The sequence below is a fragment of the Armigeres subalbatus genome, chromosome 2 (genome assembly GCF_024139115.2).
Source record: "Armigeres subalbatus isolate Guangzhou_Male chromosome 2, GZ_Asu_2, whole genome shotgun sequence".
Lineage (NCBI taxonomy): Eukaryota > Metazoa > Arthropoda > Insecta > Diptera > Culicidae > Armigeres > Armigeres subalbatus.
Window position 1 is genome coordinate 235,802,420 of NC_085140.1, and position 113,244 is coordinate 235,915,663.

The window sequence follows — 113,244 nt, forward strand, 5'->3', positions numbered from 1 at the left end:
GATGGGAGATACTCTTTTTTCTCACCTTTTTGCCCAAATTCCCCTATGAAATGATATAGCTCAATGATTCTGAGCAAGGAAATGATGTAGTAATGTTAATTTAATTGATATTTTCCAATGATATAATGAAAATAACAAATAATCATATAATTCATTGAAAATATTGAATTATAGGGGATTTAGGGTTCATACAGCTTATTTAATGTAATTTTTTATTCAAAATAGTATAACATTTTTCACGGACGACGCACATAGAAGATTAAGGGCTTATTCGAAAGGGAGTTTTCCAAGAAATTCAGTGAGGGATGTTTTATAGACGTGAGACACTTCTGTATGTAGTTATTAAGCTAGTTTTGCCCCAATGTCCCATACATCACAGTTTATCATATTTTTCGTGCTTTTATCTTCCAAGTATTGTACTAAAGATGTGTTTTCCTCTTCATTATAGATCCATAGAAAAGCACTATACATGCTTTGTTGGTAAAAGTTGAAAATTTAAAGGATTTTGGGGTCAAATAAGTATTAAATTGCACTTTACGTGAATTTTTCATGTATTCTGTAAAAATTAATAAAAATATTATTATTATTCTCCCAAAATGTTCTACAGACATTGATAAATGTTTGCGAAACAATTACTAATGAAATAAATCATTTCGCAAGTGTTTTTTTATTTATTTTTTGGGTAAAACCCGATTTTTTAAATGCTTCTGAAAAGTGCCGATGCCAATCATTCCCAAACCATACCAACTAGATAAGAGTAAACAACTAGATAAGTTTGCACAACTAGATAAGAGTAAATATAATAGATAGGAATAAATAGGAAATATTCTTTTCTCATGACGTCTCACCCAAATTCCCCTTATGAAATAATATAGCTCAATGATTCTGGGTTAAGAAATTATGGAGTAACATTGATTCAATTATAATTTGTCAATGATACTATAAAAATAACAAATATTCGTAGATTGCATTGGAAAAAAATCCAAGGGATCAGGGCTCAGAAACTTTTTTTTTAATACATAATTAATGAATTTTTTCACTTTTCTCAAAATGTCTTAAAAATCCATTTGAAATGTAATATATGGATATTTGTTTTTTTTATGGTATCAATTTCTGCTAAAAAAATTATGACAATAATATAAACTATTATCTGTAAATATCTGAATAATCAATAGGCTGTAGATTTCGCCAAAATTGACCATATGTAGAGCTACATCAATGCTTACAAGTTTTAAATCACCGTATATTAACCCTAAATGATCATTCGGCGTAATATAGTCAAATGATTTCTTGGGTATTATTATTTTTTACAGAATACATGAAAAAATCACATAGATGCAGTTTGATGATTATTTGACCCCAAAATCCCTTAAATTTCCAACTTCTACCAACAAAATATGTATAGTGCTATCTATGGATCTACAATGAAGAGGAAAACAGAATTTCAGTGTAATTTTTGAAAGATAAAAGTACCAAAATATGAAAAATTTTGATGTATGGGACATTAGGGCAAAACCAGCTCAATAACTACATACAGAAGTGTCTCATGTCTATAAAACATCACTCACTGAATTTCTTGGAAAATTCGCTTTCGAATAAGCCCTTAACCTTACCTGTGAGTCGCTCGTGAGAAAAGTTATCCTATTTTGTATAAAAAGTTACATTAAACGAGCTGTATGACCCCTAAATCCCCTATAATTCAATATTTTTAATGGATTATATGATTATTTGTTATTTTCATTATATCATTGGGAAATATCAATTAAATTAACATTACTACATCATTTCCTTGCTCAGAATCATTGAGCTATATCACTTCATAGGAGAAAAAAGAGTATATCCCATCACCTCCTATCTATGATCACATCAAGACTCATAACATATGACTATTCTTGTCTAGTTGTGCGATCGGGTATGGTTTGGAAATGTTTGGCATCGGTGCTATTCAAAAGTTTTTAAAAATCGTTTTTTACTCAATAAATAACCAAATAAAACACTTTTGAAACGATTTATTTCATTAATTTTTGTTCGGCAAACATTTGTCAATATCTGTTCAACACTTTGAGACAATAATTTCAACACTTATCTGTAAATATTACTATTTTTCACGGAATACATGAAAATTGCACATAAAATGCACTTTGATGCTTATTTGACCCCAAAATCCCTTAAATTTCCAATTTTTTACCAACAAAATATATTTAGTACCCTTCTGTGGATCCACAGTGAAGAGATAACCACAATTTTAGAACAATGTCTTAAAGATAAAATGACAAATAGTTTGGAAACTCGCGATATATGGGGCATTAGGGCAAAACGAGCTCGATAACTACATACAGAAGCGTTCCACGTTCATGAAACAGCACTCACTGAATTCTTTGAAAAATTCTCTTTCGAATAAGCTCTTGATCTCTTCTGTAAGTTGTTCGTGAAGAAAGTTATCAATTTTTTCCACCTTTGGAATCGGATTTCCCCATTGTGCACTGTATTGTTACTCTGTCAAGCCATGTAAGCCTCTAATAATTGAATTATATTCACCCAGCGTGCGAGAAGATTCGTTTATAAACTATTTGTAAATGCCTTATAAGACACACAGAAATAAGTTCCGTGGTAAAAAACACTATTTCGTAGACTACGCTCTGTTTTCAAAATTACTATGAACTACATAATGTGCACGCACTTTGGAGAGCAAATATGGAGTACTAGTTACAGTTTTCGCACTAGAAGTGACCCATGGTGTTGAGTTTTGCCAAAAACTATTGATCTGTATTGAAGAAATCAAAAAAATCGATGTCAATTTGTTCAAAAATAGTTTTTTTGTTGTTTTCTCGAAATTGTGTAAAACGGATATATACAGTTTTTCAAACATATGATTCAATTTCAATCGCAACCTGTTTTTACTTGTAGGCAATTAATTTCAGGATGTACCACACTAAGGCGAAGTACAAAGTTTGTATCGAGAGAAGCATCTTGACCGTTTTGGTTTTTTTGGTAAATTTAATTTCTCAATATCCCAAAGAACCCAATGCGACAAACGACAGTGTGGTTTAGCCTTTTTATTGAACAATGGAACATTTCATTCACCTCACATTCTTAAGTTCAATTGCTTTGCAATTGCAATTGTATCGTTTCTCATTATTCAAAGCCTTTCTACATATAAAAAGAATGATTGAGGCTGCAAGGGTTGACGTCAAATAGCGTATATTTTATCTGGTTAAAAGTAGCCCCAGTATGTACAATTTAAAATCAAATATACTCTAATACATACATCAATATCAAGTTTTAGAATTGTGCGTAAACGTAACAACCCTGCAACAACGTCGTACCACACTGCAACAGTCAAGGTCCACGCAATATTTGTGTGTATTTTATTTTGGTTCTGCTGACCACCGACTGAACAACCGCACGAGATTACCACGTGCTACGGAAAATAATGTTTTGTCTTCTGTACTGTATATAGATTCCAAAATGCGGCATAAGCGCAATCAGGGAGGGATGAAAGATGACCACTAATCTATTAAATGTTGTAAACAGCCTTGAAATAGAACCGGAATTGAACAAAGCATTCGATGAACCCCTACTGCTGTATGATGGTTATACACAGTGATTAGTTGAATACGCGCGGCGCGTGTAAACAACTGGATGTCTAATTCATTCAACATTTCCAATCAAACAGCCGGGATATTACAACAAGCGTGTGAGAACCGAATCCAATTCTGTGGAATGAATCGTTCAGCTTTTTTCAGTTGGCGCAGACTCGCAGTCAACGGACTGCGGACTTCTGTGAATGTACCTAATTTGGATTACTATTAGAGTAAATTTACGAACCAATTACTATCAATCAATTACGATAGCACTCAAACAATATGTAAGCAATATAAAATTAAATCTAGCCGTTGGATGCAACCAGCAGGATAATATTTCCATGAATTCCTTCGCAAGTTCAACCAGAAACTGCGTCAGACATTTCATCAAAAATTTGTTTGAGAATTTCATCGGAAATTCTGCCAAATATTCCACTAAAAATTTCTTCAGGTATTCCTTCGGATAATCCTACAGAAAAGAATTCAGACATTCCTTCAAAAAAGGGAACTTCCTCCAGAATTTCATTAGAAAATTTCTTAATAAAAACTTTAGAAAACACATCAAGGAATTACTACGAAAGTTAATTCAAAAATTCTTTCGCAATTCTTTCAAGAATTTTTATGAAAATCCCTTCACAAATTCCTTTAGGGACTTCTTTGAAAATTTCTCAAGAAAATCCCTCGGAAATACCTTTGTAAAATACTTGGGAGATTTATTCAGAAATTTTAATAAAATGTCTGCAAGAATTCTTTTGGGGATTGCTTCGGAAATTTATCTTAGAATTCTTTCGGGAATTTCTGTAAGGATTTCCTTAAGACTTTAATTCGGTAGTTACTTTAGAAAGCTTCTTGAGGAATTGTTCCAGAAATTTGTAAGGGAATTTCTTCGGGATTTCCTACAGAACTTTTTACAAAAATTCCTTCGGAAAATCATTTGAGGATAACTTTGTGAATTTCTTCACAAGTTCCTTTAGAAAATCTTTTAGCAATTTCCTTGAAATTCCTTTGGATACTTCTTCGGAAATTCCTTTAGAAATTCGTTCAGATATAAAAAGATTGCTAATGTCGGGGAACGGTTCGGCACTTCATCCCATAGCTCCAATTTCCATCCCATCAAAAGCAGAGCAATGAAAAGGAATTTGGTGTGTTCCTTATTTTTGTGATTTTTTTCAGTAGTGAGCACGCGTGTTATCAAAAAGAAGCGACGAAATTGTTGCTGTATTTTTTTTTTGTTTTGCGATGAGATGAATATATGTTCAGTGAGATGGAAAGCGGAACAGGTCCCCTACATCATGTGGAAGATATTGATTTGAAAAACGTATTGGAGGTAACCACTTTCCCTTCGTTGGGACTCGAAGAGTTTTCAGAACATTGTAAATTAATGTCCAAGTCGGGTGGAATAATCCCCGGAATAGAGGCAATTAACTTAGATTGAACCAAAATTTAATATTATTTAAATATTATAAATCTTTGCATATCGCAAATGAGAAAAATGGTAGAAATGTTTTGAATTTTTGGCCGATGTGGTGAAGCGCATCGAAAGTGGGACGTGCACCTTGACGGAGACTACCATAGCGTAGTGCCCATTCCTAGACCAGGAGCTACATGAGTAGGTCCGTGTTCCCGGTGGCATTGGTAGGTAGTGGGTAAGCGGGTGGCACCGCCCCTGCTGGTCGAAATGAAATGTAGCAATTCCCGATGACGATCAAGTCAGAGAGCGGGTAGAACTGCTCTCTACTTAGATTGTCGTTCGAAGGTAGCAGCATTAGCTCCGATGAGGAGCTTTGGCTGGTCTGGTCGCGACACACATCGTTACATTGCTGCATGATTGAGTGTTTGGTTTTGTACAAATATCGAAATGAAAACTTAGCTTGGCTTAACTTAGACTGACTGTACATGTCACTGGTTGCTACTCCGTGATAGATCAGCACTGGTGTAAATTGTACTACGATCCAAGTGAAGGGGCCGTACACTAATTACGTAAGCAATTTTTATGGGTTTTTCAACCCTCCCTCCCCCCATGTAAGATTTTTCCCATACAAATCATTTTTTATTTATATAGGAAAACGGTTCGGCACTTCATCTCATAGCTTCCATTTGCATCCCATTAAAAACAAAGCAATGAAAGGGAATTTTATTTGTTTTTTTTTTTATTTTTGTGATTTTTTCAGCAGTTAGCAAAAAGAAGCGACAAGATTGGTGCTGTATTTCTCTGTTTTGCAATGAGATGGAAAATTGAACAGTTCTCCTATATATTTCTGCATCTCACCATAGGATCATGGAAAAGAAGTTTTAGTAATTGGGTAGGGTAGATAAACTGGGGCCCTCCTTAGTTGTGCGGTAAAACGCGCGGCTACAAAGCAAGACCATGCTGAGGGTGGCTGGGTTCGATTCCGGTCTAGGCAATTTTCGGATTGGAAATTGTCTCGACTTCCCTGGGCATGAAAGTATCATGATACTGATATATGAATGCAAAAATGGTAACCTGGCTTAGAAACCTCGCTGTTAATATCTGTGAAAGTGCTTAGTGAAAACTAAGCTGCGAGGCGGCTCTGTCCCAGTGTGGGGATGTAATGCCAATAAGAAGAAGAAGATAAACTGAAACATAGATCGAGAATTCGCCAAGAAAAATTATATAGTCCAGCCACATTTTTTGACGAAGACTACGTCTAAGGGGGAGGCTCGAATACAGGATGTAAAACGAAAATTTCCAAATATGAAACCGTCACGAAATTAGGCGAGATTTCAAACGCTAATAGCTCCATTGCCTTTTGGTGGATTTCCGAAATTTTACCAATCGACTCGGAAACCACCCCATGGAAACTATTGATTATCAAACCATTTAACCAATTAAACCATTGAGAATTCCAATTCTTTAGGGTCTGTTTGCAAATTACGTGACGCAAAAATCCGAGTTTTTAACCGCCTCAATACAACCCCCCCCCCTTGCAACAAAAAGTTTTTTGGTATTTTTTTAATACTGTTAGAATAGGAAAGGCGCATGATAATAAACCGAGAATATCGTTCAGCGGGATTATTTTGTCGAGAAATACAATATTCGCTTGGTGTTTTTACGCATATCAGTCCTGCTATGTGCTTGATTTCGGTAATGACTAATACGATAACGATAGACATGTAATTTTTTAATTGAGCTGTTTACGTGGTTGTAATGCAATTGGTTAGAATGGAAACTCTCTGGGTTGCCTCTATAAATTTTGGCTTGGTTTGGAAGATCTAATCCTGAGATGCACTTTACGATCCAATCATATACAGAAATAGGTGGTTGAAATTCAAAAGATTCCCAAAACTTATTAGGGCATTTAGGATCGATAATATATGAAAGTTCAAAACAACTCGAAACATTTCGGGCTTAAAAATTCTCCTTGATATCCTTCTAGAAGTTCCCCTGGGAACTTCTGAATTCCTCCGGAAAGTTATCCAGAAAGTCCTCTGAAAATCGTTCGAAAATCCTTCTCATGTAATTGTAATTCCTCCTTATCTAGAAACCACCCACTAATTTTTCTTAGGAAATTCACGAGGAAATTCCTTGAAGATTTATTTTCTTCTCTCCAAGATTTACTTCTAGATATTTCTTCGGCTATTCTCTCTTCAGGAAGAATCCGGCATTTCCTTCAGGCATGCATTCAAGAGTTCCGTCAAGAATACATACGGAATTTCTTCCCAAAATTCTACCAGAAGTTTCGTCAAAAATTTATGCGGGAATCCTCGGATTTAGCTTCATAATTTTACTTGTAAATCTATAAGAAATTCCTTCGTAAATTCTTCTAGGAACTTCTCCGGGCATTCCTCTCGGAACTCTTCATTTAATTCCTCCGGGATTACTTCCAGTAAATTTTCCGGGAATACCTCCAAACATTCAATAGCGAAATCATCTAGCATTCCAATCTGGAATTCTTTTCGCAATTACTTCAGAATATCCTTCAAGAAATCCTCTAGAAATATCTTCATGAATTTCTCCTGGAATTCGTCCAAGTATTTCCCCAGATATTCTTACAGGTATTTTTTCGGGAGTTTCTTCAGGTATTTCTCCAGGAATTCCTTCAGGAATTTCTCCGGGAGATTTTCCGCGGAAGTGTACTAGAATTCCTTACGGACTTCACTCGGAATTTACTCGGATATCTGCCAAGAGTTCTTCGGAACAATCCGCTGGGATTTTCTTCAGCAATTCATCTGGGAATACTTTCAGGATTTCATCTGGGAATTTCTGCATTAATTTCTCCTGGTATTTTTCTGGGAATTCCTTCAGATATTTTTTGGGAAATTCCTTTAGGAACTTCTCTATGAATTATTTCAGGACTTCCATGTGGGAATTCCTCCGGAAGTGCTTGTGGGAATTGCTCCAGGAACTTTATAGGGAATTCCTGGACGATATTTGGCAGAAATTTCACGGGAAATGGGATTTCGGAAATTCCTTCAGAAATATTTTTTCTCTTCCTCTAGGGTATTCCACCGGATGTTCCTCTGAAGTTCCACCAGTAGTTCCTTCGGGAATTCAATCAGGATTTCTTCGAGGAATTCATTTAGCATTGCTTTAGGCATTTATTTACAAATTCTTCCAGAAGTTCATCGGAGAATTTCACTGGGAGTTCTTACGGAAATTCCTCCGGGAGGTTCTTTTAAGAATTCTTCCAGGAGTTCCTCCTGAAATTCTTACGGAAGTTCCTTTGGCAGTTCATCCTAGAATTCTTACGAGAGTTCCTCCAGGATTTCCTCAGGAAATTCTTTCTGCAGTTCTTCAATAAATTCCTCCAGAAGTTCCACCGGCAGTTCCTCCGAGAATTCCTCTGATAATTTCTCCGGAAATTCCTATAGAAAATCCCCCGGGAGTTCCTCCGGAAAATACTCTGGGAGTTCCTCCGGGAGTTCCTTTTCAGAGAAACACCCGGAGAAACTGGCGATGAAGCTCCCGGAGGGATTCTCGTAGAAACTGCTAGTGGATCTCCCGGAGGAATTCCCGAAGGAACTGCCGAAGGAGCTCTCGTAAGATCTCCCGTAAGAACTCCCGTAGGAATCTCAGGAGGAACTCCTAAAAGAATTCCTAGAGGACCTCCCGGATGAGCTCCCACAGAAACTATCGGAAAAACTTCGGGAGGAATTTCCAGCTTAATTTCTGAAGAAAGCCTAAATCAAGACAAAATTTTCAAAACGACTTATCTGCTTTTGTAAACAAAGATTTAAACGACGATTTGACGAATCTGATAGCTCTCCCACGTAAACCAACACCACCAATAGGTAGGTGAAGGTTTCCGCTACCTGTTGATGGTGTTGGTTTGCGTGGGAGAGCTATCAGTTTCGTCAAATCGTCGTTTGAATCTTTGTTTACAAAAGCAGATAAGTCATTTTGAAAATTTTGTCTTGAAATGATTTCCTGAAAAAAGCATAAATAATTTCCTGGAATAGCTTCTGGTGGAACTCCCGGAGGAATTTCCGGAGAAACTCCCGGATGAATTGCTGGTGGAATTCCCGGAGGAACTCTCGAAGGAATTTTCTGGAAGAATTTCTGAAGAAACTCCCGGGAGAATTTTCAATGGAACCCCGGGGAAACTTCCAGAAGCATTCTCGGAAACAAGAGAATTCATCTTATAGACAAATCTTGTCTAGCTGAAATCTTTGTTGGGGTTTGTAGCTGCACCATCATCATCATCATCATCATCATCAGAGGACCTCCCGGAGAATTCCCTGAGGAGCTCGCAGAGAAATTCTTGCAGAAGCTTCTGGTGGAAAATCTATATAAATTCCTGAAGAAGCCTAAATAAATTCCAATTTTGCCGAAATTCCCGGAAGAATTTTCAGAGGAACTGCCGATAGAACTACCGGAATTATTCTCGAAGGAAATCCTAGCGAAATTCTTGGTGGAGGAGGAATTTTCGGAGAAACTCCTGGAGGATCTACCAGTGGAAATCTTGAAGTTTCCACCGGAGTTCTTTCAGGATTTCATTGCGAATTAATCTAGGAATTCCTCCGAAAAGCGCGGCGTACCCAACAGCAGATGGTACTGCCTAAATGTAATTTATCTAAATGTAATTTTAGTGTAAATAGTAGTTAGGTCATCTAATTGTAAAACACACCAGCGCCTGCTAAATCCCGTCATGATAAAGTAAATTTATATTTTAAAAAATATTAAATAGCATTAAAAAAATAGAAATCGAAGTAGGAAGTATTTGTAGAGCAAAAAATGATTACATAAAGAAGAATTTTATAATTTATACCACTATCGAAATGTTATTCAAACCTGCTTAAATCCAAGTAACAATTTTCATGCTTGTTAGATTTATTTGATTCTTATAGCAGATTTATGACAGCAGTCACCATGGCTAGTTGCTCACAAGATGGTAAAAAGAAGGTGTGAAGGAAGTCCATACTTGGTGGTATTAGTAAGCTGAAAAAATAAACATAGTTTGAGGGGAAAGTATGTGACGTCACACCGTTCCATCCTTCCATGAACCTTTATGGGCCATGTTCAAGAAAACATGTTTTGCCGGATTGTTTGCGGCCCGCAAAATGATGAAAATATTTGTGTAGGAGCAAAATGAGAACCGCATCAGCAAATTAATAATAATCTTCTCAAAATATAGCAATTCACTGCTCAAATTACAAAGCATTCTATACACGCACTTCTGCCATTTTCCACGAGGCACACGGTTTTCAACACTTTTCAGTATTTAATAACAAATTCCACATTATCATACATGTTTTGCTTTCTGGGCAACAAGGAAAATAACAAGATGTTTAATATTATCGATATCCTCAGTCACTCGCTCAGTTATCTGTAATAAGATCAAACATTATTTGGAATATAATGAACTTGCCTCACGCTAAATATTTTCCATGTTATTGTTTGGATAACAAAATGCTGGTTCCCCTTGATACGATGGTGCGCTGTTAGACGCTAGGAGGGGAAATCGAAGAAAATTTTATAACAAACTCTGTGACGTCAGCCGTCGTCATGTAGTTGAGAAGGTTGCTAAGACGCGAAAGAAACGACGCACTACTACTTTCAAATGGCTGTGTAATACACCAAATGAATCACCTCACCTTTCTTACACCATATTGGTAACGAAGAGTGTAATAAGTCCAATTTTCAAAGCTTGATCAAAGTTATAATTTTTGGTCGTAATGTGTCAAATGAATAACCCCTATAATAATATTTACATTGCAAAGGGTTTATAACGGTGTTTAATAAGAGCAACATTTTTCTGATCGAAATCTATGATGGCCATATTGGAAAGGGAGAACCATCTTCAAGTCAGTAAAATTTATCACTGGAATTTATGGTTAGACGGTGTTTTCGCCGCGAAAGATACGTTTTCGGTAAAAAAAAAATAAGGTACTCCGGGGCAAGTGGGACCTGAAAAAAACGGTAGTTTAGCAAAATCGCTAGCGCATACTTAGAAAACAGGGTATTTCAGGACATGAACCACGGATACATCATTATATGCTTCCGTTGTTGAAGTGTAGACGTGTTGTAAGCCATTTTTTCAATTACAAAAATGTTTGATATTACGGAGAAAAAGAAAAATTTGGAGAGCTACGCGGAAATAAAGTGGGTAATTGTAAGATTGTGTTGGTGAGCCGCACGGCTCCCATTCTGAATGACACCGTAAGAGGCCTTAATAGAAAAGTGCTACAGATGCTGGACATCTTCGTGTAAGCAAGGTGATTGATTATTTAATAATTCGTTAAAGCCTATCTACCTGGATACCTGGTTGGCTACAGCGTCGATACACCTATATTGTAGAGCTCCATTATCGTCGGTCTTGGACGATGTTCCTCCAATTTCCCCGAACGTGAAGGGTTCCCAGGTCCGATTCCACCGCGTGCAGCCAGCGTGTTCATAGCCTTTCACGAAGTCGCCGGCCTCTATCTCCTTCTCTGTTGAATATTGTTTTCACTATTATTTCTTCCGACATTCGAACTAAGTGACCAGTCCACTGTTGTCTGCCGTATTTTATACGATTCACAATATTTTCTTCTTTGTATACTTGACACAGCTCATGATTCATGCGTCTGCGCCACACACCATTTTCTAGTTTCCCTCCGAGTATTGTACGCAGCACTTTTGCTCGAAAACCCCGAAAGCTCCGCCTCTTTTAATGTCCATGCCTCATGTCCATAAAGGGCCACTGGTAGAATAAGAGTTTTGTATAGAGCAAATTCCGTTTCCGTCTGCATGTTGCGGGACATAAGCTGGTTGGGTAATCCGTAAAAGGCCCTTTTCGCAACAGCAATACATACGTCTTTTCACTTCACGGTAAACGTCATTGTCACATGTCACAAGCGTTCCAAGGTAAACAAACTCTGCAACAACTTCAAACACATCTCCATCAAGCACTACCTCAGCACCAACACCACTACACGGATAAACTCGGAAACTCATTAATGAGTAAAAAAGTACTCATTTTAAGTTGTAGTATGTAGATGTCAAAAAATGGGGAAATTTTGACAACTTGGAATGAGTGAAAATTTACCCATTTCAACAATAATGTTTACGGTTGAAAAGGGGTACCAATTACTCATAAATGGATGAAAAAAGACTTCATTTTATTTTGATTAATCCGACAGTATCCAAAATGTCTCAGTCAAAATTAATTAATATAATTAATAAATACTAGGCGAAAAATCGAGTGAGAGCTTCAAGCGAGGCTTCAATGGAAAAGGCTGGTAAGTAAAAAATTGATTTGTTTATTAATCCGGTCTTTGAATAAACAAAATAAAACGCATTTCATTCTAGGATCGTTTCTGTGTAATTCGAATCGAAGTTGAACCACTCAATTAATAGAAGGAATACAAGGATACTTGGACTTATTGCTGCTAACCAAATGCAGATCAAATACTTGCTTCATTCTTGCTACTGCTGCGAGTAGCCTTCAAGTGAACGGCCGCTACATCCGTATAATTTTATATTTGTACTAAACCTACATCTTGTTCGAAAAAATGATTGTACATAAAATGAAATTGTAATTAAAATATTAATAAATGTACTATTTGATTTTGAATTACTTTGTATTCTCATTAAAAATAATTATTTTGTTCTGCATAACATTTCTATTCTCAAAAATGGGGTTTTATTACCCATTTTAACAATACATTTCGTTCTCAAAGTGGGTAAATTTCCCACATTTTTTGACATATATAGTGTTTACTCTTAAATGAGTAAAACCATGTTTACTCATTTAATGAGTAGATCCACTTATTCTATGAAATGAGTGAAATTTTACTCATTAATGAGTTTCTGAGTATCTCCGTGTAGGTCTTCCTCTATCTCCACCTGTCACCATGTACTTTGTCTTGATATAGTTAATGCTTAAGCCTATCCTTACCTTCTCTCTCTTCAGTGGGACAAAAGCCTCCACTACTGCCCTGCGATCGATTCCAATGAGGTCGATGTCGTCCGCAAAACCCAGGAGCATATGCGACCCCGTTCCTCTGCACGTCAGATCTCCCAATAGCGCCTTTGAGTGCAATCTTGAACAATAAATTCGAAAGTGCATCAGCCTGCTTCAATCCGTCTAATGTCACAAACGAGGTTGACACTTCGTCTGCAATCCGAATACTTTATTTCGAGCCATCCAGCGTTGTACATATCGATGCTGGGTTATTAGGCCGAATGAGAACTGAGGAGTGAGAAGTGAGTTGTACGAAGTTAGTTAGAAGTAGAACGGAAGAAGAAAAAAGGAAAAAGGAGGAAAAACGAAGAATGAAAAAGGAAGAAGGAAGAAGGAAGAAGAAGAAAGAAGAAAGAAAAAAGAAAGAAGAAGAAAAACGGTAGAAGGAAAAAGAAAGAGGGTAGTAGAAGAAAGAAGGAAGAAAGAAAAAGGAAGAAAGAAAAAGGAAGAAGGAAGAAGGAAAAAGGAAGAAGGAAAAATGAAGAAGGAAGAAAGGAGAATGAAGAAGGAAGAAGGAAAAAAGAAGAAGGAAGAAGGGATAAGGTGAAGAGAGAACTTCTCATTTTTCACTTTTTGCTTTTTTTAAGCTAATTCGGCCTAATGACCGTTCGTCCGCCGGCTAAACATCTGATCTGTCTCTGAAACTTGATTATGCATATGTACAACATGTGATAGATTTAGTTCGGAAAAGGTATTGGAGGGTAACCGCCCCTTCGGTGGGGTTTGATCCCACGACCCCAGTTCGCATGACAGGTGCTTTCCCTACTAAGCTACGAAGGACCTCCGTCGTCCACCGCAGCTTAGCAGGTACTGATGAAACCAAATTCCCAGCACCAGGTACCAGCCGATCTCTCGCAATACATTTTCAGAACTAACTCTCTCAAATGTATTTTTGTACACATCATGTCAACCAAGTAGGATGAGTATTTAGTATTGTCCGGCTCCTACACACTTGCTTCATCAGCAACGGCGCTCAATGAAGTAGGGTTGTGTGAGGTTGTGCCAGTTTGGTCGTCAGATCCCAACACGACCACACAAGCGAAGAGAGATCGCCACTCGAGATCAGTACATTCAAAGTTAATTGCCTATATGCCGGGTATTAAGCCACCCGGAGTGGAAATTAATTACTATGTCTGAAACTTGATTATGCATATGTACAACATGTGATAGATTTAGTTCGGAAAAGGTATTGGAGGGTAACCGCCCCTTCGGTGGGGTTTGATCCCACGACCCCAGTTCGCATGACAGGTGCTTTCCCTACTAAGCTACGAAGGACCTCCGTCGTCCACCGCAGCTTAGCGGGTACTGATGAAACCAAATTCCCAGCACCAGGTACCAGCCGATCTCTCGCAATACATTTTCAGAACTAACTCTCTCAAATGTATTTTGTACACATCATGTCAACCAAGTAGGATGAGTATTTAGTATTGTCCGGCTCCTACACACTTGCTTCATCAGCAACGGCGCTCAATGAAGTAGGGTTGTGTGAGGTTGTGCCAGTTTGGTCGTCAGATCCCAACACGACCACACAAGCGAAGAGAGATCGCCACTCGAGATCAGTACATTCAAAGTTAATTGCCTATATGCCGGGTATTAAGCCACCCGGGTGGAAATTAATTACTATGTCTGAAACTTGATTATGCATATGTACAACATGTGATAGATTTAGTTCGGAAAAGGTATTGGAGGGTAACCGCCCTTCGGTGGGGTTTGATCCCACGACCCCAGTTCGCATGACAGGTGCTTTCCCTACTAAGCTACGAAGGACCTCCGTCGTCCACCGCAGCTTAGCGGGTACTGATGAAACCAAATTCCCAGCACCAGGTACCAGCCGATCTCTCGCAATACATTTTCAGAACTAACTCTCTCAAATGTATTTTTGTACACATCATGTCAACCAAGTAGGATGAGTATTTAGTATTGTCCGGCTCCTACACACTTGCTTCATCAGCAACGGCGCTCAATGAAGTAGGGTTGTGTGAAGTTGTGCCAGTTTGGTCGTCAGATCCCAACACGACCACACAAGCGAAGAGAGATCGCCACTCGAGATCAGTACATTCAAAGTTAATTGCCAATATGCCGGGTATTAAGCCACCCGGAGTGGAAATTAATTACTATGTCTGAAACTTGATTATGCATATGTACAACATGTGATAGATTTAGTTCGGAAAAGGTATTGGAGGGTAACCGCCCTTCGGTGGGGGTTGATCCCACGACCCCAGTTCGCATGACAGGTGCTTTCCCTACTAAGCTACGAAGGACCTCCGTCGTCCACCGCAGCTTAGCGGGTACTGATGAAACCAAATTCCCAGCACCAGGTACCGGCCGATCTCTCGCAATACATTTTCAGAACTAACTCTCTCAAATGTATTTTTGTACACAATGTCAACCAAGTAGGATGAGTATTTAATATTGTCCGGCTCCTACACACTTGCTTCATCAGCAACGGCGCTCAATGAAGTAGGGGGCGAAGGGGCGGTTAATACCCTATATACCGGGTGGCTTAATACCCGGCATATAGGCAATTAACTTTGAATGTACTGATCTCGAGTGGCGATCTCTCTTCGCTTGTGTGGTCGTGTTGGGATCTGACGACCAAACTGGCACAACCTCACACAACCCTACTTCATTGAGCGCCGTTGCTGATGAAGCAAGTGTGTAGGAGCCGGACAATACTAAATACTCATCCTACTTGGTTGACATTGTGTACAAAATACATTTGAGAGAGTTAGTTCTGAAATGTATTGCGAGAGATCGGCTGGTACCTGGTGCTGGGAATTTGGTTTCATCAGTACCCGCTAAGCTGCTGCGGTGGACGACGGAGGTCCTTCGTAGCTTAGTAGGGAAAGCACCTGTCATGCGAACTGGGGTCGTGGGATCAAACCCCACCGAAGGGGCGGCTACCCTCCAATACCTTTTCCGAACTAAATCTATCACATGTTGTACATATGCATAATCAAGTTTCAGACATAGTAATTAATTTCCACTTAATACCTGGCATATAGGCAATTAACTTTGAATGTACTGATCTCGAGTGGCGATCTCTTCGCTTGTGTGGTCGTGTTCGGACCTGATGACCAAACTGGCACAACCTCACACAACCCTACTTCATTGAGCGCCGTTGCTGCTGAAGCAACTGTGTAGCAGCCGGACAATACTAAATACTCATCCTCCTTCGTTGACATCATGTGTACAAAATACATTTGAGAGAGTTAGTTCTGAAATGTATTGCGAGAGATCGGCTGGTACCTGGTGCTGGGAATTTGGTTTCATCAGTACCCGCTGTTGCGGTGGGCGACAGAGGTCCTACGTAGCTTAATAGGTAAATCACCTGTCATGCGAACTGGGGTCGTGGGATCAAACCTCACCGAAGGGGCGGTTACCTCCTAATACCTTTTCCGAACTAAATCTATCACATGTTGTACATATGCATAATCAAGTTTCAGACATAGTAATTAATTTCCACTCCGGGTGGCTTAATACCCGGCATATAGGCAATTAACTTTGAATGTACTGATCTCGAGTGGCGATCTCTCTTCGCTTGTGTGGTCGTGTTGGGATCTGACGACCAAACTGGCACAACCTCACACAACCCTACTTCATTGAGCGCCGTTGCTGATGAAGCAAGTGTGTAGGAGCCGGACAATACTAAATACTCATCCTACTTGGTTGACATGATGTGTACAAAAATACATTTGAGAGAGTTAGTTCTGAAAATGTACTGCGAGAGATCGGCTGGTACCTGGTGCTGGGAATTTGGTTTCATCAGTACCCGCTAAGCTGCGGTGGACGACGGAGGTCCTTCGTAGCTTAGTAGGGAAAAGCACCTGTCATGCGAACTGGGGTCGTGGGATCAAACCCCACCGAAGGGGCGGTTACCCTCAATACCTTTTCCGAACTAAATCTATCACATGTTATACATATGCATAATCAAGTTTCAGACATAGTAATTAATTTCCACTCCGGTTGGCTTAATACCCGGCATATAGGCAATTAACTTTGAATGTACTGATCTGATCTGTCGTTGATCGGTCCTCATGAAAACCTGCCCGTTATTCGCCGACGAAGGACTTCTCAAGCGGTATCAGTCTGTTAAACAGGATACGCGACAGGATTTTGTACTCCGAGTTCAGAAGGGTGATCCCTCTGTAATTGGCACACTCTAGTACACGTAAAAAAATTTAATGTTGTTTATTATTAATATTTCTAATACTTTTTTGCCAAAGCAGGCGCTTAATGACATGTATAAGAAAAAACTTATACATCGCATTAGTCACATACATTCGGAAACTTATACATTTCATTAACTTATGAATGTTATTAGCTTTTTGATATGGGATCATTCATTAGGTGGCATAATGAAGAGTATAAGTATTTTCGAATGGTTTTTTGCCATAACATATAAGGTTATTTTTTTACGTGTATGTGGCCTTCCATATAGATTTGGCATATGAGGCCATCCAACCACCCGGCAGGTAGTTCTTCATCCTCCCATATTTTCTGGATAATGTGGTGGATTGATTGACGCAGCTGCTCACTACCGTGTTTGAGAAGCTCGACCGGAATCTCGTCCTTACCAGCAGCTTTACTGTTTTCAGCTCGTTAAGAGCCTTCTTTACCTCGTCCAGCTTTGGTGGTTCCACAACTTGACCGTCACCGACTATGTCCATCCTGTTCCTTAATACACCTTCATTTTCACCGTTCAACAAATCTTCGGAGTGCTCCTTCCACCTGGCTGCCACTATAGTCTTGTCTGTCAGCAAATTCCCCTCTCCGTCATTGCACATGGCGGGCACTGGCGCAGTCTTATGCAGCGCGCCATTGACAGTTGTGTAAAACCTCTGCATATCGTTACTATCCATGTTCTCCTCCGCATCAACTATCACACTCTCTTCGTGTTCCCTTTTTGTGCGGTGGATTCGTTTCTCTTCTGCCCTTAATACACTGTACCGATCTCTGTTGAAATGGGTACGAGCCACTTGCATTCGACATCTAGCAACATTTTTCTCCTCCGTCACTCGCTGGCACTCCTCATCAAACCAACCATTTCGTTGGCGTCGTCGTGCAGCGCCTAAAACTTCGTGCGCTGTTGTAGTCACAGCTCCGTGGATATTTTCCCACAATCTGTTGACGTCGCCAGATCCGGTGGCATCTCCTATCCGCTCTTCCAGCTTCTGGTGATACTGTTCAGCAACTCCTTCAACTGACAAGCGTTGGATATTGAAACGCATCGTTCTGTTGTTTCGTGAATTCGTAACGCTGGAAAGTCGCACCCGATTTTTTGCAACTACAAGGTAGTGATCCGAGTCAATGTTCGGACCTCTTAAGGAACTTACATCTATAACATCCGAGAAATGTCGTCCGTCAATCAGCACGTGGTCTATCTGTGAGCAAGTATCTCCACTCGGATGTTGCCAGGTGTGCTTGCGGATATTCTTACGTGTGAAGTAGGTACTGTTGATTGCATCCCTTTAGCAGCAGCAAAGGTTACAAGTCGCAGACCATTATCGTTGGTAGCGGAAAGAAGGCTTGCCGTACCAATGACAGGGCGAAAGAAACTTTCTCTTCCGATCTGCGCATTTGCATCCCCGATAACAATCTTTACATCGTGTGTTGGGCACTCTCCGTAGGCCTGATTAAGGCTCTCATAGAACTCATCCTTCACGGCATCAGGCTTATCGTTCGTTGAGGCATAGATCCTGATCAGGCTATAGTTGAAGAATTTGCCCTTCATTTTCAACACGCAAATGCGGTCGCTTATCGGCTTCCACCGGATAACACGCTTCATCTGCTTTCCGATTACCAACTCCTCGTTCTGCTCTGTTCTGCCGCTATAGTAGATGTGGTATTTGAATGAAGTGTTCGCTATGGGAATTCACGTTCTCCAGTTCTGGGCCACCGTATTTCCTGGATTGCTGCCGCACTCACGCCGATCTTCTGCAGCTCACGAGCTCAACACGTGTGGTTTCATTCAAAGTTCTCAGGTTCCAAAATCCGACTTTCCAATCGTTGTCCATTATTCGTTATAACTGTAGAATCTTCGGTAGGCAACCTTACCAGGATTGCACAGTTTAGTTTAAAGTCCCTCGCTGGCACTCGGACGATGATTAGCCGGCCCTAACATGGAGAACAAACGCTCAGTAAGATTTGCACTTCCGGAGAAGACCAACCCCTCCCCTTTTTCCTGACAGCATATGACCCACGTTGGTTACCCGATCTTCCCTAAGGTTGCTCCTATCCCGGCCAGCGCCACGAGGAGATAGGGATAGGAGTTGCTGGGAAAGTTAATTAATTGGTGCACGATCAAACATGATTTGAATGTGAAGAACAGTCTCGAGACTCGCGTTGTTTTTTTCTGCTTGATGCGGTCGAAAAGTAAATTAATTGGTGCGCGATAAAACATGATTTGTATGTTCAGAACGGTTCCGAGACTCGCTTTATTTTGTTCTGCTGTGTGCGGTCGAGAAGTAAATTAATTGGTGCGCGATCGGTGCTGAACAGTCTCGAGACTCGCTTGGCGGAGGAGGTCCTAGGCGAGACGGTCAAGGTGAGGGCACTCACGACGGAGGTGAATCTAAGGGTTAAAGACCTGGACGAGATCACTGAAGTCGAAGAGCTCGTCACGGCACTGCGGCGACAGTGTGAAGTGGAGACGCCCACCGCAGCCGTTCGGCTACGGAAAGGTCCGGCAGGGACGCAGGTAGCATTGGTTCGGCTATCTGCAGCGGACGCCTCCAAGGTAGTCAAGTTAGGGAGCGTCAAGGTGGGATGGTCGGTATGCCCTGTGCGCATATACGAGCAACCCGAAGTTTGCTTCAAGTGCCTGGAACCGGGGCACAAGCAATGGGACTGCAAAGGCCCTGACAGAAGCAATCTCTGCCGACGCTGCGGATTGGAGGGACATAAGGCACAATGCTGCACGAACCCTCCCAATTGTTTGATTTGTTCCAGCAAAGCTGTGAACAGCAAGCACCCCATGGGGGGTTCGATGTGCCCGGCGTTTAAGCGTGCTGCAAAATCAAAATGCAGGTAACGCAGCTGGTTTGCTCGGCCTCGCCCGAGTGTTTGGTGTGCGCAGGTTTAGAGGAAACGGCGGAACACGTGTTGTTCGTGTGCTCACGTTTTGCGCAATGCGTGACCACATGCTTGCCACATGTGGTCTGGACACTACCCCGGACAACCTAGTTCGGAGGATGTGTAAAGATGAAGTTGGCTGGAACGCCGTTTTATCGGCTATCGCCCAAATCGTCTCGGAGCTACACAGAAGGTGGCGCATGGACTCAAGGATGGCTAGTTCAGGCGCAAATAAGAGGTGGTCCAAGGGATCGGAGTCGGCTTCATGGGTCATACCGGTGGTCATGCTCTGTGGTCGAACTCGATCCTTTTATCGAACAAGTGGCCGCGCGAAGAACAACATGGTATCGTCGCTTTCGCGGCGTCGGTCAACCGGGCGGGTTCCGAGCCCGAGGACGGAAAGGGATCCTCGTCAAGGCTGGGGCAGGCGTAGGCCTCACGTCGGCAAGTCCCTCTATGTGCTGGCGAATAGGCCCTATCGCAGAAAGGTCAATTTGGGGTGCATGCGGCATCATCATTCTTGATACCAGTCGTGCAGAGGGAAGCAGGCGCGAAGTCGACCCTTCCCACCTTCCGAGGACATAGGGCGTGATAAGGCCACCTGGAAAGCCAGCAACGTGCTGGCACGATACCATGGTGTTCTTCTAAAAAAGCGAGTTACGATGTTCGGTGCTGCAAGGACACGCAGCTAACCTCGAGGGTGCGTTGTGCGCTGGCCCCTTTGAAGCATTACTTTCTGGTTGTACCGAAGGGACTATGGGCTTGGCGGCAATGGAAACGGTTTAGCGGGTTGGGGATGTAGTCCTGCCTCCCTCGGTGATCCCTAACCCCGCACTTCCTGGTCAACCCAGGATGTCTGTTGAGCAGATTCCCCCTCCATTGTTTAGGAAGAAAAAAAAAAGTCTCGAGAATCGATTTTTTGTTCAACTTTTTATGCGAACGAAAAAGGTAATTAATTGGTACACGATTGAACATGATTTGGATGTGCAGAACAGTCTCGAGACTCGCGTTATTTTGTTCTGCTTATTAAATAAAACCTAATTATTTGGTGCGCGATCGAACATGATAAGTAGTATATATAATAAAAAGGTGGTAAAGAATTAGCACTGCTTTTAAGAACCAAATCCAGATGTTGCATATGTTGGTCTATACGCCTACCTCAAAGATATTTTAGTTACAAGATAAAGATTGTCGCTTTCATTGAAGGAAAAATCCATACGATTTAAGAGTTCTACACCCAACATGTTTCGGACAGCAGAACAAAGGGAACCGAAGCAACAATCTTTATCTTATAACTAAAATATCTTTTGCCTACCTCTCCTGTTTTTTTTTCTACACAATTTAAACCACTGCATCAACCGCACTCATCAGGCAGTCATCAAGGTATGATTGAAACAAATTATCTCCATAGAAAATGTCCGCTGTTGACAGTTACCTGCAGATTTGTATAAATTTTGATTTCAGTCCTATGAGAAGCCCGTATCCTGGCAGTGTTGACCACTTGATGCAGTTGATTTCCTTATAGTTGAAGGATTCTTTTGGCAGGCATAACTTCAAACCGACACGATCTAAAAAGTTCAATTGGTAATAATTTTCTAATAAAAAAATACACAATCATACTGTTTGGCGACGATGTATCGGCCTCCCGATTTCTGGAATCGTTGAGCTCATAACGGAAGTCAACGCCAATTTTCCACCTGGTATCCTTATCCAGAACGTATGCATACTTAAGGCGCTTTTTACATCGTAGCCCTATTACAATATATTTGCCCGACGGTGAGAACGATAAGGATACGAAATTTGCCGTGAACCTAAATACGAAAATGCATTCTCCGAAGTTCGCTGGACAGAGACTGCGCACCTCTGGGAAGAATAACATTATTAAAGTTATAACATCGGAACGTTCAACTCAACATGTAATGCCTTCAACATACCCATTTCCTGAACCGCTTTACAGTGAACTGAAGCCACGAATTGCTCACATTGCGATATCGACACATTCGAGTCATTGTTGATTGAGCAAATAGAGATAATGTTTTTCCAGTCTGGATGCAAAACAATGGTTGGAAAACGATATAATGCCATTTTCTTCAGACTGATAATGAATGGCTTACCTTCTTTGAAATCCGGTGCAGCCGAAGTTTCGCGAAAGTCTTTCAGTTCCCAGGCTTGTAAGATGAAGTGATTTTTGTTCGGCGTATTTCGAGAAACTATGCAACTATCAATGTGATACTCATATTTCAACCATTCCTCGAAAGGAAGCTTGTGTTCATAGTCAAAGTATAGTTTGAAAATCTTATACAAAATATTTTTTACCAACGACAAATCGAAGATGTACCTGGAAAAGATGAATAATGTAGTCCCCTAAATGTATTTTTAATACATTTTTGAACAGATACTTTAACGACATTAAAGCCCGCAAGCTACATGCGAAACCTCATACTTACCTAATATAGCCACTATACATTTGCTCCACATAACTGGAGCACACTTGTTCAAAATACAGCATTGGCAGCCGGCAAAACTGTTCAATATATTCATGATCAATAATTCCACTGCTTTCCGGAAGTAATCTGAAAACGGAGCGTTCAACGGTTTCTAGCATACTGTCTATTCGACGATTCAAAATAATAAGCGTATTATTGAGATAGGAATTCTGGAAACAACAAATATAATTAATGGGTGTCATTTACAGAGTAGAACTAATTTCTTTACTGTGCACTCGGCTTGTTCTTTGATACTGGAATAGCATCTCAGCTCTTTTCTCTTATCTATGATAACCTTAAGCAAATGGTTCCAAAGGTAAAACTGCTTCTTGAACTCAGCATTGAAACTGTTTCCTATAGTGCAGCCATGCTCCAACGAATCGAGCATATAGTTGACCGTCCTTAGGAAAGAAGCCATCAGATACTGAGGCTCCACGCTCGCCAAGTTCTTTCCTATCGATGCAGACGCGAAAAGAATCGTTTGCGAGATGCCCGTCACAAGCATCGAATTATTTGTAATTCGCAAAAAACGGCACTTGGAATCATTATACGTCGTTCCGGTGCTCATTATGGAATTGTGTTTCCAATCCCAGAACGTTACTTCGTTTCCACTGGCCAGCACCAGATAGTTGTCAATGGGATGGAAACATAACGAAGCAATGAGTTCCGGTTCCTCCAACCAAGCGGACTCTTTCTGGAAATGAAAGTATCAGTCCAGAGAACAATCGTTGAAGATGCAAGTCAATCTTACGCCATCAACATAAACGAAAACTTTTCCGCCCAGCGTTCCAAAAGCAATTATGGCTGAATTGGATGGATGAAACGCCAATGTCCATACTGATCGCTCATTCGTATGATACTCGGCTAAAAACAACCAAACTTTGTTAATATCAGTCGGTACTACAATAACAATTGAGTATTTTAAAATACCTCTTTTTTTCATTGAACAAACTTGAAAGATATTTACACTCTTGTTTGTCTGTACTGTTGCGGCATAGCACCTGTTGCCGGAATTGATTTCGTTAAGACCACAATTAGACATATTCAACGTAATAACATCGGAATTGAACTTACCCATCATGACTTTGTTCTACGTTGAACACCGACTCGGTTTCGTTCGATAGATCGTCCAGAGGCTACAAAGCATGGTTATTATTAAATAAATTTATTACAGGTGAGGTCGGATAGATGAGGTCAGAGACAACGTTTACGGCAGAAGAACCTACCTGGCAAAGATCTTCACTCCTCAGCCGTTCCAAAAGTGAATATTCAGCCAGCTCCAGAGCAATCTTTTTGAACGCTTTTGGATTGATCCGTCGGGTTCCATGCTCACGGTCGCGAATTATGGTAGCTATGTTGATTTCCTTTTTTTGCATGTTACTCACTTATAGTAAATGTACTGTTCTTCTACACTTAACATTCTGTCTTAGTATGTTAACTTATGTGCACTTAATCTATAAGATCTCCAGCACTTTCTTGCTAATTTACTATTTATGTTTTGCACTAAATTTTTATTCTGACCATTCTGACGTCTGTGTTTTTTATTTTCCCGCTTGAAGAATGGGATCAGAAAGTTTGTCGAAAAGGTCTTCAATGTTGTTTTCGATTTTTGCGGTGTAGCTATATTGCAAATTTTGCGCCGTATTCGACTCTTAGAGCATCATTATCGGTCGCGAGCATTTTAAACACCCGCGCAGCGCGCTTTCATTTTTTAGTTTCATCGTCACTCGTTTCCGTATCGGTCACTATTTTCGGCTCATAATTTGGTTGCTGTATTCCGTACCGGTGACGTTTGACAGTTGACAGTTCATCAAATAGCAGCGGTCTTATCGCGCTATCAAATTTAGTCACCAGTCAGTCGCGCTACTATTATAGCAGCGCGTTTAGTAGTGACCGGTCAAGTGTCAAGTAATGATACTGCGCTGCCAAACGGCTCAAACTTACCACCGGTAATCTTGCTCTTAGGGTCTGTCTTAATTGGATAATTAAACTGAAATTAAACTTAAAAGTGACATTTCAATAATTATCAAATAACCCTGCTCGCAGAGCAAGATTACTTTTGACAGATATCGAATCATTTTCCATCGATGTCCATCGATGTCGATAATCTTGCTCTGCGAGCAGGGTTATTCGATAATTATTGAAATGTCACTTTTAAGTTTAAATTCAGTTTAATTATCCAATTGAGACAGACCCTTAGTAGCTTAGTTTTAGGTCTCATATTATTAATATTAAATTTACCCCACGATTTTATCAGTTTGCAATGGAGCACAAGAGGTTGCTAAGATTTCTCCAGCTCAAATTTGGCTTGCGTCTAACGGACGCGTATCAGCTTTGTGGAACTACTTGGCAACATCAGACTAATTATAACCTTCAGCTTTTAAACATTTAATGCAACATAAATTTAACTCTCTTTGCACATGCTTGAAACACTTTGATTCAGGCTACTGACATCCTATTGTTTAGCTCATCGCCAGATCGTAGCTAGGATGTCCTGGGCCATTTTTTTTCATACTGCGTATCAATAATGACAGCGGTCTATGTCTATTGATTATGATGACATCGCGCTTGTTACCGGGTTGCTTTGATTATTCTGAATAGAGTCTTAACACCGCGAATGATTTTTTAGTAATGGCATTGGGTTTATTGGTTTTGACGAGCTAAACATAGTCAACATTTTGCTTCACTCAGAGTTTCATTGTTGGTTTTCCAAATTTTGCTCGTTCCGACCGCAAATATCAATGGAAGCCTGTAAATTCTCTTTCTCAAACCTAACAGAAAAATATCGTGACAAATTCCTACACCCAAAAATACACCCAAAAATCTGCACGTTGTTTCCACCTGAAAAAGTACGTAGATTTTTTCCACCTGAAATTCACGTAACTTGTACCTGATTTTTCGATAGAATTTTCATTCTACGTGAAAATGAGGTAAGTTCTACCTGAGTTTTGGATAGAATTCACCGGACACGTAATTTTCACCTGAATTTTCTGAAGCATTTGCAGCTACGTGTGCACGTAAAATGTACCTGAAAATTCAGGTGGAAACAACGTTTAGATTATTTGGAGTATACTGGAAACATTTGTGGTGCCTGGTGCACTTACCTGCAGCACATCGCCCAGAAAGGTATTTCAAACATTATATGAATATATTTCGCGAACTATATTTCCGCGGAATAAATATAATTATTATATTTTTTCTTTAACTCAGAATTATAATGAAACAAAAAAATCTTGCAAAACAACTGACTGATAGAAAACACAGTTTATCATCAGAAAAATATATTAGGCTTTTAGTGGAATGTATTCTTAGCTTAGCTTTTAGTGGAATATATGTCTTAGACGGTTGACAGTTTATCATAACTATACGGCACGGTTAAATTTACTATGGTTTTCTGAGCTGACAGCATGGTATGTACCTTTCACTATGGTGCTGTCTATTAAACTATATTGTGAGTAATTTTACAACTTCTTGGCATAGTAACCATAAATGTATCCTGGTAGTTGAGGTTACTACGAGATTTTTATCAGTGTAGACATCATAGAACAAATAGCAAAATTCAAAGTGAATTCTTTGTGTATCAACAATCGACGAACGGCCGCCCCGTGTATCCAAAAAGCGATAGAGAGAAACAGAAAAACATGCGCTGCTGCTCTGTCATATGCTCGTTGTTGAGTAAAGCTTGACTTCCACCGCTAGGTTCGCTAGCGTTTCAAAATCAGGGAAGGACCACATTCCACGGCAAAGCTGCTTATATGTTATGTGGTAACAGTTTAACTACAATGAGGAACGATGCGTGCCGGCGCTCGAATTTAACTATAGGATCCCTGAAAGATTTCTCCGGGAGTTCCCCAGCAATCCTTGAGGAGTTCCTTTAAGAATCTTTAGCAGTTCTTCCAGAATAATTTTAGGATTTCTTCCAGAATCTGCGGGGATTTTAATTCATTGGCATGGGAAGTGTCCAAGGATCTTCCTATATGCTGTGCTACAGGATCTGTCAAAGTTAACACCGTCGTGTCTTCTTCTTGTTTTTACTTATTTATTTATTTGCGGTATATAAGAGTCTTCTCCATTCGGCTCGGTCCATGGCTACACGTCGCCAACCACGCAGTCTACGGAGGGTCCGCAAGTCATCTTCTACCTGATCGATCCACCTTGCCCGTTGCGCACCTCGCCTTCTTGTGCCCGTCGGATCGTTGTCGAGAACCATTTTTACCGGGTTACTGTCCAACATTCTGGCTACGTGCCCGGCCCACCGCAGTCGTCCGATTTTCGCGGTGTGAACGATGGATGGTTCTCCCAGCAGCTGATGTAACTCGTGGTTCATTCGCCTCCTCCACGTACCGTCCGCCATCTGCACCCCACCATAGATGGTACGCAGCACTTTCCTTTCGAAAACTCCCAGTGCGCGTTGGTCCTCCACGAGCATCGTCCAGGTCTCGTGTCCGTAGAGGACTACCGGTCTAATGAGCGTTTTGTAGCTTGTCAGTTTTGTACGGCGGCGAACTCTATTCGATCGGAGTCCAAAGTACGTACGATTTCCAGCCACTATGCGTCTCCGAATTTCTCTGCTGGTATCATTTTCGGCAGTCACCAGTGAGCCCAAGTACACTAATTCTTCTACCACCTCGATTTCGTCACCACCGATGCAAACTCGCGGTGGGTGGCTCACATTGTCTTCTCTTGAACCTCTTCCTATCATGTACTTTGTCTTCGACGTGTTAATGACTAGTCCGATCCGCTTGGCTTCCCTCTTCAGTCTGATGTAGGCTTCCTCCATCTTCTCAAAGTTACGTGCCATAATATCTGTGTCGTCGGCGAAGCCAAATAGCTGGACGGACTTATTGAAAATTGTACCACTCGTGTTAATCCCTGCTCTTCGTATTACCCCTTCCAAAGCGATGTTGAATAGCAGACACGAAAGACCATCACCTTGCCGTAACCCTCTGCGCGTTTCGAAGGGACTCGAGAATGCCCCTGAAACTCGAACTACGCACATCACCCGATCCATCGTCGCTTTGATCAACCGTGTCAGTTTATCCGGAAATCCGTGTTCATGCATTAGCAGCCATAGCTGGTCTCGATCGATTGTATCATATGCAGCTTTGAAGTCGATGAATAGATGATGTGTGGGCACGTTGTATTCGCGGCATTTCTGCAGTACTTGGCGAATGGCGAACACCTGGTCTGTGGTAGAGCGTTCGCCCATAAAACCCCACGAACTCCCTTGCAATTGGTGCTAGTCGACGGCATAAAATTTGGGAGAGTACCTTGTAGGCGGCATTCAGCAATGTGATTGCGCGGTAGTTGCTACAATCCAGCTTATCGCCCTTTTTGTAGATGGGACACACGACACCTTCCATCCACTCCTGCGGCAAAACTTCCTCCTCCCAAATCTTGGTAATGACCCAGTGCAGCGCTCTAGCCAGTGCCTCACCACCGTGTTTAAATAGCTCTCCTGGTAGTTGGTCAACCCTAGGGGCTTTGTTGTTTTTTAGCCAGCCGATCTCCTCCTGGATTTCCTGGAGATCCGGAGCCGGTAGAATTATGTCCTGCACGCCTTCTCCTAGGTCCATCACCATACCGCCATCTTTGTCTGCCACATCGCCATTCAGGTGTTCTTCGTAGTGCTGCCGCCACCTTTGGATCACCTCACGCTCGTTCGTAAGAAGGTTCCCGTTTATGTCCTTACACATCTCAGGCTGTGGCATGTGGCCCTTACGTGAACGGTTTAACTTCTCATAGAACTTTCGTGTGTTATTAGCGCGGTACAGTTGCTCCGTCTCTTCACGGTTTCGATCTTCCTGCTGGCGCTTCTTCCTCCGGAAAATCGAGTTTTGTCTGTTCCGCACCTGTTTATATCGTGCCTCGTTCGCCCTCGTGCGGTGTTGCAGCAATCTCGCCCATGCTGCATTCTTCTCTTCTACTAACTGCTCACATTCGCCGTCATACCAGTCGTTTCTCTGATCCGGGGGCACCGTGCCAAGTGCAGCGGTTGCGGTGCTTCCGATGACAGATCGAATATCTCTCCAGCCATCTTCTAGAGACACTGCGCCTAGCTGCTCTTCCGTTGGGAGTGCCACTTCCAGCTGCTGCGCGTATTCTTGGGCTAGTCTACCGTCTTGTAGCCGCCCAATGTTAAGCCGCGGCGTCCGACTTCGACGCTTGTTGTACACCGTCGAGAGTTTTGAGCGCAGGCATACTGCAACGAGGTAGTGGTCGGATTCAATATTCGCACTGCGGTAAGTGCGTACGTTCGTGATGTCGGAGAAGAATTATAGCCGCACAAAGCTGTTCGTGACCGGTCAATAATTTCCCGGAATAGTCGTTACTGTGGACTAGCAAAATTGTCCTTATATAAACAGGAAGCTTAAGCGCCACCTCGTTAGAGGACTTCCCGCTCATGTACTAATATTGCCCGCCCGCATAATTACAAACTGTACATGGATATTTTCCCGTGCGGTCGACAACAGTATCCTTTACTGTTGACAACTGTAAATGAACAATCTCATATAAAGTTTTAACAGTTTGTGGTACGGTTATTTGACAAATAACAATATGTTGAATGGGTTGTTAAGTTATGTCACCATAAAAAATCGTCTGTTTTCGCGTGCAAAATTTTCGCTCAACAATATGATAAAATGTTGACATATAATGCAGGAAATAAAGAACATTTTAGAGACAGCATGTTATATGTTGACATTTAGTGATGTTGTCGAGCAGTTATGGTTGAATCGATCGAAAAGTATACGATAACCGCAACGTAAACTGTGAAGCTATATCTTACATCGTAATAATGATTCTGACCATATAACATGTTGTTTTTTATTATGCGGGCGGTCTGAGACCCACCGAAGTAAGTCCATTGAGAAAACCTTTAAAGAAAGGTTCAAGGACAATTCCGCCTGCACCACTTTCCTAGCGTCCGACTTACTAGAAAATCACGAAACCAGAACCGAACATTACTCACTCGACCCTAACGCAACACATTGAAGTAGAACTTTCCCACATAAAGTTCAACTTATCATCACTGGAAAATTCCGCCACTGTTTCCTAGATGGCGACACCGAGTCAAAAGCATCTGAGGTCATTCATAAATCGCTCAACTAGATACGAACGCGTGCAAAAGGAAATAATTCGAATGAATGACTAGCGGCATGAAGAACATTACAGGGGAGGGAAGGTTTGTGTAGTGATGACGACATCTCGCTTCATTTCAAAAACAATACTCATTTATTACTAATCTACACATTGGTCATTCCAGTCCTTCGGCCTATCGTCTATCTATGCGTGCGTGCTCTCTACTCTCTAAGCTGTCTACCCCCAACACTGACGTCACATGTGCACATGGATTAATTTTAACTTTCTGACTTACTCTCGTTACCGCATTCTAGCGCCGGCACGGCAGCATGGTCAGCTCGGCTTGATGCTGTCCCTTTGTGTTACGGCGTGGCTTGGCTCCTATTGTTCACCTCCGGTATTGTCTGTGGCTTGGCTTGTGGTTTACGGTAGCGTGGGAATCGGTAGCGTGGAAAGAAAGCAGCACCACGCGACGATGCATCCACCTACCAGAGCAAGCCAACCTTTATTGATGATCGGCTTCGATCACAAGCATGATGAAATGGTACTTGGACACGGCGAATTTGGCGAAACGGTGTTGAATTCTACCTTGATTCCGAATGCTACGTGGTGACGGTACGCCAGCCGGAAGCTCAACAAACGATTGGGCACACACGTGGTCTTCGGCGTTGAACGGGATTGGGCGCGATGTTGACGGCGCAGCCCTTCCGGCTCCGAATGGATGCTGGTCGGTTTGTTTGCCGGTCGAAAATGATTAGCGGTGGTGGTCCTAGTTTCCTGTCTGAGAGATAGAGCCGTCGGCTGTTCGACAAAAAAAAAGTTACGAGAGCACGCCGACTACTTATGCACGACTTTATTACCTTTCTGGCTTCACTTATCACTAGGATTAGCACAACTTTCTTCACGGGGGAAACTGACTGGGACTTCTGTAATAATCAAGACTAATCAGCACTGAAATACTTCCTTTTACTATATGGTCTCACTCAAAAAGGTTTCACGGATCGCGGGAGAACTTCCGAATCGTTTCGACTATCTAGGCAAAGTGGTAAAGAATCTTTTGAGCCCTCAGATAAAATAAATAGTCCGGGAAATCGTCAACTTCTAGCAAAGAGTCTCGAGTCGGTTTTCATTTTCTTGTTCTGGTTTCTGGCATCTCGCTCCCACCAGTAGTCGCAGAGCTGACTTCTTTGTCCTAATCCCCAATCCCCCAAGGTCTTCCTACAAACTTGACCTTCGGCTCATCCCCGATCACGGGCAATCAATTAACTCTCGCGAGAGGGTTAACAGCTATTATGTACAAGTTCAGGTGTTGTGTCCAGTGATAGCCTATGCGTAGGCGAATCGTGAAACTTATTTCACATGCGTAGTTCTTGAGATGGTTTATGTTACTCTTAGGTCATTCCATGTGGATCGATGCAAACAAATATATGTACACAAAGATATTTATTTAACTGATTAATATTTACAAATTCGCTATTGTAACGGGCTACCGTTACAGAATACACCGTCGATTAGAACGTGGTCGATTTAGTTTTCCGTTTCTTGGTTAGCTGATCTCCATGTGGCCTTGTGGATATTTTTGCGAGGAAGGAAGGTGCTTCGGACTGCCATTCCGCGGGAGGCTGCGAAGTTTATGCATCGTTGGCCGTTGTCATTCGATACGGTGTGCAGACTATCTGGTCCGATGACCGGTCTATACATTTCCTCCCTTCCTACCTGTTCGTTCATGTCACCAATGACGATTTTGACGTCCCGCAGTGGGCATCCATCGTATGTCTGCTCCAGCTGTGCGTAGAACGCTTCTTTCTCGTCGTCGGGTCTCCCTTCGTGTGGGCAGTGCACGTTGATGATGCTATAGTTGAAGAAACGGCCTTTAATCCTCAGCTTGCACATCCTTGCGTTGATTGGCTGCCACCCAATCACACGATGGCGCATCTTACCCAGCACTATGAAGCCGGTTCCCAGCTCGTTGGTGGTGCCACAGCTTTGGTAGAAGGTAGCCGCTCGATGCCCGCTTTTCCACACTTTCTGTCCTGTCCAGCAAATCTCCTGCAGCGCCACGACGTCAAAGTTGCGAGGATGTAATTCATCGTAGATCATCCTGTCTCAACCTGCGAAACCTAGCGACTTGCAGTTCCATGTTCCAAGCTACCAATCCTGATCCTTTATTCGTCGCCTAGGTCTTTGCCGATTATATCGAGTCGCATTATCTCTTATATTGTTCGTAATGATTTCCAGGCGGCTTATTGGGCCTGCGCAAACCTCCTGTCTCGTCGGAGGGCCGTCGTGTCAGGGCTGTTTAGCGTCCCACCTAACACCAGGACTTGGGCTTGTGCGCTTTGAGCGGCACACGGTCGCTTTGGTGGGGCCTACTTGCGGATACATGCAGCTTTTTATAGAGGTTTAACAGGGCCCACTGTCAAACCCCACCACATCCTAGGCAAGCCCTACAACTCGCAGATGGCCTGGGGAGGGATCGTCAAGCCCTTGGACATAGTCGCTGCTGCCCTCTCTTGTTTTTACTTGGGTTCGTCTATTAGAAACGCGGTGTAATTTTTCGAAATCGAATATCTAATCCATTTTGCATATACGACCATACGTATTTCGAAGTTAAAACTAATACCTCTCCCGGTCGATAAACGTCAAAATAACGTCATGTCAAACACAAACCAGCATGTGTTTTTCGTTGATTTTCTATCATCCGATATTCAATAGTTTCACGGAAATTAATTCGTAATAATTTAGTGCTAATTGTTTGTATAAGGCGAGAAAATGGTTCGACATAATAACCAATTACCGGACAATCTGCCACAGTTGCAGAACCTGATTAAAAGAGATGCCGAGTCGTACCGGGAGGAATTCCTTCAGCAATATCAGCACTTTCTGAGTGTTTTGGAAATCTTCAGATTGGAACCGGACAAGGAAAATAAAAGTCTTTGTGAATCCATCATGTTTTTAGCCCAGGTGAGAGTATACACAACTAGTTTTATGAAATAAACCTAATGATTTTAGTTTCCTCGTGCATTTGTAGGTGGCCCAATGTTATGTAGAGGAACTGAAAACATTTCCACAGACGATCGTAGATTTGCTGAAGACCCATTCTACTACCCTGGATCCGGAAATGAGAAACACATTCTGCCGAGCACTTATTTTGCTGCGTAATAAGAATTTGATATCGCCTCTGGACTTGTTGGAATTGTTTTTCCAACTGTTGCGTTGTCCTGATAAGGCGCTTCGAAAATTCCTGGAAAACCACATCATAACTGATATCAAGAACATGAACGCCAAGCAGAAAGATATGAAGTTAAATTCCACTTTGCAAAATTTCATGTACACAATGTTGAAAGACGCAAATCCGAAGGCAGCCAAAATGTCCATCGACATAATGATTGAGCTGTATAAGAAACGGATTTGGAACGATGCAAAGACTGTGAACGTCATTGCGACGGTGGGGTGTTTCTCGAAGGTTACCAAAGTGATGGTAGCATCCTTGAAATTCTTCCTGGGTACCGATGAGCAAGAGGAAAACTCTGACGATGATAGCGATAAGGAGGTGGACTTAAAAGGAGCCATCATGGTCAATCGAGTCAACAAAAAGACGAAAAAGCGCAAAAAGCAACTGGAAGCGGCCAAGAAACTATACAGCCAAGCGCAGAAAAAGAAAACCAAGGCCGTATCATTTAATTTCTCCGCGGTACACTTGATTCACAATCCGCAAGGAATGGCCGAAAACCTGTTCAAGCAGTTGCAGAACGGCAACGAACGGTTCGAAGTTAAATTGATGCATCTGGATGTGATTTCTCGGCTGATTGGAATTCACGAGCTGTTTCTGTTTAGCTTCTATCCTTACATAACACGGTAATGTGCAGAATAATGATTTCAACAACATTATTATTTTTCAAACTTTTACCAAAAAGAAGCTTGTACTCATTTTTTTTCTTTATTTTCCTCTGCAGGTTCATTCAGCCTCATCAGCGTCAAGTCACGAGAATTCTGCAGTTTGCTGCTCAAGCTGCCCACGAGCTGGTACCGCCGGAACTGATCGAACCCGTCATCAAAACATTAGTGAACAATTTCGTCAGTGAACGTAATTCCAGCGATGTAATGGCCATCGGTTTGAACGCCTGTCGAGAAATTTGCGTTCGCTGTCCTCTAGCAATGAACGAAGACTTATTGAGGGACTTGACCACATATAAGAATTACAAAGAAAAATCGGTCATGATGGCAGCCAAATCGCTGATACTGCTGTATCGCGAACAAATGCCGACCCTCTTGGCGAAGAAGGACCGAGGTCGTCCAACGGAAGCAAGTGTAGAAATAAAGCCCAAGAAATACGGCGAGGTTCAGGCAATGGATCACATCCCGGGAACGGAGGCATTGTTAAATGCTGCCCCAGCGCTCGAGGTGAACGAGGAGGCAGATGACGACGACGAGTCGGATTCTGATGGCGACTGGGTGGACGTTGATAGCGACGACGAGATTTTAGAGGAAAAAAAGAAAGGAATTACGATGATCAAGAAATCGAAACCAGAAGAAGATGCTTCGGATGAAGAATCAGAAAATGAAGAAGATGATGGAGAATGGGAAACAGATTCTGAAGCAGATAGCGATGAAGAAGTGGAAGACGAAGAAGAGGAAAAAGCGAATCAATCGCATAAAAATACTAAAAAGAAGGCATCCAATAACCAAAACAACTCAGGATCAAAATCTTCTGAACAAGGATCTTCAGCTACAACGACCCTAACATCAAAAGAAGCCATCCAGGAGCTAGCTCTGACAAAGATCTTTACCGATGCCGATTTCCAGCGTATCGAACAGGAGCAAGTTAAGAAAAAGATGACCCACAACTCTCGTAAGCGTCAACTGGATAAGGAGAAAAGCGAATTCGTCAAGCTGGACGACATCGAGATGATTTACAAGAAGCGCAAAACGGACAAGGAAGCGCGAATTGAAAGCATGAAAAAGGGCCGCGAGGGACGGGAAAAGTTTGGTTACAAGGACAACCGGCACGATCCGTTCTGTTCGAAGACGAACACCGAAAAGCGGAAGAACAAGAACTTCAACATGATTCGGCACAAAGCGCGCGGAAAAGTGAAGAAATCGTTCCGCGAGAAGCAGTTGGCTTTGAGGAAGCATCTGACCCATATGAAGAAGATGAAATAAGTCTAACTTTGTTGAAATAAAATTTTACCGATACAGTGTAAATATATTTCTTGTTATTTTTAATCCAACATCCTTTGTTATACTTAGCCATGTCCAGAGCATAATATATTCAGATTCACGAAGCAACTTCAGCCCGAATTTTGACAAAAGTCGAATGATTATTCTACACATGGAAGGATTAACTCGAGATAATCTTCAGTTGAATTGCGATCGGGCTGGGAGAACTAAGTGGATCGAAGGTACTAAACTTAACACACATTCTAACGGTTTCCATTTTGTTAGAATGACTTCACCGCTTCGGAATTTCCATCCAAGTTTAGGAAAGTCAACGAAAAAACGAACACATCGGACTGCAGTTTCCACCTATAACTATAATTTCAATAAGTGAGTCCAGCGCAGTTCTGTAGTAATTCTAAGATAATTTCATTAGCTTTAATTTGCCTTGTTCGTGAATATGTAGTTAACAATCATTCTGTGGTCTTCAAGTCGGCGAACAGAAAATAATTTGCATTGCAACTCAGGTACGTATAAGACGTTTTTCAATGTACAGCGGGATGCTTCTTGCCATCGCATCATATCAACTCGGATGGTGCCAGCAGATTTTGTCACAATCGCATGCCCAGACATGGCTATCGTCAGGCTTAGTACAACACTGAAGCTGACAATATGGCGTCCCTAACCCCGAATCCCAAGGTGTCAGGCGACCCGTGCCGAGGGGATGAATGACCTGGGGGTGAAACAATTAGCCAGGTCGTTAACGGAGCCTGTGGAGGTTCCACAGAGTGAGGGCTGCTTCGGCGGCAAGCGGGTGGCAGTGGGTGGTATCCACACACCCCCACAGAGTGAGGGACCGAGTGTATGGGTGAGCACACAAGTAAGACTCGCATGGCACGCATGGACGGTAGTGTTAGAATTACTGAAGTCTGGTGAGGCCTGGCAGGAGTGTCGGGGGGCAGATACCTCTACGGCACCTCAGAAGTAGGGGACACGAAAGTCTCGCTACGACTGGCAGGAGTGTCTGGGGGTTTATGCTTCTACGGCACCTCAGAAATTGAAGACATGTAAGGTAAGTGGTGCCACTCCGTTGCAGGATGGACTGAGGACTATCTGGGCTTCGAAATATCAATAGGTGGGTGCTACCTGCAAAGCACCTGTCCGAGACCTATTCTGCCGCTAACCGCAAGTCGAGCACATCTGTATATAGAAGCCCATATACAGATGTGCTCGACTTGCGGTTAGCGGCAGTATTGGCAGCATCAAAGCCCGGGTAGGTGAGTGTTAGGCACGCGTGGCGTGTTCCACGCCCAAACGATGCACAGGAGGTGCACAGAGTGGATATAAATGGGAGATGGGGGTATTACAACCCCCACTGAGTGCACTTGCAATCATTCAAGCGGCATATGCAGGTGAGTGTTGGGGCACATGTGGTGCCAGTGTGTCTTGTGCAAATGTGTTGCATGGGGAGTGTCGGAGAGTTGAGGCGCATACGTGCACTTGTGTACGTCACGGAGGGGGCGCAATGCCCAATAGTCATCCCCGAAGTATTGCCTATTTGCGGGCCGGGCGAATGACTGGAGAGGAAGGAGTTGGTTTTAGTGGGTCGGGAGTATAGACACTATAGGTTCCATAGACGAGCGCAGGAACGGTTGGGTCATTTCGATTAAGTGTGTTTTTCCACTTTTTCACAGTGTATCACGTGAATTTGACGTCACACGCTCCGTTGCTTGGATTGCAATCGTGACGCCATGCTCGTTTGGTTACACTAACTGACAGTTCGTTTGGCTACACTCGCCTTCGCCTCAGCTCGTCTATGGAACCTATAGTGTCTATAGTCGGGAGTGGTGCTGGTGATCCCATCCCCACACTACCTGGGTTCGCCTCCCCTGGTGTCTGGTTGCAGATTTCCATTATGTACCTTCGTTAAAAAAAAGACATGGCTACCGCGGCTACCGAAATAAACCCTTTTCGTCCCAGAAGATGTAACTCTTCAAACAAATATTTACCTCATATCATGAGTTCTGTAGCAAATTAATCCAAGAACCATTCAATTTTACAGTTGGATACCGCAGAAGATGCTGAAAATGCATCGTGCCGGTAGCAACAAACGAAATTTCCGTTTCACATGTTACGTGCGCGTTTCCCTTTGGTTTCCTTATTAATTTTTCATTTGGCTTGCCATTTATCTCTCGATCTCTTCCGCTTGTAGGTCGATACTCTGGACAATCCACACGTTCATGTCCGGGAGTATATAGCAGTACACTAGGGTAGTTGATATTCTTGCGGCGAAACTAACTGGCCTTAAACCAGTAGTTGTAGCAGGTGACTTCAATGCGTGGGCAGTGGACTGGGGTTCCCGGTTTACTAACGCTAGAGGTTATATCCTGCTAGCGGTATTGAACGTAGTTCTGCTGAACGAAGGTCAAGTGCCAACGTTTAGAGGACCGAGCGGTGATTCATGTACCGACGTCACCTTCTGCAGCGCAGGATGGACTGAAGAACCAGGATGGATGGTCTACGAGGGTCATACTTCTAGCGACCATCAGGAAGTACGTTTTATGGTCGAGTATACCCGGAAAACTACGACGAGAAGGGGTGGTGCAACTGATCCCGGCTGGCGCACCTCACAGTTTAATCAAGAACTGTTGGAGGTGGCGCTGCGCTGGGAAAGTAGGACTACAGGACTGAGCGGTAACGAACTGTCAGAATTGAACTGATAGAGGTGCCTGTGACGTAGCGATGCAAAGGAAGACCCAGCCCCCAGGAAATCGACAACCATTGTACTGGTGGTCTGACACGATTGCAGATCTTCGTAGAACCTGTCTTAGAGCTAAAAGAAGGTTGCGACGTGCTAGAACGGACGCTGAGCGATTCTATAGATGTGGGGTATTCCAGACAGCGAGCAGAGCTCTGAACTACGAGATTAAATGTAGCAAGCGAGCCTGCTTCGAACAGCTGTGCAGGATGGCGAATGACACCCCATGGGGAGATGCATACAGGATAGTGATGGATAGGACCAATAGCACACCTCCCGAAAGATCCCCAGAGATGTTAGCTGGAATAGTAGAAGGATTGTTTCCAAGACATGAACCATCGGACTGGCCCGCTACCCCGTACGAGTCAGTTGACGTGGTACCGCTAGTGACTAACGAAGAGCTTATCGTAGCCGCAAGAAAACTTAAGCTCAATAAGGCGCCAGGCCCGGATGGTATTCCAAACCTGGCCCTTAAACACGCCATTCTTGCCAATCCAGATATGTTCAGGAGCTGCCTCCAGAGATGCATGGACGAAGGAAACTTCCCAGATCGATGGAAACGGCAGAAATTGGTGCTATTACCGAAGCCTGGCAAACAGCCGGGGGACCCTTCGGCATACAGACCAATTTGCCTACTCGACACAGCTGGGAAGCTGCTAGAGAGGGTCATCCTGAATAGATTGTCGGCTTATACAGAGTGTGCTGGTGGCTTATCCAGCAACCAGTATGGCTTCCGTAAGGGCCGTTCGAGCGGTAACGGCTACGGCCAAGATAGCGAGAGGTTTAAACAGAAGAGGTATTAGGTACTGCGCGTTGATTACACTTGATGTAAAAAACGCGTTTAACAATGCTAGCTGGGCAGCAATTGCTGACTCCCTGCACCGATTGAGGGTTCCGCATTACCTGTGCAGGATACTGAAAAGTTATTTTCAGAACAGGGTTCTAATATACGACACGGATGCTGGTCAAAAGTCGATCGTAGTGTCTGCGGGTGTTCCACAGGGATCGATCCTCGGACCGGTTCTGTGAAATATTATGTACGACGGAGTATTACGCTTAAGTCTCCCAGCCGGTGTGAAGATTGAAGGCTACGCGGATGACGTAATGCTAGAAGTAGCAGGTGACACTCTCAGGGCTGGTAGCGACCGCCGCTCAAAATAGTGACTTTAGTGACCAAGGCTGACGAAAAAAGGGACCAAATAGTGACTTTCAGATGCAGAAAAAGTGACCAAATAGTGACTTTCAGTTTCAGTTGCAAGTTCAATGAGACGAAATCAAGCGTTTTTGGGTCGAATGAGAATCACCTTTCACTTACCACTCTTTTGCCTTAAAACGAACCCAGAAGAGAAACGGAAATCGTACACGCTAACTTTTTTCTACTCAGGGACTAAGTAAAATTGTATTGCCCTCTCTTATAATCCCACGGAAATTTTACCAAATATCAATCAAAAGCAGGACTACTCAAAACTATGAGTAGTCTTGCAAGCAAATCAAATTTTTACGCCACTAGAAGTAAGCGAAACATGGTTATCAAAGACCTGTTTTTCTTTTCCGAAAAATGATTTCTAGGCAAAAATCTTCGTGAATGAGCATTCTCTTCTCGTGAGAATTAGTGACAATTACGTTCACTGGATTAGCTGAACACCTACTTAAGAAAGATGCAGAGAACTCTACGATTTGTCATAGGTGCCACGAAAGTTATTGGAATTTTCAGTGCAAAAGGAACAACAGTACGGATCGTTTAGGTAGAAAATGGAACAAAAATTATAAAGATTCAGGTACAACGAGCATTCAGGTACAACGAGGACGAGCGTATTCATGAACGATTTTTGCTATAGACTTCGATAACGCATGCAATCTTCAAAATTGGGGAGACATGATTCTCTCTCTATGATATCTACTCAATACATATTTTTTTAGAGCAAACCCTTCACTACATCTGTCAAATCTACAAAAAATAGCCGCTTGAGAACAATTTATATATTCTTGATTTTTTTTTGCCAAACTTCTCAAGTCTCAAGGATCAAGTCTCCTCATGTTGTGGCAACAACTCAAAATCCAATTATCCTAAAATTGTGGTGGAATGTTGGCATTTTTATCAGTGAAGATCATTTAGCATATTTACGGCTTTGTGCTATGAAAAAATTATAGCATTTTGTCAATATTAGGAGAAGTTGTTAAAAATATTGCGTGGCCACTAAAAATATCTTTAGGAGGGACATTACACAGTAAATAATAGAGTAAATAAGGTTGTCAATAAAAAAAAAAATACTGGCCACATAACGATAATTTGTCTAGAGGAGAGAGAGTTCGGAGTTCGGAGAATTAGTTCTTCCAATAAAACAAGTCTTCCCCCCTTCCCCTACTGTATAAAGCTTGAGTCTCCTGCTTGCAAGACTGTATACCAATTTATAAATTGTGACGTTAAACACCTTCAATTAGCTAAACTGGTGAAATGCCAATAAAAGCAGCGTGCTATATGGCTGGCGAAGTTACAGAGCGATCATTTTTCCAAGATTCGTAATTTCATTTCCGCCATGATCAAAGTATCATCCGACATTATGTATAGTTTTATTAAAAAAAATCTTAGTCAATAGTTTCAAAATAGTTAAAAATAGTGACTTTTTGCGAGAAAAAGTGACTTTAGTGACTTGAGGTCGAAAAAAGGGACTATTTAGTGACTTTCCCGAAAAAAGTGACCAAGTCACTAAAAAGTGACCCGCTACCAGGCCTGCACTCTCGACGAAGTCAGACTGAAGGCTTCATACGCGATTGGCAGAGTGGAGGAATGGCTCAACTCGAGACGGTTGTCCCTTGCACACCACAAGACGGAAGCCGTGGTACTGCATAACCGCCATGGGTTGCAGCAAGCGAGGATAAGAGTAGGGACTTGCACAGTTAACTCCGTGGTCATGAGGTCTCTCAAGCATCTGGACGTGATGATCGACGATAAGCTCAATTTTACGAGCCACGTCGATTATGCATATCAGCGGGCTTCTTTAGCGATAAAATCTCTATCACGAATGATGTCCAACAGATCGGCGGTGCATAGTCAAGTGCGTAGGTTGATAGCTGGCGTAGCATTGTCTATCATCCGTTATGGCGTGCCGGCATGGGCCGTACCACTAAAAGCCGAGTACAATGTAAAGAAATTGATCAGAGTACACCGGCTGATGTGCTTACGTGTGTCGCGAGCGCATATCGCACCATATCATATAAGGCGTTGTGCGTTATAGCTGGAATGATGCCGATTGACATACACACTTAATTTTTTTTACCGGGATCTCAGCAAAATGTTGAACTTTTACCGAGAATCGCACAGCCGTGCCCCAGCAAACATGTTTTTTGCCGAGATTTCTGTCAAAATTACTGATAATCAGCAAATAATTTGCCGAAACCCAGCTAACAAACGCTATTTTTGACGGAATATCAGTTATTTATTTTGCTGGCGCACGGCTGTGCGGATTTTTGCCGAGCTGCAGAAATAAAAACTGAGTGTGTACTCCTAGAGGAAGATGTGGAGTGCTACAACGAAAGGGACTCGGTGCAAGTGCGACGTGTCAAGATAGCAGCTTCGTTGCTTAAATGGCAAAGAGCATCCCAACTAACAATTTTGGTGCTAAAAGCTTCAACTTCTAGCCTTTGGCTGTATAATATTTAAATAAAAGCAGCCAATGCTGAATAATAGAGAAGCCTCCGCAAATAATCCCTTGAACTTCAACTCAACTATTACCCAAATATCTATCAGCTAGTCAGTTTGTGTCGAATATATTTAATCTTTTATCGTTTATGCAACTTTCATATAGTCATGAATCAGCTCTGTCTGAATTAGCAATCCAGCTTATCGGTTAAGAGCTCATGTATCCAATTGTGTTGCTTGTTAGCAACTTCCCATATTACGGTGAGTAGCATTCACAATGAGAACGTTTTCGCTGTTGTTATAGCACTAACAATATAGCGTAATGGCGATATAAATGAACCAACGAAGCTTTTAGGCAACTTCTGTATCTTTGAAGATTACACAACGTTTAAGTAAACCTTATACTGCTTCTTTTAATAGCTTATCAGTATGGAACGTCAAAACCGCAATGTTTACATTTGATTTTTGTTGCCCGAGCTGTGTATGAGCTATTGATTTCTGTAATTCAGCTACAAAGGTATTCACCTGCTCTTATAGCAACTGACAAAGCGCTGTCATTAATGCTAGCAGATAGTGTAAGTAAACAAGCCATTTAGAAGCGATATTTCTGTTGACGGCTACTGTTAAACGATTAGCACCAGAGTAGCATCTATACAGATCGAGAAAATGTTGCCTAAAAACAATTTCAGCGATTGATGATGGATAAAAGTTAGCCAACAGAACATGCTGATAGATGTTTGAATAATGGTTGAAATAATGATGAAAGCATATTGTTGAAGCTTATGTGCTAAAAGCAGCATGTAGGCCTCTTTCTAACGTTTATACAGCATGAATCCGAAAATAGCGTTAGCAAAATAACCTATAGGGTATGCGAAGAAGCACATCCAAAATTTTCTTTGTTATTTACATATGTCAAAGTGACGGTGATGACAGAGCAGCGGCCATTGAATCAGGAGATCAGGAGTTCGAATCTAGGTAGCAACAAAATTGATATTTGAGTTTTCATTAAAAAAAACATTAAATAAACTCCGAAATTTACTCTCCTCTCAAATAATATTTAATCAAATTGAATTCAGTGGCTGTATAAAACTTATTTAACAGATTCAAAAAATCTGAATAAGCGCCATTGAAGCGAATTATATTACTAAATGGTTTAGTAAAGATTGAGAAAAAATTGTGTAACATGCTGTAAAGTAGTTGTGCAGGCACGTCAAAAACAGCTGAATAGATTCGCCAGATTTGCTGGTAAAAGCATTGAATAGAAGTTCTTGATCATATGTATAGCACACATATTCAGCTTGAAGCCGTATAGACGAGTTGAAATAACATTTACATTTACATTAAATGTTAGTTGGGATGGGATACCGCAGTCAAAGGTCGTTGGACCCACAGACTAATTCCGGATGTGTCTAACTGGGTTGATAGGAAGCATGGTCAAGTCAACTTCCACCTAACACAGGTGTTGTCTGAACATGGTTGCTTTAAAAAATTCCTACACAGGTTTGGCTTCGCAGATTCTGCGGAGTGTCCTGAATGTGTAGGTGAGGTAGAATCGGCCGAGCATGTGATGTTCGCATGCCCGCGTTTCGAGGTAGAACGCAATGCCATGCTGCTTATTAGTGGTATGGATACAACCCCGGACAACCTCGTCGAGAGGATGTGCCGGGAGGAAGTTATATGGAATGCGGTGAATACAGCATCTCAACAGATTATGTCGAAACTGCAGCGGTGGTGGCGTCTTGGAGAAAACCAACGAGTGCAGTAAGGGCACCTGTGATGCAGTGAACACTTTGCTCACCCCGACAACCAACATGTCGCGGGTGGGCTGCGGGGACCTCAGTATGTAGATATAGAAGTCATTGCGGTTCATGCGCGGTGGTTGTTGTCGGGGTGCTCGTCTCCAACGTGAGTTTATGATACGGACCGCTAGGTTACTATCATAGCTTGCGATCGACGGGTGGTGAGGTAGCCACCCTTGAAGTCGATGTTGTGTGTATTAACGTCAAGTGCGTTAGCATAGGCGTGAGCGTTCTCAATAGTCCCCCTGATGTATTGCTTAATTGCGGGCCGGGGGTACGGACTGGCGAAAGGGTTTTGGTTTTAGTGGGTCGGGTAAGAATTACATGACCAGACATACCCATCCCCACACTACCTGAGTTACCTCCTCAGGTGTCTGGTTGCAGATTTCCGCTTACCCTTGCTCAAGAAAAAAAAACACGTTCATGTCCGTACCGGCCGCATCGAAAGCACTTGCAACTGGCCTCCCCGCGAAAGCCGACTCACCGCAGTGATCTTCCTCATGGCTTAATCAATTCACCCGCTTCGTCTTTTCTTCACGTACTCCAGAGTTAGCTGACTGGCCTGGATCGATTCTAAAGCTATGATAAACGTGTCTAAGGCTGTGACTTCGCCTTCTTTCAAACGTAGTTCTTGAAACTGCTTCACAGCGATTCCAACACACTCAAGCATTTTTCAAAGCATCCCATGCTTCTTTTGCTGTTCGCTTGTCCTTCACGTAGTCCAGTTGATCTTTCGCGATTCGGTGAATGAGTAAATTCTTGCATTTCTGGTCTTTTGTCATTCGAGTTTCATCTTATTTTCCGCTTTAACCACCTTGTTTTCGATGGCATTTTTTAGACAGTCCAGCAAATTTTTATCTTCCATCAAGACCTCAACTCGGAACCTCCAGGAGCCGAAATAGGTTCCATCGAACAACCACATCTTTTATTCGCCTATTTCAACGAGCACAAGTTTTCGAAAAAAATAGCGTCTCGAAGTTTCTTTCTTTTTCAACGTTCTGGGCTCATAACCAGAAGATATTTTAGTTACTAGATAAAGATTGTCGCTGTCTGTAGGTTTCTCTCTATGCAATTATGATGTAACTCTCAGGATGAAACTAGGAATAATCGATTAACATTTCCTGAACGATTGCTACGGGAATGAAAGGCAAAATCGACATAGTTTTCGTAATTACAAGGATGACAATTTTGTTATGAATCACGGACAAGTAATGGCGTTTCTTGGCAGGTCAGATCTTACACTGTCGTCGCTGTCCGGAACATCTTTTGCTGGCGAGGATAGGGGATCTAAATGTCAATGAAGGGAAAATACCAAGGAAAATACATACGATTTGACAGTTTGATACCAAACATGTTTCGGACAGCAGAACAAAGGGAACCGAAGCGACAATCTTTATCTAGTAACTAAAATATCTTTTTCATAACCTAATGAAACAGGCAGAGCTACAAAGAAGTTCGTCATTATTAGGAGATGACTCGAACACGAATGAGGAAAATTCATGACAGCAATGCAGTCTACTTAGATTATAACTTGGATTGTAATATTTACATATTTTTGTGTATTTAGTTTATACATCCTAGGTTTATACATATTTTTTTTTTCTTTATTTATTTTGGTTTGGCACTCTGTGTTATTTAACCGCTACTGTGCCGAGATCTACTGTGGTACTCTGCAGCCAGAATCCACACAGAATCTATTTTGAGATATTTCCATTGTTGTTGTCGTTGCTGGTCCATCTCGTCGTGAGTCCATTGTGTTTGCTTTGTCCATGTCGTGTATCCAATGATTGTTGCATTGTCCGGTTGCCATTTATCCGGGTAACGTTGGAGGAATGCCTCCGAGAAGAACAAGTTGTCAGTTGTCATCAGGCAGCCGTGACGGTGAGGCGTGCACCCCAATACGCCACCGCATAGGCTACGCATCCGGCGACTGACGAAGGTTTTGGTGGAGGGGCTGGGAATCGAACCCATGACCATTCGCTTGAAAGGCGAACGTGTAGCCAACTACGCTACGGGACCCCCCAGGTTTATACATAGTTACTAATGATAATATGTTGAACGGTTGCATACCTAAGGTAGCAGGAAAAGAGTACTAACAGTGAATAAGGAAATAAATTCTCTAGGATGTAAAGGGACTTCGGACGAAAGGAGCTCTCACTTCTGATCACAAGAGTAACCCAAATTATATTCAAGTTGATATACATTTTTCGTTGCCAAAGATTGAACAAAAATGGTTACATATGGCGCATCAACATGCATCTTTTGAACCAAAATTTACCAAGCAAACGATTTCAAGTGCATATCGACGTTATTTCCGACCATGCATCATTACCCACCAAGATGATACTTACCAGAGCCTCATTCCGCATCCATCTGCGCCATTGTTAGGTTCCGGTTGCGCTCTGCGACGTGCCGTGCCTGGTGTCTGTTTCGCTGCGGCAACCGGGTAAAGGTGCGATCACAAAACCGACAAGTGAAAGGATACTCTTCGCCGCGCTGATGTAACTCTTCGTGCTTTTCCAGCAGCTTTTTCCTTCCGCCGGGAAATCCTTTCCCGCAAACGGAACACCGCAATGGAAATTCCTGGCTATGGGTTAGCTCATGGCGATTCTTGTCCGCCAGTTGCGTGAAGCTTCGCGAACAGTGCCGACAGGAATAGGGTTGTTCCTTGGTGTGCACCCGCAAGTGATTCTGCAATATGTGCTTCCACTTGAACCGACGCGAACATAAACTGCATTGGAAGGGTTTATCCGTTAGGTGGGCTGATTTCAAATGGGTGCGGAGTTTATGGTCGTTTTGCAGAAACTTTCCACATTCGTCGCATTGTACTGGCGTAGAAAGTTGAGGTAAGGTAGTCTTTTTTGCCGATTCACCATCTTGTAAGGAATGAATTGCCATGTGTTTTGTGAGTACAGACTGAGAGCGGAACGACTTTTCGCATTCGCTGCACTTATGTTCTAAGGTGTAGGGAACCAGTCGATGTTGTTCCAGTTTGATTTGAGTTTGAAAGCGTTTGAAGCACACATCACATTCGAAAGGGTGATCGCTATCGGTCTGACGCCGGTATAGCTCGTGATGCATTCGCGAGTGCTGTTTTAAAGAATCGATCGATGTGAATTCGGTCGAGCATCCACAACATTTTCGGTTGTCCATAGATCCTTCTATTTCCATTCGTTTTCTAATCGCTCGACAGCCACGTCTTTTGGTAGTCATTTGTTTCTTATAACTGTATCCAAACTTTTGATGGAAGTTTAATGTTTGCTTCTTGTTGTATCTTTTATAGCAAATTTCGCACTCAAACGGTTTCGCTGGATCATGTTCCGTTCGATCTTTGAGGTGCGTCTGCGAATGCTGAAGAATCTCTTCACTGCTTGAGCACAACACTTCACAAGAACAGCACTGCATCACATCGGGGAAGCCTACTGAGCTTAGACGATTTTTGAAGGCGCTTAATCGATGCATCGAGTCTAAGTAGAGAATACCCGAGAACATCTTGTAACATATGTTGCATTCAATAAGGTTGTCCGGTAGCGGTCCGCACGTTCCTCGATCCGATTTGTGACACAACTGCGAATGCCTTAGAAGCGCCTCGTGAGAATCAAAACATTCAACGCAGCCGCAACATTGGGTATAATTGGCTTCTTGACTTTCGGCGAGCTGTGCCAGGGGATCTACGATGATCAAATCGTCTACACTATCAATCTCTTGTGATAAATCATCAACCTGATCAATAATATCATCGTTTGTGATTTCGGCATTAGTCGGCGCTTCTTCGATGATTTCAATCATTTCGACCAACTCTGAGGATTCGATTGAGTCTTTGGCATCTCGCAACATAGCGTTCGCTCGGAAGCGTTGATCAGATTGTCTACATTTCTGCACCATTTGTTCCAGTTTTTCTAGATCCTCTGAACAATTGTAGCAAATGGATTGTGGTAAACCATCATTCTCTCCAACCTGGTGGGATTAAACAGATTTGTTTCAGTGATATTTTTATTCAAAAAGGTCTCCGCCAACCACGCAGTCTACGGAAGGTCCGCAAACCGTATTCTACCCGATCGATCCACCTTGCTCGCTTGGCACTTCGCCTTTTGTGCTCGTCGGATCGTTATGGATGGAAGACGATTTGCGGACTCTCCGTAGACTACGGGGCTGGCGAAAAGATATTTTAGTTACAAGATAAAGATTGTCGCTGTCGTCGCTGTCCGGAACATCTTTTGATGGCGAGGATAGGATGCTAAATGTCAATGAAGGAAAAATACATACGATTTGACAGTTTGGTACCACACATGTTTCGGACAACAGAACAAAGGGAACCGAAGCGACAATCTTTATCTTGTAAATAAAATATCTTTGGCTGGCGACGTACAGCCATGGATTGTCTATCCGGAACAAAATTAAAACGCTTTTTATACCGAAGTTGGATTTTTCTCCAGATACAGGCTAATTTCCCAACTTCGGAAGTAGTGCGCTGGATTCGCCTAAAAATGCGCTAAACAACGCATCAATTAGTTTGACAGATAAAACTTCGGAAGAAAGTTCGGTTCGGAAGTCCCGAATTCTAAGTTGGTGCTACGTCGACAATATTTACTGAACTTATTAATCCACCACTAACGCTGCATGTCTCATATGTCTATAGATATGGGATGATTGACCAAAAGTTCCATATGGTTCCATCATTGGGAAAAAGTCGATTCTTCTTCACCTTCATCGACGATGCAAGCAGGAGAGTATTTGTGTACTGTGTGGAGTCTAAACGACACGACAAAGGGTAAAGGGTAAAGCGTACTGTCGTGTCCTTAGGAGACGGCTGCATCCGAATCAGCCGTCTCCAGCTGCTGCTCGATCCGCAGCAGCTCCGAAGCACTACTGCTTCCCGCAAAATACATCACAAAACTGAAGCTAACTCCGCTCATCTGACACTCACACATCTGGCACTCGTGTCATGTATATGCCCTTTTATTCTGTTTATATTTATTTTATCATACCCGTCTCAATCCCTACACGTACCATTGGTACTTCACGTACCTGAAGGAATAAAATAGACCCCATTTTGCGGTCCTTATCATCTTACCTAGCAACTCCTATCCCTACCTCGTGGCGCTGGCCGGGATACGAGCAACCTTAGGGAAGATCGGGTAACCAACCCCGGTCGGTGGCCCTCCTTAGCCGTGCGGTAAGATGTGCGGCTACAAAGCAAGACCATGCTGAGGGTGGCTGGGTTCGATTCCCGGTGCCGGTCTAGGCAATTTTCGGATTGGAAATTGCCTCGACTTCCCTGGGCATAAAAGTATCATCGTGCTAGCCTCATGATATACGAATGCAAAAATGGTAACCTGGCTTAGAAACCTCGCAGTTAATAACTGTGGATGTGCTTAATGAACACTAAGCTGTGAGGCGGCTCTGCCCCAGGGTGGGGATGTAATGCCAATAAGAAGAAGAAGAAGAAGAACCCCGGTGGGAACTATGGTCATATGCTGACAGGAAAGGGGGATCGAGCGTCTGTTTTCCATGTTAGGAGCGTCTCACAACAGCGTCTGTTCCCCATATTAGGGGCGGCTGATCATCGTCCGAGTGCCAGCGATCAAGAACCATGTTGCATCGTGCCAGCATCAAGAAGGCAGCCCCTTCAACGCGATGTAGCGAACACTTCATTCAAGTACCACATCTACAATAGCGGCGGTGACAGAGCAGAACGAGAAGTTGGCTTCATGGTGATCGGGAAGCAGATGAAGCGTGTTATCCGGTGGAAGCCGATAAGCGACGAATGAAGGGCAAATTCTTCAACTGTAGCGTGATCAGCATCTATGCCCCAACGAACGATAATGCTGATGACGTGAAGGATGAGTTCTATGAGAGCCTTGATAAGGCCTACGGAGAGTGCTCAACACATGATGTAAAGATTGTCATCAGGGATGCAAATGCGCAGATCGGAAGAGAAAGTTTCTTAAGCCGTGTCATTGGTACGGAAAGCCTTCATCACGCTACCAACTATAATGGTCTGCGACTTGTATTCTTTGCTGCTGCTATTTAGAGGGATGGCAATCAACAGTACCTACTTTGCACGTAAGAATATCCGCAAACACACCTGGCAACATCCGAGTGGAGACACTTGCTGATCGACGGACGACATTTCTCGGATGTTATAGATGTAAGGTCCTTCAGAGGTCCGAACATTGACTCGGATCACTACCTTGTAGTTGCAAAAATTCGGACGCGACTTTCCAGCCCCAGCGTCACGAATTCACGAAACAACAGAACGATGCGTTTCAATATCCAACGCTTGTCAGTTGAAGGAGTTGCTGAAGAGTACCACCAGAAGCTGGACGAGCGGATAGGATATGCCACCAAATCTGGCGACGTCAACAGATTGTGGGAACATATCCATTAAGCTGTGACTGCAATAGCGCCGGAAGTGTTAGGAACTACACAGCGACGCGAACGAAATGGTTGGTTTTATGAGGAGTGCCAGCGAATGACGGACGAAAATGTTGCTAGGAGTCGAATGCTACCCAAGTAACCAAAAGTTCCTTTAAGAGTACGTTTTTCGCTTAATCAACTTTACTGAGCTGCTTAAGCGAGAAACGTACTCTTAAAGGAATTTGTGGTTACTTGGTTAGTGGCTCGTATCCGTTCCAACAGAGAGCGGTTCAGTGTAGCAAGGGCAGAAGAGAAACGAATCCACCGCAGGAAAAAAAGACAACACGAAGAGAGTGCGATAGTTGAAGCGCAGTAGAACATGGATAGAAACGATATGCAGAGATTTTACGCAACTGTCAATGGCGCTCGGCATAAGACTGCGCCAGTGCCCGCCATGTGCAATGACCGAGAGGGGGCCATGTGCAATGACCGAGAGGGGAAGGACGAGATCCCGGTCGTGCTTCTCAAACACGGAAGCTGCATCAATCAATCCACCACATTATCCAGAAATATGGGAGGATGAAGAACTGCCTGTCGGCTGGTTGGATATAGAAAATATTGTGAATTGTATAAAATACAACAGATTTCAGTGGGCTGATCACTTGGTGCGAATGTCGGAAGAAAGAATAGCGAAAACAATATTCAACAGAGAATCTGATAGGGGCCGGCGACTTCGTGGAAATCCACGAACACGCTGGCTGCACGCGGTGGAATCGGACCTGGAGACCCTGAACGTTCGGGGAAACTGAAGGAACACCGCCCAAAACCGACGATTATGGAGCTTTACAATACGCCAGGCATAGGTGTATCAGGCCCTCCTTAGCCGTGCGGCTACAAAGCAAGACCATGCTGAGGGTGGCTGGGTTCGATTCCCGGTGCCGGTCTAGGCAATTTTCGGATTGGAAATTGTCTCGACTTCCCTGGGCATAAAAGTATCATCGTGCTAGCCTCATGACATACGAATGCAAAAATGGTAACCTGGCTTAGAAACCTCGCAGTTAATAACTGTGGAAGTGCTCAATGAATACTAAGCTGCGAGGCGGCGCTGTCCCAGTGTGGGGATGTAATGCCAATAAGAAGAAGAAGAAGAAGGTGTATCGACGCTGTAGCCAACCAGGTTACCTGGATGGAGTCTAAACGATAACGCTATAGCGTCTAACAGGACATTTCTGTTAATATATAGTCTAAGGCGTGGGAGGCAAAATGTCGTTCAAATGACATTATATCAAATGACAAGTGACATTTTGAAAGAAACAAACACTCTCAAGCCTCAGATGTTATATTTAGAGCAATGTACCTTCGATTAAAAAGTGTGGGTAATTATGAAGTTACTTAGGCTTCTAAAAAAGTTTTTAACCGAAAAAATATCTAACCAAGCAATGATGGTAATTGAGCTATGACAGTTCAAAGGACTACATTAGCAAATATGTAGTTGGAATAAGCCGCCTGGAGTACTGGGAATCACTATGGAGCAGAACTGAATGAATGCAGTAGAAGGTCAGAAAGATGAAGAGCCTCTCTATCGCTCAACCGAGTGGACAGAGTTGGTTATAATAACCAGCGTGATATCGTGTGATAACCAGCATGCTTTAGCTCAGTTCCGGCGTTTCCAGGTGCGAAGATCCTGAATGGCCATGTGATATTGTAAGGTCAACAGATGGACAGTTTATTTGGAATATTGATTGGAGGTAACCACTTTCCCTTCGATGGGACTCGAACCCATGACCCTACAGTACGCTAGACTGGTGCTTTAACCAACTAGGCGTAAATAAATAAAAATAAATAAATAAACTAAACTACGAAGGACCTCCGTCGGCCTTCGCAACCTAGCGGCTACTGAACGAGCTCGAGATTCCCAAATTGGATGCATAGTCAAATCACTCGCAATCCATTCCTCACGCCAACACTTCCACATGTGTATGTAGTACACGTGCACATTAGAGGAGCGTGAGTATTTTAGAACATTCTTCGTCAGCAACTGCACTGATCAAGTAAGGTTGTGTAAGCTATTTGCCAGTCGGTCGTCAAGCGTAAATCAAAAGTGCGTAAATCCGCCATTACAATTATTATTCAGTCTTATTAATTAAGTATTTACAACTGGATATTTTATTTATTTCAAAATTCGTCTTGTACATAATAATAAGTATGGCGTTCAGTAAATCAAAGCCAATTCAATCCTACCCTTCACAACCAGCACAGTGTATGAAGGGCTGCGGGACGAAAGATCAACAGGATAAAATGTCGAATGAACACGTTTTAAAAATCTTCTACTGTCGAAACAAAATAATGAATGATATGTTAAGAATATGCTTCTGAACTAAAATCTAGAGTCTAAAGGTTCTGAAGCCACCATTTGAGAGGCATGAAGGCTTTTTTTCGATAAAATCAGTTGCTTTATTGCACGATGATTGTTAGGGGGCCTTTCACAAATTACGTAACGTTGAAGGGGGGGGGGAGGGAGTCAAGCCGAGCGTTACGATCCATACAAAAAAAATTAAACCTTCCATACAAAAAGTGTTACGAAGGGGACGGTGGGGGTCCAAAATCACCAAATTTTGCGTTACGTTATTTTAGCCTCCATTCAAGAGGCCTGGAAGCCTCCTTCTTTCAAGAGGCTTGGAAGCCTCCTTTCAAGAGGCCTGGAAGCCTCTGTCCGCGCCTCGGAATCCTCTCCGACGGCTCTGTACCTACAACGGCGGAACGGACTAATCCGGATATAGGTCACTGGTTCGCGAATTACAGTCACTAACCGGTACACTGCACTGGGGGATTTCGGTCGGGGAGATAAAAAATCACTTCACTCTACTTGATACTATCGCGATCGCGTGTATTGCTGTACGGTGTGAAGAGACGGTTACAACTGACTTTGTGTATAAAGTGGGTTGGATACAGTGATGGATATTCTTAGTCTATTGGATGTGCTATTGATTGGGGGCTATTGTGTGTCATATGGTAGTATAATGTGGAGCGTGGGAATGGGGTGTATGGTGTGAAGTGCAATATGGTTAACAATTTGGTGTTATAGTGCTTAGTTTAATATACAATTTATTGCGGTTGACGCAACATACCGGCCACCAATGAAAGATGTTCATTATAATTCGAAAAGTGTGCTTAATTCTAACAAAATTCATATACTTAAGATCTATGGTTGATGATAGCAGGATCAGTGTTGCTGGCCTGGGGGCCAGATATTTCGCCAGTAATGGAGGCGGAACGAGAGTCGTCATCGATTGGGAGGAGGCACACCTTCAGAATTGGTCGGTCTAGTACAGCACCGGATGCAAGCCTGACATCAATTACACGGACTATTCCGTCCGCGCCGGGATGTACAGCTGCAATGCGGCCCACGCTCCACCTGAGCGGGGGAAGATTGTCGTCCTTCAGGAGTACCAGCTTACCGACTAGAACGTTCGGCTGTCGGAAGAAGTACTTCGATCGTTGCTGAAGCTGGTGGAGATAGTCCGTAGACCACGATTTCCAGAACGCCTGGGTTCTCCGTTGGATTTCCTGCCAGAGCGATAGCCGATTCTTTGGGATTTGAGACAGGCCGGGCTCGGGGATCGATTGTAGAGCCGACCCAACAAGAAAGTGTCCCGGAGTGAGAAAGTCCATGTCGCTTGGATCCTCCGAGACTGCAGTGAGCGGCCGCAAATTGAGGCAGCTTTCGATTTGGCAGAGAACAGTGTGCATGGCTTCGCTTGGCAGTGCTTCTAGACCCACGACTCTCCGGAAGTGGTGCTTCATGGATTTGACTGCGGCCTCCCAAAGGCCGCCGAACGTTGGTGCGTTTGCAGGAATGAAATTGAACTGGATGGCGGATTCAGCACAGAACGATGCCACTTGCTGGTGGTTGAGCTGCGAACAGAGCTCTCGTAGTTGCTTGTCTGCACCTTTGAAGTTGGTGGCGTTGTCGCAAAACAATGCGATTGGTTTACCACGGCGAGCAACAAACCGTTTCAATGCAGCAATGAAAGCATCGGTGCTGAGATCGCTGACAAGTTCAAGATGCACGGCTTTAGTGACCATGCATACGAAGACGGAGACGTAGGTTCGAATCGGCGCAGCTCTTCTTACTGGAGACTTGACCTGTCATAAGACGAGTTTAAACAATCCCATTGAATTCCACCACTTAATTGTATCCTGACAGATACGTATTTCGACCTCAACAGTAAGGCCGTCTTCAGTGTCTTGTACTTGACTCGACTTTGAGCCAAACAGGGCCGCAATAATCGACACCGGTGTTGAGGAAGGCTCTTGCTGGTGTTACTCGAACTTTCGGGAGTTGGCCCATCAGCTGACATTCCGACTGCGGTCGGACGCGATAACAACGCAAGCAAGTGTTGACATGCCTCCGTACCAAGTTACGAAGGTGTAGAGGCCAGAATTGCTCACGAATGTGTGCGATCATCGCGCGAGGACCAGCGTGTAGGAGTTGCTTGTGTACCGAATCGATGAGCAGTGACGTTAGTGGGTGCACTTCAGGCAGGAGTATCGGATGCTTACGTGTAAATGAGTACGAGGAGTGGTTTAGCCGGCCACCGACAAGGAGTAATTCATCATGGATGAACGGATGGAGAGTTTTGAGTGGTGATTTTCTTAGATCTGCTTCAGTTCCAGCCCGAACAATAGCGATTTCGTGGCTGAAGCACTCATCTTGAACGACCTTCACGAGGCCGATGAGCGCCTGATGCAGTTCCTCGGCGGTAAGGAACGGTGTAACTTGCAGATCTATTCTAGTTAACTTGGCACGACAATGCCGCACAAAACGGCGACAATAAGCAGCGATGCAGATAAGCCTCGTCAGTGACGAGTATCGATTGAACAGAGTGTGATCGGGTGCCTCGACTGACCGTGAGATAGCTGCAATTGTAGCTGCTTTCATCTCTAGAACTTCTGATTGGAATTCATTAGATTCTGGAATTGTGAACAGGCTTGGCCATTCCGAAGGGTCAGACGATAGCCAAGGTGGGCCTTTCCACCATAGGGCGACGTTGATGAGCTCGCACGGATCAATGCCTCGCGAGATGATATCTGCCGGATTCTCCAAACCGGCGACATGGTTCCAGATTCCTCCTTCAGTCATTCGTTGAACTTCCGCGACACGATTAGCCACGAACGTATTGTAGTTTGTAGGAGGATTGTTCAACCAGTGTAGAGTGATGGAAGAATCTGACCAAAAGTAGGCCTCAGGTGTAATGTTGAGGCTACACACCACGTTTTGGTACAGCTGGGACAGAAGTACAGCAGAGCATAGTTCCAAGCGGGAAATTGACAGAGTTTGGATTGGAGCTACGCGGGATTTGGCTGTTAGGAGACGGCACGCGATGATACCATTCATGCCGGTACTTCGTATGTAGATGCACGCTCCGTAGGCATTCTGAGAAGCATCGCAAAATCCATGCAGTTGTATATTTTCTCCTGCACCTGCTGCTTTTACCAAGCGAGGGATGGAGAGGTGTTCGAGAGCTTCTAGACCAAGTCTATAGTTTTCCCACTCGACGTTCAGTGCGTTGGGAAGCGGTTCGTCCCAGTCCAAGTTTGCTTTCCAGAGTTGTTGGACGAACACTTTCGCCCGGATTACCACTGGACCGAGAATGCCCAATGGGTCGAATAACTTGGACATTTCGAGACGACGATCCGCTTGCTGAGTGGAAGGTTCATGGAGAACTCGGGAACTTTGAACCGGAATGTATCCGACTCAGGATGCCACAATAGTCCGAGTGTGCTAACCGAACCTCGAACGTCGTCGACTTCTACTATCGACCGGTTGTCTTGCAAATCTTCCGGAATTTGGGACAGCACTGCACTAGAGTTGGAGGACCACTTTCTCAGTTCGAAACCTGTGGACCCAAGAATGTTCTGCACACCGGAATATAACTGTACTGCACCTTCCACTGTATCGGAACCGCTGAGGAAATCGTCCACATAGAAATCCTTTCCAATCTTCGACGGGATGTCTCCATCATCACTCGAGTGGTCATAGGAGAGTTGTTGTAGACATCGTGTTGCTAAATACGGCGCACTGGATGTGCCGTACGTCACAGTAGTGAGCTCGTAGGAGCGAGCGACGGAATCTGATTCGCTTTGCCAGAATATCCGTTGAAGATGTCGATCGTCTGGATGCACCCAGATCTGCCGGTATATTTTGGTGATATCGGCAACGAGAGCTATCTCATTCGTTCGGAATCTGACGACGATGGAATACAGTGTGTCCTGAACAGTTGGTCCCACCATGAGACAATCATTGAGCGAGATTCCCGTAGAAGACTTGCTGGACCCATCGAAAACCACTCTGCACTTTGTGGTGGTGCTACTTGGCTTGAAAACAGCGTGGTGAGGAAGATAGAATGAGTGGGGATGAGTGGTGTCTTGTAACGGATCTACGGGAACCATATGGCCAAGATCGATATACTCCGCCATGAAGCTGACATACTGTCCTTTCAGATCGGGATTTTGACTAACCGACGTTGCATCCAATGGTATCGACGAAGAGCGCTAGCTTTGGAGTCACCAAGTTGACTCAAGATGCCTTCCTTTCTAGGTAGGCGCACAATGAAACGACCTGATTCATCATGGGTAGTGGTTTCTGTGAAATATCGCTCACAGGTTGACTCCTCCTTGGACAGTCCACGATTGCCAGGGCAGCTCTCGATTTCCCAGAATCGAGTTAACTGTTTGTCGAGATCTTCCGTAGTGCACAATAGCGCAACTGATTTGGCACATCGGGCTTCAACAGTGGTAGATACAGAACCACTTACTACCCAGCCGAGCACGGTACACTGTAGAACTGGATGACTTGATGAAGAACCAATTCCAACTGGCAGCTGACCTTCTCGGAGTAGACTGAAGAAAAGCTGTGCACCGATGACCATATCGATCCTGTGCGGTGTGGCAAAATCAGGATCGGCAAGAGCTATTGTGGATGGGATGTTCCATTTCGAAACATCGAGTGTCCTTCCCGGAAGATCGTTCGTAATCTTCGGAAGAATGCTGAATTCCAAACTGTTGGAGTAGGTGGAATCAACGGAACTGAACGTTGCAAATGTGCACTGGTGACTATTCACTGTGGATCCACCCATTCCGGCGATAACTGCTGCTCGCTTCTGCCGGTGCAGACCAAGAAGCTGGACGATTCTTTCGGTGATGAAATTCGACTCCGAACAGGAATCCAACAGGGTTCGAACGAATGTGGATTTTCCCGTTGGACCGTGGACCTTCACCACGGCAGTCGACAGCAGGACAGTGGAGTATGTGGCCTTCGACGAGCTGGCAGCAGCTAAAGCATTCGAAGTGTGGGGCTGATGGGTGGTGGACGAGATGGATGAGGTGGACGGAGTGATCATGGGAAGCCGAGATGACTCACCGTCAGTGTTAGAGGTGGATGGTTGATTCCTAATTGGTAGTTTTGCTTGGGGTTGGGTGGTACGATCATTGGGGGAGGACGGATGTAACAGAGTGTGGTGCTTCTCGTTGCATCTCCGGCAGGGTTTCGATGAACATTCACGACTGAGATGGTTGGACGACAAACAATTCCAGCATAGTTTCTTCTTGCGAACAGTGTCTTGCTTCTGCTCCAGCTGCATCTGTTTGAACACCTCGCAGTCATAAATACGGTGGGGTTGATGACACACAAGGCAACTGAATTTAGGTGGAAACGGCTTTGAAACGGATGCGGTGTGAGCAACAGAGAGGCGAGGCTTGTCCCGGGGAGGGGAGGGTATCACGCTTCCACTATTCAGTGAAAGCAGAATCCGTGCTTGATCCTTCAAGAAAGTGATCAACTCGCTATACTTCGGAATTTCTTGCCTATCGTTGCTTGTCGACCTCTCCCACTCCCTCAACATGCTCTGACCTAAACGACTACACACCATGTGTACTAGTAGCGAGCTCCATTGCGTGGTCGGCTCCCCCAATGTCGTTAAAATCTTTACGTGGCGTTCGAAATGGTCGACAAGTGATAGAATTGCAGAAGAAGATTCCTTCCTCACGGGCTCAACATTGAAAAGCGAGTTGATGTGGTTTTTGATCAACAGGCGCTTGTTATCGTACCGACTAACCAGAAGATCCCACGCAATCTTATAATTGTACCCGGTAATGCTCGTGGTATCCAGCAGACGCTTGACTGGGTCCTTGAGCGCCGCCAGCAAGTAGTGAAACTTGTCCACAGCTGCCAAATCCTTATTATTGTGGATCAAACTACGATAGGCGTCGTAGAATGGGATCCAATTATCCATCTCACCATCGAATGTGGGCAGATCAATCTTCGGTAGTCGGACGACAGAGGAAGAAACGTAAGACGCTTGGGCAGAAGGCGTGCTATTCTGCTTATTCAATGTGAGAAAATCCCGGAGCTTGTAATACAAGTCCTCCATATCACTGCGCTTCTTGACAAACGTCGCCTTCGTTTCGGCTTTCTCCTCCATGAGTAATTCCACCTCAATGGACACGTTTACAAAACGATCGTATAACTGATCCAACCTCAGTAATCTTGAGTCGATCTTACTCTGATCGACCTCGGCATCATACTCATTAACGAACGTTTCTATAGTTTTGATGGCGTCCACAGTGACACTCATCAATTTCGAGCGTTCTCGAAGTGCCATTTTGCTTCCTCAGAACGCCACGAACAACAAAACCACCACAACCCAAACAATTACAAAAACTACGATGCCGGTCCACTCCACCAATCCAAATTCCAAAAAAGTTACTCTACTATGGAGTACTCACCGTAGTCTCGCCGACCCAATACTACCACACCCTACTCACGATGGCACAGGTTCTGACGCCCAAACCTGGAAACGGGATGGCACAGGTTCTGACGCCCAAACCTAGAAACGAGATGACAAGGTTCTGACGTCCAAACCATGAAACGTGTTGGCACAGGTTCTAACGAACAAACCTGGAAACGGTTGTTCTAGTTTTAACGACAAACCAGAAAACGAATGCACTATTGGGTTTTATCGCTCTACCCGTAAACGGTTTCACTGCACTAGCGCTTTTCTACCACCAAAATGTCCTCTTTGGACCACTGTGTACTGTGCTTTCTTTCTGGTTCAATTATTCAATTGTCCAGTCCAGAGTCCATACAGTTCACTCTTCGTCACACACACGGCGATCTGATGAGAATCACACGCGACCCGGAATGCGACGGGAAATCCCAATCTCCACCGACCAAATCACACCGAAGTCCCAGCACCGATCACAAATCGGAGAATTAATTAATTGCCCCACAATAAGCAATCAATCACCTTTCCCCACTTCACTGTATTTGGTCGCACATGCGACAACAATTGCACTACCAATGTGCGCTTGTTTCCCACTCGAATGGAACGATAATCCGCTTCGAACGGACCAAAAAGATGTCCGCGCCTCGGAATCCTCTCCGACGGCTCTGTGCCTACAACGGCGGAACTGACTAATCCGGATATAGGTCACTGGTTCGCGAATCACAGTCACTAACCGGTACACTGCACTGGGGGATTTCGGTCGGGGAGATAAAAAATCACTTCACTCTACTTGATACTATCGCGATCGCGTGTATTGCTGTACGGTGTGAAGAGACGGTTACAACTGACTTTGTGTATAAAGTGGGTTGGATACAGTGATGGATATTCTTAGTCTATTGGATGTGCTATTGATTGGGGGCTATTGTGTGTCATATGGTAGTATAATGTGGAGCGTGGGAATGGGGTGTATGGTGTGAAGTGCAATATGGTTAACAATTTGGTGTTGTAGTGCTTAGTTTAATATACAATTTATTGCGGTTGACGCAACAGCCTCCTTCTTTCAAGAGGCCTGGGAGCCTCCTTCTTTCAAGAGGCCTGGAAGCCTCCTTCTTTCAAGAGGCCTGGAAGCCTCCTTCTTTCAAGAGGCCTGGAAGCCTCCTTCTTTCAAGAGGCTTGGAAGCCTCCTTCTTTCAAGAGGCCTGGAAGCCTCCTTTCAAGAGGCCTGGAAGCCTCCTTTCAAGAGGCCTGGAAGCCTCCTTTCAAGAGGCCTGGAAGCCTCCTTTCAAGAGGCCTGGAAGCCTCCTTTCAAGAGGCCTGGAAGCCTCCTTTCAAGAGGCCCGGGAGCATCCCTTCAAGAGGCCCGGAAACATCATTTCAAGAGGCCCGGAAGCCTACTTTCAAGAGACTCGGAAGCCTACATTCAAAAGGCCCGGAAACCTTATTTTAAGAGGCCCAGAAGCCTCCTTTCAAAAGGCCCGGAAGCTTTTTTCAAGAGGCCTGGAAGCCTCCTTTCAAGAGGCCCGGAAGCTTCCTTTCAAGAGCTATCAATAGCCATAAAAATCCTGTAGGAAGCTGTTAGCCACCCTTTTCGGAAGCCTCTTTTCAAGCAGCCTCTTTTCAAGTGGTTCGGAACCTTCCTTTAGAAAGCTTGATGTATAAAACTAAATTGGTATTGGGAAGTTTCACGGAATAATGAAAATTTGAGCCAACTTCATGGAGAACCATATATCCCGTTAGTTTTAGGATCTATTTTTCATGTCTCCTATAAGTTACGTTTATTTTCATTTTTCATTGTTTTTTTTTTTACACTTAAGTCAGCTTCGACTGATTCGAGACTCTTTTACCCAAAAAGCTTTCCCCTGGCGTAAACGCTACACTACACACATATTAAATTTTAAGGATCACGTAGCCAACCGGATATTTACCTGTATTTCCGCTATCCGAAATATGTGGTCAACAAATTTATGCTGTCGATTGAATAGTGAGATCAAGCTCCGGCCAGGTTCTGCACACAAACGACATAATTCACTATAATTTGCCATCAATTAATGAAATAATAGATATTTTTATCTAAAAAAATCTTGTTTAGTGAAGCACAAAAACCGCCTTTGCCGTATTCGGTCTCATCGGTCTGATCAGCTGTTAATCATTTCACACCACTTGCATTCTCAACCAATGAGCATAGATAGATAGTATAGACAGATAGATAGTATTTATTTACATTGATTCTCAACTATATATACAGAGTGGCAATACAAAAAGCCAACACATGTATGTGTGCATGCGATGCGATTTCCGAAGAACGATCTCGGATGAAGTGTTCGAAAATGTTTATTATCGAAAATGTGACAAAACGTCACTAGTGCCGTGCGGTGTAGCAATTTTTCTTGGACAACAAAGCTGCCAGCATATTTTTTCAAACCTAATTAATTATGCTAATGTTTAAACGTGCGTTATTCATCAGCATTAAAGCTTATCTACGCAATAAAAGAAATATGTGCGAAAATCTATTTGAATAATGAGAGTAAATGATAACAATAGACTTTGAATTTAAAAAGTGAATGTTTCAATTTTGCGTAATCCCAAATGTTGCCTGTAAGCTTGGCAACATTGGTAACGATAACGTCATTCGTTCGTCGCCATTTGCATCGCGACGGTCTGCGTGCAAAAGTTTGTCGGAAAAAGTTCGAAATTTGCAAGTTTATCGCGAGTGCCGTTCCAGATACGTGTTTCCCAGGGGTGTCTTCCAACGCACCAGGTTCCACTGGCTGATAGTGTTGTGTAGCAGCAGCGCATCCGGAACGCAAACGGCGCTTGCTATCGCCGTGAAAATCGTCCTTCACCAGTAGCACCTCCACTTCGATCGCAGTAAGAAAATCACCTTTTGGAAGATTTTCTTTTTTTCTCATAGAAGTGGTACAATCATGGCCAACTAAAAAGATGTCTACAAGCAGCAAAGTATCGCTCGTCAGCAGCAGCTACATCGCTCCTTATCGGCGTGGAGGAAAACAGCTCGGTCGCTCCGAGCCGGAACTGGCAGATCAGATCGATAGCCAGTCGGGCTCCGCCCCCTACTCCCATTGCTCGATTGTTTTTTCTTTTGACCTAGTTTTAAGCACCGTAAGCAGCTCCGCCAATGGAGAAAAATCATCGCTTTGCGAGTCAGTCTCTGTCCAAGGGACAGAATTCTGATTCCAAGAAAAATCAAGGTGAGTAGTTTACTTTTTTGTGCACATTGAGGAAATTTTCAATTGCGTAGTTGCTTCATCAAACAAAATAAGGTTATATTCTTTTCAGCAAATAAATTTTAAAACTAATTTGATACATTGCAATTATATTTTAACTTGAACATAAACGCGCATAAAAGCTAATAATTGTTTGTTTGAAATTTTAATTTGTTCTGTTTTATTCGTATTTTACGTGAAATATGAATATCGTCAGTCTTCGTATTTTTTTGTCCTTTTTCTTCTAATTATGCTTGTATAAAATAACTTGATTTGATATTCGTGTCGCCCAAGATGGAAAAAAATATTGTGATTTCCTCGCTCAGCCAACATTAACATAGCGCAAGTGTCACAACAAGTTTTTCTCACAATACTTGCAGATATCTCAACCAAGTGGCCACGCAATTCCAAGAGACGTGAACAAACGAGCTCGAGTGGCTACAAATCGGAAAATCTTCGAAGCTCCAGCGGCAAAGCAACACCAGCCGGAAAGACTCGTGCCCAAACCAACTTTAACTATGACAAGCGCTCGAAGCAGCGCCCGGAAGCAGCTGGTCCGCTGTATCCGGAGACTGCAATTTCGGCACTTGACCCAACTAATCAGTACGACGACGACTACGAAGGAGCCGGGCTAGCATTGTATGCCGGCGGTGAATATGGCACTGCAAGGCATGAACTACACTCGGTGTTCTCACCTGGTTCGAAGAAACAAAGTTTGAACCACTTGTTGAACTTCCATTATACGCCTCGTGAGCGTGACCAGCCGATCCATTTTAGCAAGACGGGAAACAATCGTAGCTATGTCAAGAAGGTTACCTACAACAAGGAGCAGTACTTGCAGGCAAACTGTCAGTTTGTCGTACGTGCTGGTGAGGACTATACGGTTGTTCTAGCATCTCCTGATAACCTGGTGGAGTGGACAAAAATCGAGCAGATTCATATCTTTAGCTCCGAAGAGTCGCAATGTCCCATTTGCTTGTACCCGCCAGTTGCCGCCAAAATGACAAAATGTGGTCACATTTACTGCTGGCCATGCATTTTGCACTATCTTGCTCTGTCTGACAAGACTTGGCGCAAATGTCCCATCTGCTATGATGCGATCCATCTTCCTGATCTGAGAAGTAGCGTATTGAAACCGTTCCACTCGTACACCGTCGGGGAAACAGTGACTTTCCAGTTGATGCGCCGTGCGAAGACCTCCTCAATTGCTGAGATTGCGTCTGACGCTGTGAATAAAAATCTAGAAGTTCCTATGTTTGATCCTGACATTGATAAAACTATCCTCACCAAGCTGCTACTGAGTGGCCCGACAGAAATTCTGAAAATCATTGAACGCGAGCAACAGGAACTGGTTAACCAAATTGTGGTTGATGGTGTTGATTGCCCGGAGAACATTTTCGTACAACAAGCGCTCGAACAATTGAAGGAACGCAGGGAAAAAACATTAATGTGCAGTGGTGTTGAATTGGCTGTGAAGCAAAAACATACCAATCAATCCCTTCATGATGAAGCTTCGGGATTTGTTGTTGGAGGTAAGATATGCGTCAAATACATTCTTTTTAAATATCTCTAGAAAACTGAACTTCCCACTCCCGGATAACTTTTTGACGTATCAAAAAAAAAAAAATTTAAAACAAAAGTTCTTCATACTGATTTACATCCTGTTCAGATTACAAACTTTATGACGTGATAAAGAGTATCTTGCTGTCAAAGTGCACTCATAAGATGATTTTCATTTATTATAATATTTTTATTTAATATAAAATCCTGACTATGCACCTGGTGCCTTGTTCATTTTAAGTTTTCTTGCAGCGACGATAAGCTCGACATTAGTCACTAGTGGTACTACGTCAACTGACTCGTACGGTGTAACGGGCCAGCCCGATGGCTAACTTCTCCGGGGACTTTTTAGAAGGTGTGCTATTGGTCCTAGCCATCACTATCCTGTGTGGTTCGCCCCATGGAGTGTCACTAGGCATTCTACACAGCTCCTCAAAGCAAGCTCTTTTACTACGTTTGATCTGGTAGTTTAGAATTCTGCTCGCTGTCTTGAACACGTGGAGGCATTTTCGCCCCTGGTGTTGCCGTGTTCCGTAGGATTGGGTTTCTAGGATGTTGGGTGGTTTGTGCTTAGATTTGGATTTTGACTGCCTTGCTGAAGGATGTTATTTCTTTCAGGTCCGTTTCGTTGTTATCCTTAAGGATGATCGTAAGTGGTTTGCAGTATTCTAGGATGGTGAACTCAGCTCTTATATATATATTATTTAGTTAACATCTAAACAGATAACACTGAATCAACAATTTGACGCCACAATGCACGGTTCGAGGCCGCATCTCTCCATCCTCGGATACGCCCCACGCTCGCCAAGTCGTTCTGCACCTGGTCTGCCCATCTCGCTCGCTGCGCTCCACGCCGTCTCGTACCTGCCGGATCGGAAGCGAACACCATCTTTGCAGGGTTGCTGTCCGGCATTCTTGCAACATGTCCTGCCCATCGTACCCTTCCGGCTTTAGCCACCTTCTGGATACTGGGTTCGCCGTAGAGTTGGGCGAGCTCATGGTTCATTCTTCGCCGCCACACACCGTCTTCTTGCACACCGCCAAAGATGGTCCTAAGCACCTGTCTCTCGAATACTCCGAGTGCTTGCAAGTCCTCCTCGAGCATTGTCCATGTTTCATGTCCGTAGAGGACTACCGGTCTTATTAACGTCTTGTACATGACACATTTGGTGCGGTGGCGAATCTTTTTCGACCGCAGTTTCTTCTGGAGCCCGTAGTAGGCCCGACTTCCACAGATGATGCGCCTTCGTATTTCACGACTAACGTTGTTGTCAGCCGTTAGCAAGGATCCGAGGTAGACGAATTCCTCGACCACCTCGAAGGTATCCCCGTCTATCGTAACACTGCTTCCCAGGCGGGCCCTGTCGCGCTCGGTTCCGCCCACAAGCATGTACTTTGTCTTTGACGCATTCACCACCAGTCCAACTTTTGTTGCTTCACGTTTCAGGCGGGTGTACAGTTCTGCCACCTTTGCAAATGTTCGGCCGACAATGTCCATGTCATCCGCGAAGCAAATAAATTGACTGGATCTGTTGAAAATCGTACCCCGGCTGTTACACCCGGCTCTCCGCATGACACCTTCTAGCGCAATGTTGAACAACAGGCAGGAAAGTCCATCACCTTGTCTTAGTCCCCGGCGCGATTCGAACGAACTGGAGTGTTCGCCCGAAATCTTCACACAGTTTTGCACACCATCCACCGTTGCTTTGATCAGTCTGGTAAGCTTCCCAGGGAAGCTGTTCTCGTCCATAATTTTCCATAGCTCTACGCGGTCTATACTGTCGTATGCCGCCTTGAAATCAACGAACAGATGGTGCGTTGGGACCTGGTATTCACGGCATTTTTGAAGGATTTGCCGTACAGTAAAGATCTGGTCCGTTGTCGAGCGGCCGTCAACGAAGCCGGCTTGATAACTTCCCACGAACTCGTTCACTAATGGTGACAGACGACGGAAGATGATCTGGGATATCACTTTGTAGGCGGCATTAAGGATGGTGATCGCTCGAAAGTTCTCACACTCCAGTTTGTCGCCTTTCTTGTAGATGGGGCATATAACCCCTTCCTTCCACTCCTCCGGTAGCTGTTCGGTTTCCCAGATTCTGACTATCAGTTTGTGCAGGCAAGTGGCCAGCTTTTCCGGGCCCATCTTGATGAGCTCAGCTTCTATACCATCCTTACCAGCTGATTTATTGGTCTTTAGCTGTTGAATGGCATCCTTAACTTCCCTCAAGGTGGGGGCTGGTTGGCTTCCATCGTCCGCTGAACTGACGTAGTCATCTCCTCCGCTGCCTTGACTTTCACTGCCTGTACTCTCAGCGCCATTCAGATGTTCCTCGTAGTGCTGCTTCCACCTTTCGATCACCACACGTTCGTCCGTCAAGATGCTCCCATCCTTATCCCGGCACATTTCGGCTCGCGGCACGAAGCCTTTGCGGGATGCGTTGAGCTTCTGATAGAACTTGCGTGTATCTTGAGAACGGCACAGCTGTTCCATCTCCTCGCACTCCGCTTCTTCCAGGCGGCGTTTCTTCTCCTGAAAAAGGCGGGTCTGTTGTCTCCGCTTCCGTCTATAACGTTCCACGTTCTGCCGGGTACCTTGCTGCAGCGCAACCGCCCGCGCTGCGTCCTTCTCCTCCAGAATCTGTCTGCACTCTTCGTCGAACCAATCGTTCCGTCGACTTCGACCCATATACCCGACGTTGTTCTCCGCTGCGTCGTTAATGGCTGCTTTAACTGTACTCCAGCAGTCCTCAAGAGGGGCCCCTTATAGCGTAGAATTTGGAGCAGTAGTAGAGTATATGTTCGAGGTCTTCTTTGACGTTGCATTGGTCACATCTGTCGTTGGTTTCCCAACCCCACCTGTGTCTTCTTTCCTTTGTGTTAGTATGTCCTGTTCGGATCCGACCGATTATTATTTTTTCTTCCGTGTTGAGATTCAGATCGTGAAACCAGATCTTTCCGCTTGGGATTTCCATTATTTCTAGGTGCCATGTTCCCTTCTCTTCAGACGTCTTTCTATATTCTGCTATCCAGTCTGTCTAGATTTCCGATTTTGCCAGTTGGACTGCATTCCCCAGCATTAGGGAGTTGAACATTGTTTGGGGTCCTTGGGTAGCTCGTACCGCTTCCTCATCTGCCTTTTCGTTGCCCGGAATTCCTTGATGACTGGGAACCCATTGTAGTTTGATCGTGTGTGTCTTGTCTTCTTTCAAGCATTTGGCGTCTTCCCACGCTAGGTAGTTCTCATTTTTTTTGTTGCTCCCTTGGAGTCAGTGAAGATCACTGCTTTGTGGTAGTTTTTTTTTCTTGATAACTCGAATAGCCGTTAGAATGGCTAGCAGTTCAGCGTTGGTGATGAAGAAGTTGGGCTATTTCGTGCAATCTGCTGGTAACCATCGAATTGATTAGCTTCAGATTCACATTCATGAGAGCAATGGGGCGACTATATCCGAGGTTGAGTGGGTCGGCCTTGTTTTTTGGGATTGACTTTTGTAATCTTACAAATAATGGCGACTCAGATGTTACATTTTACAAGTATCGAATCATTTATTGATTTGCATCCCTTTCTCCTACACCCATAAGTCTTATCTACCTTCTCTAATCATGCGTTTGATTGTCGACATATAAGAACAAATGCATTCTACTCACGGGCCCGTGACAGTCTTGTCTACCACACGCTCGCTCACCGCTCGCCGCTCGAAATCCGCTTGTTCGTGATGTGCGCCCCGCAGCAGCGTGACTGCAATTGGCGCCAGCAGCCGCTGGTCGATGTTCGTCGTTAAGTTGAGGTCTTAGGTCGAGTCGGCCTTAGCAGCTGCTCCGGAGTTCGAAAACCAATCCGCACGGTTCGGCTCGACCCAGCCGAGCGGGTTCAAAACTGATTATACTGCGCGCGAAAGACGGAATGTCCTTGCAAGACTCTCTTTCTCCTAAATTCCGATGGACGGAGGAACCTCCTTCGGTCGATTGCTGCCAATAGGGATAGAAAACAAAGGCCCTACCACCGGGGATTAGTATCTTGAAGCGTTGTCAGAATATGAGGGCTTACTTCTTGTGGAAGGCCTTTTGCGTGGTTCTCGATAGCTTCTGTGTACTTCTGTGCGCACGATGGTTCTTCTGTGCGCACGGCACCTGGAATTTGGAAAGTGACGTCATCAATCGAGCAGAGGGCATCATTGAGATCGATTTTATACCTGTATACGCTTGTCCGGGCGGTTGGTGATCTGCGTAATAATTCGTCTATGTTCGTTGAGTAGGGAGCGAGATGTTCCGGTGGATGCTCAAGGTCTCTACGAGATGTCAACAACGTTAGCAGTTGATCAGAGGAGGATTCTAGCGATTTTTTACCTGTTTGCACTTTGGCGGACAACTCACTGGCCGTCGCGTGTGTGCTCGTCGTTCGTTGCTGGCGAATCGTACTCTCCGCACCTAATTCGAACTGCGAAACACGTCGTTACGTGAGTGTCAAATTCGGTCAAGATAGACACCATGTAATTACCTTTTCGTGAAACGAGTGGAGGGCGATCATGCGCGATTTCCGGATGTATTTAATCTGGCCTTGTGCCGATTTGGACTCGCTCGTTCCTCTCCGAATCGTGTTTGAGCTGCAGCTTCCACCACTGCGTGGATAAGACCACTTTTGACACGTTGATTTTAGCACCGAGGAGCGACTTGCTCCCACCGAACACATCGACCGCTCACCCGAGCTGCTGTCTCTTTTCTCGCGGAGGCGGAAGTTGATCCGTGTGAGCTAGTGCAAGGCGAGCGGAGGCGGTTTGACAGCTCAGGCTGTCTTGATCGAAATGTCCCTTTCTTGTTCATAGGTAAACACTGTATACACTGACTGCCGATTACTTATAATAGGGTAATATTTTAAGGAATTACAATGATTAACTTACTAACTGTAACACTTTATTTGGGTGACCCTTCACCTTTCCGGAATATTTTCGGTGACGAATACATCATTGGGCATTTCGCATATTTTTATTTGCATGTCTAGTCTGAGATTTTTCAGGATGCCGTACGACATCCCATCTTCTCCCAGAGCGGAATAGATATTCCTCTCCCTTAGGGCTCCAAGGATTTCCTCAACCTGGAGTGCCATTTCGTAGCCTTTCCACTCGGTCAGGGTGTCTGTGTGGGGTTTCCTTATCGATTTCATCTTTTTTTATTCATTCTTTTTTTTGCCTTTATTAAAGTGTTTTTTTAATTTTAAATTTTATTCATTCTGTTTATTTAAGGCTCACTCGCCGCATCCAGCTTTACCGAGCCGATAACACTTAATACTACTTAGTACTAAACCCCTTTCCATTTTTATTTCCCAAATTTTTTTTCACTTTCTCGACTATTTCAATTTGATCAGCGTTGAGGAAACACTGATCCGTACACGTTTTTTTCGCTTCCATCGTTCTACTTCGCTTTGATCGCTGGCGTTTGTGCGTTACCTCATTGTACTCGGACGATGAATAGGATGCGTTGTTTTCGACGTCGGTCCACTCGTCATCGTTTTGTGGTCGTTGTTCTGCTGCGGTTTCATTTGAAGCTGGAGGCGATGATAACGTCTCATTATTGTTTATCGGTGGGAAGTCGGCCTGATTGAACAACTCGTCATTTGAGGATAGCGGTGTGGCCACTGTTGCAATTTTGCCATTCGCTTCTGTACATTTTTTATTAGGGTGCGCTGCGTGATTGCACCGGCGACATATTTTCGGCTGATTATTGTAAGTTACCATGGTGTTATATTCTCCAATGGTTATGAACGATGGAATGTGTTGGAATAAATTTATACCAGTACACCGTTTGAAATCCCCGGAAAATAATGCTTCCATGTTTCGTTACGGATAGATATCACTTCTCCGTACTTGAGCATATGCTCATGTACGGCACTGTGGCTCACCGTCGGGGGTAGATCGTGAACCCTAACGACTACCGCCTCGCTATCCACGTAAACTGGAATCTGATATTGCTTTTCTTTGCACACAATAATTCGCTTGCAATTGTGCTCTGATTGATAGCGCAAAGCGACTTCTTTGTCTATCAGCCCTATCAGAACACAATTGCGAGTGTTATGCAACTGAGTGCTTTTCACATCCCCATAATTGATCTTTATTTGATCATCCAAGAAATGCTTGACTTTCCCAACGTCGGGACGAATTGGAAGCACACTAAAATCGACCACAAGTGTATTTTCCCGGGCACTTCCCATTGTGTTTAATGGTTGCGAATTGTGTTTAACGAAAGCGAGAGAGAACAAGAACGCGTCCGCCGTTTGCGATGGCAAAATATGAACTGATCGATTTCATCTTGTTATCGTAGTAGTGTGCAAGAAACCGCTGGGCGTCTTCCTGTGTAATTTCTGGTTTCCGGCTTACTGGTTGAGTTAGCGCTGTGTCAATACCTTTTATGAAATTCTACAGCTGTTTAGTGGGGGTTTCCTTGAGTAGATTGGTGATTGTATTGGAGCGATTGTAGTCTCGTAGCATTTCTCTTTTTTTCATAGCGTTTGGGTTCCCCTTGGAGCTGTCGTCGAATCCCACTGAAGTAGTCGCCTTTGTGATCCCATGGTTATCTAAGTTTGCCAAGGTAGCAGGAAGGTCATGAGAGGGTTGACACTTGCGTGTTCAAAGCCAGATATCAGCGTTAGTCAGGAATTATCATCCAAGCCTACTCCCACCCAGTTGGTAAAACTGGGTAGCAGGACTGGACGGCGTGCTACAAGGCGCGCCATGGTTTTATGGGACAGAAGACAGCCTAGCCATTAGCCCACTCGCCGTTTCAGGCCGGTCTCACCCGTCCTTATTAAGAGGGTAGAATATCTCGACTGCCAGCCCTCGCATCCAAAATATAGCAATAACCAAAGCAAAGTCCTTATACGCGCGCTGCCAGAATCATAATTGAGACTTATCGTCATCAGTTTCAATGCGTTTTTCATGAATTGGAAAAATAATTATTAGAAAGCTTTTGTATTCTAAAAATTAATTTTACATAATAATTTACAGACAACTCAGCAAAATGCGTAGGAGCAGAAGAGGCTATTTCTGCGGAGCAAGCAACGTGCGCCGACTTTATGATTGACGAGGATAGCAACTTCACTTTGAGCGATATTGACATTGTTCCCACATCGACATGCGCTTCGTCGGATTACTTCTATTTCTACCAATCCACAGACGGGCAGGCACTTTACTTGCATTCAATGAACACCCGCATGCTACAGGCGATGTATGGAAGCTTGGACAGGAGTCCTCAGCAAATCACCGGCAAGATTGTACACAAAGACAGCAGTTCCATGTCTGAGGATTTGCGGAAGCGTTTGAAATATCTTCAACATTTGCCCATTTGCACCCAGTTCGAGGTGGTGGAGGTAGAGTTTGTTCATGGAGTAATCTCGCCCGAAGTGTTGATCCAGTTCAAAGGTACAGTTATGATAATATACACCATTGTTCGTATGGCGCAGCACCATCTAAACTAATTCCTTGTTCAATTTTACAGAGGAAATCAATGGCCGCCGCAAAGATCGTAAGAAGAGAGATCGTGCCGAGAGAATCCGGGAGAAGCAAATTTTCGAGTTTAATGAACGTCAGTTGGGAAAATCTTTGGCACGTTCTGCCAAAATAAATATTAATTCTAACAAGCATTTTCCTACGGTAAGTCAATTTGCCTTAGTTTTCATTGATGGGTAAAAAAAAACATTTTTGCAGTATGGAACAAGCGAATCGTACGATTTCAGTCGTGAGCCGCCACTTTATGCCAGCCCTACTTCCAGTGATGCTTCAGCTTCGCCATGTCCATCAGGACCGTCGTGGTCGAAGGTTAATTTCAAAGGATATTATTCGGAATTGATTTTGTAATGATATTTGTTTTATCTCCGTGTAGATGTTATCCACTTCACCAGCAGCATCTCGATGGCCATCCCTTCCATCAGGGGGGTCGTTGAACGTGTTTGGACCTTTGGCGGCACCGCCTCCAAAGATAATCCAGGTGACTGGATCCAGAATGGGTTCAGCAGCATCATCTTCAAGTTTCAAGCACCGTTTCTCGCCAGAAAGTGACGTTGACGAAAATGACGATTACGAGGAAGCTCGGGCACCAGAACCGACAATTGATTTGGCATCTGCCATCGAGGCAGCACTGGAGAAAGTCTCGCTTAGCAACGAACTTGCCACAACCGAGAGCGGAACAGTTAAGAAACAGAAGGGTGGCGCTGCTCTCAGCAATGGGGCGAAAAAGAAGAAAAACAAGAAAACTGTATTGTTTGCTTCCGGTATGAATTTAAATTAGATTTTAATCTTTTTTCTGTAATGGCTAAATTAGTTTACGTTTTATGAAAAATTGTTACATAAATGTAGAGACAATATGTATGTACTATTCGTTCTGTAGTTTTATTTTGGGTCTTTGCTAATATTCTTTACGGCATTAAAAATGTATTCTAACAAATATTGATTTATTAAATTTCTTAGCAAACAAGCATGTTGATGTTTCATTTTTAGAAAGAATTAGAAGTGTGTGGCATATAGGTACGATGACGATGGTAGAAATAATTATAAAGCCAGACATTGATTTTTATACACTAGGGTCTCGTCAGTCAATAGGATCAAATAAGGGGGGTCCGAATCGATATATGAAAAATCAGTGTCAAGAAGAAAGCCTCAATGTAGGCAATAAAGTGTTAAGAAGTGATTTGCACCAGACACAGTAATCGAATCGTTGATGCTAATTGGAACTAACTGATTCGGTGTGCCCAAATAGAATAAGGGCCGATTTCTTCACCTCCGCTTAGTGCTTAAACCCGGAGTAAACGTATGGGTAAGCACCGCTTAAAAGTTAAGCGGAGGTGAAGAAAACGGCCCTAAGAATCCTACACAAAAGGTTAGCTATGAATACAGCAAACTAATTGCTGTACACAAAATGCGCAATACGCAATGTAAATATATTTGCAGAATTTGGCTGATGGGTCGAAATCTCATATGCAACCTCGTCATATCGCGTAGTGGGCACCAAGAGAGAACGGGCATTATTTTAATTTGTTAATTATCTCATATTGATTTACAATCCTGCCAACGATAAAGCTTTGTTTTTGTCGGAGATAATAATGACAAAGATCCGAAAAAAATTGTCCACGACAAAAAAGAAGAAAATTTTGTTGCTAACTTTTCATTCGGTTATTTTGCATTCTCTCTAGAGCGAATCTCGGTATTATGCTATCGTAGTTTCTATTTTCATGGAAATATTCGAGAATCTAACTCTGATTACAAAAATAACCTCGTATTCTCGTAAATATCAGAGCTTGCAAGGCAAATGATTCTTGTCATATTGTGTTCAGGTTCTGACAAGGGCTTGTTGCAAGGTGCGTTTGTCAGTAACAAACTCTGTTGATGACAAAGGGTATATTTTTAGGCGTTGCTCGAATATTGATTCCCTGGGTATTATTGAGCCAATTTCTCCTGCTCGGGATGGGGTTATTTATGATCATAAACGGCGTAATCTGAATAGGCTATAACTTGGCCGTTTGACACTTATAGCACAGACAAACTTATAGTACCGGTTCCTTGGCTGCTAGGTCCAAGCAAACTAGATGTTGAGCATGAGCATGAGCATTACGACCGCACAATTCGTAGTTGCTACTCCGTGATTGACTGAACTTGCGAAATTGTGCAGAGAACACAATGAATGAGGCTTGGGATTAGCTACCCATTCTCAATGTACACGTTTCGGGAGCTCAAATATTTAAAGTCAATAACGGCGCCAGCCACGTCCTTACGGTCATATAGGACTGGAAGGATTGTTAGTCCGACTCTCGTTGCTACTAGAGACCGAGTATACCTCTGCATCTCCACGATTGTCTTGGGATAGGATATCGTTTTAGTTACAAAGGATAATTTACCTGGATTCACTTTGGTAAGCGATGCGATCTATGGGATGGGAAATAACACTTATATTTCGGCCGACCGCGCGATCGTTCTGCTGTCCGAAACAAGAGAGATCACGCACTGAACTGATTAATTTTTATTACCGGCCGCGCAATGCAGAACACAATACTTCGGCCGACCGCGCGATCGTTCTGCTGTCCGAAACAAGAGAAATCACGCACTGAACTGATTATTTTTTATTACCGGCCGCGCAATGCAGAACACAATATTTCGGCCGACCGCGCGATCGTTCTGCTGTTCGAAACAAGAGATCCCGCACTGAACTGATTAATTTTATTACCGGCCGCGGAATGCAGAACACAATATTTCGGCCGACCGCGCGATCATTTTGCTGTCCGAAACAAGAGAAATTACGCACTGAACTGATTTTTTTTTATTACCGGCTGCGCAATGCAGAACACAATACTTCGGCCGACAGCGCGATCGTTCTGCTGTCCGAAACAAGAGAAATCACGCACTGAACTCGCTAGGTCCAAGCAAACTAGATGTTGAGCTTGAGCTTGATTGACTGCTCGTAGTTGCTACTCCATTATGACCAGATCAGCTGTTCTTGCACAGGGAACCAACAGATGTTTGCTTGGGACTAGCACACATCTTCAATGTACAAGTACTGGTGATCTCATTTGTTAGGTCATACTGGCGCCTGCCACGTCAGAATGCAAGTCAATGTAGGGAAGGGGGAGGAAATGATGATGCAATCACTCGCCCACTGCAAGCCGAATATACCTCTGCACTTGCCACGAGTTCATGCGGAATTTGTTGGAATTTTTGGGTTAGGTTCGAGAGGCAGAGGTCCGTCTTGGTTAACGAGCTGCCAATGTGATAGATAGGAGAAGGTAACTGATGGAATTTATAATTGGATGTAGGAAACGAGCTCTATAGTTCATTTCCAATTCTAGCAGATTACTGTTAGTGTTCAGTCCGCAAGACGGGATGAAGTACGGTGATTGGTCAGATACAATCAACCAATCAGAGCGCAGTAGTCATCTCGATTCAACTATAAAACAGCGCGCTGTTCTGCAACCGTCATTCAGTTGTTCAAACGCCACGGACGAAGCAAGCCGAAACAGCAGACCCGAAAAGGAATCCAGCAACGAGCGAGAACGAGACCGACCCGACACCCGCAGCCGTGCGGCGATCAGCAGCTGTGCGTCGAGCAACAGCCGTAGGTGTGCGAGGGGTGGTGCAGCTGATTTTTGCTGATGCATCGTCACCGACGTCGCCCGATATCGCAAGCGTTGCGTAGTGGTAGTGGTAGCAGCGAGGCTACGAAGAAATTTTGTGTATCCTGAAGAAAATTAATACATAGAATGAAGAACTAAACTGTGTAGCTCTGTGTTTTGCTCCAACGTTCGCTCCCTTTTCAACACCACTCCAACCGGCTCTTTTCAGAGCCAATTCAGAGTTAATAATAATTTTCCAACTGAAAGAGTTAAATAATTTTCGACGGCCGTTTCGGCCTATCCAGAGAGACGATCCATCCATCGCCAGTCCCAGACCTGCCTCCATTGCAACGGCAACCACCGGTGTTGTCCATCCGTGGCTCGGTCCCACGAGGGGAACGGGCAATCCATCCGACCAGCAGCGCAGCATACAGTCCACCTAGCCTTCAACAGTTAGAATACTCAAGTTGAAGGTATAGGAATAGCAATGGAAACGGTATGGAAGTCCATTTCCTGTTCTAGCGATTGCTAGAACATGAGAAATAAAGAGAAAGATACAAAGTAGGAGAATGGAACGGACCTGGGATTGAACCCACGACCTCCTGCGTATGAGGCAGAAGCAGTAGCCATATGACTACCTACTAGGTCCAAGCAAACTAGATGTTGGTCACAAACTAGATGTTGGTCACGCGAACAGGTATAAGGACGTTAGGCATGAGTACGGATGTTAAGGATGTTAAGCATAAAATGCCCCAAAAACAGCCCACGACATAAAGAAGGTATTTGCCTAACGTGCCTAATGGACCCAGCAATCTTTTATTTTTGCATCAAGTTCTGTTTGAAGTTCTGAAGGATTTCCTGAAGAAATTCCCAAAAATATTTCCGGAACATTTCCTTAAGCAGTTTTCTTAAGTTTCTTTAAAAAAAAGTTTCCAAAGAAATTCATAAAAAAAATTTCAGGAGAATATCTGAAGAAATCTGCAAAGTATTTTATAAAGGATTTTCACAATACATTTTCGTACAAACACCCAATAAAGGAATTAAAAAAAATCGTAAAGGAATCGCTAAATGCATCTCTAAAGGAATATCCGAAACAATTCCTTGAGATGTTTTCTAAAGTTTTAAGCAAAGAAATTTTCAAATTAAATCCTGGAGTAAGTTCTGAAGCAATTCTTAAAATCCGGAGGATTTTCCGATGGAATCTATGGAGAGATTTTCAAAGGAATACCTAGAGGAATTTCCTATGTGATTCCTGAAGGAATTTTGATTGAATGACTAAAGCAATTCCTGGAGGAATTTCTTAAGTAATTTACATTGTTTTTGTGAAGCCACCAAAATATTCTTTAAAATAATATTTTTCGCAATATTTACTTTTTTGAATTGATTATTTTGCTGTTAAAATCTATATATGGCACGTTTGTTTTTTCCTGGAAATAAATGTAAAACACCTGAAAAAAAAAACCTTGAAAAATCAGGCAATTTTGTTTTTACAGATGAGTAGACACCCTGATAATGTTGAGACTTCCCCTTCGCCGCACCAACTATGGTTTGAGCACCGTTCACGCTATGTTTAAAGGCAACTATTATGCAAAGTGAATGCACCTCGAATGTTAAGTCGTTAGATCATAGTTGTTGACCTCTAGTTTAAGGATCTTCGTCGATTAAAATATTTCATCGGTGAAGTTTTGACTTTTTTACTATTTAAGGTAAAATTTTAACCCTTAAAAACCTTTTCTGATTATTTAAAATTTTTTGAAACAAGTTATATGAAATCCAACCACTACTTTTTTCCTGATGCTTTAAGAATCATTTTCATATAAAAACATTTTTCATATGATGAAAATAGTAGAAGTTATATTAAAATTACTGCCAGTCTAAAATGTTCTTACGGTTTATTATGAATAGATCTGTAGCCTTCCTTAGCCGTGCGGTAAGATGCACTGCTACACTGCAAGACCATGCTAAAAGTGGCTGGGTTCGATTTCCGGTCTTGTCTAGGAAATATTCTCACCTTCCCTGGGCATAAAGTATCATCATAGCCTCATGATATACGAATGCGAAAATGGTAGCTTGGACTATAAACCTCGCAGTTAATAACTATGGAAGTGCTAAATGAATACTAAGCTCCGAGGCGGCGTATGCCAGAGTGGTTGATGTATTGCCAATAAGAAGAAATATTTTTTAATAATAATAATTTAAGAACATAATATCACTCTTTAACATTTCAAATCAACAAAAAATTAAAACTACGAACTAGTTCAAAGTAGTATTTATGTATGTTCTGTATTTCAATCTTGATTGAACCTCAATGGACGTCTGCATTATGTGACCACTGTTATATGCTCCCACCGTGTATAACAGTTTACTTGCATACTGTTCGTGGTTATCTGGCATTTTGTAGTTTTGGTAGATAGTATAGAAATTTCTGTGGATGGCTTCCGTTGTTTGCTCCGTATACTTTGTAAGGCCTCCCTGTGATGCGCTCTATTCAAGAACATGGAATTTCAAAATAATTTTTTTTTCGGTGATTGGTAGCCCGGCTGCTATCCAACTGTAACAAAAAGCTCGTATGGCGTCTGAATAGAAGTCCAACAATGTTACACTAAAACAGCAATCAACTACCTGTGGTAGACTCTCCAATACCTTGTAATAACCATTGCATTATTTTCCTTTCAAAACACCCCGTTTAACTAAAATACTTTGGCAGTAACGCCCAGTGAAATCAAGTTGAGCGTGATCAGTTGCGTTGACCTCTGATGTCCAGACTTCAGATTTGTCTGGATGTTTTTTTTTGCTACAGGGCCGAAGATTTGGTAGACCAATCTCACCAGCTAATGTAGCGCTGGAGGAGGGTTTTTGTCCAAAATTGTGTCATAGTCTCCTCCTTTCAGAAAATGATTATGAACATTGAACACAATTGAAATATAATTCCTTGACCTGTCCAGCGATAAATTATGTTTCTATGGTAACAAGTGGTACAGGGTTGCTGTTTTTTTTAATAAACACGTATGAGATATGCAGTTACACAAGAATTCGCTGTCGAAAATGAAATATATGTTCGGTGTCAACAGTATTTTTAGTATAACTTCTGCTACTTTGATCATATGAAAATTGTTTTTATATGAAAATTTTCCTTGAAGTGTCAGAAAAAAATGTGGTGCCTGGATTTTATATACCTTGCTTCAATTTTCTTTTAAAAATCAGAATAGATTTTTAGGTTAAAAATATCTCCTTAAATAGTAAAAAAGTCAAATTTTCACCGATGAAATATTTCAATCGACACGAATCCTTAAACTAGAGGTGAAAAACTATGACCTAACGGCTTAACATCCGAGGTGCATTAACTTTGCATAATAGTTGCCTTTAAACATAGCGTGGCCGTTCTGAACGGCCTACAGAGAGTTTTTAAGGTTTACTAAAACCCCTCAGTCTTGTTACATTTCAATATGTTTCCTCTAAAACTTCCGTTAAATAAAACTTTTTGAATACAACTCGATAAAGCATGAGGAAAAAATATGTTGCGGATTTGAGATGATTTTCAGCGAAAATCATCGAAAAAATTGCTTTTTACCCTTTTTACACCCTAAGAAGGGTATAAAGATCGCTTGAAAAACCGACTTTTTATCCGAGGCTCGGAGACCCAAGTCGTATATACCAATCAAATCAGCTCGACGAACTGAGCACATGTATGTATGTGTGTGTGTGTGCGTGTGTGCGTATGTGTGTGCGTTACAAAAATGTCATATCAAGCTCTCAGCCGTCCGTGGACCGATTTGCACGATTTTAACACTAAACGAAAGCTATATTTTTGTCATTGGACCCATTAATTTTTTTCTGCAATCGGAAATTCGGTTTCAGAGATATCTGTGAAATACGAATATGAGACATATTTTCAGACTACTAATGAAAAATTGTCACACCAATATCTCAGCCTCAATATATCTATGACCCGATTTGAACTCTTTTGGGCTTAAACAGAAGCTGTAATATTGCCATTTAAGGCGGCAAATCAAATCTGCAGCTTTTTTGTATTTTTTTAAAATTGTTAAATTTCCAGAAATATCCCTTTTTACACTTCTTACACCCTAAGAAGGGTATAAAGATCGCTTGAAAAACCGAATTTTTATCCGAGGCTCGGAGACCCAAGTCGTATATACCAATCACGTACATGTATGTATGTGTGTGTGTGCGTGTGTGCGTATGTGTGTGCGTTACAAAAATGTCACATCAAGATCTCAGCCGTCCGTGGACCGATTTGCACGATTTTAACACTAAACGAAAGCTATGACTTTGTCATTGTACAAGTTCAATTTTTTTTAATCGGACATTTGGTTCCAGAGATATGTGAGAAATACGAACATGAAGTGTATTTTCAGAAAACTAACAAAATAATGTCACATGAATATCTCAGCCGTCTGTAAACCAATTTGCATGATTTTATCTTTAAACGAAAGCTATGATTTTGCCATTGAACCCATTGTATTTTGTTTTTGCAATTAGACATTGGGTTCCGGAGATATCTCTGAAATACGAACATAAAGCATTAGACGTATCAACTTCACACATTGGTAAAACATGTCCCATCAAGATCTCAGTCGTCCTTGGACCGATTTGTGCGATTTTATCTTTAAACGAAAGCTATGTTTTTGTCATTGGACCCATTAATTTTTTTCTGCAATCGGAAATTCGGTTTCAGAGATATCTGTGAAATACGAATATGAGACATATTTTCAGACTACTAATGAAGAATTGTCACACCAATATCTCAGCCGTCTATGACCCGATTTGAACTCTTTTGGGCTTAAACAGAAGCTGTAATATTGCCATTTAAGGCGGCAAATCAAATCTGCAGTCTTTTTATCTTTGTTAAAAATTGTTAAATTTCCAGAAATATCCCTTTTTACCCTTCTTTTTTTTTATTTTGAAATCGATAAACGCATGATAATATCAGTTAAATATTTTATATTCAATTGAAGATCATATGCATAGAAATTGTAATATGCACTGGGCACACACAACCATTCAAAATTGTAAGAACGGTTGCGTTCACTGTAGGTGGATTAAGTCGGGTTTTTATTATATGTATTCGAATGGTTCTATAATATATCATATTATTGTATAATACCAGTCGAATTGTATGATACATATCTGAAAAATATTTAACGACTGGAAAAGTGATTGACATGTGGGAAATATAGCCAGTATGTGGCAATAACTGCGAAAAAACTGATTTTTTTAGAATTTTGGGTTATTTTACAGAAATGCTTCATATGCGAAAATCTTTCATTTTACCACGTCTGTTCAAACACAGCGTTTCTTTTAGATACCCTAATAGGCCAGTATCCAAACAGATATCCCAGGTAGGTACTGGGCCAGTCTAAAGTATTGAAAAACTTGATTTCGGATCCGTAACACTTCACGGTAAACGACCCTTTCAAATGAAAGAACGATTCAAAAAAATATCTATCAAAGTGAATAGTTTCAGTTGGAATCTAATGAAGTCAAAACTCATGAATTCGTTTCGATTTCAACGAAAATTTATTCCATGAATTCTTAGTTTATACATATTGCAGTATTGATATTTTTCCATTTAAAACAATGAATATTTTATCGGTTCGAATACACTGGTACATATGAAAATAATTTAATCCATAAAATTAAAGAAAAAATGTTCTTCATAATCACCGGTTTGCGTTCTCCTAAAAGTAGCACATTCATTCTATAAAATTATAAACTTATAAGTTAGAACTATTGCGAGATATTTCAAATTATAGATACAAGACAAACATAGTTCGGTCGCGTGGAAATATGCGAATATGCATGACCTATTTTACAAAGGCGTTAGAAAGGACCTTTGCTCTATTACTTTGAAAGATCTATGTTTACTCTGGTATCTATAAATACTACTCGATGTGATTAGCACAATCAGTACGCTTTACGGAACAGTTAGAATAGAGTGTATGCACGTTTGCATACAGTTACAAAATTGTTCACACACTATTCCAAAAACTAGGATTGCCTCCAACCAGTGTTTGGCCATTTTCACTAAATAGGATTCTCATGTCAGCTCAAGATTAGATTTCTTGTGCCAACTTATTCCTCCTGTGCAACTTCTTCAGTCTCGTCATCTTCGTCGAACTCTTCGCCTTCGCCGCCGTCTTCCTCGCCGGCCGCCCCGTCCATGATGTCGTCCTCCTCGCAGTCATCATCATCGTCATCGTCCTGCTGAGCTGAGCCGGACCAAGCCACCGGGGCCCCATAAGTGGCAACATAGTTTTCATACTCTGCCTTCGATTTTTCCTCCAGCTCATCCACATCTGTCAGTTCGACTCGGATTTGTTTGGACTGCTCGAGGCACCGCACCTTGACCTCCACGTACTCATTGGCTCGTTTGTCCTCCCAACATGAGTACTTGAATGTAATACGAGAAGACGTTAACCATGTTTTTTTTTAATTCGGGGTATTGCAATAAACTTACCACCATGGAAGAATTAAATTGTGGGATTTCGGAGTCTACAGTTTTATCCCGTAGATATTTTTGCAACAGGCTTGAGCCATCCCGTCGCCACAAACAGACCTGGGAATTGTTAACAATTCCATCCTTCAGATCGCCCTTGAATATGAACAAATTCAGAAAGCCACACTTGTCCGGAAAGCTTTTGACAGGAGTAACGACCTTCCGTTGGAGGGGCTGAGGTTTGGGCGTTGGAGAAGCAACAGCTTGCGAGATAGATCCAAATACTGACGTATTCGGCTCCGATTTGAAAACCACCGTTTCTGTTGGTTGAGGAGCACCGGAAGCATTCGAATAATCGGTTGTTGAATCATCCAAGTTCATTGGTTTGTTAGCCTGCGGAACGCGTAGCAAGAGTTTAGTACATACGGTCATAATTCCTTTTGGGATAAGTACACATAGCATATGGGATACGAGCTAAGTGAGAGACATTTGCTAAATTACTTATGCGCATTATGTTACATATGCTACGTGTACTCCACATTTGGATTTCTACAATACGATATACGGCGTTGGAATCTCCAAAAAACTATATTTTGTAACCACTAAAAATATTAATTTCATGGACTTATGCTTACCAATTTTTTAGACTTTTTTGCAGGAGAGATCTCTGGTTCAGATATCCCATCGTCTTCGCTGAGGTCCTCATCACTGGACTTTTTTGATTTTTTGACTGATTTACGGCCTCGCTTAGCACTTCCATTTTTGCTTCCACCGGCTGATTTCCTGCCGCGGCCAACGGTTTTGATTTTCTTAGTTTTCTAAAAAATGAATTAACATATAATATGCAACCCTTACAAGGATGCATCATCAAACCAGTGGCCACTATTTTTAAAAGAAAATTACCATTTACATTATACTAAATTTGTTTATTCCTGAACCACAAATAAAAAGAAATAAAGAGCCTCATAATTTTCGTAATTAATTGTTTTTTTAGTTTTCTCTGGATTTAAACAGAGCAACTGCAACTGTTATAAAAAAATTAATCTAGAACAGCTGCTGCAAAAATGATTGTTTCAGATTCATATTCAAACAGCAGACAGCTCCGAACAATTTAAATCACTGCTGATTTGTCTCTTATTATAATTATATTATCTTCTTCCCCCTCCAAATTTATTTAATAGAGGGAGGATTTCAAAGTTTTAACGGAAACATAAAATTTTGTACTTTCATGAAATATTCTTTAAGAAAACTGATGAGTTTTTTTTTGTTTTATCAATTTATGCTTTTATTTTTTATTGTCCACCCTTCATAATCGAATGGTTAGTGGAGCAAGAGAAGAAATTTAAATTTGTTCCGGCCTAATTGTTGTTTTAATCAACTGTTGCATACTCTGGACCACTGTGCAATAATCTTCAGTTCTTACCTGATCTCCCTTAGCCGGTCGCCAATCTTCCTCCGAATCTTCGAAGTCCGATTCATCTTCGAATTCCGATCCTTCCAGCTGATGTGTGACTAGTTCTGTTCTGCTACGCATAGTTATTTTTGATACCTAAAGTTACCAAAGAAATAAATATGTATCTCAATTTTTCTGAATTTTGTTTACTTTAAGCAATTGATCAGAAATATCATACAATTCAGTTTGTTACTTACCGCAAAAGGCTCGCCAAATATATTATTGTATATCAAAATTGGAGTTCCTATTTGTTTGCGAAATAAACTATAAATAAAGAGTATTTTCTCACGGCTTTCGAGATGTATTTAAGACAAAAATTCAACAAGCAACGTTTGCCATTTTCGTCCAACGCGCATGCAAACCACAAAGTTTATGTTTTCTATTCATTGACAGTTATCACTCGTTAAGTATTACAATCCCAAAGAAAACAGTTTGGAATCAGAAAACGTGTACAGCATCAATTTTTTGTATTGTATTAATCTGAATCGTATTAATAAGTGGGTTAATAATAGATTATTTGTTTATATTATATATTTTTTAGTTATGTAATATTATAAATTCATTTTTGAGATATTATTTCAACATTGCGTAGGAACAAAAACTCGTATTCCTGAATCCTGATAGGGAATAGATTCATGTTCTTTAATCATATCAGAGTGTTTGATTTACATTTAGCTTCACAAGTCTTCCACGTATGACCAAATGACAGATTTAGCAAAGTCACACTGACTACACGATAATTTTGGATCAGAGAAAGTGTGACTGCTTTGACACGATAAAAGTATCTTGATGCAAAGTTCACTCATCTTATTTTCATTTAATATGAAATCACGTAAGAACTCTGTCTGAACACTAGCGTGAAACCAACGCCTGCGTTTCAACGTCCTTATTTTGTTTTCGTGTTCGAGGTGGATGGAATCCAACGTCCAGATTTTTTACCCACATTTAAAAATGGAGTGACTTTGTACCTTCAAATTATTTTACTGAAAAGCATGTCATGAAAAATTGTCGCATGGCATGAAAATGTTGCACGATATGGAAAATGTTGCACGACATGAAAAATGTTGCATGACATAATGAATGTTGCGTGACATGGAAAAAGATGATTGACATGAAAAATGTTGCAATGCATGAAAAATGTTTAATACCTTGAGAAATGTTGCGTGACATAAAAAATGTTGCATGCAATGCCAAATGTAGCAAGACTGCGTAACGTAAAGTTTGCTAAGATGTGTGACATGAAGAGTGTTGCATACCATGGAGAATGTTGCGTGTAAAACGATGCATGACATGGGAAATGTTGCACTGCATGAAGGATGTTGCGTGACATAAAAAATGTCACGCAACATGAAAAATGTTGCGTGACATGGAAAATGTAGCATGACATGAAAATTGCTGCTTTACATGAAAAATGTTGCATGACATGAAAAATCTTGCATGGTATGAAAATTGCTGCATGACATGAAAAATGCTGCATGGTATGAAAAATGATGCGTGACATAAAAAATGTCTCATATCTTGTAAAATGTTGCGTGATATAAAAATGTCACACGACATGAAAATGTTGCGTGGACAATGTTGCATGACATGAAAATTGCTGCTTAACATGAAAATGTTGTATGACATGAAAATATTGCATGGCATGAAAATTGTTGCATGACATGAAAATGTTGCATGGCATGGAAAATGATGCGTGACATAAAAATGTCTCATGTCTTGTAAAATGTTGCGTGATATAAAAATGTCGCGCGACATGAAAATGTTGCGTGACATGGGAAATGTTGCATGACATGCAAATTGCTGCTTGACATGAAAAATGTTGCATGACATGAAAATTGCTTGCATGACATGAAAAATGATGCGTGACAAAAAAAATGTCTCATGTCTTGTAAAATGTTGCGTGACATAAAAAATGTCGCGCGACATGAAAAATGTTGCGTGACATGGAAAATGTTGCATGACATGAAAATTGCTGCTTGACATGAAAAATGTTGCATGACATGAAAAATGTTGCATGACACGAAAATTGCTGCATGACATGAAAAATGTTGCACGGCATGAAAAATGTTGCTTGACATGAAAAATGTCTCATGTCTTGTAAAATGTTGCGTGACATAAAACATGTTGCGTGACATGGAAAATGTTGCATGACATGAAAATTGCAGCTTGACCTGAAAAATGTTGCATGACATGAAAAATGTGGCATGACATAAAAAATGTTTCATGACATAAAAATAATCGCGCGACATTAAAAATGTTGCATGACATGGAAAATGTTGCATGACTTGAAAAACTGCTGCTTGTAATGAAAAATGTTGCCTAATATGAAAAATGTTGCATGGCATGAAAAATGTTGTATGAAAGGAAAAATGTTGTATGAAATGAAAAATGGTGTATGATATGAAAAATGTTACATGACATGAAAAATGTTGCATGACATTCAAATGGCGGCATGACATGAAAAATTATGCGTGACATAAAAATGGCTCATATCATGTAAAATGTAACGTGACGTAAAAAATGTCGCTCGACATGAAAATTGTGGCGCGACATGAAAAATGTTGCATGATATAAAAATTTGCTGAAAAGGTCTCATGTCATGTAAAATATTACATAAAACATGTCGCGCGACGTGAAAAATGTTGTATGACATGAAAATTGCTGCTTGACATGAAAATGTTTGAATGAAATGAAAATGTTCCATGGCATGAACAATTTTGCATGACACTAAAAAGTTGCATGACACGAAATTGCTGCATAACATGAACAATGTTGCACGTCATGAAAAATTATGTGACATAAAAATGACATGAAAATAGCTAATTGACATGAAAAATGTTGCATGTCATAAAAAATGCTGCATGACATGAAAAAAGTTGCATGACATGAAAAATGATGCATGACAGGAAAATTGATGCGTGACATAAAAATGTCGCATGCTATGTACAATGTTACGTGACAAATCAATTGTCGCGCGTAAACATTGTTGCGTGACATAAAAAATGTTGCATGACATGAAAATTGATGCATGGCATTGAAATGTTGCACTGCAAGAAAAATGATGCTTGACATAAAAAATGCTACGTGACCTAAAAATATCGCGACATGAAAATTCTTGCGTGATAATTAAAATGTTGCATGACATGAGAAATGTTGCATGACATGTAAATTGCTGCACGAAATGAGAAATGTTGCATAACATGAAAATGAAAACGTTACACAGCATTAAAATGTTGCACCGCATGTAAAACGTTGCATGACTAAAAATTTTGCGTGCTATGAAAATGGTGCTTGACATGAAAATTAAAGAAAATGAGTCATGTCATGTAAAATGTCTGGCATCCACCACACACTCAAGCATAGGCTTCAAGTTAACCCTCAAGTGCATTAAATCTCTCGGCACTTTAAAATTGCGGCCTACCTACCTGTTTCTGTTCTTCATGTATATATGAAAAATATCATTAACCCTCCAATATCCAATTGAAAATCTGCCTGACAGAATCACTCGGCATCCACCACACACTCAAGCATAGGCTTCAAGTTAACCCTCAAGTGCATTAAATCTCTCGGCACTTTAAAATTGCGGCCTACCTACCTCGTTTTTGTTCTTCATGTTTATATGAAAATTTCATTAACCCTCCAATATCCACCAATTGTGAAAAACTGCCTGACAGAATCATCTCGGCATCCACCACACACTCAAGCATAGGCTTCAAGTTAACCTCAAGTGCATTAAATCTCTCGGCACTTTAAAATTGCGGCCTACCTACCTCGTTTTTGTTCTTCATGTATATATGGAAAATTTCATTAACCCTCCAATATCCACCACCATTGTGAAAACTGCCCGACAGAATCACCTCGGCATTCACCACACACTCAAGCATATAGCCTCAAGTTAACCTCAAGTGCATTAAAATCATGGCACTTTCAAATTGCGGCCTACCTGGCCTCGTTTTTGTTCTTCATGTATATATGGAAAATTTCATTAACCCTCCAATATCCACCAATCAGAAAAATTGCCCGACAGAATCACCTCGGCATCCACCACACACTCAAGCATAGGCTTCAAGTTAACCCTCGCGTGCATTAAATCTCTTGGCACTTCAAAATTGCGGCCTACTCACCTCGTTTTTTGTTCTTCATGTATATATGGAAAATTTCATGTGCATTAACCCTCCAATATCCACCACTTGTGAAAAACTGCGGTGGTGGTTCATATATGAAAAATATCATTAACCCCTCCAATATCCAATTACCCAGAAAATTCACCTGACAGAATCACCTCGGCATCCACCACACACTCAAGCATAGGGCTTCAAGTTAACCCTCAAGTGCATTAAATCTCTCGGCACTTTAAAATTGCGGCCTACCTACCTCGTTTTTGTTCTTCATGTATATATATGGAAGAATTTTACTAACCTCCAATATCCACCAATTGTGAAAAGCTTGCCCGACAGAATCACCTCGGCATCCACCACACAGTCAAGCATCGACTTCCAGTTACCCCTCTATTGCATTAAATCTCTCGGCACTTTAAAATTGCGGCCTACCTACCTCGTTTTTGTTCTTTATGTATATATGGAAAATTTTACTAACCCTCCAATATCCACCACCAGAAACGGTGTGTTCATATATGAAAAATATCATTAACCCCTCCAATATCCACCAATTGTGAAAAACTGCCCGGACAAGATCACCTCGGCATCCACCACACACTCAAGCATAGACTTCAAGTTAACCTCCTCAAGTGCCAGTATTAAATTTCTCGGCACTTTAAAATTGCAGCCAACCCACCTCTGTTTGTTTTTCTTCATGTATATATGGAAAATTTCATTAATCCTCCAATATCCACCAATTGTGAAAAACTGCCCGACAGAATCACCTCGGCATCCACCACACAGTCAAGCATAGACTTCAAGTTAACCCTCAAGTGCATTAAATCTATCGGCATCTTCAAAATTGCAGCCTACCTACACCATTTTGTTCTTCATGTATATATGGAAGAATTTCCATTAACCCTCCAATATCCACCAATTGTGAAAAACTGCCCGACAGAATCACCTAGGCATCCACCACACAGTTCTCAAGCATAGACTTGAAGTTAACCCTCAAATTGCATTCGATCTCTCGGCACTTTAAAATTGCGGCCTACCTACCTCGTTTTTGTTCTTTATGTATATATGGAAAATTTTACTAACCCTCCAATATCCACCAATTGTGAAAAACTGCCCGACAGAATCACCTCGGCATCCACCACACAGTCAAGCATAGACTTCAAGTTAACCCTCAAGTGCATTAAATCTCTCGGCACTTTAAAATTGCGGCCTACCTACCTCGTTTTTGTTCTTTATGTATATATGGAAAATTTTACTAACCCTCCAATATCCACCAATTGTGAAAAACTGCCACGACAGAATCACTCCTCGGCATCCACCACAGTCAAACATAGACTTCAAGTTAACCCTCAAATTGCATTGAAATCTCTCGGCACTTTAAAATTGCGGCCTCACCTACACTACGTTTTTTTTGTTCTTTGTATATATATGGAAAATTTTCACTAACCGCAATATCCGCCAATTGTGAAAAACTGCCCGACAGAATCACCTCGGCATCCACCACACACTCAAGCATAGACTTCAAGTTGGCCCTCAAGTGCATTAAATCTCTCGGCGCTTAAAATTTGCAGCCTACCTACCTCGTTTTTGTTCTTTATGTATGTAACAGAGAATTTTTACTAACCCTCCAATATCCACCAATTGTGAAAAACTGCCCGACAGAATGCCTCAGCATCCCACCACACAGTCAAGCATAGACTAGAATTCAACCTCAAAGTGCATTAAATCTCTCGGCACTTTAAGGTACGGCCTACCTACTCCTCGTTTTTGTTCTTCTCATGTATATATGGAAAATTTTACTAACCCTCCAATATCCTTACCAATTTGTGAAAAACTGCCCAACCGAGAATCACCTCGGCATCCACCACACACTCAAGCATAGACTTCAAGTTAACCCTCAAAGTGCATTAAATCTATCGAGCACTTTAAACATTGCAGCCTACCTACCTCGTTTTTGTTCTTCATGTAACATATGGAAAATTTCATTAATCCCTCCAATATCCACCAATTGGCGAAAACTGCCCGACAGAATCACCCTCGGCATCCACCACACAGTCAAGCATAGACTTCTAAAGTTAACCCTCAAAATGCATTAAATCTATCGGCACTTTAAAATTGCAGCCTACCTACCTCGTTTTTGTTCTTTATGTATATATGGAAAATTTTACTAACCCTCCAATATCCACCAATTCAGAAAAACTATGACAGAGTCACCTCGGCATGCACCACACACTCTGGAAGCATAAGACTTCAGTTAACCCTCAAATTGCATTAAATCCTATCTCAGCACTTTAAGGTACCGGCCTACCTACCTCGTTTTTGTTCTTCATGTATATATGGAAGAAATTTCATTAATCCTCCAATATCCACCAATTGGCGAAAACTGCCCGACAGGAATCACCTCGGCATCCACCACACAGTCAAGCTTATAGACTTCAAGTTAACCCTCAAGTGCATTAAATCTATCGGCACTTTAAAATTGCGACCTATCCTACCTCGTTTTTGTTCTTCGTAGCATATATGAAGAATTTCATTAACCTCCAATATCCACCACCATTGTGAAAAACTGCCCGACAGAATCACCTCGGCATTCACCACAGTCAAGCATAGACTGATTAACCCTCAAATTGCATTAAATCTCCTCGGCACTTTAAAATTGCATGTGGCCTACCTACCTCGTTTTATTTCTTTATGTATGTATGGAAAATTTTACTAACCCTCCAATATCCACTAATTGTGAAAATTTGCCCGACAAAGATCACCCTCAGCATCCACCACACAGTCAAGCATAGACTTCAAGTTAACCCTCAAGTGCATTAAATCTCGGCACTTTAAAATTGCGGCCTACCTACCTCGTTTTTTGTTCTTTATGTATATAACATATGGAAAATTTTACTAACCCTCCAATATCCACCAATTGTGAAAAAACTGCCCTGACAGAATCACCTCGGCATCCACCACACAGTCAAGCATAGACTTCAAGTTAACCCTCAAGTGCATTAAATCTCTCGGCACTTTAAAATTTGGAAGCCTACCTACACCTCGCTTTTTTTTTGTTCTTTATGTATATATAGAAGAATTTCACTAACCATCCAATATTCAACCACCTGTTGTGAAAAACTGCCCGACAGAATCACCTCGGCATCCACCACACACTCAAGAGCATAGACTTCAAGTTAGCCCTCAAATTGCATTAAATTTCTCGGCTTTTAAAATTTAAACCAACCTACCTCGTTTTTGTTCTTGCATGTATATATGGAAAATTCCATTAATCCTCCAATATTATCACCAATTGTGAAAAACTTGCCTCGACAGAATCACCTCGGCATCCACCACACACTCAAGCATAGGCTTCAAGTTCACCCTCAAGTGCATTAAATCTCTCGGCACTTTTTAAAATTGCGGCCTACCTACCTCATTTTTGTTCTTTATGAGTCATATGGAAGGAACTTACATTAACCCTCCAATATCCACCAATTGTGGCAAAAACTGCCCGACAGAATCACCTCGGCATCCACCACACACCTTCAAACGCATAGACTTCAAGTTCACCCTCAAGTGCATTAAATCTCTCAGCACTTTAAAAATTTACTGACTACCTACCTCGTTTTTTGTTCTTTATGTACATATGGAAAAGGAAATTTTACCGCCCTCCAATATCCACCAATTGTGAAAAACTGTCTGACAGAATCACCTCAGCATCCACCACACAGTCAAGCATAGACTTAAAGTTAACCCTCAAATTACATTAAATCTCTCTAAAGCACTTTAAAATTGCAGCCCTACCTACCTCGTTTTTTGTTCTTTATGTATATAGTGGAAAATTTATTAACTCCTCCAATATCCACTAACAGTGAAAAAACTGCCCGACAGAACTGTTCTGGCATCCACCACACAGTCAAGCATAGACTTCAAGTTAACCCTCAAGTGCACAAATCTCTGGCACTTTTAAAATTGTGGCCTACCTACCCTGTTTTTTGTTCTTTCGCGTATATAAGGAAAATTTTCATTAACCTCCAATATCCACCAATTGTGAAAAAACTGCCCGACAGAACTACCTTGGCATCCACCACACACACTCAAGCATAGACTTGAAGTTATCCCTCAAGTGCATTAAATCTCTCGGCACTTTGAAATTGCGGCCTACTCTACCTCTTGCTTGTTCTTCACGAATATATGGAAAATGCATTAACCCCTCCCAATATCCACCAATTGTGAAAAACTGCCCGACAAGAATCACCTCGGCATCCACCACACACTCAGGCATAGGTTTCAAGTTAACCCTCGCGTCAATAAATCTCTCGGCACTTTAAAATTGCAGAAGCCAACTCTACCACTGTTTTGTTCTTCATGTATATATGGAAAATTTCATTAACTCCTCCAATATCCACCAATTGTGAAAAACTGCCTGACAAGAATCACCTCGGCATCCACCACACACTCAAGCATAGGCTCTGTTAACCCTCAAGTGCATTAAATCTCTCGGCACTTTAAAATTGCGGGGCCAACTCTTACCCTGTTTTTGTTCTTCATGTATATATGGAAAATTTCATTAACCCTCCAATATCCACCAATTGGGGAAAACTGCCCGGACAGAATCACCTCGGCATCCACCACACACCCAAGCATAGACTTCAAGTTAACCCTCAAGCGCATTAAATCTTCTCGGCACTTTGAAATTGCAAACTTTACCTACTCTCGTTTTTTTATGTTCATCATGAATATATGAAAAATGCATTAACCCTCCACGTCCACCAATTGTGAAAATTGCCCGACAGAATCACCTCACATCCACCACACACTCAAGCATAGGTCGCAAGCTTAACCTCTCAAGTGCATTAAATCTCTCGGCACTTTAAAATTATAGGGCCAACTCCATTACTTTGTTTTTGTTTCTTCCATGTATATATGGAAAATTTCACTAACCTCCAATATCCACCAATTCAGAAAAAACTGCCTGACAGAATCACCTCGGCATCCACCAAACACACTCCAAGCATAGACTTCTGCTAACCCTCATGTTACATTGAATCTCTCGGCACTTTAAAAATTGCGGCCAATCCCAATTCTCGTTTTTGTTCTTCATGTATATATGGAAGAATTTCATTAACCCTCCAATATCCACCAATTGTGAAAAACTGCCTGGAAACAGAATCACCTCGGTATCCAACCACACACTCTGCTAAAGGTTTGGTTAACCCTCAAGTGCATTAAATCTTCCTCGGCACTTTAAAATTGCGGCCTATTCACCTTTCGTTTTTTGTTCATCATGAACATATGAAAAATGCATTAACTCCCCTCCAATATCCACTAATTGTGAGAAAACTGCCTTACAGAATCACCTCGGCATCCACTCACATGGCCTAGCATAGGAAACTTCAAGTTAACCTCAAGTGCATCTTCAAATCTCTCGGCACTTTAAAATTGGTGCACTGCCAACCTACCTCGTTTTTGTTCTTCGCGCATATATGGGAAAATTTCATTAATCCCTCCCAATATCCACTCAATTGTGAAAACTGCCTGACAGAATCACCTCAGCATCCACCATACACCTGCTGCATAGGGCTCAAGTTAACCCTCAAGTGCATTAAATTCCTCGGCACTTTAAAAATTGCGGCCAACCTACCCTCGTTTGCTGTTCTTCAGCGTAACTATATGGAAGAAATTTCATTAAATCTCCAATATCCACCAATTGTGCTTGAAAAACTGCCTGACACAGAATCACCTCGGCATCCACCACAGCCTTCAAGCAAAGGCTTCAAGTTAACTTCCTCAGGCGCATTAAACTTCTCGGCACTTTAAAATTGCGGCCCATTCACCTCGTTTTTAATTCATCATGAACATATGGAAGAATGCATTAACCTCCAATATCCACCAATTGTGAAAAACTGCCCGACAAGAATCACCTCAGCATCCATCACACACTCCGCTAAAGGCTTCAAGTTAACCTCGGCGCATTAAAATCTCCTCGGCACTTTAGAAATTGTGGCCTACCTACCTACCTCGTTTTTTGTTCATCATGAATACAGCGAAAGAAATGCATTAATTCCAATATCCACTCATTCGAAAATCAGCCTGACAGAATCACCTCGGCATCCACTCTTTCACACACTCAAGCATAGACTTCTTGCTAACCCTCAAGTGCATTAAATCTCTCTCGGCACTTTGAAATTGCAACCTACCTACCTTGTTTTTGTTCTTCATGAACATATGAAAAATGCATTAATCCCTCCACATCCACCACCAGAAAAACTGCCTGACAGAATCACCTTTGCATCCACCACACAGTCGCAAGTTATAGACTTCCCAAGCTAACCTCAAGTGCATTAAATCTTCTCGGCATACTTTTAAAATTGCAGGCCAACCTACCTTCGTTTCTCTTTTGTTCTTCTGGGTGTATATATGGAAAATTTCACAACCCTCCAATATCCACCAATTGTGAAAATCACCTGACAGAATCACCTCGGCATCCACCACACACTCAAGCAAAGGCTTCAAGCTTAACCCTCAAGTGCATTAAATCTCTCGGCACTTTAAAATTGCGGCCTACCTCCACTCGTTTTTGTTCTTTATGTATATATGGAAAATTTCCTCTATTAACCTCCAATATTCATCACCACACCGGTGAAAAACTGCCTGACAGAAATCACCGCCGGCATCCACCACACACTCAAGCAAAGTGTTTCGTTAACCCTCGGCGCGTATTAAATCTCTCGGCATCTTTAAAATTGCGGGCCTACCGTACCTCGTTTTGTTCTTTACGTATATATGGAGAATTTCCCCATTAACCCTCCAATATCCACCAATTGTGAAAAAAACTGCCTGACAGAATCAACACCTCGGCATCTAATTACATACACCTGCCACAGGCTTCAAGTTAACTCCTCAAGGCGCATTAAATCTCCTCGGCACTTCGAAATTGCGGCTCACTCATCTTCGTTTTTTGTTCTTCGCGTATATATGGAAAAATTTCCATTAACCCTCCAATATCCACCAATTGTGCAAAAAACTGCCTGACAGAACCACCAGCATCCACTCACACTCAAGCATAGGCTTCAAGTTCACCCTCAAGTGCATTAAATCACTCGGCACTTTTAAAATTGGGTGGGCTTCATCGCCTCGTTTTTTTGTTCTTCATGTATATATATGGAAAATTTCATTAAACCTCCAATATCCACCACCATCAGAAAAACTGCCTGACAGAATCACCTCACATCCACTCACACACTCAAAGCTAAAGGCTTCAAGTCAACCCCTCAAGTGCATTAAACTTCTCGGCATTCTTTAAAATTGGTGGCTCACTCTCCACTGTTTTTTGTTCTTTACGTATATATGGAGAACTTCATTAACCCTCCAATATCCACCAATTGTGAAAAACTGCCTGGACAGAATCACCTCGGCATCCACCATTCACACTCAAGCATAGGCCTTCCAAGTTAACCCCTCAAGTGCATTAAACTTCCCAAGCACTTTGAAATTGCGGCACCACCTACCTCGTTTTTGTTCTTCATGCATATAAGGGAAAATTTCATTAACCTCCAACATCCACCCAATTGTGAAAAACTGCCCTGACAGAATCACCTCCTCGGCATCCACGCACACTCAAGTTATTAGGTTTCAAGTTCACCCTCAAGTGCATTATTAAATCTCTCTGGCACTTTGGAAATTGCACAACCTACCTGTTTTTTGTTCTTCATGTATATATGGAAAATTTCATTAACCCCTCCAATATCCACTCAATTGTGAAAAATTGCCTGACAGAATCATCTTCGGCATCCACTTCACACACTCAAGCAAAGTTTCAAAGTTAACCTCAAGCGCATTAAATCTCTCGGCACTTTAAAATTGCGGCTCCATTCATCTTGCTTCAGTTCATCATGAACATACAAAATGCATTAACCCTCCAATATCCACCAATCAGAAAAACTGCCCGACAGAATCACCTCGGCATCCACCACACACTCAAGCATAGGCTCAAGTTAACCCCTCAAGTGCATTAAATCTCTCGGCACTTTAAAATTGCGGCCAATCCCACCTCAAGCCAGGTTCTTCTCTGCATATATGGAAAATTTCCTCATTAACTCCCTCCAATATCCACCAATTGTGAAAAACTGCCTGACAGAATCTGCTCGGCATCACACCACACACTCCCAAGCATAGGCTTCCGTTAACCCTCGGGCGTGCATTAAATCTTCTCGGCACTTTAAAATTGCGGGCCAACCTACCTTTCGTTTTTTGTTTCTGCATGTATATATGGTACCTTTCATTAACCCTCCAACATCCACCACCATTGTGAAAAATCGCCTGAGCAGAATCATTCCCCGGCATCCACCACACACCTCTCAAGCAAAGGCTTCGGGTTAACCCTCGCGCATTAAATCTCTCGGAGAATTTTAAAATTGGTGGCCTACCTACCTCCTGTTTTGTTCTTCATGTATATAAGGAAAAATTTCCATTAACTCCCTCCAATATCCACTAACTGTGAAAAACTGCCTGACAGAATCACCTCGGCATCCACCAGCCGGTCAAGCATAGTGACTCAAGTTAACCTCGGCGCATTAAATCTCTCGGCACTTCTTTAAATTGCGGCCAATCGCACTGCTTTTTTGTTCTTCATGTATATATGGAAAATTTCATTAACCCTCCAATATCCACCACCATTGTGAAAACTGCCTGACAGAATCACTCCCGGTATCCACCACACACTCAAGCATAGGGTTTAAGTTAAATTCCTCAAGTGCATTAAATCTTCCTCGGCACTTTCGAATTGCGGTCTCACTTCCACCTCGTTTTTGCTTGTTCACATATATGGAGAATTTCATTAACCCTCCAATATCCACCCACCAGAAAATCGCCTGACAGAATCACCTCGGCATCCACCACACACTCAAGCACAGGCTTCAAGTTAACCTCGCGCGCATTAAATCTCTCGACACTTTAAAAATTGCGGCCAACTCACTCGTTTTTGTTCTTCTATGGTTATATGGAAAATTTCATTGTTCCTCCAATATCCACTAATCAGAAAAACTGCCCGATTGCAGAATCACTCTCGGCATCCACCACACACTCAAGCCATAGCCTGCCAAGTTAACCCTCAAGTGCATTAAATCTTCGGCACTTCAAAATTGCGGCCTACCTACCCTGTTTTTTGTGGTTCATAATGAACTTCCCACCCTGCTTTTATTCATCATGAAATATATGGAAAAAATGCATTAACTCCTCCAATATCCACCACCTGTGAAAAACTGCCCGGACAGAATCACCTCGGCATCCACCACACACCCTTCAAAGCCAGGCCTTCCAAGTTGTCCCTCAAGTGCATTAAACTTCCCGGCACTTTGAAACTGCGCCCTACCCACCGTTTTTGTTCTTTCATGAACATATGAAAAACGCAATGAACCCTCCACATATCCACCAATTGTGAAAAACTGCTCCGACAGAATCATTCGAGATCCACCACACACCTCAAGCATAGGCTTCAAGTTAACTCGGGCGCATTAAACTTCCTCGGCACTTTAAAATTGCGGGCCTACCTACCTCTTCGTTTTTGCCTTTATCATGAAATATATGAAAAATGCATTAATCCCTCCAATATCCATCAATTAGGAAAATTCGCCTGACAGAATCACTCCGAGATCCACTACACACCTTCAAGCATAGGCCTCAAGTTAACCTTCAAGTGCATTAAATCTCTCGGCACTTCTAAAATTGCGGCCCACTCACCTGTTTTGCCTCTTTCATGATATATGCAGAAAATTTCATTAACCCTCCAATATCCACCAATTGTGAAAAATTGCCTGACAGAATCACCTCGGCATCCACTACACACTCTGCCACAGGCTCTAAGTTACACTCATGTGCATTAAAATCTTCTCGTAAGTAATTCTTTAAAATTGCAGCCAACTCTACCCTCGTTTTTGTTCTTCATGTATATATGGAAAATTTCATTAACCCTCCAATATCCACTACCATTGTGAAATCAGCCTGGACATTGTGAATCACCTCGGGTAGTATCCACCACACTTCAAGTTAGGTTTGCCAAGTTAACCTCATAGTATTAAATCTTCTCGGCACTTTTAAAATTGTGGCTCACTGTTTTTGTTCATAATGAAATCTCCTACCTCGTTTCTTTGTTCATAATGAACTTCCCACTTCGTTTTTTGTTCATCATGAACATATGAAAAATGCATTAACCCTCCAATATCCAATTAATTTTGAAAAACTGCCTGATGAATCACCTCGGCATCCAATTATACACTCGGCATAGGCATTTGGGGTTAACTCCTCAAGCGCATTAAATCTCTCGGCACCCTTTGAAATTGCGGCCTACTCACCTGCTTTGTTCTTCATGAACATATGAAAATGTCATTAATCCTCCAATATCCACTAATTGTGAAAACTGTCTGACAGAATCACCTCGGCATTCACTCACACACTCTGCCATAGGCTTCAAGTTAACCTCAAGTGAATTAAATCTGAGAGATTAATGAAATTTTCATCATATACATGAAGAACAAAAACGAGGTAGGTAGGTCGCAATTTTAAAGTGCCGAGAGATTAAATGCACTTGAGGGTTTACTTGAAGCCTACACGGAAGAAAAAAAGTACCCAAAATAGAGTATTTTTAAACTTAATTTTGAGTTATTTTTTCTCTTCTCTTTCATCTACCTTTTCTTTTGTTGTCAAAAAACAAAAAGAGCCAAAACAATCCAACGACGCCAGTTCAATACGGGAAGCTAATTTTGGCCTCTTTATTACCTCAGGTCGAAATTGAGTGAACAAACTTACATTTGGGTAAATAAACTTTCCGCTGGGTACTTTTTTAATATGGGAGTAAAGGCAAACTGCCTGACCCTACTTACCCTACTTACCGTACGGATGTTCGAGGTTGGGTGAATAAAACTCACTTTTGGGTAGTTCATTTCTTCCGTGTACGCTTGAGTGTGTGGTGGATGCCGAGGTGATTCTGTCGGGCAGTTTTTCACAATTGGTGGATATTGAGGGTTACGCATTTTTTTCTAAGTGTTCATGATGAACAAAAACGAGGTAGGTAGGCTGCAATTTTAAAGTGCTGAGAGATTTAATTTAATTTGAGGCTTAACTTGAAGCCTATGCTTGAGTGTGTGGTGGTGATGCCGAGGTAATTCTGTCGGGCAGTTTCGGCAATCGGTGGATATTGCCGGTTACTTACGATATTCACATGTTCATGATGATCAAAAACGAGGTAGGTGGGGTCGCAATTTTAAAGTGCTGAGAGATTTAATACACTTGAGGGTTAACTTCAGTTCTATGCTTGAGTGTGTGGTGGATGCCGAGGTGATTCCTTGTCGGGCAGTTTTTCACAATTGGTGGATATTGAGGGTTAATGAATTTTTCATATGTTCATGATGAACAAAAACGAGGTAGGTAGGCTGTCAATTTTAAAGTGCTGAGAGATTTAATAACTTGAGGTTAATTGAGCTCATGCCGAGTGTGTGGTGGATGCCGAGGTGATTCTTGTCGGGCAGTTTTTCACAAGTGGTGGATATTGAGGGTTACTGCATTTTTTCATCATGTTCATTGGTGAACAAAAACGAGGCAGGTAGGCCGCAATTTTAAAGTGCCGAGAGATTTAATGGATTTGAGGGTTAACTTGCAGCCTATGCTTTGGGTGTGTGGTGAATGCCGAGGAAGATTCATGTCGGGCAGTTTTTCACAATTGGTGGAGTTGAGGGTTAATGCATTTTTTCATTGTTATGTTCATTATGAACAAAAACGAGGTATGTAGGCCGCAGTACCTGAAAAGTGCTGAGAGATTTAATGCAGCTGATGGTTAACTTGAAGTTTGCGCTTGGAGTGTGTGTGTGTGGTGGATGCCGAGGTGACCTTGTCACAAAGCCAATTGGTGGATATTGAGGGTTAATGAAATATTTGGCAAGTATGTTCGCGATGAACAAAATGAGGTAGGTAGGCTGCAATTTTAAAGTGCCGAGAGATTTAATGCACTTGAGGGCGAACTTCCAGCCTTTGCGTTTGAGTGTGTGCAGAATGCTGAGGTGATTCTGTCGGGCAGTTTTTCAAGCAATTGGTGATATTGAGGCGGTTAAGGAAATATTTCATATGTTCATGATGAACAAAAAACGAGGCAGGTAGGCCGCAATTTTAAAGTTGAGAGATTTAATGCAATTGAGGGTTAACTTGAAGTCGGCGCTTGAGTGTGTGGTGGTGGATGCCGAGGTGATTCTGTAGGGCAGTTTTTCACAAGTGGTGGAGCTTGGAGGTAATAATGCATTTTTTCATCATGTTCATTATGAACAAAAAACGAGGGTAGGTAGGGCCGCAAATTTTTAAAGTGCTGAGAGATTTAATGCACTCTGAGGGTTAACTTGCAGCCCATGCTTGGGTGTGGTGGTAAATGCCGAGGTGATTCTTGTCGGGCATGTTTTTCACAATTGGTGGATATTGAGGGTTAATGCATTTTTCTTTCATGTTCATGTTGTACAAAAACGAGGTAGGTAGGTTCAAATTTTAAAGTGCCGAGAGATTTTAATGCACTTGAGGGTTGTTCTGGAAGCCTTATGTTTGAGTGTGTGTGGTGGATGCTGGAGGTGATTCTGTCGGGCAAGTTTTTCACAATTGGTGGATATTGGATGGTTAATGCATTTTTTCATATGTTCAAGGATGATCAAAAACGAGGTAGGTGGCTCGCACCAGCGCCGAGAGATTTCCACGCACTTGAGGGTTAACTTCAAGTCTATGCGCCGAGTGTGTGGTGGATGCCGAGGTGATTTCTGTCGTAAGCAAGTTTTTCACACGGTGGATATTGAGGGTTAATGCATTTTTCATATGTTTATGATGATCAAAAACGAGGTAGGTGGGTTGCAATTTTAAAGTGTCATATGAGATTTAATGCAATTTGAGGGTTAACCTGAAGTCTACGCTTGAGTGTGTGGTGGATGCTGAGGTGATTCTGTCAAAGTTTGTCACAATTGGTGTGGATATTGAGGGTTAATGCATTTTTTTTCATGTTCGCGATGATCAAAAAACGAGTGTAGGTGGGGCTGCAACGAAAAGTGTTGAGAGACGAATTCATTCATTTCTATTCATTTCATTTATTTACCAATTGATAATTTCTATACAAAATCCTTTATCTCTATATATAAATAACATATCTTTGACTACCTATATAATATTTTAATCCATATTGAGCAATTTCTTTTAAATTCGAGATAGTTCTAAACATCTTTAATAGTTCTAGCCATCTGATTATACATTCTTATGCCACTATAATAAATAGATTTCTCGCGCGTCATTGTCATAGTAAACGGCACAAATACCAAATCATCAATCTATCGGGTTCGCGTGTATGTATGTCAGTCCTCGTATTATTATGTTGGTCAAGTACTCAGGCAAAAGAGATTATTACTAAGTTTGTAAATCATTGTCAGTACATTTTAACATTATTCGTTCTTTCACAGAGAACCATTGTAAGGTTTCTAATATGCAAAATGGAGGTATATCTACTGCAATTACCAGAAATGTATCGCATGAACTTGTTCTGTAATCTTTGTAATCTAATTAAATGGATATCACTCAATAAAAAAATAGCACAGAAGGTCACACAATCACTGTGGAGCTACTTTCAAGGTCTTGGTACAGGAAATATTTTTACTCCAAAAAGTCAATTGATTCCTTCAAATGAACTATCATGCCATATTTCCTGAAGGCCATTTTTAATCACTTCGTCAATGTGTTCCTTAAATATAAGTTTATCGTCGATATAACCCAAGGTATTTAAAACTCTTACTCTTTTCTATTTCCTTAACTCCCCTCAATATCGACCTTGAACTCTGTGCATAATTTTAATTGTTTTCTATTACTTATTAACATCCATTTGGTTTTTTTGCACATTCAGTTTAAGCTTTTTAATTTTCTAAACCACTTTATTCAACTTTGTATATCTTCATTCATTTTAGCCATTGCTATTTTTAACATCCCTCTCTCCAATAAATATAACTGTATCATCGGCAAACAGATTGGATATCACAGTGACGAAATGGGTCTTTTCATATCATTAATGTATAAAATAACAAATTGGTCCCAGAACACTACCCCTGTGGAACAATTTCAATTAAGGCAATTGTTTTGGGTGCGGACGATGTAGAATTCTCATACTGACACACTTGATCTCTATCAGATAAATAAGATTCAAACCATTTAAGAACATTTCCTCCTATTCCATATATTTCTTATTCATTGTTTTCAAATACCATTACCACGTGGATATAGTTTCAAAGGCTCTTTTTAGATCCAAGCATAATATTATTAGGTCTTCTTTTCTTCAATCATTCGTTTCCACTTAAAAAGCAATAAATTTAGTGCAGATTCACAAGAAATGGTTTTGTCTAAAGTTTTCGGATTGTTCATGTATTAAAATGTTCTCCTATTTAAACATTATTCAAGCAATTGTTTCTGCACAATTTCTAAATAATTTCTCAAAAATAGGTAACGTGTTAATAGGTCTATATTCTTTCAGCTTTTGTGGTTCCTGCTATTTCAGGTATTGGTGACACTGTAGATTGCTTCTAACTACTCGGGAACTTTCTACCTGCATACAAGAACTGTTGATTATTTCGTACAAATGTTGTCCCGTAACTTCCAAAGAATCTGCTAATTTGTAAATTTACATTATCTATTCCTGATGAACTATACCAATTTTGTCTATAGCCTTACAAATAGATTCATACAGACTTCATGGAAACACCTTCCATTTCTCTGTAGCATAATTGTTCTCACTGTCGAAGTAAATCTTGCACATTCTCAATAGAATCGTTAATTTGGTTGAATACTGTCAACAAAATAACTATTGAATCCTTTTTACAAATCACATCATTATTACTGGCTAACTTCACTATTAAACTACTACTACTTGCAGGCTTTTTCTTATTACTCCACATTGTGCTGACTTCAAAGTTTTCCACTGTTTGCATATTTCCTTTAGAGATTTTGTCTTCTATTTTCTCTTTGTGCATATTCTTGCCTTTTGCTGATCTTATTGAGTACGAATATTCATCATTCCTCAATACTTTGTAATATTGCCAAATGTACTTCCTCTCAATCCTCACTAGCTTTATACGCCCTATCCCTTGCCTCTTGCAAAGCTTTCAATTCAGCTGCACTACTTTTTTTCTATTGTTGTATGTAATTCTTGACTTCAACAACTAGTGAATTTTGTTAATTTCTTTTTTAGGACTGTACTAAATTCATCTGCTTTTCTCATCTAGTTGTCTGTCACTGTCGTTTGACATTCCACTTTCTCAGTAGACATAAAAGCGCATTTTTTGAGTAATTCTTCCAACATTTAATAGTTAAGTCACTCTTCTGTAAATTCAAAAGAATCCTCTAAAATTTATCTGAAGGGTTTCTATGGTCGGAAATTTTGTTGTTGGGTGATCAATAGACACGTGTAATTCATTATCATTGCAGAATACTAAATCGATTATAGTTTGTGACCTTATGGTACGCCTTGTGATTTCCTTTAACCTTCTTGATCTAGACCAAATTCTTGCATAACATTGCGAAGATTTCTACTGTCATTGGCATTCCTTCCAATTTATATTGAAATCACCTGCTATGAAGTTCATTCCTCTGTCGTCCAAAATTCTTTTCTCAAGCCAGCTTTGTTCTAAGTATTGCAAAAGTTCTAGTTCATTTACGCTTGGTGAATGGTAGATCAACCCATACACTCCTGTTTTAAGTCCTTTGACTACTTTAATGCACTTGAGGGTTAACTTGAAGCCTATGCTTGAGTGTGTGGTGGATGCCGAGGTGATTCTGTCGGGCAGTTTTTCACAATTGGTGGATATTGGATGGTTAATGCATTTTTTCATATATTCATGATGAACAAAAACGAGGTAGGTGGGTCGCAATTTTAAAGTGCCGAGAGATTTAATGCACTTGAGGGTTAACTTGAAGCCTATGCTTGAGTGTGTGGTGGATGCCGAGGTGATTCTGTCGGGCAGTTTTTCACAATTGGGTGATATTGGAGGGTTAATGCATTTTTTCATATGTTCATGAAGAACAAAAAACGAGGTAGGTAGGCTGCAATTTTAAAGTGCTGAGAGATTTAATGCACTTGAGGGTTAACTTAGAAGCCTTCCATGCTTGAGTGTGTGGTGGATGCCGAGGTGATTCTGTCGGGCAGTTTTTCACAATTGGTGGATATTGGAGGGTTAATGAAATTTTCCATATATACATGATGAACAAAAACGAGGTAGGTAGGCCGCAATTTTAAAGTGTCGAGAGATTTAATGCACTTGAGGGTTAACTTGAAGCCTATGCTTGAGTGTATGGTGGATGCCGAGGTAATTCTGTCGGGCAGTTTTTCACAATTGGTGGATATTGGAGGGTTAATCTATTTTTTCATATGTTCATGATGAACAAAAACGAGGTAGGTAGGCCGCAATTTTAAAGTGCCGATAGATTTAATGCACTTGAGGGTTAACTTGAAGCCTATGCTTGAGTGTGTGTGGATGCCGAGGTGATTCTGTCGGGCAGTTTTCACAATTGGTGGATATTGGAGGGTTAATGCATTTTTCCATATATTCATGATGAACAAAAACGAGGTAGGTAGGACACAATTTTAAAGTGACGAGAGATTTAATGCACTTGAGGGTTAACTTGAAGTCTATGCTCGAGTGTGTAGTGGATGCCGAGGTGATTCTGTCGGGCAGTTTTTCACAATTGGTGGATATTGGAGGGTTAATGCATTTTTTCATATGTTCATGATGAACAAAAACGAGGTAGGTAGGCCGCAATTTTAAAGTGCCGAGAGATTTAATGCACTTGAGGGTTAACTTGAAGCCTATGCTTGAGTGTGTGGTGGATGCCGAGGTGATTCTGTCGGGCAGTTTTTCACAATTGGTGGATATCGGAGAGTTAGTGCTATTTTTCATATATTCATGAAGAACAAAAACGAGGTAGGTTGGCCGCAATTTTAAAGTGCCGAGAAATTTAATGCACTTGAGGGTTAACTTGAAGCCTATGCTTGAGTGTGTGGTGGATGCCGAGGTGATTCTGTCAGGCAGTTTTCACAATTGGTGGATATTGGAGGGTTAATGCATTTTTCCATATGTTCATGAAGAACAAAACGAGGTAGGTATGCCGCAATTTTAAAGTGCCGAGATTTAATGCACTTGAGGATTAACTTGAAGCCTATGCTTGAGTGTGTGGTGGATGCCGAGGTGATTCTGTCGGGCAGTTTTTCACAATTGGTGGATATTGGAGGGTTAATGAAATTTTCCATATATACATGAAGAACAAAAACGAGGTAGGTAGGCCGCAATTTTAAAGTGCCGAGAGATTTAATGCACTTGAGGGTTAACTTGAAGCCTATGCTTGAGTGTGTGGTGGATGCCGAGGTGATTCTGTCGGGCAGTTTTTCACAATTGGTGGATATTGGAGGGTTAATGCATTTTTTCATATGTTCATGAAGAACAAAAACGAGGTAGGTAGGCCGCAATTTCAAAGTGCCGAGAGATTTAATGCACTTGAGGGTTAACTTGAAGCCTATGCTTGAGTGTGTGGTGGATGCCGAGGTGATTCTGTCGGGCAGTTTTTCACAATTGGTGGATATTGGAGGGTTAATGCTTTTTTCATATGTTCATGAAGAACAAAAACGAGGTAGGTAGGCCGCAATTTTAAAGTGCCGAGAGATTTAATGCACTTGAGGGTTAACTTGAAGCCTATGCTTGAGTGTGTGGTGGATGCCGAGGTGATTCTGTCGGGCAGTTTTCACAATTGGTGGATATTGGAGGTTAATGCATTTTTCATATATTCATGAAGAACAAAACGAGGTAGGTAGGCCGCAATTTCAAAGTGCCGAGAGATTTAATGCACTTGAGGGTTTACTTGAAGCCTATGCTTGAGTGTGTGGTGGATGCCGAGGTGATTCTGTCGGGCAGTTTTTCACAATTGGTGGATATTGGAGGGTTAATGCATTTTTTCATATGTTCATGATGAACAAAACGAGGTAGGTAGGCCGCAATTTCAAAGTGCCGAGAGATTTAATGCACTTGAGGGTTAACTTGAAGCCTATGCTTGAGTGTGTGGTGGATGCCGAGGTGATTCTGTCGGGCAGTTTTTCACAATTGGTGGATATTGAAGGGTTAATGAAATTTTCCATATGTACATGAAGAACAAAACGAGGTAGGTAGGCCGCAATTTTAAAGTGCCGAGAGATTTAATGCACTTGAGGGTTAACTTGAAGCCTATGCTTGAGTGTGTGGTGGATGCCAAGGTGATTCTGTCGGGCAGTTTTTCACAATTGGTGGATATTGGAGGGTTAATGCATTTTTCATATGTTCATGAAGAACAAAAACGAGGTAGGTAGGCCGCAATTTTAAAGTGCCGAGAGATTTAATGCTCTTGAGGGTTAACTTGAAGCCTATGCTTGAGTGTGTGGTGGATGCCGAGGTGATTCTGTCGGGCAGTTTTTCACAATTGGTGAATATTGGAGGGTTAATGCATTTTTTCATATGTTCATGAAGAACAAAACGAGGTAGGTAGGCCGCAATTTTAAAGTGCCGAGAGATTCAATGCACTTGAGGGTTAACTTGAAGCCTATGCTTGAGTGTGTGGTGGATGCCGAGGTGATTCTGTCGGGCAGTTTTTCACAATTGGTGGATATTGGAGTGTTAATGCATTTTTCCATATGTTCATGAAGAACAAAACGAGGTAGGTAGGCCGCAATTTTAAAGTGCCGAGAGATTTAATGCACTTGAGGGTTAACTTGAAGCCTATGCTTGAGTGTGTGGTGGATGCCGAGGTGATTCTGTCGGGCAGTTTTTCACAATTGGTGGATATTGGAGGGTTAATGCATTTTTCCATATATACATGAAGAACAAAAACGAGGTAGGTAGGCCGCAATTTTAAAGTGCCGAGAGATTTAATGCACTTGAGGGTTAACTTGAAGCCTATGCTTGAGTGTGTGGTGGATGCCGAGGTGATTCTGTCGGGCAGTTTTTCACAATTGGTGGATATTGGAGGGTTAATGCATTTTTCCATATATACATGAAGAAAAAAAACGAGGTAGGTAGGCCGCAATTTTAAAGTGCCGAGAGATTTAATGCACTTGAGGGTTAACTTGAAGCCTATGCTTGAGTGTGTGGTAGATGCCGAGGTGATTCTGTCGGGCAGTTTTTCACAATTGGTGGATATTGGAGGTTAATGCATTTTTCCATATGTACATGAAGAACAAAAACGAGGTAGGTAGGCCGCAATTTTAAAGTGCCGAGAGATTTAATGCACTTGAGGTTAACTTGAAGCCTATGCTTGAGTGTGTGGTGGATGCCGAGGTGATTCTGTCGGGCAGTTTTTCACAATTGGTGGATATTGGAGGGTTAATGAATTTTTCCATATGTTCATGAAGAACAAAACGAGGTAGGTAGGCCGCAATTTCAAAGTGCCGAGAGATTTAATGCACTTGAGGGTTAACTTGAAGCCTATGCTTGAGTGTGTGGTGGATGCCGAGGTGATTCTGTCGGGCAGTTTTCACAATTGGTGGATATTGAGGGTTAATGAAATTTTCCATATATACATGAAGAACAAAAACGAGGTAGGTAGGCCGCAATTTTAAAGTGCCGAGAGATTTAATGCACTTGAGGTATAACTTGAAGCCTATGCTTGAGTGTGTGGTGGATGCCGAGGTGATTCTGTCGGGCAGTTTTTCACAATTGGTGGATATTGGAGGGTTAATGCATTTTTTCATATGTTCATGATGAACAAAAACGAGGTAGGTAGGCCGCAATTTTAAAGTGCCGAGAGATTTAATGCACTTGAGGGTTAACTTGAAGCCTATGCTTGAGTGTGTGGTGGATGCCGAGGTGATTCGGTCGGGCAGTTTTTCACAATTGGTGGATATTGGAGGGTTAATGCATTTTTCATATGTTCATGAAGAACAAAAACGAGGTAGGTTGGCCGCAATTTTAAAGTGCCGAGAGATTTAATGCACTTGAGGGTTAACTTGAAGTCTATGCTTGAGTGTTTGGTGGATGCCGAGGTGATTCTATCGGGCAGTTTTTCACAATTGGTGGATATTGGAGGGTTAATGGAAATTTTTTTCCATATGTTACATGAAGAACAAAAAACGAGGTAGGTAGGCCGCAATTTTGAAGTGCCGAGAGATTTAATGCACTTGAGGGTTAACTTGAAGCCTATGCTTGAGTGTGGTGGATGCCGAGGTGATTCTGTCGGGCAGTTTTTCACAATTGGTGGATATTGGAGGGTTAATGAAATTTTCCATATATACATGAAGAACAAAAACGAGGTAGGTAGGCCGCAATTTTAAAGTGCCGAGAGATTTAATGCACTTGAGAGTTAACTTGAAGCCTATGCTTGAGTGTGTGGTGGATGCCGAGGTGATTCTGTCGGGCAGTTTTTCACAATTGGTGGATATTGGAGGGTTAATGAGCTTTTCCGTATGTTCATGAAGAACAAAAACGAGGTAGGTAGGCCGCAATTTTAAAGTGCCGAGAGATTTAATGCACTTGAGGGTTAACTTGAAGCCTATGCTTGAGTGTGTGGTGGATGCCGAGGTGATTCTGTCGGGCAGTTTTTCACAATTGGTGGCTCTTTGCGGGTTCATGCATTTTTCCATATATACATGAAGAACAAAAACGAGGTAGGTAGGCCGCAATTTTAAAGTGCCGAGAGATTTAATGCACTTGAGGGTTAACTTGAAGCCTATGCTTGAGTGTGTGGTGGATGCCGAGGTGATTCTGTCGGGCAGTTTTTCACAATTGGTGGATATTGGAGGGTTAATGCATTTTTTCATATGTTCATGAAGAACAAAAACGAGGTAGGTAGGCCGCAATTTTAAAGTGCCGAGAGATTTAATGCACTTGAGGGTTAACTTGAAGCCTATGCTTGAGTGTGTGGTGGATGCCGAGGTGATTCTGTCGGGCAGTTTTTCACAATTGGTGGATATTGGAGGGTTAATGAAATTTTCCATATATACATGAAGAACAAAAACGAGGTAGGTAGGCCGCAATTTTAAAGTGCCGAGAGATTTAATGCACTTGAGGGTTAACTTGAAGCCTATGCTTGAGTGTGTGGTGGATGCCGAGGTGATTCTGTCAGGCAATTTTTCACAATTGGTGGATATTGGAGGGTTTATGCATTTTTTCATATGTTCATGAAGAACAAAAACGAGGTAGGTAGGCCGCAATTTTAAAGTGCCGAGAGATTTAATGCACTTGAGGGTTAACTTGAAGCCTATGCTTGAGTGTGTGGTGGATGCCGAGGTGATTCTGTCGGGCAGTTTTTCACAATTGGTGGATATTGGAGGGTTAATGCATTTTTCCATATATACATGAAGAACAAAAACGAGGTAGGTAGGCCGCAATTTTAAAGTGCCGAGAGATTTAATGCACTTGAGGGTTAACTTGAAGCCTATGCTTGAGTGTGTGGTGGATGCCGAGGTGATTCTGTCGGGCAGTTTTTCACAATTGGTGGATATTGGAGGGTTAATGAAATTTTCCATATATACATGAAGAACAAAAACGAGGTAGGTAGGCCGCAATTTTAAAGTGCCGAGAGATTTAATGCACTTGAGGGTTAACTTGAAGCCTATGCTTGAGTGTGTGGTGGATGCCGAGGTGATTCTGTCGGGCAGTTTTTCACAATTGGTGGATATTGGAGGGTTAATGAAATTTTCCATATATACATGAAGAACAAAAACGAGGTAGGTAGGCCGCAATTTTAAAGTGCCGAGAGATTTAATGCACTTGAGGGTTAACTTGAAGCCTATGCTTGAGTGTGTGGTGGATGCCGAGGTGATTCTGTCGGGCAGTTTTTCACAATTGGTGGATATTGGAGGGTTAATGAAATTTTCCATATGTTCATGATGAACAAAACGAGGTAGGTAGGCCGCAATTTTAAAGTGCCGAGAGATTTAATGCACTTGAGGGTTAACTTGAAGCCTATGCTTGAGTGTGTGGTGGATGCCGAGGTGATTCTGTCGGGCAGTTTTTCACAATTGGTGGATATTGGAGACTTAATGAAATTTTCCATATATACATGAAGAACAAAAACGAGGTAGGTAGGCCGCAATTTTAAAGTGCCGAGAGATTTAATGCACTTGAGGGTTAACTTGAAGCCTATGCTTGAGTGTGTGGTGGATGCCGAGGTGATTCTGTCGGGCAGTTTTTCACAATTGGTGGATATTGGAGGGTTAATGCATTTTTTCATATGTTCATGAAGAACAAAAACGAGGTAGGTAGGCCGCAATTTTAAAGTGCCGAGAGATTTAATGCACTTGAGGGTTAACTTGAAGCCTATGCTTGAGTGTGTGGTGGATGCCGAGGTGATTCTGTCGGGCAGTTTTCACAATTGGTGGATATTGGAGGGTTAATGAAATTTTCCATATGTTCATGAAGAACAAAACGAGGTAGGTAGGCCGCAATTTTAAAGTGCCGAGAGATTTAATGCACTTGAGGGTTAACTTGAAGCCTATGCTTGAGTGTGTGGTGGATGCCGAGGTGATTCTGTCGGGCAGTTTTTCACAATTGGTGGATATTGGAGGGTTAATGAAATTTTTCATATATACATGAAGAACAAAAACGAGGTAGGTAGGCCGCAATTTTAAAGTGCCGAGAGATTTAATGCACTTGAGGGTTAACTTGAAGCCTATGCTTGAGTGTGTGGTGGATGCCGAGGTGATTCTGTCGGGCAGTTTTTCACAATTGGTGGATATTGGAGGATAATTGAATTTTTCCATATTTCCATGCAGAACAAAACCGAGGTAGGTAGGCCGCAATTTTAAAGTGCCGAGAGATTTAATGCACTTGAGGGTTAACTTGAAGCCTATGCTTGAGTGTGTGGTGGATGCCGAGGTGATTCTGTCGGGCAGTTTTTCACAATTGGTGGATATTGGAGGGTTAATGCAAATTTTCCATATGTTCATGAAGAACAAAAACGAGGTAGGTAGGCCGCAATTTTAAAGTGCCGAGAGATTTAATGCACTTGAGGGTTAACTTGTAGTCTATGCTTGAGTGTGTGGTGGATGCCGAGGTGATTCTGTCGGGCAGTTTTTCACAAATGGTGGATATTGGAGGGTTAATGAAATTTTTCATATGTTCATGATGAACAAAAACGAGGTAGGTAGGCCGCAATTTTAAAGTGCCGAGAGATTTAATGCACTTGAGGGTTAACTTGAAGTCTATGCTTGAGTGTGTGGTGGATGCCAAGGTGATTCTGTCGGGCAGTTTTTCACAATTGGTGGATATTGGAGGGTTAATGAAATTTTTCATATGTTCATGATGAACAAAAACGAGGTAGGTAGGCCGCAATTTCAAAGTGCCGAGAGATTTAATGCACTTGAGGGTTAACTTGAAGCCTATGCTTGAGTGTGTGGTGGATGCCGAGGTGATTCTGTCGGGCAGTTTTTCACAATTGGTGGATATTGGAGGGTTAATGAAATTTTCCATATATACATGAAGAACAAAAACGAGGTAGGTAGGCCGCAATTTTAAAGTGCCGAGAGATTTAATGCACTTGAGGGTTAACTTGAAGCCTATGCTTGAGTGTGTGGTGGATGCCGAGGTGATTCTGTCGGGCAGTTTTTCACAATTGGTGGATATTGGAGGGTTAATGAAATTTTCCATATATTCATGAGGAACAATAACGAGGTAGGTAGGCCGCAATTTTAAAGTGCTGAGAGATTTAATGCACTTGAGGGTTAACTTGAAGCCTATGCTTGAGTGTGTGGTGGATGCCGAGGTGATTCTGTCGGGCAGTTTTTCACAATTGGTGGATATTGGAGGGTTAATGAAATTTTCCATATATACATGAAGAACAAAAACGAGGTAGGTAGGCCGCAATTTTAAAGTGCCGAGAGATTTAATGCACTTGAGGGTTAACTTGAAGCCTATGCTTGAGTGTGTGGTGGATGCCGAGGTGATTCTGTCGGGCAGTTTTTCACAATTGGTGGATATTGGAGGGTTAATGAAATTTTTCATATGTTCATGATGAACAAAAACGAGGTAGGTAGGCCGCAATTTTAAAGTGCCGAGAGATTTAATGCGCGGGAGGCGTAACTTGAAGGCTATGCTTGAGCGTGTGGTGGATGCCGAGTTGATTCTGTCGGGCAGTTTTCACAATTGGTGGATATTGGAGGGTTAATGCATTTTTTCATATGTTCATGAAGAACAAAAACGAGGTAGGTAGGCTGCAATTTGAAAATGCCGAGAGAGTTAATGCACTTTGAGGGTTAACTTGAAGCCTACGCTTGAGTGTGTGGTGGATGCCGAGGTGATTCTGTCGGGCAGTTTTTCACAGTTGGTAGATATTGAAGGGTTAATGAATTTTTTCATATGTATATGATGGACAAAAACGAGGTAGGTAGGCCGCAATTTCAAAGTGCCGAGAGATTTAATGCACTTGAGGGTTAACTTGAAGCCTATGCTTGAGTGTGTGGTGGATGCCGAGGTGATTCTGTCGGGCAGTTTTTCACAATTGGTGGATGTTTGAAGGTGATGTTAATTTTCCATATATACATGAAGAACAAAAACGAGGTAGGTAGGCCGCAATTTTAAAGTGCCGAGAGATTTAATGCACTTGAGGGTTAACTTGAAGCCTATGCTTGAGTGTGTGGTGGATGCCGAGGTGATTCTGTCGGGCAGTTTTTCACAATTGGTGGATATTGGAGGGTTAATGCATTTTTTCATATGTTCATTATGAACAAAAACGAGGTAGGTAGGCCGCAATTTTAAAGTGCCGAGAGATTTAATGCACTTGAGGGTTAACTTGAAGCCTATGCTTGAGTGTGTGGTGGATGCCGAGGTGATTCTGTCGGGCAGTTTTTCACAATTGGTGGATATTGGAGGGTTAATGCATTTTTCATATGTTCATGAAGAACAAAAACGAGGTAGGTAGGCCGCAATTTTAAAGTGCCGAGAGATTTAATGCACTTGAGGGTTAACTTGAAGCCTATGCTTGAGTGTGTGGTGGATGCCGAGGTGATTCTGTCGGGCAGTTTTTCACAATTGGTGGATATTGGAGGTTAATGCATTTTCATATGTTCATGATGAACAAAAACGAGGTAGGTAGGCCGCAATTTTAAAGTGCCGAGAGATTTAATGCACTTGAGGGTTAACTTGAAGCCTATGCTTGAGTGTGTGGTGGATGCCGAGGTGATTCTGTCGGGCAGTTTTTCACAATTGGTGGATATTGGAGGGTTAATGAAATTTTTCATATGTTCATGATGAACAAAAACGAGGTAGGTAGGCCGCAATTTTAAAGTGCCGAGAGATTTAATGCACTTGAGGGTTAACTTGAAGCCTATGCTTGAGTGTGTGGTGGATGCCGAGGTGATTCTGTCGGGCAGTTTTTCACAATTGGTGGATATTGGAGGGTTAATGAAATTTTCCATATATACATGAAGAACAAAAACGAGGTAGGTAGGCCGCAATTTTAAAGTGCCGAGAGATTTAATGCACTTGAGGGTTAACTTGAAGCCTATGCTTGAGTGTGTGGTGGATGCCGAGGTGATTCTGTCGGGCAGTTTTTCACAATTGGTGGATATTGGAGGGTTAATGCATTTTTTCATATGTTCATGATGAACAAAAACGAGGTAGGTAGGCCGCAATTTTAAAGTGCCGAGAGATTTAATGCACTTGAGGGTTAACTTGAAGCCTATGCTTGAGTGTGTGGTGGATGCCGAGGTGATTCTGTAGGGCAGTTTTCACAATTGGTGGATATTGGAGGTTAATGAAATTTTTCATATGTTCATGAAGAACAAAAACGAGGTAGGTAGGCCGCAATTTTAAAGTGCCGAGAGATTTAATGCACTTGAGGGTTAACTTGAAGCCTATGCTTGAGTGTGTGGTGGATGCCGAGGTGATTCTGTCGGGCAGTTTTTCACAATTGGTGGATATTGGAGGGTTAATGCATTTTTTCATATGTTCATGATGAACAAAAACGAGGTAGGTAGGCTGCAATTTTAAAGTGCCGAGAGATTTAATGCACTTGAGGGTTAACTTGAAGCCTATGCTTGAGTGTGTGGTGGATGCCGAGGTGATTCTGTCGGGCAGTTTTTCACAATTGGTGGATATTGGGGGGGTACTGAAATTTTCTATATATTCATGAAGTACAAAACGAGGTAGGTAGGCCGCAATTTTAAAGTGCCGAGAGATTTAATGCACTTGAGGGTTAACTTGAAGCCTATGCTTGAGTGTGTGGTGGATGCCGAGGTGATTCTGTCGGGCAGTTTTTCACAATTGGTGGATATTGGAGGGTTAATGCATTTTTCCATATATTCATGAAGAACAAAACGAGGTAGGTAGGCCGCAATTTTAAAGTGCCGAGAGATTTAATGCACTTGAGGGTTAACTTGAAGCCTATGCTTGAGTGTGTGGTGGATGCCGAGGTGATTCTGTCGGGCAGTTTTTCACAATTGGTTGATATTGAGGGTTAATGCATTTTCCATATGTTCATGAAGAACAAAAACGAGGTAGGTAGGCCGCAATTTCAAAGTGCCGAGAGATTTAATGCACTTGAGGGTTAACTTGAAGCCTATGCTTGAGTGTGTGGTGGATGCCGAGGTGATTCTGTCGGGCAGTTTTTCACAATTGGTGGATATTGGAGGGTTAATGCATTTTTTCATATGTTCATGAAGAACAAAAACGAGGTAGGTAGGCCGCAATTTCAAAGTGCCGAGAGATTTAATGCACTTGAGGGTTAACTTGAAGCCTATGCTTGAGTGTGTGGTGGATGCCGAGGTGATTCTGTCGAGCAGATTTTCACAATTGGTAGATATTGGAGGGTTAATGAAATGTTTCATATGTTCATGATGAACAAAAACGAGGTAGGTAGGCCGCAATTTTAAAGTGCCGAGAGATTTAATGCACTTGAGGGTTAACTTGAAGCCTATGCTTGAGTGTGTGGTGGATGCCGAGGTGATTCTGTCGGGCAGTTTTTCACAATTGGTGGATATTGGAGGGTTAATGAAATTTTCCATATATACATGAAGAACAAAAACGAGGTAGGTAGGCCGCAATTTTAAAGTGCCGAGAGATTTAATGCACTTGAGGGTTAACTTGAAGCCTATGCTTGAGTGTGTGGTGGATGCCGAGGTGATTCTGTCGGGCAGTTTTTCACAATTGGTGGATATTGGAGGGTTAATGCATTTTTCATATGTTCATGAAGAACAAAAACGAGGTAGGTAGGCCGCAATTTTA

General features: G+C 42.1%; 6 protein-coding genes across 9 annotated transcripts; 2 read left to right on the top strand and 4 right to left on the bottom strand.

The window, feature by feature from the left end:
- Positions 1-2,691: 2,691 nt before the first annotated feature.
- On the bottom strand, positions 2,692-24,086 carry LOC134211918 (activating molecule in BECN1-regulated autophagy protein 1-like). Of its 2 annotated transcripts, XM_062689306.1 has the most exons (11): positions 23,778-24,086; positions 23,626-23,687; positions 23,482-23,552; positions 23,303-23,415; positions 22,781-23,245; positions 22,513-22,721; positions 22,180-22,403; positions 22,000-22,110; positions 21,686-21,928; positions 21,501-21,633; positions 2,692-2,764 (listed from the first exon to the last, which is right to left on the bottom strand). In XM_062689306.1, the coding sequence occupies exons 1-11, from the start codon at positions 23,925-23,927 to the stop codon at positions 2,707-2,709; spliced, it is 1,839 nt and encodes a 612-aa protein (XP_062545290.1). In that variant the 5' UTR covers positions 23,928-24,086; the 3' UTR covers positions 2,692-2,706. The 2 variants fall into 2 exon arrangements, with proteins under 2 accessions (XP_062545290.1, XP_062545291.1); XM_062689307.1 differs by lacking the exon at positions 2,692-2,764 and having other exon boundaries at positions 20,977-21,633; positions 23,778-24,085.
- LOC134211919 (zinc finger protein 135-like) lies at positions 23,975-60,297 on the bottom strand. 3 transcript variants are annotated; one of them, XM_062689310.1, is made up of 3 exons: positions 60,057-60,297; positions 45,337-46,942; positions 23,975-24,103 (listed from the first exon to the last, which is right to left on the bottom strand). In XM_062689310.1, the coding sequence occupies exons 1-2, from the start codon at positions 60,171-60,173 to the stop codon at positions 45,344-45,346; spliced, it is 1,716 nt and encodes a 571-aa protein (XP_062545294.1). In that variant the 5' UTR covers positions 60,174-60,297; the 3' UTR covers positions 23,975-24,103; positions 45,337-45,343. The 3 variants fall into 3 exon arrangements, with proteins under 3 accessions (XP_062545294.1, XP_062545293.1, XP_062545292.1); XM_062689309.1 differs by lacking the exon at positions 23,975-24,103 and adding an exon at positions 45,037-45,055; XM_062689308.1 differs by lacking the exon at positions 23,975-24,103 and having other exon boundaries at positions 45,151-46,942.
- LOC134211915 (protein SDA1 homolog) lies at positions 32,259-34,836 on the top strand. The gene is made up of 3 exons (XM_062689300.1): positions 32,259-32,595; positions 32,663-33,489; positions 33,588-34,836. The coding sequence occupies exons 1-3, from the start codon at positions 32,404-32,406 to the stop codon at positions 34,792-34,794; spliced, it is 2,226 nt and encodes a 741-aa protein (XP_062545284.1). The 5' UTR covers positions 32,259-32,403; the 3' UTR covers positions 34,795-34,836.
- Positions 52,541-54,287, bottom strand: LOC134215806 (uncharacterized). The gene is made up of 2 exons (XM_062694917.1): positions 53,622-54,287; positions 52,541-53,491 (listed from the first exon to the last, which is right to left on the bottom strand). The coding sequence occupies exons 1-2, from the start codon at positions 54,285-54,287 to the stop codon at positions 52,541-52,543; spliced, it is 1,617 nt and encodes a 538-aa protein (XP_062550901.1).
- A 451-nt stretch (positions 60,298-60,748) lies between the features above and the next one.
- Positions 60,749-71,379, top strand: LOC134211916 (E3 ubiquitin-protein ligase RNF10). The gene is made up of 6 exons (XM_062689301.1): positions 60,749-61,340; positions 61,736-62,887; positions 69,914-70,327; positions 70,404-70,558; positions 70,613-70,723; positions 70,788-71,379. The coding sequence occupies exons 1-6, from the start codon at positions 61,268-61,270 to the stop codon at positions 71,190-71,192; spliced, it is 2,310 nt and encodes a 769-aa protein (XP_062545285.1). The 5' UTR covers positions 60,749-61,267; the 3' UTR covers positions 71,193-71,379.
- Positions 71,380-79,519: 8,140 nt separating this feature from the next.
- LOC134216035 (uncharacterized) lies at positions 79,520-82,346 on the bottom strand. The gene is made up of 5 exons (XM_062695066.1): positions 82,112-82,346; positions 81,885-82,010; positions 81,097-81,279; positions 80,483-80,854; positions 79,520-80,415 (listed from the first exon to the last, which is right to left on the bottom strand). Exons 2-5 carry the CDS (start codon positions 81,993-81,995, stop codon positions 80,098-80,100), a joined length of 984 nt encoding a protein of 327 aa, XP_062551050.1. The 5' UTR covers positions 81,996-82,010; positions 82,112-82,346; the 3' UTR covers positions 79,520-80,097.
- Positions 82,347-113,244: the final 30,898 nt, after the last annotated feature.

What these genes read in the sequence shown, in the direction of transcription:
- LOC134211918 (XM_062689306.1), bottom strand. Translation starts at nt 23,927, where the DNA reads ATGCAAAAAAAGGAAATCAACATAGCTACCATAATTCGCGACCGTGAG. An exon ending in TAAAGCGGTTCAGGAAATGG is followed by an intron (nt 21,929 to 21,999) that starts GTATGTTGAAGG and finishes TATTCTTCCCAG; the next exon opens with AGGTGCGCAGTCTCTGTCCA. An exon ending in AAATTTATACAAATCTGCAG is followed by an intron (nt 2,765 to 21,500) that starts GTAACTGTCAAC and finishes TCTTCAATACAG; the next exon opens with ATCAATAGTTTTTGGCAAAA.
- LOC134211915 (XM_062689300.1), top strand. Translation starts at nt 32,404, where the DNA reads ATGGTTCGACATAATAACCAATTACCGGACAATCTGCCACAGTTGCAG. An exon ending in CCATCATGTTTTTAGCCCAG is followed by an intron (nt 32,596 to 32,662) that starts GTGAGAGTATAC and finishes GTGCATTTGTAG; the next exon opens with GTGGCCCAATGTTATGTAGA. An exon ending in TTCTATCCTTACATAACACG is followed by an intron (nt 33,490 to 33,587) that starts GTAATGTGCAGA and finishes TTTCCTCTGCAG; the next exon opens with GTTCATTCAGCCTCATCAGC.
- LOC134215806 (XM_062694917.1), bottom strand. Translation starts at nt 54,287, where the DNA reads ATGAAAGCAGCTACAATTGCAGCTATCTCACGGTCAGTCGAGGCACCC. An exon ending in GTGTCGATTATTGCGGCCCT is followed by an intron (nt 53,492 to 53,621) that starts GTTTGGCTCAAA and finishes GTCTTATGACAG; the next exon opens with GTCAAGTCTCCAGTAAGAAG.
- LOC134211919 (XM_062689310.1), bottom strand. Translation starts at nt 60,173, where the DNA reads ATGGCAAATTATAGTGAATTATGTCGTTTGTGTGCAGAACCTGGCCGG. An exon ending in TTCGGATAGCGGAAATACAG is followed by an intron (nt 46,943 to 60,056) that starts GTAAATATCCGG and finishes TAATCCCACCAG; the next exon opens with GTTGGAGAGAATGATGGTTT.
- LOC134211916 (XM_062689301.1), top strand. Translation starts at nt 61,268, where the DNA reads ATGGAGAAAAATCATCGCTTTGCGAGTCAGTCTCTGTCCAAGGGACAG. An exon ending in TGATTCCAAGAAAAATCAAG is followed by an intron (nt 61,341 to 61,735) that starts GTGAGTAGTTTA and finishes CAATACTTGCAG; the next exon opens with ATATCTCAACCAAGTGGCCA. An exon ending in CTAACAAGCATTTTCCTACG is followed by an intron (nt 70,559 to 70,612) that starts GTAAGTCAATTT and finishes ACATTTTTGCAG; the next exon opens with TATGGAACAAGCGAATCGTA.
- LOC134216035 (XM_062695066.1), bottom strand. Translation starts at nt 81,995, where the DNA reads ATGCGTAGCAGAACAGAACTAGTCACACATCAGCTGGAAGGATCGGAA. An exon ending in GACCGGCTAAGGGAGATCAG is followed by an intron (nt 81,280 to 81,884) that starts GTAAGAACTGAA and finishes TTCATTTTTTAG; the next exon opens with AAAACTAAGAAAATCAAAAC. An exon ending in AATTTAATTCTTCCATGGTG is followed by an intron (nt 80,416 to 80,482) that starts GTAAGTTTATTG and finishes ATTACATTCAAG; the next exon opens with TACTCATGTTGGGAGGACAA.